This window comes from Hippoglossus hippoglossus, chromosome 21 (assembly GCF_009819705.1).
Source record: "Hippoglossus hippoglossus isolate fHipHip1 chromosome 21, fHipHip1.pri, whole genome shotgun sequence".
NCBI classification, from domain to species: domain Eukaryota; kingdom Metazoa; phylum Chordata; class Actinopteri; order Pleuronectiformes; family Pleuronectidae; genus Hippoglossus; species Hippoglossus hippoglossus.
The window spans coordinates 3,940,222-4,073,203 of NC_047171.1; the positions used below are offsets into that span (position 1 = coordinate 3,940,222).

Consider the following 132,982-nt stretch of genomic DNA (forward strand, 5'->3'; position numbering starts at 1 on the left):
TCCAAATTTCCACAGGAGACTCATGAGACTTAGTCATGACTTCACCGAGCCTCTGTTCAAAAGATAGAGATGAAGTTAGAATCCTTCTCTTCATCTAACACTTGGCTCCACGTTCCATCTCTGATAAGTCCATTAGAGTCTTTAGTTCTTTTTTGCAGTGCACTCAGAAGATCTGTCGGAACATGCAAACTCTTAATGTTACAAATATCAACTCAGGCTGGAATTTGTTTGATGAGGCATTTTATTCATAGTCATTTAAACCGTTTATCTTTTCTTCTCTTGGAGGTTTACACTGATAAAAACTATACCTTTCAAATATTGTGCTGCTCTGACAGATGCAGGTACAGACAACACCCTCGAAGGTGTCCTGCAATAAAACACAAGCATCAGATTCTCCAGCTGCACGGTGAGGCGGCCAACACCAGGGAATACGAAGGGGAATGTGGACACGAAGGAAGGGGGTGTGTTCGATCTGCAAGAAGGTTAAAGTAGCTGGTGCATGTCAGAGTGACACCCACATGGATACTTGGACCTGAGGTTTCCCTGATTAGAATTGATTTTCAGCGATCTGTGCCATCAGTGATCCTGTGTTGCTGTCAGCGGTTCACTGGGCGTCCTTCCTTTGGTTCACTTCCACTTCCTTGGAAGGTACTGACCACTGTATACCTGCTGCTCGGACCCAGTCATCTCACCATCACAGTTTGGCTCATGACCCATTTTTCCTGCTTCCAGCACAACTTTAAGAAGTTACTGTTCCCCTGCTGCCTGATATACCCCCCTTCCCGACAGGTGCCACTCACCTGTCAGTGGTTATAACAATGCAAGAGTTTCTGCTTCATTGTTTTTCACTATAAAATCCTTACAGACATTCTGGTTCATGCTATAACTCCTCTTGGAATGAAAAATGTGCTTTAAATGATGTGCTCTCCAAACCTAATGTGGGCTTCCTGTAATGTTCGACGCCCTAAAGTAAACAATCAGTCATTTGCTAAAGAATTTCCTCGCTACTAGTCCGACAGACGTGATTTACATGTTCAGAGCGTACATATGTGCAGCAGATCTGCGCCTGCCCTTCCTGGGCAGGAAGCTGGAGGGAAATTAGATGAGCAGAGATGGGGGGGTGGGGGGGGGGAGATGCTTACATCACTGGAAAATCAGTGGTGTGAAACTGTTTAACAATTTCATAATTTCATAAACAGACAAGATAATCCTTTAAAGCGCAAGGTAATCAGGTCACAATCCGACCGAGCGGTGCACTGTTGAGCAAGAGGAATGTCAGACAAACACAGGTGGTTTCCATTCCAACTTTCCAGCTGAGCAGAGGACCCAGCGGTATTTCAAACCCGTCAACAGTCAAAGACGCAAATGACAAACGATTTAATTAAGGAAGGTAGATAGTTTGATGTGTAGTTATCAATTATAAATATAGTATTTGATAGTATTTACCACAGTACTGCTGTGGTTTTGCAGTTGAACTCTCCTTGTGAAAGTTCAGCGTTCTAATTAACAACACAGGAGGGGTAATAAAATAACTGCTTCACAACTCGCCTGGCATCCAACGTGTTGTTTTAAAATATACTGAGCAGGGGCACACAAGGTCTCTCGCTTAAAATGGGAAACCAAACAATGGAGCTCTGAAACAAGAGATAGCTTTGCTTACTGGTTGCTATAGGAGCAGAGGAAGCAGCCTCTGCTAAGCAGGAGACCCTGGTGGCACGAACACACACAGAGAAGCCACTGGCTGTTTGTGTTGATAATTGTTTAGATGGTCATAACAAGCCATTAACCTGGCATGACAGTGTGTCCTATTGTATATTCCCCTTTGCACAATGTATTTCCAAGGGGTTGCAGGGGATCCCTGCCATGTGCAGCGTGTCAATGTCTTTCGCAGAAGCTGGAATATCCTAACAACAACTTGGTTCCTTCCCGTTAAAACATAAAACGAACAAGTCTCCATAGAGTCGCATTGCAATTGGTTTGACTTTTCTCTGGCAGATGAACGTCTCAGAATGAGGAGTGGAACATTGGTTGATTAAAGCCACATCCAGTGCACTTGTAATGATGAAGTGAGCAGCTGGGTGATAATACCAGTGAAACCGAAACGTGTGATCAACTGAATGTTAATGTTTGCATCGCAGATTTCTTTAAAATCACATCTGTTGCCCAGTTACTGCTCGAAACTGGTGCTGCTTCACTTTTTAAGAACCAGGTTTGCTTTTTCCATCGGCTGGAGCCACCTGAGAGCCTGAGAGCCTGAGAGACACGTCATTACATCACCTCACACGTCAATGTCCTCGTCTTCGATTTCGCTTGTGCCGAGTGCAAGCTAAGGTTTGGCCATTGGACGAATGCAGCGTCTCTCTGTGATTGGCTGAGCCCATCATCGTGTGTTTCTTTTGGGCAAAAATTATATAATGGTCCGTCTCAGAGAACTCATTCAACACATTATTTAATATATTATATTTAATTTCATTTATTCAGTCCATCCTGACTCCAGTCCATCTCTCTCTCTCTCTCTCGCTCAGACACACACGCTCTCAGCTGACGTCTCTGATTTGTTAGTAACCGTCACGAGGAAATATCAACACTGATCACCATATACAAATGAGTAAAAATCATTCTTCATAGCTGCACGCACTCGTTCTTGTATTCAGCCCTATCCTGATTCTGCTCGCTCTCTTCCTGTCTCTCTCTCTCACACACACCCACACACACACAGTGTCATCTACAGCGTGCGTTGGTCTTTACTAACACAAATGTCATGTTTATTTGCATAAAGAGAGGTTAAGTGAGATCCAATCACCGCCTCCAGACTCTGACGCTGGTGGTTCTTACTAAACAAACCCACACAACCCCTGAGGCAAAGGAAAGAGGATCAACAATGTATTAAATATTATACACACTTTATATTATTTGTAGTATATTATCGTTTCCTAAGTTTTTCTGAAAACATCCTAGTCTCAATGAGGAATTTGTTTAGTTTGAATCAGTGTCACCATCTCTTCCTGTTGCTGTAGTCTGCTGAACGACAATGTTGAGACTGCGTCACCAGCTTCTTTAAAGTGTCTTGGCACAGATGACAGATCACTCTCGCATATTTGTATTTGCATTTACGCACTTTCCAGCTCCAGGTGACGTGCGCTAACAGGTCTGCTTGTTTTTTCCGATGCACCGAAGCCCACGTGGGCACGAGAGGAGGTAAATCGCACCAGCAGATGTGCAGCACTGTCCGCGGTGGGACGTGTGATTGTGCTGAAGTCTCCCATGATAATATTACACTTTCATTTCAGAGAACAGTATTTTACAAACAGGGCCTCTCGAAAGAACATCTCATCAACTGTCTTAAAGGGTTACAAATTTAAATTCACTCATTATCCACTCACCAATTCAGATGAACCACACAATGAAAACATCGCCAGGATTATTTTATACTCAATTTCAGCCGATAGATCCCTTTCACCTAAATCTTACAACACTGAACCTTTAACATGTACTTGATTTGGGTTTCTCTCCCAGAATGCTGTGAGGCAAAGTGTTTAAGTTGAAATTAAACAATCACAGATGCTCCTTGGTTCAGGGCCATTAGTGGTATTGCTCTTCACGATGTTGTAGTCGTAGTTTACAGTTGCTGTTGTGAAAGAGCACATTCCGTACCACGGGTGAATGTGAATGATTAGCGAGGTCCCTACGGTGTGATTGTGAGGGTACGGTCAAGTCCGACACTGTATCTGTTGGACTATTGAAGTCATATGGCTTCTTGTGAAATCATCTCTCAGCAGGAGCCCTTGTTTTGGCAGAAATCTACTTTTGACTAAATGCCTTTATAAAATATTCAAGTGTCCTCACTCTCTCCATGGGCACAGTAGAGTATATCAAGTTTGTGTGACTTATCCTCTTTGAGTTCTCTCTATATAAGGTGACAACATTAAAAGTTCTCAGATTCACTTTTGTTTGCATTTTTAAAAAGTAGATGAACTTTTTGTAAACTCTAATGAAACATCAGTACACAGTGGTGAAATGTAGAGAACTTGCACATCAGATTACAGCACTGCAATGGAAAAAAAGACATAGAACAGTAGGCTACACTGACTTTATAGTGTAATACTGAGTTCTAGGTTCATATTTTGGTTCTATCCATCTGGTTATTGAGTATATTCACGTTGCCCATGACAACAAAAAAAGGTGAAAATGCAAGAAACTGAAAAAATAGAAAGAGGGTACTGCTTGTTCAAATGTGGACGACTGAAAACAGAGCGGACGGACACTTGGCAAATAAATGATGACATGTGACGTTAACATCCACTTGAGCTTCAGTTCCACAGAAGAGGCTAAAAATCATCACATCTCTGAGGAGCAAAGAGGCGGCTTCAAGTTTCCCTAAGGGAACACATGAAGCAGAGTACGAGTATGTTGGAGATCTTCTGGTACCCTCGTCTTTTGCAGTTGTCTAATGGCACCTGCAGCAAGAATTAGCACCACCTACACTTTATCTCTTAATATTTACAAAGCAAATATAGAAGTAAAAGTGCATTAATTAGCTTTTTGGAAAAACAAAACGTGTGCACATCAAATTAACTCTGAATAAAGGTTTAAAAAGGAAAATCAACACCTTTTAAAGCTGAAACATAAAGACTATTTTCAGTAAAAAAAAATGTACTGGCTGATTATGTTTCAGCTCATGTGCACATTTACATATAAAGAGGTGTGGATTGTTGTAATTATTTCTTCTTTCCATGCTGCCTCTAGACGAATCCCTTCCTAACTTCCTTGCTGTCCTCTGAATTGCCTTTAATAGTTCTGCTGAATCTATTACCAGGCTTTATTGCAGGTCTCACGTCAAAGCCAGTTTCCCCTTTGAATACTGCTTCCCCATGTGTTTCCTGTAGTGCCGGGGTTAGGTCTTAGGTTATGTCGAGGTTAGGACAAGCAAAAGTGACTGGGGCTAAAGTTGGGTGGAGGTAAAGAGAGAGACAATCAACGAGGAAACACAATTGTTACAACGCGGATGTTTTCTTGCTTCTGCACAGCAACAAAGGTGTGGCGACCACGAAGTATCACCCAGCTGTGATTCAGCCATACACTGTACGTATTCTACCAAATATGGAGGAATAAGATAAAGAAAAGGGGTTAAAATAAGCTCTTATTAGAAGGATAATAACTTTATGAAGTACGATATTAGCTCCAGCTGAACTATGGAACTGATTGTTGCCTGAAACAAAGGCTGTGGGTTTTATCCCCTACGACTTATTGGATAATGGTTATTGGGAATCTCCACACACGAACGTGGTCATAACTGGTTATGCAACACTGAATCTCGCCATCATTTGAACATGGAATGTATGAATCATTGTGTAGTAACACTAGAAGAGTTTCACTTCAGACTGGACAAGGCAGAGGATTACTCTGATGAGTGGAGTGTAACAAGGCAGATTTACACAAATTGAAACCTTTCCTTAAAAAGACACAGGGCGGTTAATCAAAGTGTGTTTTTCGATTATTAGTCTTAATAAAAACCGGATGCTTGCATTAATTCTAAGTTGGCCTGAGATACATCACTGCAGCTTGAATCTCTCTCTCTCTCCCAATAACAACTGTCCTGTCTTCAGTCACCGCAAAACAAACAAAACTCAGAAACAAATATCCCCGTTTGGCTCTTTGTGCTCGACCGGCCACAGCTAGGACTTAGGTGTACTTCAATTTGAGTGAGTATCAAAGTTTCTCAAACAGACCTAATTAGGAGCTTCTCTTGCCAACGCGATCAAATCTCTTGTAATGCTCCCCAGCCAGATTAATGAACCAGTGAAAGGATATTGCGAGGATCACGGCGCTGAAACTGGCAGCGTTCGCACCGGCAGTTTAGTAACACAAACCTTTATTCCTGCTCCAGCTTCATTAGAGGCAGTCAGAATTTCCCTGATTAAAAAAAAAAAAAAAACCTGTGCCAGGATTGCCAGTCTTACGTCACGAAGGTTTTTTGCTGCAGCAGAGACGTCTTTGAAAAGGGATTCAGATGGATTTAAAAGCATTGGAATCTAAACTTTGTCGGCAGGAGACGTGGGGAATTAGTGTGTATTCCTTTATCTTCCATTACGCTCAACAACTGAATGCAGCAAATTGCTCCCACTCGTTCAAGTGGCACCAACAGCCACAAAACCAATACAATTAAATGCTTTTAAATAACCTCTAATGTGCCGTAGCCTGTTGGATTAGCAATATGAATATCTTAAGCAGATTTATTCGTAATGTCATGAATGAATAATTACTGTTGCTAATACTGGAAATGTAAATCTGACTGAAAATGTCTTCGCACATTACTTTTTGCATAACTTTATTTGCATACTATAGCGTTTAACTTGTTATTTCATACACAGCTGGAGCCGCATTAGCATTTCCCATCGCGCTACACACAAGCGTCCTTTCAGCGACGATGACAATGAGCAATACCTCAAACTGAATGCGGCCGAGTGAGACTAATACAGGAACACAATAGCACATAATCAACAGTAACAACTTTATAAAAGGAAGCGCTGGGATTGGCCGCACTAAATAGTAAACCACGTTCTCCTGTTTTATCACCGGAAATCCCCTGCTGGGCATGATAACAGCATGTTCCACCAAGAGCAACAAAACAATTCAAAGTAAAAGAAGGAAAAAAACACACACACACACACACACACAAAAAAAGAACTGTCACAATAACAAGTTATTTTTTTGGATATGTTCCCAAAAACTGTTATCAGGCTCATGGTTTTCACACACTTAAGCCCCAGCCAGCCAGGCCCCATCACTCGCCATCTTGTCCCGAGTGCTGAGAGGCCCGTGCTTCTGGTTTCCAAAATAAGTCATCAACAGGAGCCTCTCTGTGGGACGAGACAAAGGGAGGCTGATGGGAGCCCAGAGCTCTCACATTATGGCCCCCAAACAGCTGAAGACAACCGCAACAAGCTGAAGCTCCGCCGGACTATAGCATTTGAAAAGGGATATTGGACTCTTAAAGCGCTTCTAGCCATGAAGAAGCCTTTAAGTGCTTTGCATCAGGCCAAAACAAGTACAGTACATTTTGTTCCCAAAAGACCCCCCCCCCCCCCAAACCCCCAAGTGTACACACACACACACACAGACACACACACATAGACACCCTGACGGACACACACACCATCCTCCCCCTACTCATGTCATTAAAAGTGACGTAAACATTACTGGTGTACACAATCAAAGGTTAATCATCCCCCTACCTAACATTTTAAAAGTAACTTGTTTATGCCGTCAGGATGATGAACCACACAAAGTTACAACATGACGATAGAATGGGAGTATAGACAATATGCGTATAGGTTTTCTGTTACCCCGGGGGGGTATTGGAACACATCCCCCCTGAAAACTGTCTTATCGCCGTAAGATATCCAAATAACTGTACATCAAATGGATCAGTAGGGTCTGAAATCTAATTCACTCAGCTGCACATACACCAAAGACCCCGAGACGACCGTAATTCAAGCCACAGGGTAACGTATCAAAACAGTTCGCCTCGTGTGAGCGTCACATGCCACATCACAGCTGTAACACATCCAGGGATCCTGGAGGATTATGGTCTCATGATGGATGGAAAGATTTTGTGATCGCACCAACCCAGGAAATGATCCTCAGCGCTATTGGGTACTGATTCCAATTGAGATTATTGATTCCAGTCGATTTCGTACAGGACGCGGACAAATTAGCTGTGATGCTGATCAGCAAGTGTTCAGCTTTATTTAGATGATTGAAATTCACCTGGAGAGTATATATGAAGTAAAGGTTCGTCCCTCTACCTGTTGCAGATACACGTCTGTGGAGGGGAACATCAATTCAATCTTGGTTGGATGGAGAATAAACATCAACAATGAAGACTGGCTGGTTGTTTTGGGCGACTTTACATCTTGGTACCATCACCTGGTAAAGAGCAGAATCCACAGCCCCCCCTCAAACAGACAGGACTAGTGCAACTGCTGACTTCTGTGGAAGTACGGACAAGAACAGACTTTATTATAAGGGAACGGATAAGAGACTAAATTGAGTGCTTAAACCTACGTACGTTTTAAAACCCAAGAGCTGAAATTACAAATGATAAGTTTAACCGAGAGAACAATTTGACTTCTCCCACTGTCGGTGCATTTCGCTTGGCAGCTGAAAGGAACAACTCTTGGATACAAACAAAGGGGAAGGAGCGGTCCAGAGCTGCAGAGCAAAGAGTAAAGGCACCTCAGAGAGGACGGCAGCAGCAGCAGCCAGATAGAAAGGGAAGGAGGGGATCCATGGTGCGGAGTGAGGAAAGAGATGCACGCCGAAGGAATCTCGGGACAACTGCTTGGAAAGAAAGAGCAGCTCCTCTCACCAAGCTCCTATATGTTGTGGTACAAATCACTGCTAAGCCTGGCAGGCGCAGAGGGGAAAGCACTTTTCTTCACCTCATCGTCAGGCCTTGGAGTCCCGTTCCACTTTTCCAGATGGCTCCAGCAGCAGCAGCAGCAGCAGCAGCAGCACACTGAGCTGGTCCTGCTTCCTCTGACCCGCCCAGTTATCCCATCTGTCCAACCTAAGCAACCCAGTCACTACTGGCTGCGACTTCTTGGGACTGGGAACTTAATCCCAGTCCCTCACAGGAGACTAATTTGTGAGGTGGTCTGATGGAAACCCCTGGTTCTCCTGTGCCCGGCAAATGGCCCTAATTGGTTTGTGATCAACCGAGGAGTTGAAGGAGAGAGAGGATGCCTCGATGTCGCTCTCCCAAGTCTCTGTCTGCCTGGATGTCCTCATTTAATGTATATAATGTATATATCCTAGCATCTTTTAAAATGAATTTCTATCTGCTGTAAGTCTATGTCCATTTTGGGTGGACCTTGCTCTTTAATTCCAGGCAGACAAGCACAAGTCCTTTTCACACATGAACCCCAGAACAGGTCTGTACAATGGTGTCCCGACTTTTGGCGCAAAATACCGGTGTCAACAAGTTATTGGTGTCTTCTTTGTGTATAGCACCACTTTTCATCCTGAGATATTTGATTTAATTTTCAATTCTGCATCTGTTGCGTATCAGAAACTGCATCAATGTGCTCTTTGCTCTAATAATCTGCTGTGTTCTCACGTGGGCTCATTTGGACGTTATCCAGAGTTTTGGCTATGAGGCCGGCAGGAGAAACTCCTGAATATGTCTGAATGTGTCTGACTCAGACATTTGCCTTCTCACGATCAGCCTCTTTGCATATCCAGCTTCAGACTTAATGCAATTCTAGATGCAGCTGAACACCTATAGACACGAACCCCTTCTGGGGAAACTCCCAGCGTTTAGAAAAGTTACATTTAAAACTTGTATGGATCTGTAAGATGAATAAAAACCATTGCTTCTGAAATTTTTAAATAAGTCAACGTGCAAACTTTCAGCTTTCGCTCAAGCAGGCTCACTCCATTTGGATATGATCGTACGTTATGAGCCGAGTTAACGAACACGGTGCTGGCAAATTCTCACGCGCTCCTATTTCCTCGTGTTACCAGGTTTTGATAAAGTGTAACAACCATCCGAGTGACACACCACGTAGTGTGACACAAATGCTTAATTGAGACATCCCCCCACTCTGCATGCAAGGGCATCTGAGCCTCTTTATTGAGGCCTCTGGGGCTCTGGGAGACCTCTCGGTTTCAACCAGCTGAAAAGGACTTTCCAGCGAGATGGGAGCGAGCTGGAAAGCACGGCCAAGTAAGAGCCAGGTTTTGGACTCCGGGCCAAAAGTTTCCCCAGCTGCTTCCACCGAGCAATATGCAGACCCAGGTGTTCAGGCAAGATTTGAAACCCAAGCCCAGCAGTTTAACTGTTCCACAACCCCCCCCCCCCCCCAATCCCATATCCCTGTGTTTACCCCTCCACAATGCTCCTCGACCCCACATCTTTTTCTGGCTAACAAAGTCGTCATTGAACTGCATATATATCTGTTCCATGTGTCAATACTGTGCACGTCCCGCTACTCTATGTTTTATTGTGTCTTTTTTAGTAGTTTTTATTTATTGTATATGTCATTGCGTGAGTTGCGAGTAAATTATAAACTGTTCCGATCACTTTATTGGCTCCAGGCGAGGAAATCAAATCTTCACTGTTCATATGATCCGTGATTCTACAAAGAAATGTTGGTGCTTGAAGATCCAATCATCACTAAAGCGTCTGTCATGCAAGAGAGACGATGAAAACAAATGGAGGGGTCGAAGTTCTCATGTTCGAATTTAAGTCTATCGTACATATTCACTGATTGTCAATGCCATGGAGTAATTTTTTTGCATCTTTGTAGTGAATATTATTCCATTTTACCTGTGTGTTGTTATTATGAATGTTATATGTGTTTATTACCCTGTTATAAACAATTTTCTTCAGTATAAGACATTTTTATAATATATATTATAATTAATAATTACAGCTTTATGGAATTTCTTTGCCAGCATTTTTAGCTCCACCAGCTCATTCTCTCTTTTCATCCAAGTTTAAAATGTTCTCTCTCCTTCCTGCATGTCAATCATTTGTCTTCCTCAAATCCAACGCACCCAATTCACAGAGCTGCTTCCGTGTCATTCAACTTCCTGCTGGCGTCTTAGCACAAACCTCCATTCCTCTGTTCACAATAAACTGAATTCTATTTTACTTAATTTCATTTGTTTTCTCTATAACTCTCCTGAGTGAAATGCAGTTTGATTGATTGATTGATTGACACACACTTGCTCAATTTACTTGTCAGGGTTTTGCTGCTATATAGATCTGAATGGTGCTTTTACAAAAGTAACTTTCTAAGAAACGTTGTTAGGTCCAATTCATCATCAGTCAAATCCCCTAATGAAGATGTTTTTCCCACAGAAGACATGTTGATGTCCCAGCTGGAGAAAGGGAAGCTCAGAAATATGGTTAAACGTTGTGAACAGTTCACCTTTAGACACAGAGTAAAGCAGGCAGCGACAGGCAGTAGTCAGGGCGTGGGGGCAGCGTTCAGCAACAGGCAGGAGAACCAGGCAGAGAAGCAAACCGCAGCAGCTATGACGGGCTGGAAAATCTGTCAGAGAATGGGCTGGTAAATATTATGAGCCGATCAGGGGAACAGGTGAGTAGGTGGACAGTCAGGTGGCTGCAGTTAAAGCAGGAGGGAGAGGCAGGATCCCACGTGAAAGGATGAATCAGTGACTTACAGACCTGTGGCATTTTGACAGGCCACACAAAGAAGAGCTCAGGGGGAAATAACACAATAAGAGGTGGTTGGATTCAATTTAGCCGCCTGAGTTTCAGGGCCGTGGTATCGTTCGGCTGAATAGAACACGGATGAAATGAATGTTATCAGAAACACTTATATAACCTTTTCCTTGGAGGATTTGTTAAAATGTTTATAATGTTGACACCGGAAAATATGGCCTCTGTTAATGAAAGGTCCTAAAGGCAAATATATATTCTTTTCAATTCCAGAGTAGAATAAACCACAATCTAGAGATTTACTTTTTAGTTATTCAGTTATTTCTGGTTGTTAAGACGTCCATCTTAACATATAGAGCTTGTGATTGTGGATTTATTACATAAAAACTTTTATGGCATAGTTCATTCAGAGCTAAAACAATGTCAACATTAGCATTATGCTAATGCTCCTCAATCCAACAACATAATGAAAATACTGTATTATGGTGAATCTGTGTTCGGTGTCAACGCTGAATGAGAAACAGTGTCAGAGGGAACAAATGTAATATTTTAATGATATTCATCAGGGACTTAACGCAGTGATGTGTGCGTCCATACACTGAAACACAGGTGCGAGCCAACTGCCAACCCCCCCCCGTTGCCCCTCCCTGCTCTGATTAATGCAAAGAAATGAATTAATTAATTCATGCAGACGAATTAAGTAATCCCACAGCATGAATTACTAATTCATATATAATCCATTCCACTTGGGATTAGTTTGCATGTTGTGTGTTTGGCAGGGGAGGTAGTTAAGTGTACTGTATGTGTGTGTGTGTGTGTGTGTATTAAGGGGGGAATTAGGTTAATGAGAAAAGTTCACACAAAGTCCAACCTCCCTGATTCCATCTTCAGCTCGTAACACAAAGGCAGGCAGAGTTCACATGCACTTGCAGGGAAGAAAGGCGAGGTGACAGGTTCAAAAGTTCAGCCGCTGCTTTAGACTCACTTTGCATGCCACTACCATTCGGCACACCCTGATACTTTTTTGAAATGTGAGGGGGAACCTAATTTCTCCAAGCTGTGGGTGGCGAGACTCTCCACAGGGGAATACCAAAACAGGAATAAGAGAAGAGGGAGGCCGTTTGCGAAACAGAGCCGCGCTCCTTCCACGTCCTCATGATGAACGTGTCAAACAGATCGTCAACGTCACACACCGAAGACAAGCCGTGGCATCGCCTCTACTCAGATGAGATACCGTGAAATCAATTCCTTCACCTGTGACCTCGAAATGCTACGAGGTATTCAAGTGTCACAACAAGAGCATAGAGTGAAACACGCAATTCTCAGAACAGAGCTCATTCACTCGACACAGTACTTACATTGTGTAATACAGAAATCTATCTGATAAACATCAAACAATCCATAACAAGACCCTTGTTCAAACCGGCCTCTCATTCCTCGTGTTTGGATCCTCAGGTCAGTTCACGTTCAGTGGAGCTTTTATAGACACCAGTCAAAAAGTAACTCAACAATTTAAAATGCTACGTTAAGACTTTAAGTCTATCATTGGATGATGGATTCTACTCTTTCCATAATGCAACACAATGGTATTTTCCATCAGAGCCTCCCAGGATAGTAAACACTCATGTCCTACAGGTTCCACCCCCCCCCCCCCCCCCCCCAGCTTCTCACACAGGCTTGAGTATCGAGCACCTGAATAGTTTCCTATGAGAGAAAAAAGAAAAAGTCTGTACAGTCACATATGATATTTGTCATGTTTTTAAGGGCTCTGGTTTGAAACGTATCAACAGGCGTGTGCATTTATTTAAACATTATTAACTTTCGAGTGCACCTTCACCTGAAATGACGTAACTGTGAAGTGCAATCAGAGCTGAAGTAGAAACCACATCAGTTCAAAGTCAAAAAGGTCACTTGAGTTTTGCAGTTTGTTTAATTCAATGCAACTAAAACCCAAAGCGGGACTGAAATGCAGCATCAGAATAAATCAAATGTTAAACAAAGCCAAACACTTCATATATAACTTAATTCTGAAGCTTTTCACTTCCTGCAAACCTGTATATTTACAGTTTTACAGCAATCAAGCCTGCGTGCCTCCAGTCACAAGAGGCGCCCGGTCCCGAGGGGAGATTTCTGATTTAATCCAGGTGAGACTGCGAGTGAACATCCACAGTACATCTGTCTCGGTGTGAGTTTCTGTGTCCAAACGTGGGGGGAGAATGAGATGGAGAGGAAGAGACCAGCATGAGGTTTCTATTACCGCGCACCTCTTAGCACGGAGAGGCCGCGCCACGTCACGGAGCCGTTGTCGTGCAGCGGGTCGGGATCCCTGGCCCGTCTCCAGCCTCCTGACAGCCCGTCTCCAGGCCTGCACTGGCTCCCTGCCCACCAGCTCACTTTTAATTATCTCTTAAGTCAAACACACTCTGAGGAAGTCCAGGAGCACACCACCAAAATCTCGTGGAGGTTTTGTCCCTTCACACATTCCCCCCGTCGGTCCCTTCACACGAATCCCACAAGCCGTCTTTCTGACACTCTGCTCCGCGTTAAGTTCAGGATTAAGAGACAGTTTTTCATCCTCATGGCCTCTCAGCTGTCTGAAGTTGGATGGACATTATGTGGCTGTGGAAGAAGAATGTTGGAGTTAAACTTGTACGTTGATTTACGAGGTGATATGAAAGTTGACATTTTTACCATAGTGCTACTGTCAGGACGCCACGGTCATTAGGCAACAAATTCAGTTCAGTCAGGCAGGCTTGCGACACTCCTCTGTCTCCCTCTGCTATCGAGCTACATCAAACAGACAACGCCATCTGTTGTGTTTTATGTAGCCCGGGCAAGATCCAAGTTCGTAGAATCTGTAGGTGATTAAAAACATTTTGAATCGGGGGCAAACACGTCTGCGTTCGGGGCGAAGCTGTGCAGATGCTCTACGTTGGAGGAGTATTTGTTTTGTTATGTGTCTGTGGCTTCAATCTAGGTGACAGAATAAATTCTTGGGATTAATACCTTTCAGAGAGACACCTCTAATGAGGCCTGACACAGGAGGAGAGGCAGGGCTGCTGAAATACTGACAGCACGAAACCAGAAATGACTGCGGGTAAATCCACAAGACTTTGTGTTGACTCAGGATTATGGCCTATTGCTTACTGAGTCAGACACTTTGTCGTGCCATTAGTAAATATTTCTTTCCACTCGCTTCCAGACATACAAACACATACACACACTCTTTACCTCATTTGTAAAAATGATGAGATTATAAGCGAGTCTTGACATGCGAGAGGGTTTTTTTTTTTTTTTTTTTTAACAACAGGAGACAAAAAGGCAAAACACTAACAACCTCCAGGGCAGAGAGTTCTTTATTGTTAGTACATGCTTCCAATCGAGAGAAAAACACATTATTAATAACTCCCCATATAGTTTTGTTGACAGCAAAGAGCCCTGAGAAGCGAACACTATTTAAAGTGCTTTGGTATGCGGTCGGAAGGCCAATTGGACTGCATGTATCATATGCTGAAATCAAGCAGCTGCAAAATTACAGTAGCGTGCCCTCACCGCAACCGACTGGAGCTGTGCAATTAATCAGAGGTTAACCCCACAACCCCACAAAACTTGTGCATAATCTCTAATTTACGTACCTTCTCCCCTTCCATGCACAAACGCACGCACACGCACACACAAACACAAACACGACAAAGATTGAGACAGTTAAGCCTCAAATGTACACACAGACTGGAAGTTCCTCCAGAGCGAGTGTGGGTAAACATGTCCCATAAGTAGATGTCATATATCCTATAAGTAGACGTCAGTGCACCGAGACATCTGATAAACATGTTTTGGAGTACGTCATGCAAACGATAATAACTCTGAGGAGGATGCTGCATTCTCCCACAACTCATATTGACTAAAGAAACGCTAAGAGAGGGATTTTCAGTTTCCCAAAAGCAGGGTTAGAATCATAGCGTCTTCTCCCTGCGTCGCTCCTCAGACTCCCCTCACGACGCATCCCACCATTAATCATTCCTAAATGCTTCGTCATCTTAGTCTCACCTTCCTGTTTTCTTAGCCCCCGTCACTAAGAGGCAGGAAAATACCACATCGCTGCAAACAAAGCCTCTGAAATTACCATTAACACGTGTGGAGTGCGCTGCGAGGAGGGAGCCGGGCACTGGGAACGGATCCCGGTTCAGGTCTGGGTCAAAAGCCGCGCTAGCTATTAATAATGAGAGGTGATTAAAAGGGCCCTCGCAGGGAGACAAGGTTTTAATCATAAAGATTAGAATTCAGATGTGCATGTCTGGAAATCAAGCTAGCACTTGCAGGAGACTTGACAGCGCTCCAGTCCGCCCTGCCCTTCAATTACATCCCTGTTGTGTTTGCTGTCTCAGCTAACACGGGAGTCAGGGGGTGTGCGGCACCTCGACAAATCAAAAAAGGAGCTCGGTATCGAATAGGAAAGTAAGGATTCCCCCGATGTGAGGGACAACTGAATTATTAATACCCTGAAGACTTATCACAGGACTATCTGTGTCTCTCTCCTCGTTCACGCTTTCTCTCGGGTCGGCCGCCGGCGCCAACGCAACAGGTGCAGCGCAGCAGCCTAAATGCATCACAGGCAGCGTTTCCTGTGGCTTCGGGAGGTTGTTTCATTACTTTTATTCATTCTCTGTAAATCGGGATGTTTGCTGAAGCGAGGATCCTTCTTCATTTTCCTCTGACATCTCTGTCTTTCAGCTCAGCTCACTCTGGGACAGGATCTGTGTGCCTACATGAGTATTTACCTAACTTACCCTTGCTTCTCTCCTGTTGCCATGGTTTCATTTGCTTTTAGCGATTCCACTTATTGGACCAATTCATGAAAGCTGAAAAGAATGGTTTGAATTGCATGGTTTGACTTGTTTGTCTAGTTCAGATCATTGTGTTGTTGGTTTGCTTATTTGTGCAGAACAGAGCATTCCATTATAATCTGCTGTAGGAATAACTTACTACTATTAAAGTTTTAGTCATAGACAATAATATTAACCAGGCTGAAAATCTGACGTGACGTTGGAGCAGGATGAAATGTCAGGTGTCCAAAGTGGTGGAATTCCTGCAGTAAATCTACAGTCTTATGGTAATAAATACTAATGGACTGGTTAGTGAGCAGGGCTTTTCTAGTAAATGCCTGCTGGGCCACCAGGCTGACAGGAGTCCCTGCCAGGCCAAATAAAGTTTTTTAATGACAAAACCAAAAATAACACCAGTGATATGACGAGAAAATGCCAAATATCCATTAGTTTAGAGGTAATGATAATAATCACGAGTGCAGCGCTGTGTGGGGCTGTTCCAAGAGGTGAGTCAACATCTGTGCCGTTGTCTGGACGACTTCTGACAAGTTACCAGTGTTTCCCATTAATTACCTCGACCGTGGAGGCCCACAGTAGTTTTATAATGAACTATATATATATTTGTGCACGCTCGTAATAACATATACACTAATACTTGATGTTTTGCAGTGTGTCTTCCATGTGGAGCATGTGTGACGTGCTTGTTGCCTCACTCTCTCCCTGTCTGTCTCGGTCTCTCACTCACCCTGACCTTCCCTCTCGCCCTTCGCAGCACTGGGAGAAATCCTCCTGTGTTGGTGGGATGTGAAAACATCCATAACGTTTTCCCCATCCTCGCAGGCAGGTTTCACCTGAAGACATTCTAGTCACTTTTGGAGGAACTGCCTTTAATTAAAGAACGTAAAAACAGACCCCAGTGTTAGATGCGAGGAGAGCACTTGGCGATTTGCGTGAAGATTTCGATTAATGGGCCTCTAGTGGCAACTTTTCTATTTCATGAGGCCATGTTGAAATTTTTCTCCGAGCCAAGGAAGATAAAATGCAGCAATGAATCGTGCTCGCTGTGTTCATCATGTGCCATTTTTGCAAAGGTCCTTAGTTACACGTCCTTAGTTTCTTTTCCACAATAAAATATTTCTGTTATTTTGTTTTCAATTAGTCTGAAGTTTTTTGTTTGCTGCTTTTGCGTTTCTGGGCAACTTGGATTTTTCCACACTGTGCGCCTCAATATTTGGTAACACCGGGCCCCCGAAAAACTTCTAGAGGTGAAACACCGGTGAGCAATAAGCTTGTATTGTTTGAAGAAACTTTGATTGAGGTGCTCGGTGCTACGCGGCTGTGTTTGTATGGAATTCAGTCCTTGTCCTCAGAAGTAACCTTGTTTGAGTCGAGGATCCTCGGAGCAGTTCGTTTCAGTTCATCCTGCTCTGAAGAAATCTTAATCTCTCGGTTTCAGTGATGGCTCCTGATCGTTGTATTCTATTGCAGAGGCAGGAGGAGGGGAAGATCCTTCAACATCCTGGTCATGGATTAGCTTCAAAGTGGATGACATCATCTTCTGGGGCTTTACCCTGCTATATAGTATTGTGCTGCCCCTGAATAAGGGGGGAGCTCTGGCAGGGACACATGCAGGGACACATGCAGTTTACGAACAATATCAGTCTGGAACAGAGAATGCCACCTCTCAAATTTTCCTTTCAACCTAGGGGGACTGGCCAGCAGGTTGTAAAAGCATATTAATTTTCCTCAAATGACTTTTTCTCCTGAAACTAATAGAGTTTCCTGATGTTTTTTTAGTATACGCTATATTTTTCACCGCATCACTATTCAGGGTGGTGACCGTTTGAGTTTTCATGGGTTTGTTGATTACTAGAGGATTAGTTCCAAGGTGGATGATGCATGCAAAGACCTCTGAGATGAAACTCAGAGGTTAACGTACAAGAGGTTAAAAGAGCAATCGCATATCCATCACTGAATAGAGCAAGTGTAGGGACGTCATCAGTGAGAAGATAAATGAGTAGAAGATGAAATTAGCGTATTGGGTAAGGTTAGCATATTTCTTGTTTGTACAATTTCAGACCTTAGTTACCTTGTTAGGTTTCAAACAATGTTAGGAAAGACCAATTGATGCAAAGTTTAAAAAATGCTCTAAAACCTTGGGTCAACAATGAGGCTCCTGTAACCAGCTGCCTAGCACTGATGGCCACAAAGGAGGAGAAGGGGCCCCGAGAAGATAACAAAGCAATTTCCTCAGTTCGTAAGGAAATAAAGAAAATGGCAGGTAACAGGAACAGTGGAGGTCAGGTTGAGGTCTTCAGAGAACGTTCGGGGAGAACTGCTCGTAGGATTCCTAGAAATACAAATCAAACCTCCTGGTTGACTGCAATGGCCCTTCAGGAAGATTTATCAGACTCTGGAGTTCCACTGTGCAGCTACACCTGCACAAATATGGCCTTCATGGAAGAGTCATCAGAGGAGAAGCTCTCCTGTGTCCCCACCACCAACGTCTGTGTTTCAGACGTTTGCAAAGAGACGTCCTAACAAAACTTTTTGCAGGACGAATGGGTAGAAATCTCTCAATCTAGAACTGAGACTGCAGCTACAAAAAGAGCTTAACTGCTGTGATACTTGCCAAAGACAGGGGGTGGGGGGGGGGGGTGGGGGACTCCTGTCCAGGGCCATTTTCCCTTTTGCTATTTTAAAACTATTAAAGATGGAAAAGAAAAGTAATCTTACTTAAAATATTGAATAAACGTGTCACCTTTTAGAGATTCATATATATGTGTGTGTGTGTGTGTGAGGGAGAAACCGGTAACTGGTTTCACGCAGCACCTGTGACATGCCTGTGCACATGCATCACAGACACGGAGATCTACTGACTTCTGCTTTCTCACTTCAGGGAGCGCATGGATTTCACCGGAGGAAGAGCAAAATCAGGATATCTGCAATTGCAGGATTACTTTTAAGCCGTTAGTGAAATCCAGTTGGCCGGAGCCCTGCGTGTTTCCCTGTGAGTGCAGCAAGAAGTAGCTAATGAGATAACACTCCCATGTGAAATTAACTTCTCAACCTGCAGATGGTGAGTCAGGAGTTGGACTTGGAGTTTGAGCCACTGGTCGATGATGTCATTTCAAAGTTTACGTTACTTTGGGTTTGCATTTAGTCGCACGATCTAATGCTGTATGCGTACATATATGTCATCTTCACAACATTAAAACCATTATATTAAGAAGTGCATTCATAAAGATACGGTGCCAACACCAAATTAGGAATGAACAGTCTCATATCAGCAATATCTTTCCTTCATGTTTACTTTTCAATTCTCACTCTAAACATGAAGCAGATGGAGAAACTCTGACTTTGAACAGGGACATGTCGAGTTGTGCAGAAGCCCCTTAAGCCTCCGCTGAGTCTGAGTGATACTGTTTGAAATCAGTGGAGGAGGCAGAGACCAAGGTGGAAAATAATAAGTGTCAGAGGCAGAGCCAAAGGACTTAGTGAGCTCCGATGCCCACGTAGCTCAGCCTCAGCCTCTGTTCTGTTGCACATGAGGCTCCAGCCTTCGACTGGATACAGGAGCGTGGTTGTGCGGCAGCAGATCAGCTCCCAGCCTCTGCCTACATACTGGTTCATGTTAGTTTGCCCATTGTAGACCTGGTGAAGCCTGATGACTGTTTCAGTGGCCTCTGCTAGTTCCAATCACATGGTTAAGAAAGTCCGCTGCAGGTCGGAGCTGCTCCGGCCGAGCTGTGGTTCCTCCCTGACATGACACTTGGCTCGTGCACGAGCAGCTATGAGTCAAAACCACAAGATCTGCGGTTGTATTTCTTTTCCCTATTGTTTATTTTTTGGGGTCAGATTTTCTTTACAGAGCTGATTAGACGTCAGCCTGATATTCAAACTTCAAATTAAAACATTGAATTTATCTTTTATTAAATGCCGTATCATGCAGATCCCGGTGAGTACAGAACTCCCGGCAGCTGTAATAATGAATTCTGCATATGTTCAAAAAGAATGTCAAAGTGAATCAAATCAGAAGTTTCAAGAGTTTTCGGAAATGAAGGTTTAATATGAGGTATCAGACTTGCCCCCAGTTAAAGTGGAACTTTTTTCAAGCCCAGAAGTGCAACACTGCCATATTTTAAAGGAGCCAAGTCAAACCGCAAAGCTCGTGGTCGAAAACATCTGCATTCGTTTGCATACGGGTGCTATTTATAACCATTTATTTGATACACTGCAGTATACTTAAGGATTTACATTCAGCCAATTCTGGATTAATCTCTGTTGCAAAAAAAGCACTGAGTGAGGCTCATTCAAACAAGGGGGGGGGGGGGGGGGACTCCTGGACTTGTAATTGCATGTGTGCTGCGCCTGAGCGAACACATAGGAACGCGTATATACATTTGAAAATGAAGCCCAACACGTGGCAGACGGAGAACTTCCAAATCCACCTTCATTACACAAATGATCGCCGTGTTTAATTCCGGGCAAGAACACGACATCGTGACTCTTCCAGGCTCTCGCCGCTGCATTTGGCAAAAAGCTCCTGAGCTGGAAAACGCTGCCCTGGAGACTCGTATGTAACAGGTTAGAGTCCAGGCCGCTGTGGTAGAGCGGGGGGACGGGGACGGGAGGAGCAAGTATTTGAGGTTGAGGAGAGAGGAGTGCATCTGTGTTTTTTGTGCAAGGGGGGGGGGGGGGGGGGGGGGAGGCTGTGCAGAAAGCAGTGTGTGTGCCTGCGTGTGTGCGTCTGTGTGAGACGGAGACAGAAAGAGCAGACAACGCTCGCTGAGGTCACAGATGTGAGGGGAGAAAGTGCACATTCAACAGTTCCCAGTGAGGGGGGGGGGGGGGGGGGATGAGCGGTGAGACAGTGGGAGAGTCAGAAGATGCAGGTGGTGCTGCCCGAATGTGCTGGTGAGCAGCAAACCTGACAAGTCTAATCAGGTCTTATCTGTCTCTCGTACAATTTCATGGCTGTTTGAACCAAGTGGGCCATGTTCCTCAGATCTTCGGTGGAGGACTTTTATCTCACGCGGGAAAAAAAAGGTTTCGACAGAGCATCTTCAAGCTATGTGGAGAAAAAAGGGTGATTATCATTTCTCCAACAATGAGAACAGAGCAGAGCAGTGATTTAAAACAAAGTCTAAACACCAGAGACACTAACTGTGTGATAAAGTGGATGTGTGATGTGAAGTGACGTCAGGAGGGCACATTGCTTTTATTCTTAAAAGATAATTTATCACTTAATCTCATCACTTTTTGTAAAATTCTTGGAAGTGGGCGATGTTACATCTGTGTGAAAGAGGTTTCATAGTTTCACAATGAGATTGGTTCAAGAGTTTGGATGGAAATGTATTATTGTAAAAAATACGACTTTATTCGCGTTTCATCTCAAAATCTCCTTCTTCATTAACGTGACCCTAACACTCTGCTGTACGTTTAACGCATTGCATTTTAAAACTGATCAACAAAAATCCAAACACGCAACCGAAGGCTGAACTTATCCATCGTCTCCAACTCTGGAGGCACCAAATAGAACCCCCCCCCCCCCCTTCGAGACCACCGATGAAATAACAATCTCAGCGTTTTCAACTTATTCAATTTCTTACCACTGCAAGAAAGAAACTGCACTTAACACAACATATAGTTCTCTTCTGTTTGTTTTTTCAAACCAAATTCGAACCTCCGAATGATAACTTCTTGGAACAATCTGCGTCCGTCCACACACAAAGTCCGATTCCTGGTATCGTGCGGTCGGCAGAGGGTTACAAGCCTCTGCATTGTGAGCACTAAAGAGACCTGAATGATGAGCTCTGCATGTTTGCTGTTATTAACTTGATTCGACCACTTTGGATTATTGTTGTGGTTTATCTGCTCATTTTTCAAGTGGAGTGTGCGCACAAACCAACCCCCCCCGACAACATGAACCGGTTGACTTCCACTCTTCAAGAGGCCTTTTGTTTTGTCTGACAAGCCACATTCATATCTGGAGGTCAGCTCAATAAATATTACACACATTCAGATACTCCCTGAATTTCGGCGAACCAGACGAGGGAATTTATCCGTCTGCTTGTGCAGCACTCGCCTTGCTATAAAATATTCCGAGTCTCTGATGAGTGCATAAGTGAGTGCATAAGTCCTCTCCTCATGTGTTTGCACTAAAGTTTCATGACCTCGCCTCCCCCATGTAATCTGCTGACAACCTTCTGACAACCTTGATAAAACAAGTTCACGTGGGATTGAATGTGTCTGGACTCCGAGGCCCTGCTTTCATTGCTGCCTCCTCCAAGCGGGACTCGTATCCACGCCCCGGATCCACAACGCTGTGAACATTACGTTCGTGGAGACTAAGTGAAATAGAGGTGCAAGTAGCAGGTGCTTCTCGAGAGAAGCATTGGGCTCCTTCTTGGGGAAATAGTTTAGCAATCTTGCAATATTTTCCTGACGTGTCGAATAATGATGCTCACACAACGTAGCTAAGAGCTCACAGGAGGCTCGTAGTAAAGGTACGCTGTGCTCTCGGATAAATCCTGATCTCAATAACAAACAACTCTCTCCCTGTAGATGTTCTGCCAGAGAAAGGTTTGCTATGATGTCACAAATCGGGGTTTGGGAGAACATTCGAGCTATGTCCGCAGCCTTGTCCGTGTTGATGAGTTTCTATCCATCACCAGACTTTGTGTTCTTAGTCTGAACCGAAGAACGTGACCTGATTAATCGACCTGCAGGTTCCACGCCTGTTTCCAAGTTTTAACTTGGATGCTCTGTTAATGTCACGGTTGCAAACACCGAGCCTTTCAGATGCTTGGCTATGAGGTCACGTTGGGGGATTGGAGGTAATGTGGCCTTATGTGACTCCTCCCTGAAACACTGTTAGAACAGAACCAGCTGTGAAATGGTACAAATGATTCATTTGGTTTTAAATAATCAGGATTCTTGGCAACCTAATGATATCAATAAGGTAGTTTATTTGATTGGCTAGAGGCTATTTTGGAATATGACACATTCCCACAGGTTAGCTCGGTTGCACTCCTCTAAATCACAGCCCATATCTTCAGTTTAGAAATTGGCAGCTTATTTACCTGGAGAAACAAATTCCCACATCGCTATAGCTACCTCGATAAATCCACGACCTATGGTGACGTGACACTGGCCCCGACGAAGGTGAAAAACCAGACTGACTGCCGGTGAGGTGAACAGAACGCAGCTCGTCTGTGCTGTTATGTTTCCTCACTTGCTTTTGTCTGTTGTGCTGTCTGTGTTTTCTTTGAACCACCACATCCTATACAATTTGATGACACAGCTGCGTAATCCTGGATCTCGGGCTCACGGCTCCAATTAAACCGAAAAACAGAACGACGTCTGCTATGGGAGAGTAACAATAAATAATACACCGCGTCGGTGGTCTCCTTTCAATCCAAATTTGTGTGATCTTTGCTTTGTGTAAAAAAAAAACTTCAAACCTCCAACAGTCAGTGCTGCGGCTGAAGGTGACATCATTATGTAAAGAGCTGCAGGAAGTTACTCATTAATGTCGGAGAAACCGCACGATGCTCCAAAAAGGATGGGACTTGTTTTACAAGGCAGAGGAGGGAGCCTGTTAAAATGTGACTCGTCCAGATAAGTAATCGCTGCTGATTTTGCCAAAAGACATAACATCATCCATTTAAAATTCACACACACACACTCCCTAATGTGAACAATATGAACAAGTCAAATCTGGTTTATCAGCTCTTTAATATATAGACCTGTGGGTCTCTTTAAAATCAGAACGAGAATAATAAATGGATGTGTGCAGCCAGGCCGTTCTCTTCAACATGCGTGGAGATTACACAATGTTTACACGCTTACGCATGACAGGGCCTTCAGGCGTTCAGGATCTTTAAAACATTTTCCCAAATTAATTTGTTTAATCGTGATATCACACGGCAGGTCTGGTGCGTTGTCATGTCACAAAAAACATATATTTGAGTAGGAGTTGATGAAGTAATGCAAAGTTTTGAATGAACCTCTGTCTGTCAGAACACTAATAACCTCTGTGTGAACACTGATACTCTGCTGCCTCCAGCACAGAGATAAGATATTTAATGGGGCAATAAATTTACACTGGGGGGGATTTTTTTTTACTTGTAGTTTTGATATGATGCGGAATCTTCCATTTGGTTTTTTTGCAGAGCTCAGAAAAAGATAGATTTACCGTCTCGTTTATTTCCCTTTCACGCTCGTTTCTCATCCACGTGACACCAGAGCTGTCACGGAGCAAGGTCACGTTGTTATCTGCTGCCAGCGATCTGTCAGGGGCTTCATGTTCTGTCACATCCATCCAGCCTTCCTGAAGGGGCCGATGATGGATGGGAGCTAACAGCATAAACGGACAGAACGCCTCACGCAGTCTGTATCTAGTAAAAGCTTTATGATCCTCTCCGCCCCCCCCCCCCCCCCCCCCCCCCCCCTCCTGTTGATGTTCTGTCCAGTGACTCAATACAGAAAAAAGCAGAAATCAGTCATGTGACACCTACGCAGGAAAGCGGGCCTGGGCTATAAAGCTGACAGGTTTGATGCATATGCAAAAATTTGAAGTAAGAAAATCACGGTGGAGATTGATGCTACACAGATTACATTTTACGAGCAGTCTGGGATATATCATTTGGGTTCTTCCTTCCAAGTAAAAAAAAGAAAAGCACAAATAAAATGAGTCACATCTGACAGCGTCGTGTTACACGAACAGCTGGAGGAAAGGAAAACCAACCAGCAGCTCCAGAGATGAAACTAAATTGTCTCTGTTCAGTAAACATTTCAATGGAAAAATGTTGACCTCGGTATTAGTGAGGACTTAACGACTAGAAAACAAGAGTACAGTCACAACTGACGATTATGTGGAAATCATACAGCGCTCCTGTAATGAAGGGTTGTTTGGTAAAGCGGGAGGCCTTTGATTCGGTTTTGCCTTTTTGTTGCCGGGGATTAGAAAAGAATGACTGTGGAATTTGAGGAACTTTAACTGCTTTTCAATGAGCTGGTTCAACGTTCAAACGCCCTGTCCATGTGTGTTTTAAGTCTGATTCCAAAATGAGTGGGTAGCTGTCTATTAACACAGAAAGGGTGGATCAGAAGACACTGCACAGCCGTGTCCTCACCAGACAGCAAACCAGACTTTTTAACTGGGACACCACTGTTTCACTGAAGAGGAGCCGTCAGAGTCCAAGGGGTCTTAACATGGTCCCCGGTTCACAACGATGGGAGACATGCAGAATATTTGACTTCGGCCGCTCCCCTGCTGTCCCCCGAGCTTTGTGTCCCCCGAACTCCTCCCTCGACGAGAGCTTGTTAATTCCTGCAGGCTGGTTCCACATTGCCACACCGCCGGTCCGGCATAAAAACAGCCGGGGGTTTTGTTCAATCTGAGGGACATGATGTTCTGTGTGTGGCCCGGTGAGCCATCACACTGCTTTCTCTCTCCAGCCATTTACAAATGATCAGCAGCATTTTACAACCGACCGTCACCGTGTTCATTAATCATTTGTTTTGTAGCTCCGAAAAGAAAAGCGAGGCATGACGTTTGTCTTAATGACCAAACTGTAGCCATGACGTTTGTCTTAATGACCAAACTGTAGCCATGACGTTTGTCTTAATGACCAAACTGTAGCCATGGCGTTTGCCGGTGGCTTTGTCAGGCTCCATTGCCACATTGTGGTGAGGCAGAAGTGTCTAACAATAGCCCCTTTTTTTCAATCGCATCCCCAGAATTGTAAACCTATGAATCACTGTGGCTTTGCCTTGTGCTTGGAGGCGTCATTCGGGCACAAGGAATCCACTTCTTGGCAGCTCATGGTTCCCTTTTTTTTTTTCCTCTTTCTTAACAAAAGCTGACGGGTTTTAGTTTAGGTCTGCATTACCATTTGTGGTCGTCACAATGCCACCTTCCCAAACGCACACTCAGACCTTTGTGGACGCTTGATAGTGATGATCCTGTCTTCACCTGTTTATCTTTGCTCCATCACTTGATTTTGCTCTCGGTCTGGAATGCACAATGCGTCGTTGTGCGCTCAGCGGGCCCGGCAATCAGGACACAGCCTCTATCCAGCGGATGCCAAGACAAATTCCCACTCAAAGATGTCAGCTCTAAATTGTATTTACTGCCTGTTATTCTAATGACACATACTCTTACCTTTTTTTGGCTTCTTTTCAAGGACTTGCTGTATAGGCAGTCGACCCAGAAATGAAGGAACGCCTTATTCATACTTACAGTTATTAGCTTGAAGACTGAATATAAACTCTCCAAACTGAACAGTCATTTAAGAAATACGCTGACACCCTAACAGATAATTGAGCAGAAGCTTTAAACTGATTCTACTGAGAAATATTATCCGTGTGTAGATGAAGCCTGATCTTATATCTTACATCAGCTAGTTTGAGTAACTTTTGCTGGAAAGTACAGTGACATCTAAGTTTATTTGGGACCTATTCTTTTGGACAAATATCCCTAAGGCATTGATTCCAGTGAGCAGACTGTGATTCTCATCAAATCCACTCTCACGTTTCCATATTTAGTGAGTCTATATGAGTTCCAACACGGACCCATACAGACAGGATAACTACATCAAGTACCTGCCAGTGTTTTAGAAGAAATGGTCTAACATTACATTACTTCTGTTTGTTTACTGCCAGGATTCATTCATCATACAGTTACCATGTACTCTTGTGTTTTTCTGTGAAATGTGATTGTAGCAGAATGAAGTAAATCACGTTTGCTGAATTCCTAAAGGGAGACGATGGGCCTTGGCTGTGTGTTTCGCAGCAGTTTATCCCCCAACCCCCCCCCAGGGAAGAGATGTGAGAACGCCCAACTTGACTTCAAGGAAAGACAACATGGCTTCTCGCACCGCTTCGGCGGGTCGCACACGCGTGCTCTCCTAAAACAATACCGAGGAGCCGTCAGCTTCATTTACCGTGATAAAGAAAAACACAGCTTTTTCTCTTGAGCTCCGGTGGGTGAGCACGTCTCAAAGAACGTGGTAGTAGATGTTTCCACTCAGTGTTTCCATTACTAGTTCTAATGACTAACAGTGGTTCGAGGGTGTCGGTGCTGTCATCTGCTTGGAGCTGACAGAGAACTGCGGCTTATCAATGCACGACTCTGACTCCGTGTTGTCCAAGTATCCATTCCTCTCCTACTACCTCTCGTTGTTTTTATTCGCTCGTAATGTTTCCTCGTTTTGCCGTCCGCCTTCCTCATCTCCGGCACGGTGTCTCTGCTCGTCATCACGCCCACGGGGAGTATCGAGCTTCTAACCTCATTGAGGTGTAACTTCTCCCTTCACCGAGAAAAACCCTGGGTCCTGTCAGGAGGAAGCAAAAGTGTAAGTGTCATAAACAAGAGAGCCATTAAGGGAAGTGCTGTTTAACAGTGAGTAAGCCCTTGGATCAGGGTGGTGGAATGTGCGGCCTCTGGACAGCATATGGATCCAGCCCGCGAGAATATGAAGTATATAAGTAGAAAAGAAAGAAACTCTGAAATACAAAAATTAAAGAAATAAAACAGAAAATCTGATGATAGCAATTTTCTTTTTTGTGTGATGATGTTTTTCCTATTGTCAACAAATCCCCTTGATCCACAAGTATTTCCTGCAAAGCCTGATACCTCGGAGCTTCATTGTTACCTATTCAAAACACATCAGTGAGACACTATTTACACAACTTAGTGAAGTTTGCTAAAAAATCCACTGTGTAAACTTACTGTATTTGTTTTAAAAATGTCCGTATACAAACTAAAGAGCAGCTTTTAAAGACTAATGTCTCCAAATTGAATAAATGGACTTAGTGCGGAGTTTTGCAGATAAGGTGGAGGTTAGGAAGTAGTGAAAGACTGAACACCACTGTTGTCTGAACAATGGCTTTCTTCTCTCTCCATTGGAATTGTTGACAATAACAAAAGTCTAGAATAGCGCCAGTCTTGTCGTTTAAGGTTAGTGGGACAGCGAAGCCAAGGACCGTGACGCTGCACGCTGACACAATATTTCTCTGAACAGCCCAGAGGATATAATAAAACCCAAAACAACTGTGGCTACTAAGAGCTCTCGTTGCTTTTTCATAGGAGAAGTCTCCCTTTCAAACATACATGGAACTAATCAGAATACTTTCATGATTTGAATATATACAAACAACAAAATTGTTTAAAAGAGCCGGTGCACTTTTACGCAATTCAGTTTTTTTGTACTTTTGTTGTGTTTCCGAGCTTCTGAGAGGGTTTTCACAGATCGGTACATGTGTCACATAAAATACTATAAAAGGTCCTAATGTGTCTGAGAAGTATTTCAGGCTTTTAGTTCGTTGTGAGAACTCAGACAGTTTGGGGAGTTATAGCATCTGTCTAACCCCAAGTTTGATGTGATGTGCTAATGAAAAATGTGGACTAAAAAACATGTGTAATATATATATCCATGTGCATAATAAAGTCTGCATGCAGCCCCTCACTGGTTCACTGCTCTCCAGTTTGTAATTGTCACTTGCATCGATCAGACACAACATTAAAACCACTTATAATGTAATGACCCTGAATGCAAATTAAAATAAAAAAACATTCTGTATATTTGTAGATTTTAAGCTGTTTATTGATGATTTCCAATGCAATAGCTTTTATTGCAGAGGAGGAGAAAATACTGAAGAATAGTTGACATATTGCAATAAAGTGTAAATAAATGAGTGCAGTGTATCGCATGTCTTTCAATGACCTCTACCTTCTAGTAACTTTCAAATGACACGTCACTGCTGACATGTGATGACTTGAAAGCCCCTGCATTGTTTTCATAAATCTGTCGATGTGTGTGACACGACAAAACAATAATGAGTGAGGGGGGGGGGAATAAACAAGGAAAAAAGAAAACCTTTGTCTTGCAGCGTTGTGTTCCCCGCTCTCTTGAATACAATGTGTATCATGTTCTTGCATGATTGTGACATTTAGCGCCGCACAATGAGAGACTGGTGTGCGCAGACAGATTCGCCTTCAGACACAGAAACATAATCCTGGAATGTCTGACCAGGAGAAAGGAGCAGAGAGACAGAACATGTACGTATTGTGTTCAACTTCAGGTTTCTACTACCACTAATGTTTGCTCTTTTCCAAGAATCTGCAGCAGCTTCTCTGTATTAACAATAAAAGACGTGACGATAAACATGATTTTTCTCTTCTGGGTGTGTCCGTGTATAACCATACTCTGCATGTCAGGGAAGCGTACAGTGTGAGGGCAGGCAATGAAAACCAGATATGGAAAAAGGGAGTGGAGTCCTTGGCATCACGTTTTACCTTTTGTGTGCACAGTTGCACGGTGCATGTGCATTATCAGATGGGAGATTATCATCCACCCCCAACTGTTCCCTTTCACACTGGCCCCCGCATCCCCCCCCCCCCCCCCCCCCTTACTATCAACCTTACTGCAACCGACCATCCCGTTCCTCTCTGTTCTTTACCTTAACTGAGAAGCAGAACGGGCCAGTGTTGTCAGCCATGTGTTGACTTCTCCTCATGGCTCAATCACAGCGTCCTCACAACACAGCACACCGATGGTATCCAGAGCATGTTTTGGCCTGTTTTCACACACTGTTCTACTTCCTCGAATCATGTGAGCTCTCACTACTTTGTATCGTACAGCATAGAGGGAACTGCTGACCTCACACGTGAGCTCTCTCCTCCACAATGTTATGGTACCCCTGCGTCGATGATATGTCGAAGAAAGCAGCTGTGTTTGTGTTTCTCAAATCAAGGACAAATGGTTGTTTCTGGGTTGTTTCCCCGATGTTTTTCGGGGGGCATTTTCATTTGAAGAACTTTGTAGTCTTGAATCGTTTGAACACAGGATGACTCTCTGGTCCCAAGACGACAGTTACATCTCACTCTGAGACCGTTGGAAACCTGGAAAACTGTGGATTAGCCCCATTTCCTTCCCCATGTGAGGAGGAGTTCTGGAGGTCGTTGCAAGGATCGTGGTAGAAAAAGGCAAAGAGGGAGCTGAGCATGGAGAAGACGCTCATGATTTACCAGTTGATTTTCCCCAAGGACCATGAGCATTAAATAATGAACAAAAGAATGACATATCAGATACAACCACAGTGTTTGGGTATGTTGAACATACAGAGGGACCCTGGAGCAGAATTGTTGCTCGCTCACACCGAATGGAGCCGATTGAGGTGGTTTGAAGTTTTGTTTTGAAAACCCCATCGATGCTTCTCTGTGAAGTTATTTCAGGCATCTCCAACTGTACGGAGACCCTGGGGGGGTCAGATTACTCATGATGAACTCCATTAAACTCCCATCACATGGAAACTTCTTACCATACAGACGCCCACATTCAAAATGGTGTAATATGCTTTTATATTTTGCAGGCATACACTACTAGTATTACCTCATGCAGGTTTTCACACACACACACACACACACTTCAACCCTCACACAGACACCAGTTGTAGTTATTAATACAAGTTACAGTATTTGACGTTATCAATGAAATACACTTTTATTTTAATTTTTCCCACTATACTGCAATACTGTTTTCTTCAAACAACAAAAACATTTACAATTTATATGTATTTCTTCTTGTTTCGTGTCCTCTGTGAAAAAACAGAAGCTGAAGCAATTTAAAAACAATATAATTTCCTGAGTAAACATCAGGAAACGGCGAAATTAACAGTCAACACAAAGTAACTCGTAGAAAAAAAGTCTATTTCGTCTTCTCGAACTAACTCAGGCTGGGATAAGTAAGCGTGTCAGCACTTTTTGTTAGAGTGGCTCATCACTTCTTGTCGTGGCTTGCCAACAGCGCAGCGCCTGAGGTGCCTGAGGTGCTGCGAGTCTGTCACGAGAGGAGCGGATCGCGGCTCATATGTGTAAATGGATCTGCGTGGCACAGAATCGGCATAGTGCTGCTGCTGCTGCTGCTCGGGGGAAAACATGCATCTGCAGCGGCGTGTTTGTTAACACGGACAAAATAATAGCTTGATGCCCAGAAACTATCAATACATTAAGAGTTTAAACAGGTTGAACAACTCGTACCTGTTGTTTTGAATGCAGCATTTGCTTAACATCTGTTTGCTGTATGTGAGGGGTGCAATTTGTGACCTACTTCATACATACCACTGCTTCTTTTGCTTCACCCACCAAATATATGTCAATATCTGTTAAAATATTATGACAAGACCCGAAGATTTGTAGACCGGAGCTCTGTATCGACTTAGGCATGGCACGTAGAAACATCTGGATCATATACAACAACAGTAACTCTACATTTGAAGATTGCATTAAGTGCAAACTCACAAACGTCACTCCTTTTTAAATGCACGGCAAAGAAAAAAATGGAAAAAACCTTACCTCACTCAACCATGCTGGCCGAGGCCCGGAGCCAACTTTGTGACTCTGCAGGACCGAGCTGCCGTATATCATCCAGATCTCAGGGTTCTCAAAAGCAGAACAATAGTTTAATGGTGCGTGCAGGGCAGCCCTCGTCCACTCGTAAAGTTGGAAAAACATCACATGACAGAGTTGAGGTGGTCGTCGGTCACTGGTAAATACATCACATTAACTGGACCAATGAAAACACCACTGCAAGACGTTAATAACGCAGCTTGGATGTGCTGTTAAATGCTAAATAGAATAAACGTTGTAGTCACTAACAAGAAACTTTGACAGCTGTGTATTATACTGTACGTTGAAGTGAGTGTAGAAACTAGGCACATAAACCGGACTATCGCAGAGCGTGTCTCAGCTCACCACTTAACACTTTTACCAGATGTTTTTGGGCACAGTCCAAGAGAGCTTGAGAGTTTTTTTTTAGACTTGTCAAGGACCTGCAGGATTAGCTTTTTGTTTCCGTGTGGCTCAATTCAGGCTCGAAGGATAATTATACGGGGAATCCTCTTATTTAGACATATCGTACAGGTCCGAGGCCTCGTGGGTTTGTTGGCGGGTTCGTCCTGATCCAGCAGGAAAAAAAAAGCACGGATTTTTCTTTGCCAGAATCAGTGAAGTCCCAGCAGTATTTTACTGAGGAAGAAGGTACATAACCACTGAGGAATGCACTAAATATTTACTGTTAAATCCTCCGCACACCCACACGTGTGCTTTTAATTACTCTGGCTGATTAGACCAGGTCGGGTGGGAAATACTTGGAAACCTGATGGTGTTATGATGTTATAAAACTCTACGCACCAATAACAACAATACGGGGTCAATACAAGTCATTCCAGCCAATCGGGTGCTACAAGATTAACACGAGAGCGGATCCAGTTTTTCCACACGCACACACAGTCCTGAGGAGAGGTGTGTGATCGGAGAACGCCTCTGAGGCTGGAACATAGGTGTGCAGAGGCTTTCACCGAATTAGAGCACAATGCTCCTCGGGCACAATCAAATCATGACTAATACAACTGTCAAACGAGCGCGTGCCCGTCAATTCGATTCCACCACAGAACAAGAGGAATTAAATAAAGCAGGACAACGTAAATATGAAATTGTTGAGTTCGGCAAGAGATAAATCAAAACGAAAAGCCACAAGGTTATTTTCATTATGATTATTGATAAGTTATTACTGAGGTAACATTCTGTCTTTCTGTGAAACACAAGACCCCAACATCATATTATCAGTGCTCAGTTGTTAATAAGAAATATTTGATGAATATGAAGTAGTGTCCTTCTGCCACCATGATTACAGAGCGCTCAGGTTTTCAATGTAACAAGATAAATGGCTAAATCTTTTTCTCATTATCACAAAATACAAGACACACTCTTCTCGATAAAACTTGTAAAGAAAACATAAAACATTTACAGCAGTGTTTACATCAATTGTAATAACTGAACACAGTACATGGCATTATACTGGAGGTGAACTTCCTTTTGTTCATCCGAGAGGAATGCAGAAAAGTACTATCTTACAGCTGCTCATCATCATCATCATCATCATCATCATCATCATCATCATCATCATCTTCACTACTTTCTGACACCTTGCCAGAGAACCATTTCCAGCCATTGTGAAATAGAGGTTAGTGTAATATATGAGTTTAATGATTTAGTTTGGCTCTTGGATGTTATAAGATATACAAACATCCAAATGGTGCTCGTGGGAAAACAGTTTATAGTAAATACATACATTATGTACAAATATATTGTGAGTTTTTCAACATAAAGAAAGGAAAAAACTGATTCCAAATTTTCATCATATGCATTGCGCCTCAGGCCGAGGCTCCATTAAACCATTTATTGGTCAAATAACTTTTCTAACAGATGGAAAAATACAAAGATGATCCAAAGCTTGGAAAAAAGGTTTCTCCTAAACTGACTTACGTCCACATCTTCAGTTCATGTACATATCAGATATCAATCATGTGTACAAACAGCATGGGAATAAACACTATGTGCACAGTGTTGGACATGAATCACATTCAAATTTACATTTTGAACATTTTACACCTCAAAACTCCACGTCCTCTGGTCTTTTTCCCATCAGCCTAAAGAAAAGATAAATGTTTCTGATAAAGCAGCTTCTCCTGCCAACTCGCTCCCGAGCTGCTGATCTGTGGTCGGCTCCAGACCCCAGAAACAGATGTTCTACAGGTTGCCCGGCTCTGAATGCCTCCTATTGTTGGGGATTAAAACCGAGCAAGTGTCCACACCGGGTCAAAGGTCGGGCCGGGCAAAAAGGCTCCAGGTTCCACGAGTCTCGACCTTTTTTAAATGAGTGCAGTGTGATGAAATGCGTGGGTCAGCAGTCACATGCTGAAAGCAGGCCCACATGTTGACGGAGACCCTCTGACCCCGCCGCCTCAGTCCGGCTCCTGCCACGGCCGTGACGTGTGGCCACCGGGTCTCTGCAGGGAATACAAACCCCCGAGGCTTCTGGGTAATTAGGAGACCCAATCACGCAAGCCGGGGACCTGGAATGAGGATTGTGAGGAGGCTAATTTGAGCCAGGGACTTCTAATTAATCTCTGAAACTGGACTTGCTGTAGTTCTACTTTTGAGACATAAAGGAGGATAGAAACTAGACCAATCCAGTCCTCATTACGTTTGACAAATAGTTAAAGAGCCAAAACCACTTCCCAGCAAACATAACTTCATAATAGACGTACTCTGGATGCCTCATGATATTTCAATAGAGAAATCACTTTGGCTTCCACACATTAAAACTTGTCGTAATATACTATTCCCAGTTGTAATTCCTTTCGTTGTTTGGTTGACAATATAAAACTTCCTTTCTCATTTGCATCCCTTAAAGTGGAAATTAGATTTACCACTAATTTGGGGCCTGTGAGCTGACGTATGGTAAATGGTTCGGTATCCTGGGATAGATCCATTGCGTTGGTTTAAAGCTGAAGTAGAGCAGATGCACCGCGGACAGTCCAGAATAGCCACACCACACTGGAGGCTTTTCTGACTTAATAATGTCAACACCAGAGTCCTCACAAAACCAGATGGAGCCACTTTATTTGTTGGACTGATTGCAACCTACTCGAGTTTATCTGCAGCCGTTCACATGCTGGAGAGAGTACGAGGGGAGAGATGTCTGGTCCAGTCAGCGCTGCAATTTATGAAGTGCTGTTAAACCCGGGGTTGCCACAACGCTGTGAGTAACAAAGCGCATAAACGCATGATAACAACATCAGAGGACACCGGGTAAATTTCAACACACGAGGCCAGATCGCTCCCTCCTCCTCCTCCTCCTCCTCCTCCTCCTCCTCATCCTCCTCATCCTCCTCCTCCTCCTCCTCCTCCTCCCCCTCTCGCTCTGAGTGGAAACACGTGAAAGAATAACGATTAACATGCACAGAGATCAAGGCGAGGTTGAAACGGTGAGATTCACTAAGAATAAAGGTCGGGGCCGTATCAACCTGCAGTATAACTCTGAACTGAAGACTTTTTGAATCAGCTGCATTTATCTCTCAGGCTGTTCCAGTTACTTTTCAATTTAACATTGTGCATAAAAAAAACAAGCTTTTTAAAATGCAATGCGGCTCTGACATTATTTAGGTTTCAGATGTCTAATGATCTTTTAATAGCTCCACCAAAAGAGACGTTTTCCAACTCCTCTCATGTGATTTCATTTAAACAGTTTACAGCACAAAAGAAGTAAAACTATACAGTATTTCACAAAAAGCATAGATTTGAGTTTACCTTCAACAAGAAGCTTATGTTTGAACTCCTGTCCATTGGTTTGTATGTTTTTTGTAAACAAGATCACACAAAAACAACACAACATATTTCCATGAAACTCGGTAGAAGGGTGTGAGATGGGTCAGTGAAGAACCAGTTAAATGTCGGAGCGGATCTGGATCAGGGGGCAGATCCAGGTTTTGTTTTTTTTCTCTTTCTTTAACATTGCAAAATCTGGTGTTTTTCAACATTTCCACAGTTTTCCCAGAGAGTAACTGACGGAGCTTGATAAAAAAAAATCTGACACGTTGAGGGAACTGAATATCTGTGAGTGTGTGAAGTGTAGTGCAGCTTGACAGCTGGGCCTTGGCGGAGGTAGACGATCTACCAAGAGCCATCGTAGCTTTTTACAGTGATAGCTGATGTTTGTTTGGCCCAGGTTCTCCAGCTACATCGATGCTAACGATTTAATAATGAAGTAAATGATTATTTATAACGTAATAGTTTATTATTTATTGGTCACTGGAGCCAAGGGCATTTACTTTTGATGCTTTAAGTAAATTTATCTGACTGACATTCTGTACTTACTTTACAAAGTACACATGCTTACTCATAGTGGAGAAGTTTTATGTTGCAACTCTGGTGCTGAACTTTGAGATAACTGAAGTTTTTCAGTTCTTTCCGATAAGTGAGTTCTGAGAAACGGAGCGACGTGGCCCCTCAAGGAGCAATATACACATTTTTTGATGAATCTAAGCTGACTCAAATAAAGACCATGAAAATACTCCAGTCAATCGTAAAGCTAATGAGAGCGTGATATCATGCAACGCTGAGGGGAGAGTGGGACTCACTTTCAGCTCGTAAAACAAATTTAGCAAGGGGGGGGGGGGGGGTCAGGGAAAGGATTTGGGTGCGGTAGGAGGGGCCGGCCTGTGATACAACGGACTCTTCCTCTCTATACTTTAGATGCAAGCACAAACAACATATTGTAATTAATACCACTGAAGATGAATTCATGATTGAAATCAGTCTCAGAACAAGGAGCCTGTCAAGCTGTCTCTGATCTGAGGTCTCGATAAACAGAAACTCCGATATTTAAAACACGACTTGTTACGATACCAAAGTCAAAAAGGTGATAAAAACCACCTTGTACTGAACATTTCTTTAATTTACAGATGTGTGTGTGTGTGTGTGTTTATCTGACAGACAGAGAGCGCAGAGCAAACCGATGCAGTGGTGGCCACAAATAATCCCATGTATGTGAAACACTGGGATGTGTAACAATACTTTGGGTTCACTATGAAACTGTAGCCGCTCTGACGACATCCGCTGACGTCCATCTTCTGTTGAAGAAGCTTCTTATATCCACAGACAGCCGACCTGGCTCGTTGACTTCGCTTGCAAGCTTCGCTCAGATGCAAACTCAGACTCGTAATTGCTGCCTCTCTCTCTCTCTCTCTCTCTGTGATTGAATGACAGACAGAGAAGCCAAAAGCTATTTGTATTGTTATATTATTTTCCAAGATCTTTAATGCATGACTGAAATGGCTAGATGAATAGATCCAGGGCTGTTCATAAAGAATTCAGGGCCGGAGCCTTTAATGCTCAGGGCTAACGACGCTGATGCCGTTCATCCACCACATGTGCGTTTGTTTGTGCACTTTTGTGCAATAGATGGATCATATTAGCAGGAAGGACACAAACAGCTTAATGGCTCCATACTTCATTGTTCACCGAGACACATGGTCAGCAAACTCTCCACAGAAGCATTACAAGGGACATTAAGGGCCCCATGGAGGCAAAAGGGACCCGTGGCCCCTACATCTAACCAAACCAAATCCAAGACACATATGAACACCACATCAAATTTTTGAGCCGCTACAAATGATGACCTCCTGCTGGACTCAGAAGCGTAGAAGCCACTGCTGCTGCACAAAGACCTGCCCACCTGTTAGTTCAAAGTTTGGTGAAGCTCGGCTCAGTTGCTGTAGTTTACCTGAGGACATAGAAGAGGACATGTTCAATCTGGTCCTCAGACCGACTGTGTAGGCCCCACCCCCACTGGGACAAGGGAACGTTTGGCTTTTTGTTCAACGTTTATTGATATTGAACGTGTGGCATGTCATTATCAATAAGATGTAATGGTTCGTGATATATGTGTCCCACAGAAAGACAGACGTGTGGAGTTCGTAGACAGATGGACAGAGCCAGGTAGTTGTTTCCCCAATCTACACACTTTATGCTATGCTAAGCTAACAATCTGATTCCTGATCAGTACCTTCCATAATCTTCACTTTTCACTCTCAGGATGAATTGCTCTTACATATAAATAACCTGAAATATACAGTATCTTTCCTCACCATCACCATTCATACCCAGTCCACAGGCCCGAGTGAATAATGCATCGAGGAGAAATCTAACTGAGCAGCAGAGGTCGTCTCAGAAATCCTAAGTACAACCACAGACCCTGAAGTATCAAATGTGATATGATGAACTTATTTTTGCTGACTTTGTAGAAAATCCCAAACTTGTGCATCATATTTCAGCAGTGGGCCTCGAGAACCAGTAATTCCATCATGCCTTAATTATTGCAAGAGGAAGAGGATGTTCCACTTGAAGAGGAATGCTCAACTCTTCACAGCAGTCAATTATGCTCTGTATTACGTCCGTAAGACACAAGATCCATCGGATATTTTCTGCCTGTTCAAACACACCAGTTGGATACGGTTGCAGCAAATCAAAGTCATGGCCAAAGCCTTCAGAATCATGTGTCTCCTTCTTCCTCCCTCTCTCTCTCTCTCTCTCCTGTCATCACAGAGTTTGTTCTGTCACTTCTATGGTGAGTTTCTGACTGTGTGAAAATCAACTCGGCTCAGACATTAATCAGGAGTGCGATTGCAGGGCCACCTCAATTATCCAACCAGCGATGTAATCGTAAGAGTCGGCACCATAAAGCAGGAGATCCTCTGCACAGACGCGTTCACACCAGCGTCGGCCCTTATCACCCAAAACTCTCTCGACATCTTCGTCAGTGTCATCATCATCATCATCATCTGTGAAGACAGTCCAGAGGCTCCCACACATTTTTGTTCTGATTGTCTGAACGCAGCTCAAGTGAGGTTCAAACAGGCAACAACTTTTCATTTAAAACATTTATTGCTACACACGTCTAACAGAGAGACACAACAAATGTGTGATTCAGTACAGCGGTGTCCAGTAATGAGGATTTCTGTGGAGGTAGAAGTAAGAGCAATGAAGAGTGGGACACCTGTGGGACTGCACTTCTGCATTTTCATCTATCTTTATATCCAGTCTATGGTCGCAAGTCATAATTTAATAAGAATCTTTCATACAGAATACTTGAGGACATATTTAAGTATTGTCTGGAGAAGCATGGGTGAGGAGAAGAGTGGAAATCATTTGGCGGGGGGGGGGGGGGGGGGGGGGGGCTCTGAGAGTTCTGGGAGGAAATGGTTATGAGTCAACACATGTTCCGGATATAAATGACAGTTCCTTCCTTGATTATATCTGTTTACATGTAAAGTTGCATTTCCTTTCCTCTCCACATCAGTCTATGAGCTGTGATCCAGACTCGTTCCAAGTAGGTTAAAAGAGAGTCAGGAGGTTGCATCAGGGCAGGAACCGTCTTCAAGGCTGCGATCTGCTCGTTCGGTCTTATCGTCCCGCGTCCTTCACGAGGTCTTTGAACGTGAGCGTGAGTCAAGGCCTCGTGTGTGCGTCGTCCTGTCTAACGTCCTTCACAGCGGATGTAAAGCTGTGGGAATGCATCTCACCTCAAGTGTCTCCTGTCTGGGCCAGAGCGACTGATTGATACACACTCGTTTTTTTATACTTTAAAACCAAAATATAACTGCCTTCCTATTTGTTGACAGTGCTTGACTGGGGCCACGTAAAAAAAAAAAAGAATGCAAACCTTCATCCTTCTTTACAAAAACAATAAACCACTTCCAGGTTTCAGCATCGAGAGTCTCCGTTAAAAAAAAACGGTTTGGCCCTGTGCTGCCAGAGGCTTCCTTGTAAGCTGGTTTTGAAAATGAATGCCTTTATGTTTTGGTTTGGACCCACTGAATAATTTACTATGTAATTACATACTCTGCAAAAGCCTCTGTGTCCACTCGGGCCCGTTTGGGATTCTCTGCAGCATTGCAGTCACAACCAGAGCCTTGACCAAATCAAAATTCAAACCCACCCTCTAATCAAAAAACTGGAAAACTCACATCCAGAGGCAAAGTTTTATGTCTGCAGTTTGCTAAATACCCTTACACCAACAAATGGGGTGTAATTTCTGATTTGCCGCTTGGCCAAATGTTTTTTTTTGTTTTTTTTTGTTTCATTCGAGCCACTGCAAAACAGCACTCGGCTGAGACGCGGCTCTCTCTCTGCAGTACTCGTGGAAAACATGTCCCGTCGTTACGGGTTGGCAGACGCTCACTGAGAAAAATGACAGCGAGGACCCCACTGGGGCTGATGGGAAGCATCTGTAGAAAACACAAAGAAATACTACTCTCCAAATTATCTAAATAATGTCTGTGGCTCACATATCTCGAGCGCCAATCATCTTGTCAGCTTCCAACTTGCACTGTTCAGGTCACCAGGAGGTGCCGTGTCCAATGTGATGCAGTTTGGACGCGTGATAATTTAATATTAATAAATATTAAACGTAGTTACTGAGGTTCTGTGCACTGAGTCGAGCTCTTTGTGCAGCAGCAGTGGCTTCGGGGTTCTGCGGACGGACTGAGCCGCAGCCGCTCTTTACTTCATTACTCCAGGTCACTTTTTACAGTTAAGTTAACCAGCGTCACCACAGGCCGAGATCAAGGCACAACAAAGATCATGAGTGTGACTGAAGCTCCTTCTGCATTTAAAGCATCGATATATGAATAATTCAGCTTCTGCTATCACTTGGTGCTAGTAGATGTCACTTCCCCAAATTTATTACCTATATTAAAACAAATCATTTTATTTTTAATATACAAATGATACACTATCTGATTAAAGATTGCACTGGATTTCATATTTCCAAACCAGAAAGCTGAACATTGGAACAAGGCAAGGTTCAAATTTCCTCTTTTATCTTGTTGACACATTAAAGCCAAGAGTTTTTACAGATGGGATTTTGGATGTCACTTTTTATCACCCCATAAATCAGACAAAACTGTAAACAGACTTAAAAATATCCAATTGCGTCATGTTTTTAGCAATAAAATATTGACTGTGGTATCAAATGTTGGATTTTTTTCAAATCCTGAGCTCACATCAGTTCTAGTGCTGCAGGAAGTGAATTAGTGAATTAGTGAATTAGTGAATATGAATATGTGATGCAAAAAAAAATGATTTAAATAGATCTTCTCTTAATTACAGCTCAGACAGTGAAGAGGGTTAACGTGTAGTGATGAACCTCCTGACCTCTCTACCCCTTCCTCTGCTGTGCAAACCACTGGGCTGATGTATTCTACTCTCTGTGCTGCACTTGGCCTGCAGCTCCCCGATCCAACCACAAGAACTGTGAGTGTAACAATTAACCATTTTGCACAGCAAGCACCTGATTCTACTTTGACCGATGGTATGACACTGGACATTGCTGTGGCTGTGTTATATATTCACCACAGATGATGACTGCTGACAGGTGGGTTAAATAAAACTGGGCATTTGTAACCTCTCAAACCCGCTGACCTGGTGCCGGGTCAATCATTACAGACTCCTGCCGTGCAGCCAAACCTGGTTCCAACCCACAAACCTTTTATTTTCAATTCAAGCGTGAATTCCCAAAGTTCACAAAGATACCAAATATGTCAGGCTGAATTTTAGTGTAGTGTGAATAAATCGATGGAGACGACATCGTGATTATTTTTCATTTGACGGAACAGTGCAGCCATCAGCCAACATCCCGGGGTCTCGGGGTTAAAATGATTCCCCCGGTGTAAACAATACACATCTTCAGTGGAGAGTTGGGACAGGCTGATACTGAATATATAAATACTGTAGTATGATGTTGTATAAATCATTTATCCAACCTAATATCTGCGTGAGGGAGATAAATGAGCACAAGGAAGGTTCAGGGGTCAAATCACGTAGTTACCTTGTTCCCTCTCTGGTGATGTCATTGTCTCCTCATATCTCAACAGTGAAACTATCAAGTAAAAGTGATCGTGCTTCTGAAGTCAGTGGTGCAGTATCTCACTATTATTTTAAAGCACATTACCTAAATATTGCGTGTGCAATGTGAGAGTACACTCTGATTGTTACGCATACAAATGATCTGATCGTGCACAAAGTGAAACTGTTGCATCTGCAGAGGAGGTGCAGGAGACATTTATGTTTATAGTTGGCATGTCATATTATTATTATGGTAAGATAACCTGCAGTATTATTTATATATATTATATATTATATTGCCATTACAGGAGGGGGGTTTTCTACCTTTACAATAGCAACCTGTAAAGATGCAAGTGCACTTACACTGTGATTGGTTTGTTGGATGTTATACACACAAAACATTCCCTATTTATGTCCCGACACGGTGCTGGTGCTGGACCTGGTGCTGGACCTGGTGCTGGACCTGGACCTGGTGAATCCAGCAAACATGGATCCGTGCGCGCCCTGCGGACCCGATGCACCTCATTATCATTACGTTACAGCGGAGCACTGGGTTTTGTTTAAATTGTTCAGTAACATCATTTAGATTTGGTTTCTTTCTGGCTCGAACTCACACACGGGGCCGGGGAGTATCAAGCTAGTATGGCGATGTGTTTGATGTGCTCTCCAGCAGAGGCTTGGCACTGCGCGGTTCAGCCTCCGGCACATTGTCTCTGAGTGTCCAAGACGCCATTCACACACAGAGATTGGCACAAACTGTACCTGAGCTGCCCAGGATCACAGTTTCATCCCTGGAGCTGTTACTGGACCACTGAGACTGTTGGCATGGCCTCGATGAAAGTGGTAGATGTTAGCTTTGGCCTTTTTTACCTGTTTATTCAAATGAATTTATGTAAATTTGTGAAGGCATCCGACTATTTCCTTGATATTATTTAATTATCTGTCGCTTTATTCTGTACTTCTTTACGTTTTACTGTGTGTAGCTGCTTTCCGTGCTTTCTTGAAATGTGGACAGCGAAGGAATTTACTTTTGATTAATAGCAAAAGAAGTATAATGTTGATCTTAGTGTAAGACCCCGTGGATCTGGAGCTAAATACCTCAACTGACAAATCGAAGACATTGTTTGAAAGTGTTTAAAGAAAACTCGAGGCGTACTTGTGTCGTAAAAATTCAAATATTTGTGAGCATATTTACAAGACACTCGAGTCTGGCCTGCTGCCCTGAATGCACAAACAAACACACACACACACATATAATAAAAAAACACACATTTCTTTTGTCGGGTTGATTGCGTAAGGTGGCCTGTCACTGACCAGCATGAGGAATGAGATTAGTGAAATATGCAGGAGGTGAAGAGAAAGACAGCTTTGCAGTGAATCATCCTTCGGGCTGAGGGGGTGAAACAACATGGAGGAGAAACAACAAATAAATCACCTTTTAAACAAAAACACAGCGTTAGCCAGTTCAAGCCACGAGGCGAAACCATCCCATGGTGCCTCCTCTCAGTCTCCGGCTCCGTGTTTTGTTTTGGAAACGCTTTAGGCCGACCGTACCTTGGGCGACTATAAAAAGACTGCCACTTGTGTTCGGTTTTACACTTAACAGCCAGCTTATCTTGATCTGCGGAGTTTCCATCGCCATCTCGCACCGTCTCGCATTACAAGATCATGCAGGTTTTCCTCATGGTCACATTGAGCCAATTCAACGCTTGTGGAAAACCCACAGGGTGCTCGACGCCCCGCAAAGTTCACCCCCCCCCTGTTGACGAGGCCGCCATGGCAACACTGGCGAGACGCGACCCAAGCGAGGAGCGGGCTTTAGACCTCTCAGTGTTCAGTGAGTTAAAAAGCTGCGTGTGTATTTCCAAGTGATCTGGTGTTTTAGAAAATAAACCCTGTATGTGAGATTTATTCATTTCTTCCTGCGAGCCAACGCACATATACAGATAAAACCACCGACTTTTCTTTTCAGTCATTTTGCAGAATGAGATTTAGTCTGGTAATGTGGACTTCAAATGTTGCAACGCTGATATTGATATCAGTGTTTTTCTTCTGGAGCTATCAATGCCTCATATTTTGCACGGATATCCAATACGGTTCATTAAAATGTGACCATATCGATGCAGTAAAAAGTCAATATTTTTATTCCTGACCACAGACAGCATTTCTACCATAATAACATATTCAAGCTCTCCAGTGAAACCCAGACAAATGTAATAATTTCACGTTAAGGAGCTGTTCGCAGCACGAGGATCCACAGAGAAAGAAAACCACCTTTGCCCTTATTTCTGTTCGCCCCTTATTTCTGTTCGCTCTTTGTGCCCATGGCTTGTTCCGATCTCTGCTCTCCTCTGCGTCTTCCTTCCTTTGTATCACGCGCACTCACAATTGCACATCCTCGCTTCTTTCTCACACTTCTACAGACATCACTGACTCTGCAGCCTGGCGTTTTTATTCCACAGTTTAAATGACACAATGCAGGACGCCAACAGGTTTATTCCTGGAGCTGTCTGGTCCGCTGTCTGGCCTCAACAGATATACACAACAACACCTTTCTGTATGTCCTTGGAAATGGGACTGTTTGTGTGCCCGGGAGTGTTTGTGTATAAGGCACTCCTCGAGTGTATATGTAAAGGGACGACTTGACAAAGTGGAACAGGAAAAATTACAAGCTGCATTCTCTGGCATTCGTAATTTTCCATCTGTTGGGGTAACGCAAGGGCATGAAACACAAAAAACACCTGAACACACAAACGCACACACACACACACAAAAACATTTACAACATATTGGAGCACCTAAACACAAAAGTGCCATTTGTTTCCACACACATACATAAACATGCAATTAAACACATACCTATGCATTCAGTAAGTGTTGTACTTCACACATAGTTTGCTTTCTGAGCACATGGAGTGTGAGAGTTTTGCATTTCTGGCGGTTGATAGTTTAAATTCAGTTGAGTTTGTGCTCAACGTGTTGGTCGTTAGCGCTGCAGAACCTGTGGCTCACACCCGGACCCGTCAAAAAACTGTACCCACTGCCATTTGGAAAAACTCTCCATGATCCTATAAGCAGTTTGTTGCATTAGCCAATGAGTAACCTTCTTTTCAGGGAGAAGGTGGAGCCATTGATTTGTGAGATTGGCATAAAACCCCCCGCTGATTAACCACTTGACGGCTGAATCAACCAATCAGAAGCATCTTTTAAACAAAAAGTCATCACAAACCAGCAGCCCCACTATCTTTGGAGTTGTGTTCCCATTGGACAAAGTGTGCAGGTTGTGATTTATGTCCAGTAGCAGCGTTCAGTGCCGTGGCAGGAAGCCGGTGCCCTTTAAACATCACAGGGGGATTAAGCTTGTTGACAGTGGGGTCGTGAATGGGCGTGTGGGGCAGGATTCAAATGTCAGACTGGAGACCGGAGTGTGTGTCCGGTCTCAGACCAACTGTTGATATCTGCCAGTTGTTATGTACATTTACCTTAATACTTGAGGTACTTTACTCATTTGAGCCCATATCTAGTTTCTGTACACTATGTAAAACTGTTTAAATGAGCTCATCCTGATCAATTACAAAACTTCAAATCAAGAAATATCAAAGTTGAGTCTGAATCTAGAGCTGAGGTGGATGGACGACGATGGATATGACCGACAACGGCCAATTATTCAAACTGTCAACTTTTATAGTATTTGACTATTTGAATTTTCCACCAGGCTCATAGATGCTGATAGATTTAAGGTTGCTGTGCTCGCAACTCCTCCCACCAGGGATGTCACACTGACTGAACCAGGGCACAACCCTACATCACTTTGTTAATGTGAAAAATTCAACCTCTAGATGGCGACATATTTAGGATTTTTTCAGAAATCTGTGATCTTCATTGACCTTTGTTTGTTTCCAGTTGTAAGTTCAACAGTAATGATCGCACACAGGCGCTGGAGTTGGGAGATCCTCCAGGAGTTTTCTCAGCGGGGCTGCATGTGTGAACACAGTTGTCCCAGCGAGAGCCTCCAGAGTTTCTGCGGACTTTCTTCTCCTGGTCCCCTAAAGTCTGCAGAAACTCCGAATGAGCCAATGTGAGAACACAGTAGGATCCTTCGTGCTTCTAACACACAACAGATGCAAAAATAAATACACAAAAGCAATACAAATATCTCAGGAGCCCCACACAGAAGACACTGACGACGATGTCCAGAGAGTTTGTGGTGATACGAGCCGACACCGGTGTTGATGTGATATCTCTGCAGCATGATGAAAAGGTTTCATCCTGCTCATAGGGAGAATGTTTCCTCTTTGATTCCCACTCGGCGCCTCAAACGTCTTTATAGTTCTATGAATCATTAGCCGGCAGGTACGATCTCCGGTGACAAAAAGCATTAGTCAGCGGCTTAACTGTAATCAGGCCCAGCAAGTTCAAGAGTAGACTGTAGGTAAGTTTAAAAAACAGACTTAAAAGTCGTTGAGTATCAGCGTTCATCTCTCAGATTCATTGGGGAAACTTTGTGTGTCACCAACTGTTGACAGACTTTGTTTTCTGTACATTGAAACCACTTGACTGCTTCTAATCTGAGCTCAGAATTATTTACCACTTGTGGCTGCAGAGGCCAAATGCCCCAAAACGTCCAAGTAAGGTCACTCAAAAGTTTTAGCGCTTGCCCTTAAGGCCATCGAAAATATGTTGTTTTTCCATTTAAATCCGACCGATGCATGGACAGAGGGAGGAGCAGACCTTCGGGGGAATGTTATTTTGCATTTAAGGAGAAAAACATATGAAAAAAACATATATAATACTGTACATCCTCAAGTGAACCTTGTTCTGGGAGCGTATTCTCCTCGTCGTTTGTCATCCTGTCTCGTCGTCCGTCGTCTCATGCCCAGCTGAGATCTGCTGGATGCACCATTAATCCGCGCCGCTTTACTGTCTTAATCCCATTCATTATCGCTGCTCGGGTTTGGCCAAAGGAGGCCAGATTTATGTCTTAGCTCGCTCTTTGCAGGGTTTTGCCGCTCCTGTTGGTTTTGGAGGGAACACTGACTCACCGCAGCGCTTCGCTCTGGAGCTGGCTGCTGAGGACTTTAGCCATCACTGTTCGCTCTGTGCATTTTCTGCGGCTGCTGAATTAATGTATGACCCCACTTTTTTTTTTTTGTGTGTGTTTTTTTTTTTTCTTCATAATTTGTCCCCGTGTGTAAAAACTTTCAGCCCGTTCCAGATGTTTACAGTCAAATGCAGAAGATGGGAAGTGATAGCATGGACGGAGGCATGTAAAGGGAAACCAGAGGGAAAAAAGCCATGGGGAAAGAAAACAGTCCAGATATGTAAACAGCGGTTATGGAAGCCTTCAACATCCTCCGTAAACCAAGTTTTAAACAATCATGGCTGAATTGAAGTAAAGGAAACACTAAACATGTGCCATACTAATGTTGTGGTGAATCACAATTTTAGAGGGGCACTGCCAAAGTAAATTAGAAATGCCCATGTGAATTTGATTTACATATAAATGGGATTATGTAATTATCCAGTCATCGATTCCATGGAGAATATTTTGCTTTCGGTACGAAATAAACACTTCAGCCGCTCTATTTTTAGACTCCTGTGTACTCATCCAAAAGCTGCATATGCTCCGTGCACAATCAAGCTCTGTGCCAGTGCCAGTTTGCAGCAGAGGTGTCATTAATGTGTTAATTCCTCTGATTTCTAAGGTGCACACACACACACACAGAGGACGTGAAGACGAGCTCCTCCACACTTTACCGTTGTTAACAGCGCCTTCTAGTGGTCGAGTGCTAAACCGGCGGGAGTAAATCCCCTCCACTGGACACGGGCAAAGCAAACTGCTGGGTTACTGGATGGCCAGGTTAAAGAAATGAGCTTTTGCAGTTTATCAAGAAGAAGAGTGAATACAGTAAGGGAAGCTGACACCACTTTCAGACACTCTGCTGTTACAGAGAGGAAAGGAGGAGAATAATAAAAAAAAACCTTCAAACCTGCAGAGATGGAAAGAACAGCCCTGACTGATTTAGAGCACATATGTGGAGCAAGAAGAAGAAGAAGAAGAAGAAGCACACGCTGAAACAATCAGGCGTTATTCTGCGTGCAGGCTATAAAATAATAGAGCCCAGTTGCACTTAAGTTGTCAGGCTGTTGCCTCAAATCCCAGAGTTCGTGACATCTTTGCCTCCTTTCTTTTTTATTTTTTTTGTTCTCCCTCTGTCTCTCTTTCCCTGCACATGACTTTCTATTTTTCCCTGCATGTGTGTGTGTGAGAGAAGAAGAAGGGTGGTGTGTGCAGGCGGTGGTGGATTCCCCTCATCCGGCTCCATGTGCAGCATCCATGGTGTCCAATGGAAGCAGCAGGTGCAACAGGTGAACCGGAGCAGGCATCAACCGCCGGTGTGAGCCTGTGACGTCTAAACACCCCCCAACGTGCCAAGCTGAGAACTGCACCAACTGTGCGTCCTTGTCGTTGTCCCGCGATGGAGGGGAGGCGTATTACTGTGTGTGTGCGTCCAAGGATGTTCCGTTCAACCTTGTGACGAAGATGAGGCACTTGTGACTCAAGTATGATGATTCATATTCTGTCTTTTTTAGGGCCAAGGAAGAATGTAAGTAAGGGATGTACATGGTTTTCTTTTTACCCCTTAGACCTGAATACAACTTTCAGAAAGAGTGTGATCCATAAAGGAAGTTGTTTGACTCAGATGTCAGATTGAATATGAGCTCGTATGACTTGTTGATCGTGTTTTTTTTTAATTATTTTTATTATTTATTTATTTGTGCAGTAAAACAAATAACAGACGTGCATGACTGTTTCTGATTGGGGCTGCGTCGCTCTGCGCTGCTGCCTCTTGCACCTCGGCATCAGTTCAGCATTCAGGGTGAAAGAGCGATCCTCCTCCTCCTCCTCCTCCTCCTCCTCCTGCTGCTGCCGCTGCCGCCTGCCAAGCCGTGGTGCGCCTCCTTTCCCTGCTGCTTCGCGTATACATAGTTAGGGGTTTGGGCTCGGCTGTTTTTAAAAAGGCAAGGCAGCTCTCAAGTTGATCAGTCTGCTCAGGAAAACCTCTGGTGGTGGAGAAAGTATTGGGAGTCCAAAGCTGAAGCGGGAGAGAAGTTGAGATTTCCTGCAAAGAAAATTGTTTTGCTCCTGCAGAGGACCACATATATCTCGTTTGGGGGGGGGAAAGAAGCTGCACACATATTTAAAATTTGCTCATTTTTTATTTTTTTTGCACGGTGCACAGATCATTATTTTTTTTTATTTTTTTTATTTTTCTTTTATAGATAGCAACACTCCTGGATAAAGACTCCTGGCTTTAGCTTTAAAAATCGGATTATCTGACTTGAGGCATTGTGTTCATTAGACCAGTCTACTTTTTTTTTTTCCCACCCACCCCCCCTCCTCCTCTTCGCATTTCAGCTTTATGCTATAACTGCAGAGAACACCAACAATGATTCTGAGTTTTTGCCTCCTGGTGACATTTATCTTGGGGCTGTCCGGCTGCTTGGGCTCGTACGTGCCGTGCGAGCCCTGTGACCAGAAGGCGCTGTCCATGTGCCCCCCGGTGCCGATCGGCTGCCAGCTGGTCAAGGAGCCCGGCTGCGGCTGCTGCCTAACGTGCGCCCTGTCCGAGGGGCAGGCGTGCGGCGTGTACACCGGGACGTGCACCCAGGGCCTCCGCTGCCTGCCGAGGAGCGGGGAGGAGAAGCCCCTGCACGCCCTGCTCCACGGCAGGGGAGTGTGCACCAACGAGAAAGGATACAAACCCGGTCACCCGCCCATAGGTAAGACCCGCACCGGCCGCCCGGCTGGCTGAACGCATGCACGGGGGGTGGGGTGGGGGGGATACGAACCAAGTGCTACTTAAAGACGCACCAGCGGCTCCCATTGCGCGCGGGGCGGCTGTGGATCAGTGTTTAATAACATCTCGTCCCACGCGGGGGGAATCTGCTGCTGTGTGGTCATGCAACCAGTCAAACAGCTTCAAGACCAGTAGAATACACATCAACCAACCAGCTCCAATACTTGAAATATTCTTTTTTATATATTCTCTATTTTTATATATATATGCATGTGTGTGATGTGATATTCGGGGAGCGTGTGTGGTTCCCTCACTGTTGTGGAGCGTGTGTCCGCTGCTCCCTGACACAGCGTGTGTTTGACAGATGGTTTGAGGAGCCATCTGATTAACTTCTATCCACCGCCGCGATTAAACAGGCTGCAGGAGCTTACTCCTCCTCTCACCTCGGCTCTTTGTGGAGATATCAAGTCCACGCACCTTGGTGGCCGCACGCATCCAGCTTTTTACGCCACACCGTGCCGTGCTCAGCTTTATTTTATATCTTGTATCATCTCTATAGCGGGTTAATAACAAGAGGCACCGGTGGTTTGTTGCCCTCGGTTGCTGGAGAATGTCGTTCTGCGGTGCGGCTCGACGCTGCGCTGCGGTGAACGCGTAAAAGGCGCATGGCGTGTCCCGCGGGTTGGAGCCGTGCCTGTCGGTGCGGGGACAGCCGCTGTCAAGCTGCGGTTGAGCAGCGCCCAGGGTGGTTGACAAGGGTCCAGGCAGCCCCACCTCCACCCTGTTTTCAAAATATTTACATTTCTCGTTCAGGATTTTCCCCGTCTTGGCACAAAAAAGACGTTCCCAAGTGGGACCAGAACTTTTATCAGAAAGTGGTCTGCGGGCAGGAGCGGGGCTTATTTGTGTGAGGTGCATGGGGGGAGAGGGGAGACGTGGGTCTGAGTCTGCAAACTGCCGCCTTTAATATCCTGCGCTTTAACAAGTGTCTGTCAAACGCCGCGATTTTCCAGCCTCGCAGCAGCGCGCATTAGTCCTCTGCGCCGTTCAGCTCCAGCCCCAGTCGCACCTAACCATACTGGAGATGTGAAATCGATCCGTGCGCAGGGAGAAAGCGCAGCCCCGGGTTTTATAGACTGCATGGGAACGGATGAGGTGCCGCTCCACTTACTTTGCCTCCAGTTAAAGCAGAATTTAGATAGATTTAGGTCTTCGGGCTGCCCCTAGGGTGGTGTTTAGAGTCGGATTACCACTAAATCTGTAGCCTCTGCCTGTGTGTGTGAGAGAGAGAGAGAGAGAGAGGCAGGGAACAGAGACAGAGGGAGAGGGAGAGAGGCAGGGAACAGAGACAGAGGGAGAGAGAGAGAGAGGCAGGGAACAGAGACAGAGGGAGAGAGAGAGGCAGAGAGACAGACTGACGGAGGGTAGAGAGCTCAGCCAGAAGCCCTGAATGATTTAAGACATTTCTCGGTGCAGCAGAGAGGTCCACTGTCACTCAGGGGTTTTAGCAGCTTGTCAACAACTGGATAAGTAGGTGGCAACCACAAAGGTTTTGGCCACACGCCTCATTCTGTAAAACAGGCTACCACTGGGCTCATTTTTGGCTGCTGACAGAATCATTAGGCTCTTTGCACCCGGTGGACCAACCCTCACCTCTCCTCCCAATGATGTAGGAACAGAATGTGTGTCTAAAAATACACAACACAACCTGAAGCATTGATCAGTGACTGGTGTAAAGGTAGACTGTGCTCTCTGTGTGTGCGTGTGTGTGAGGGTGGATGTGTTTGCTCTCACGTATGCTTGGGCGGGGCTATGTGTGTGTCTGGGTGTGCATTGTGTGTGATTGTTGTGACACCTCAGGCAGTTGTGTCTCACTCTGACTCTGCACACGCACACACATGTTGGTGCTTCTATCTTAGTGAGGGCACTCATTGGCATAATGCATTCCCTATAGCCCCTGACCCTAACCCTAACCATCCAAACAAAATGCCTAACCCTAATTCTAACCCTAACCCTAAAACCAAGTCTTAACCCTCAAACAGCCCTTTGAAGAAGTGAGGACCGGCCAAAAATGTCCTCATTCTGTAGGGGCTATGCCTGGTCCTCACTAGGATATGAGTTCAGGAACACACACACGCACACACACACTCTGAGCCTAACTTCTTTGTTGGCCCACGGAGGTAATCAGAGCATCTTTCCCTGCCGCTGGCAGTGCACTCACTGCATGGGCGCTCAGTCACAACGCAGTGATTCAGCAGAATGCCTCCGGCTGCCTCTTTCCTCTGAAGGGCCTTCTGTCAAACGGGGCTCGGCTGATGGGAACTGTTGAGGCAAACTCGCTGGCTTCCTGCGGTGTGGGGTTGCAGCTGTCTGTGTGCTCTACCAGCTGAGCAAGGCAAACACAGGGAGGAGGAGCTCCAGTGTCCGCCACACTCAGGAGGCCATGAGAGCTGCAGCCTACTAAATATTGACTGGTGCAGCCAAACAATGGGAGAGAGGAATCTTTGCTATCCTCCACTCCCCCCCCTCCCCTCCTCCTACTGCTCATGTAAAAAAAATAAAAGGACCATGGCCGTCACTCTGCGTCTGGCTTCGTGTCCCAGCAGTGCATTAATTCATGTTTTGCCTGCGCTGTGCTCCCAGGAGCTGCGTGGATTGTGAGGCACAGGAGGTGGTACGTGCTTTGGGGGCACTTAGATTTTTTTGCAAGCGAGTGAATCAGACCCTGGAAAGCTTGCCAACAGATATGACTTCATGGCAGCAGGCCCCTCGTCCTTCAAGCTTCTGAAGGGGCCTTATGTTTGAACAGATTGCTCTTTGCCAAGAAACAAAAGATGATTAGGGAGTGGCTCCAAATCCAGAAATACTCCACTCTCACATGGACAGAAACGCTGTGCCCCTTATTAGCATAGCAACAGGAAACCTGGTGCCTTTACCGATGATGTGCATGCTTTACATTTGTCTTGGCTCTTTAGAGGCAGTTTTAACCTGTTGCCAGACGGTTTCTGAGCCATTTCAAGCTACATTGACATTCCGAACACTTAGTGGTTTTTTTCACACATTGCATGTATTTGTTCATGAATACTTACAATCATCAGTAGGTCAAGCAAACGCAGGCATCGGATGCTTAACGCTTGCCAGAGAACTTCACATAGGCCTACACCATCTATGGTAACACCGTTGCTTTCACATACAGAATTGCTTTGTCATCGCGTACTTCTAGAAAAGCAATTCAACTTTGAGAATCACCATCTGCTTTTTCCATGTCCACAGCTGGTTACTGGGTCGCGGCTGAGAAACCGAGGCTCCGTCCATACACTCGGACTAATGACAACCAGCCACCGTACTCTGTCTTGCTGCTGCCGTCGCCGCCGCGTGCTCGTACAGACATGCCACGTTCGATATAGCTCCGGTCACGTGTGTCTGTTCCCGGCTGCCTGACAGCTTCATGATGGGCTCATGTGAAAGGAAAGAGCGTATGTGGCTTTCCACCCCGTCTCACCTTGAACATCTGAGACAGCGCAGTGAAAGCTTAGCATGCTGCAACTGATCTGTTGCAGGTGCTGCGGAGAATTATCGCAAAGGTCACTTCGCCAACGTATCACACGAAGGACTTTGAGAAAAAGCACACAATTCATGGAAAATAAGATCCTGGGGAAAAAGGATAGATTACCTGTTTCTTAGATACGACACAGAGGCTTTTATCTGAAGCATATTTCCCCGTGTAAAACTTTAAAGAGGGATATTCGTACAGCTTATTGGTCGCTGACACCTAACCTGCTGGTGTCGACAGCTGTGACAGAAATCAACACTGTGGTCTCAAGCATGCGATACAAAAGGCAAGGATGGCTGCACGCTGGGCCCTGAAGTGATGTCACATGTGTTTAGACCTGACCGGTGATCTCACCACTGACACCTGGTTACAGGCCAGCACGGCACAAGAGAGCACTCCACAGGGGAGCTGTTGAAAACTCAAATCACCAGTAGGGCTAAAAACACAGTCCTCTTAAGTTTCTGAGACAATGGAGGCTCCGGTGACGGCTCTGCAAACGTCGGTGTTGCCCTGAATGTGCGACAGGTGAAACTTTAACTGTGTGTCCCAGCTGCTTAATCCCATCTTTTGCCTCGTGTCCTCCTAAAGTGCTTCACGGCTATTGACATCGTGTCATTCTTGATTCTTATGGTCACGTAGAAGCATGTTGAAAAAGTTACTTCAAATGGTCTCTGTGTGGTTGCGTAAACCTTTTGGGGGCGCGCTGGGTCTCACACCGTCGAGCTGCAGATCCCACAGAAAAAAAAAAAGAAAGTGTCAAACGCAAATTAAACGTGAAGCCGGTTTTTCACCCACTGTGATGTTTCTCTTTCTGCTGCTTGGAGACCTGCCCTGTACAGTACGCTCGACACTCGCCAAAATAGCTGCTTCAGCCGCCTCGGGGTAAGAACGTCGTCACACCCAGCAATTGTGCTGTGGTGACGGTGACCCAAAAAGAGATTGTGTCCGTCCATGTGGCTCGTTAAAAAAACCAAACTCAGATGTGGGACGAGACCTCAGACCAAAATTAGGAATGTACAGTAGAAGGGCCGTGCGCCTCACTCTGATATTGTCCTGTTCACATGAGCACTTGCAGCCCGGGCCGAGCCTCTGTTTACACTGTGGAAGCTGTAAACAGGTCAGAAAGTTTGCTTACCTATAGGAGCATTTCCCACTGGGAGCGATTTTCTATCCCCTTCACAAGTCCTGTTTTGTGAGTTATTATCCTTGAATTGTTCTTGCTGCTATTTATACCATGCATTCAGAAAAGCAGGAAACTTTTTGATTGCAATGAACATATTCTGCGTGCACAATACCATGGGAAGAGTGATTTCCTGCATGTTCAGGAGCTGATTGAGAGCATGCACGGGGCCAAACAACTGAATTCCCTCTGAAACAACAGGATATAAGGGTCAAAACATAATTCCTTTACTCTTGCGGTGAAAACAAAATCACGGACCGAACATTTGATAAAGTCTGTATTTTATGGAGCCTTTGTCAGTGTCATGTGACCGGGACTTAAAGCTGTCAACTCTGTGCAGATGATGTAACCTGATTATGACCGTGCATTCATTCTAGTTTGACACTTATTTTGTCACCAACATGTTCCAGCAGACTCGTTTCTTTGGGTCGTCAGGACCTGAGTGGTGACTGGGCTGTTCACACCTCCCTTTCTGCTCCAGAAACTGCAGGGTTATCGGGCCGTGGCCTTCCTTCAAATATTAAGTAGCTGAGGCTGAAGGATGGTTTACTAATGTTGTGCGTTATACGGCGCGGGCCCTCAGGCTCATTTATCCTCACAATTATCTTGTCATACCCCCTGTTGAGATTACACAGCACCCCTATTCACTAGCCTCTTACATCGTGTAAAGATGTAATTTCAGATGCTGCACAGAGACTGACTTAATCGAAGGCAAGGGCGAAACAAACGTGGCTGTAATGCGGCGAAATCCAATGAAAGGTGGGAGAATCTATTGTCCATTCTTATTTCCCTATCTAAATGGTATGATTATAGTCTTTAAGATCCAGTGGAGAGAGAAAATCCAAAAGAAGGAGTAGCTTATCTCTAATGCTTTGGACGGCCGCCCGTAAGGAACTTGGGATATTCATGAAGCATAATTGTGCGCAGATGTTAATTTTTAAACAGAGAAGTATCAGGTGCACCTCCTTTGGCTTCTCTGCTCCTCTCGTCCTAATGAAATCTTTAGCTCGGGCACAGGGAGAGAGAGATAGCGGCGCAGCTGAATGGAAGAGCTGCACATGACTTGGCTCACTTGGCGGCTGGCCAGTGTCTTGGCTGAGTTTCAGGAGTTAAACACAGACCCTCTAAGCCTCCTTTACAAGCTGGGTACCCTGAGCATGGAAAAACTGAGTTTCTGTGGCCGCACTGAAGAGCCCACTTCAGAAGAGATGAATTTAGTGATTTTGCAAAGTAAAGGAGAAAAGGAGTCAGACACTATTGTGTTAGGGAGAAGCTGCGTGAATGTCAAAAAGCAGATCACAAACCTTTTTTTTTCGAGTCCACGTTTCTAACACTGGTCTCTGATATTTCCTGTGACTTGTCACTGGCTTGTAAGGTGAGAATAACTGATGTCGTCTGGGCCCGGACCTTTACTCTGACTATTTGTTTGCTCGATTGATATTACACACGAAACAAGAATGCATTAAAAAGGTCTGTTTTTTTCAACAGCATATATCCTTTGCCAAATATGTGGCATTTTAATTAAGTGCCCTGAGAAATCATTGGACTGTCGAGTAAAAAACGAAGAGTTTTTCCACAGCGGTCACATGCGTGGTGTACATAGGAATGCTTGTTTGACGTATTTATTTATAGCAAGTAATAGCTTCGTAGTCTGAGCGGAGAGACACAAGGACATATCTAAACACAAACCAAGGCCTGCCAAGTCATGGGTTGTGAGATTAATTTCAAAGAGACGGCAGAGCAGCACAGAAGCCAAAGACCCAATTCTGGTAATCACCCTGCCCCCACCTCGCTTCCCTCCCAGAGACTCCAGACGCTCATGCTGTGTCAGGCTCTTTGAACATCAGTTTCTTGGAGCTCGCGTCCTTGTTACATCTCGGTGCCTTTCTCCACGGTGGCTGTGTACTAACAGGGCCAGTCAGCGGAGTTATGGCAACTCGTTAAATCATATTTTCCAACGCACCCTGTATACAAGCACACAAGTATGGAAGTCGATTTGGCTTCCAACAGCAGCCGGCCTACGGTCCACAGCCAACATTCCTCTCTGGTTCAGTGCGTCTGGCCCTGTGCACCACGGCGGGTTTCCTTGTCAGATAAATATAACCAGGGTCATCCACTGGCACCAGCGCTTCAGCCAGTTGGGGCCTGGCAAAGTCCCCACAATAACTCTGTACTTATGGTACAGCTAAGCCAAAGGGGGGGAGCAGAGGGCTTCTTTCTGTGGCCTCAAAGAACCTCTGGCTGGGGGTCCGGGCTTAAGAGGCTGAGCCCCACAGATAGGAGAGTGGGGGTTGGGGAGGGGCAAGGTCGAGGATAAAGGACCTCAACCTGTGAATATCCTATCAAGAGGGACATCCAGATCTCTGAGACTACAGTGCCCTCTGGGGGAGCTGGAATCACGTCTGAGGGCTGCATGAAATGTGACAGAAATGCACCAGCGTTTATGAGTCCACAGAGCAACTGGATTTTCCTCTGCTTGACATTTGAATCAGTTTAATGTGGGACACGTCGCTATAAAAACCCAGCGCTCTCAGTCCCTGTTGCAGTTAAGCGGTCCAGATAATGTGTTTGCACATTTTCCAGGAACGCGTGATGCCGTTTTCCCCCCAAGTCGAGGAGCACGCTGACACACATGTACGGCCCTGTATCTGTGCATCTGTGGATGTGAGTGATTTTTCAAGTGGTCAACATTTGTCACTAAAAAACGGAGTATCTTTAAAGACATTGGAGGAGGTGTTTGTAGATTACTGGGCAAATCTCTGCTCGTGTTCTCATGGATGCAGATCAGCTGTAATTCGTCTCACGCGATTGGATGTCTGCGTATCACTTCCCAGGAAGTGATATAAGCGAATTTGGGCGTTGGAAAGCGGTGGTGGGTGAGAAAAGCCCAGTTAAGCCACAGTTTTACCGTAGCTGTTCCATCAGCTGTTGATCTAAGCTCCTGCCTCCCCTCCCCTGTAAACAAATGTTAGGCAACATTTGGTGGCACGAACCCTGGGAAAGGCACCTGGTATTGTATTTATGCTGCTGCGGCGAATGAGCTGCGGGACTTTGCGATTTACGATCATAGGTCAACAATGAGTGTTTTTGGATGAAACATTAAACCTATGTGGTGATGTTTTACATTCTTAAATCCTAAATCTGTTTCAAAAGAAAGTTAAACGAAGAGCAGTTTTTTATGTAACAAGACGCAAATACGTTTTTGTGACTTCTATATAAATACTGTTATGTTTTACGCATGCAGAGATGGTGGCATTTCTATTGAAGCTATACAACTGATCAAGTAAAATACATAAATATCAAAACTTTGCTGTTCCTTCAGCTCCGTGGGTCATTAAGCGTCTTCCAGTTCCTTGTGTTGGTTTTACCTAATTGTTTAGTTTCAGTCACACGTTGTTTCACAGTTCTCAGTGGAAATGCTCCGATGAAATACAGCATATTGCAAACTGCGCCAGAACCAAGCGACAACAACAAAGATAGATACTAGCTAGTTATAATCAGTTATAACAAAAGAAAAGCGATCATTAGATTTAAACTCGCCAAGTGCTAATGTCAATATTTAGTTGGATTGTGATAAAAGTTCGTTGGGTTGGCAGTTTTTGAGTTTGGGCTTTAAGTGAATTTACATTATTTACATTTCCCTTAATATTCAGCAGAGGGCAGGCACAACACACCAGCCTGAAGTATACAGAAAACTCCATAGCTGCATATGTTAAACTGTAGATATAAGTGTGTGACATTAATTGACCGTCTTGTGTTCATTCGGTGCAGATCGCGAGTCCCGGGAGCACGACGACACCATGACCACAGACATTACAGAGGAGTTCCAGCCCGCGAAAGTGCTACTCCATCCTAAAGACATTGTGAACAGTAAAAAAGTCCACGCCATGCGCAAGGAGCAGAAGAGGAAGCAGGGCAAGCAGCGCTCCATGGGCTCCCCCATGGACTACTCCCCTCTGCCCATCGACAAGCATGAGCCGGAATTTGTAAGTATTCAATCTTCCTGTGTGTAGAAAATGAACGTTTATGACTCTGGCAACTCCAAGTAGTGATAAAAGACACTGTGACAGACAGCTGGAGCCTTGTAACCACTTCCTACATCTTAATTGGAGAGTAACGTGAGTGATGATTGTGACCCTGTTGCTGTCTTTGCCTACAAAGGGTCCATGCAGAAGAAAACTGGATGGGATCATTCAGGGGATGAAGGACACTTCTCGTGTCATGGCTCTGTCCTTGTACCTCCCCAACTGTGACAGAAAAGGATTCTTCAAGCGCAAGCAGGTGAGTGAGCGCTTTAATGTGAGATGTCACGTTCTTCCACATGTTGCATCTTGCCTTTAGACTCTTTTCCTCCACCACCAGGAACTTAACCCTTACGCCAGAATTAGAAATTGATAAAAAACAGTTAATATGTGATGTAATATGACATTCAAGTAGTCACGGTGTATATATAATTATATATTCAAGCTATACTAGCCCTTTTTCACAGAGACAGGCAAATGGATTTACTTGTCACTTGCTGTGGTGAACCAGCCTGTGCCTTCACCACCTTCTCTAACCCATTTATCCGTCCTCTGACCCGCAGTGCAAACCATCTCGCGGCCGCAAACGAGGCATCTGCTGGTGCGTGGACAAGTACGGCGTCCAGCTCCCGGGCACAGACTACAGCGGCGGGGACATTCAGTGTAAAGACCTGGAGAGCAGCAACAACAACGAGTGAAAAAAAGGAGAGGACCAACCCACGACCCCCTTTATCCCCCCTTGTCCCCCTAAACCACCACGTGACCCAGGGTCCACGCCTCCTCTCTGAATCACACCTGTATGCTCCGCCCTCCGTTCACCTCAAGATTTTTGTTTTTTCAAATTGGAGAAAAAAGAGGAAGAAGATCCAAACGAAAGAACAGGCTGAAAAAAGGACACCTGTATTTTTTTTTTTCTCGTTTTCTTTTCTGTTGTTGACCAAGCACTCATCTTCGAAATGAGGGGGAAAAGTCCCAGGAGATTGAAATAGATCCCTTGACTATTGCAAGCGGGACCCCCTTGAGCCGGGGCGACTCCCTGACTGCAGATCCATGAAAATATATGCACACAATGGATATATTTTTATAGAAGCTGGGGGTTTCAGTACAACACTTTGTTATGATGTAAAAAAAAAAATTAACACAAAAAATCCTATTGAAGATAGACAAAGCATCAGGCACATTGATTGAAAACAGATCACGACACGATGCTTCCCGTGGAACTGACAAATTGGCCGTTGAGAAACAAGTGATAGGGATTTGCTGTAACAGTTGACTCTATCTGGGTTTGTGGTTCTGTCCGAGCACTTATGAATAGGGGAACCTGCTTAGATGTGTGTGTGTTAGATAACTTCACAAAAACGATGCATGCATGAATGTGTGTATGTGTGTATACAGTGCGAGTGCGTGGCGTGTATCGGCCTATATGTTGGCGTATGACGGAGTGAGCCTATTACAAAAAAAAAAAAAAAAAAAAGGGAATGTCCTAATTTCTCTCTCTCTCGCTCTCTCTCTCTCTCTCTTTCGTTTTGTCACGAGTATCGGTAGCGCTTGAAGTGGTCTTGGGGGCTGGCCTTCTCTTTATTGTAAAAGTATGTCTCGGGACACGGAGGCGTTCACTGAACAAAACGAGTGCGCGGATCGTCACGGGATGAACCTATGTAAGTGGCTCTTCGACAATGTAGCTAGCCTGATATGCCAACTGTGCCTATTAGAACAGACAATGCCATGCAGGGCGACACAGAGCTCAGAGAGCGCTGACTCTGCTGGTGAAATCAAGATTTTTTTCAGCCGAGGCGACGACGGGGACTCAAGTTTGACTTTCGATTCCTCTTTGGGGAAGTTCAGTGCGCAAAAAAAATCAAACTTGCCAGTCAGGCCGGTTGCTTCTCTGACCCAGTTGTGTGAAGTGTAGTTTTGTATGGATTTTGTTTGTGCTGTTTTCTTTGCCTTCAGTGAAGTAAAGACCGCCCACTTTTGAGCCATGTTCCTTTATCAAGTGGTTTCCCCCTCAGTACTGCTACTACAGTGTAACCATGGTGTATTACGTTACTTTTAAATATAGTTATTGAATGTTGTTTTGTTTTTTTCCTGTAGAAACAAAGTATGACAACGATGTAATTGTGCTTGGAAAAAAAAACAAAACAGATTTTTAGCCTGTAAAGAATTTGAATAGGACCTTGTAGCCTGTCAGGAGAGTGGCCCAGAGTCATTCGACGACAGGACAGTCAAAGAAGCTAACCCTCTGGAACCCTTCTGCTCACATGCCTCCAGGAAACAGGTCGTCCACCTTCGTCCGAGGAGGAGCATGAGGAAAACAAACAAAAAAAACGTTACAGGTTATTACAGGGTCATTTAAGTAGAGTTGTTCTCTCTCTGTGTGCAAATCACAGTGCCTTCCTACATGCAAATACATTAAATAGTGACGTGAAAGTGACATGGATACGACACGGGGCAATTCAGTTCGTCAGACTGCCCCCCGCCAGGGCTGATACTTGACACGACGATAAAGAGGTCGAGGGTTAGTTCTGCTTAAGAGAACAACAAATGAATGTGGTGGGTCTTTGTAAATGGTGTCAGCGACGCATTGCAAATCCGTGTGTGATCTCTGCCTGTACCTCGGGGCAACTCTGGACAAGAACGACGTGTGAGGAACCGCCGCGTACACCCCCCCCCCCCCTCTTTCTTTGACAACCAATAAGCTAGGATTCTCGCGTTTTTTCATGTGAATGCCAATGTATATGATTGCCAGAGAGGGGAAGCCTGTTCGGAGGGCAGATCAACCATTTCCTTTGCTGCAACAAAAGGGAAAAAAACGATATGTGCATCCTAAATGGCATCCGGTTGTGAATACATTGTCAAGGTTCCTCGCCCCTCTTCCAACACCAAATCCCCACTACCACTTTCGAAAAAAAAAAAAAAAAAAAGCAGCTTGCACTTATTTCAGTTACTCACTATTGATATTGACACACAACTAAGATGTGGTATCATGAAGTTAGTGGAACAAATTAAAAAAAAAAAAAATGAAAAAAATATACAGCCACAAAAGCTAAATGTTGTGTTATCTTGTGCTGACCTTGTAAAGGTGGTGCTTTGAGGTAATATTTGTTGACAGGGGCTGTGCAGCCCATGCCTGGGACCTCCAATACACAAGCATCATTTTAGGGAAACTTAGATTAAAAGTAACATGCAGCTAGAGATGTTCTCGTGGCGCCTTGAGACGAGAGAGGAGAGACGAGAGGAGAGGAGAGGAGGAGCGAGCGGGCGCCATGGGCGGTGGTCATGATCAGGGCATTGCCACTTCTCCGACACGGGGTCACCGACTGCATGATATTAGATACAGCTAGCAAGACGGTTATCAGGTCTCAGAGGCACTGAAATCTGGGGAACACAATACTGCAACCAGGAGTAGAATGATCAAGTACCCTCTTTGACTGGGATACTCTCAGGTTTTAAAACAATGACATATCTGATATCTGGGATCATTCGATGTCCGGATCAGTCAAGGGTGTGAATACTTCAATGTTCCAAATGAATTCTTCATTGTGTCAGCACCTCCTGTTCCCCCCCCCCCACACACACTCACACCTGCTTGCGAGTAGTGACTTCCTCAGTTTTCTTGTCTCCTACTTGGTTTGAACTCATATTCACATTTCATACTTCAGTAGTACAGTAATGACAGAACAGCTTTTTTCTGAATACATAACACTTTTATGGATGTAACGAGTCAACACAATTGGTTTTCATAATTTGGTGTTCACTGGCTTGTGACATAGACCCATCGGTGGCAGGAGGATAGTGGGAAATAAAATGGTCAGTATTTGGAAACTACATAAGGCAAATAAAAAATAAAGACAAAAAATCTCAAATTATTAAGTGAATATCACTGTGTAATATTTATTCAACTTGTAATTTATGTACTCTTTTAACCTTTGTCTTTTTTGTTATGACAAAGCATTTATTTAAATAAAGTTATGTATTCATTTAAACATGTTGGTGAGGTTTTTTTTCATTTCCCGTGTTTCCCCGTGTTTAAAAGGACTGAGTCGACTCAAAGTTTGCTTGAAACGTGCAGTTTGAAGCGGAATCACCGTGATAGTAAACACCGACTAATCTCCAGGGCACGAGCTGATAAACCTCTTAAACATAAGTCTGAGACATCCAGGGATCTCATGCAGCATGCAGGATGTGACTGTATAATGCCTGGCCCCGAGGGCAAGTCACCTGGTTGTCAGCACCGTAGTCAGAGAGATTGCACAGGAACAAGGGAGTCATTTACCATGAGCTTGAACTTCAAGGGTGGGGTGGGGTGGGGGGGATAACACCGTCTGAGGGGATTCGTCGCCTGGAGGAAGCTTCATCGTGTTATGGAAAACCTACATTTATTACCACTTGAAGGCAGAATGGACTCCTCTGAGAAACACGTACTAACGATGAGACACACACACGCTGCGAAACACAAGTGCCTACAAGAATACAAGTGGAAGAAGAGCTGGGGAGAACAAGTAAGTGATGTCGACAAGTCAAAAGTGAAGCAGTTTCCACAGAAATATAATCAAACCAGGTTCAAATTCACTGATACAACTTCTGATGAGCTAGTTGCTCTCAGTTTCTGCAGCAAACACACATGAGGACTGAATATTAAAGGGATCCAAGGGATGTTTGCATGCTTCCCCACCGAGCGGTGTCTGGTCATTTTTATTCCCTCGTGGATTCCAGGAAGCGACAGAATGGGACTTTTTCATTTTTGGGGGGGCCACCAAAATCTCTCCCTGGGGACCTCGGGGCTTTTGACCAACTGCAGATGTCGGTGATTTGAAGCAGGGCATGAAAGGGTGGAGGGCCCAGCAGTTCCTGTATGGCAGATCAAGGCCGCCGTAAAGGTTGTGGTATGTTTCAGTGTGTGCGCGTGTGTGTGTGTGTGTGCGTATGTGTGCGTGTGTCTGTGTGTGTGCGTGCATGCATGTGGCAGGGACAGCACAGACTTTGACTTCAGGGAGGAGGGAACACGTGTTCGAGATTTGATTTGTGAGGCAATGAACATGACAATTACTTTTTGCCTTCAAAGAAACTGACAACTGCACTTAGGACTTCAAAGCATTTATGCCCCTTTTATTACATAATTAGGCCAACATCGTTGGATGGCTTCATCTAACGTCAACTCACGCACCTCACCCCGTCCCCAAACAGTCCAACCGCTGTGCAGAGCCCCTTTCTAATCCCCCGACCTCCACACTCTGCAGAGAGGTACGATCCTCGTCCCCTCTGCACGTCTGTGTACACAATAATTTGATTAAACCAACGATCAGTGTTGTACAGTCACAAACAAAAGCCCTGGAGAGGCTCTTACTTGCCTGTGCATCGATTTGCCCACGGCTGATTATCATTAAAAGCGACTTTCAGAAATCATGGGGGGGGGGGGGTTATTTCAAGACAAAAGCTTACAAATAGCATGCAGATGTTTACACTGCATAATTGGGATCTTTGCAAATCACTGCTTGTGCTCTTGTATAATACCATCTCTTAGAGTGGGGATGGCGGTTCTCTTCATCACCGGGACGGAGATTAAAGGAGATACAAAAGAATTTACAGCAGTTGAGAGTAAATCACACGACTTTCTCGGGGAATCCTCCGATGCTGGTGGTAGAAGACGGCAGACAAGTGTCTGCTGGTTTTCGTCCAAGCCCTTTCATCAAAGATGGACTTAGACCCGTAATCCCAAATGGAGGGTTCTTCAGCGCGGATCGGATGTGACTGTGAGAATCACAACTGCATGTTGAGTAAACTAACTTAGAGAGACTGCTGCTTTACGTCCTACGAGCCATAAGAAGAGCATCTTCAGGTACTGAACTCTGTTGTTGGTCTTTTCTGGCTTCTATTCAATTTGTACTCATCTAATTAACTGTAAAACATAACTTTGGGGTATTATGAGTAATTAAAATGCAGCCATGTCACTGCAAATAGTTAAACCTGGATTAGAAACCACACATTGTAAATAAATACAAGACGAGGGACACTTATTTGGAAGAGAAAACGAGGCTGAACAGTAAACTTACAACTGAAGTAACTTTGAGCCACATCTATGCTACAGTCCTCTGAGATCCCTGCAATTACTTTGATGGGTAAAACAGTATTTTAACCAATTAGAATAAAAGTCAAATCATAATAACCTGTGATTTGAATATAGAATAAAGGTTTTTATCTTTGAATCAGCCTCTGGTTCAGTGTCAGTGCACTTGCAGTGAAAGTGTTAACGAGCACATGTGCACTTATTGCCTGCACTGTTTCACTCTCATTATATAAAGCTGAAGTCTTACCTCCTGGTTTGCTTGTGTCCCATCACATCCGTTACAGTGTGTTTTTTGAATTGAAGGTTTTCTTCAGCCTTTCTACGTCGGTGAAACACAGTAATCTGCTTTTTTCGTTTTCAATGAATCTATTGTCTCGCTTCCTGCTGACATTGGAGCACCTTGTCATTTCAACAAAGATAAAACAACAATTATTTTGTTAACATTCAACAAGTAGAGCTTCCGTGAGTCTTAGACACAGACCGACCATCAACATATCAACGGAAGCTGTTGAATGCTAACTGAAGAAATAGTAGTCGGGAAAGTAGGGCGAATCAACACAAATATACACGTGAGTGCTTTTGCACACATGCACGCACACAAACACACACACACACACACACAGAGCGAGAGAGAGAGAGGAAAGAGAGGCGAGACAATCACTCAAGCACAGATACTAACCCATACTGTTCCAACTGCTAAACTCTCCTCAGTCCATTGTGCCTGATCTACTAAACCCAAGACAAAAGACACTTGTTTTGATTTGTTCTCAGTAGAAGGCCAGCCTCAAATTACCAAGCACAACCAAGATAAATGTGTGCAACCAGGCCAGGCTGTCAAAAATTCAAACAAACTTCTCGCCAAAAAAAAAAACAAGCCATTAATAAGACAAAAAAATATATTAAAAAAAAACTCTGTGTGTGTCACAAAAAGTGGACAAAGCTGTTGGAGCGTTCGTGTTTTGCACGGAATGATTAATTGCACCCTTGGACTGGTGCTCGGCTAACTGGTGCACTGGCATGTCTAATGGGTTGCATGGCCAAGGCCAGTCAGGAGCGGTCTCATATGATGCGCTTCCTGGTCAGATCCTTGAAAAGGGTCCTGAACAAAGTGTTGTTTTTAGTCGGGGCTCAGCACAGAACGTTCTCAGCCTGCATCACGTATAGACTTCACACGTGCCCTCCCTGAATTATGCAGAATCTCAGTCACAACAACAATCCACTGATTTATTATTTTCTATTTTTAAAGGGGTAGTTCTGGAGTCTCAGGGGTAAACAGTGCTACAGCCAAGGTGAGTCCTTCTTCAGATGCAATAAAACAACAGAAAGAAAAAAACACAACATGCCTCCATGCTGCTCGTGTGGTGTCATCCAAGTGTCCGCAGGCCCCGACAGTCATGTTCAACTCGAAACTACATAATTTTCATCGTGTTTTAAGTCTTGCGGACACTCGGGATACGTAGTAAAAAATGTTAAGCTGACGTTAATATGACACATTCATATTGCGTATGTTTGTGTGTGTGTATTTGTGGGTGTGTGTAAAGTTGGTTGGTTTATTCATAGACACCTTTACCTACTTAGTGTCACATTTGTCAATGTCAGCCCCCCCCCCACCAACCCATCCTATTCCCTCCTCATGTCAACACTTCATTAGTAACCCCGGCAACATAAACAAACACACACACACACACACAAACACACACACCAGTGTCAGCACACAAAGCAGTGATAAATAATGGTGATTGCCCCGCAGCAGTTTCCAGTGTTATAACTGTAATGTGTAATTCATCTTGAGTGACACAGGAAGGTGTGGGTTCATGGGAACACTTTTATATTAGTTAAATTAACACTGTGACATTGAAATGTCATAAAAAAAAAAAAACACCGAGAGACAAAACGTGCTGCTGGTTTGGCGTCTTTTCACTTTATTTACATGTTGATAGAACCACGCTGGCAATAACAAAGATCCTGACAGAGTTTTGAAGGAAACATCGTCACATGGTTTATAAGTGGGAGGTGGCTGCGGTGGGCATTTCTCTGATCTCCTCCTGGAACTGGTAACAGTTGGGGTCCCCTCTGACTTTAGGCGTCGTCGGTATCTGGACCCCGGTTAAAGGGTTAACACACCAGCACTCACCCCGCTGGCCGTGGGTGGACATGTTGCACTGGGGAGAGGGGAAGAAAAACACAAACTAGACAAGTTGGAAAACACTGGAAAAAAGGAGGGAGGGGTAAGGATGCACAGTGGGAAGCAGGGGGGTGCACTAATGAAGCATGGCGTATGGTGGCTCAAGATGTGTGTGTGTGTGTAGCTACCGATGGCGGGGGGCCATTGGATGAGAGCGAGGGCCATGGTTTGGGTGGGACAACACTCACCCAATAACAGCCCATCCTCAGTTCATGCCCCCAAACCACAACCCATCCACAGCCACACACATGCCATCACAGAGACTCACACAGACACATTCACACACACAAACACACACAGAGGCATGCCAGTAGACCGGCCCCCCCGCAGAGCCCCCCTCCACTCAGAAATGAGGTCGTAATTGAAGTGGACACAGTTTACGCTGCGCACGCGGGGCGGCTGAGAAGGGGACGGCGGAAAGAACGAAGAGCCGGGGGCGAAGAAAAGACTTTCCATTTTCTTCCTTCGCTGCAAAAGAACAAAAAAAGTGACAGTTACAGTAATTACCGCGCGACAAGGAGGGACAACTCCAAAAGGGAGCCGAGTGTTGAGGAGGTACAGTGTTCCTCCCTGGGAACCGAGGACTCCGGTCCGAAACAATGCTGTTGTTTGTGACCAGTGATGAAAATTGGCCGAGTGGTTGAGAGCCCTGCTTTAAGAAACTGTGGCTCCTTTTCAAGTCTTCTCTTCTGCTCTACTATCCTCGTAAGACTAAACGCTGGATATGTGACCTTGTTTGTCCTCCACTGTCTGATTTCTATGGATGAGCAGAGTTCAGACTCTAGCCCCCGGTCGGAAGCTGGGCTCATTCCTTAGCTTAACGAAAGTCTTCCCATGATGTACGCCAAACAGTTTTATTGCCTTGTAACCTTGAGCTCAGAAGCTTGTTGCCTCATTCTCGATGACAACATCTCTCACACATTTGTGTGTGTGTGTGTGTGTGTGTGTGTGTGTGCATGCGTGCGCGTGTGTGTGTGTCTAAGACCAGGCTGCAAGGGATGATGATGATGAGGAGGGTGTGAAAGTTTATGAAAAAGAGGGAGGGGTGGCCGTGCATATTTTGCCAGGAAGATTTTGCCAGGGCGATACAAGAAAATTCAGAGTGTGTGTGTGTACTTGTGTGTGTGTGTGTGTGTGTGTGTGTGTGTACATGTATGTGTGTGTGTGTGAGAGTGTGTGTGTGTGTGAGAGTGACTCAGACTGAAAGAACAGAGGGGAAATCCAAGGAAGAGCTGCACCTAATGATATGTACAGTGTGTGTCAGAGTGTGGGTGAGACGAGCGCAGAGAGAGGTCAAGAGAGGAAAAAGAAAGAGGAATAACATGACGCATGGAGCCGGGGCCAACTTTAAATGTGTTACACGTGTAGGCAACGATAATCCTCGACGCTACTGCTCGCAAAACAAAACCGTTTTTTTCCTTTTCATCAAAAAGTCACTGGTCACAATAATTCTACTCACAACAACTACCAGAACAACCTGATGACATCTGCAACCACTCCAGCATCTGTGGGCTCTTGTTTCACTTCACCATGAAACAGTAAGTCGCCAGTGAGTTTCCGCGGCGCCGCTCTCCACGGGCCCACGAAGCCGTCGACCACGGGGGCGACCGGGGCCAAATCCTAATGAGTGATGTCACAGCAGGTGCTTTGTCTTGGACAGTGGATGGAAAACACCTGCTGTGACATCACGGACTAGGGGTGTGGCCAGCACCGTGACACATGTGGAAGTTCCCACCCTCAGAGAGGAGCCAATAGTTTTTTGCCGTGTGATTCGTGAAAAACATGAAAAATTCATTTTGCAAAAGGATGTGATACGGATCATCCATCATCCGGAGCTGGATCTGAATTACAAGTTTCCAGTGGCCTGCAACATTCAGGTTCAGAAGCCAAATGTTTCTAGATTATTAGATGTGCTCTGGCTGCCATATTGCAAAAAGGTCCACCGCTGATATCGGGGAATTCTGAACAGAGTTTGGTGGATTTGTCACGGTAGCAGCATTTCTGTTTCAGGAAGCTGGGGGTGTAAGTGTGGGACAATGTAGTCAGAGCTCTGGTTAAGAAATTGATAGGCTTTGTTTTTTCTCTACTCATTTGCTTTGTGTATTTGCTCAGTAGTTACGCGGTGTTGCTTTAGGGTTTCTCTGGAAACACCGGGAATAAAAGTTCTGAAGGTCTCCATGATGCACATCTGCACAACAAGTGCTGGGAATAACCTTTTTTTTTTTATACATGAATTGGTCATGAAATGTCTTCTGATCTTCATCTTAGTCACAAGTATAGACAAACAAGCAACACAATTATAATCTGTGGTGTGTTGTATCCCAGTCTCGTCTTCCCTGGCAACAGTAACTTCAATTTAGCTCCTCCACTATAGCTGCTGGTCAGACCCAAACCTTCAGGGGGAATTCTTCCTACGGTTTCAGCACAGTGACGTTTTCAGGACGTCTCTCCAGGTCGTCCAACAGATTCTGTATCAATGCTGAGTTCGGGCTCTAAAGGATTTTCTTACTTTCAAGTCATCCTGTAGTAGAATCACTTCAGTGTTTAGAGTCGCTGTCCGACTGAGCCTCAGCTGGCTGAAGGCCACCCGGATGTTATCCTGTGTGATACCTTGACAGACTCTGGAAGTCATTTCCCCCTCAGAGCTGTTCAGACCAAGAGAAGCAGCTCCAGCACACGATGCTCCCTCCACCCTGCTTCGCTGCTGGGATGATGTTTTCACATCGGTATGCGTTGCCCTTTTCACACCATGTGCCGCATGTTCTTCCCAAACACTTCAGTTTCAGCCAGTCATCGTTTCAGTCCAAAAAACATTTTCCCAGATTCTATTTCAATTTGTTAAGTCTTCCTCTTGCAGCTCAGGAAAAGTTTCGTACTTATTATATTTTAATTTAATGGCGTATTTCCCAATGTTAGGTTAACACACTAAATACTAAATGGTTCTCTGTTTCAGGGGCGAATTGTGTTTACCTTGGACTCACTGGGGTCTATTGTCTCTGATGCCGCTCCCTCTAAACAGCTGACTCGACAAACAGAGCTGGTTTGTGTGGTGGGACCAGTGCACGGTCCGGGGCTCACCTGTTTGAGGTTGTACAATCCATGTCTGTCGCAGTTTGGAAACTTGAGCCCGTACAGGTCCTCCAGTGGGCCTCTGTTGTCCTCAGAGGTCATTTTGGAGATCTCCTCTAAGACCATGTCCAGCTCCTGCTGACAGGCGCTCTGAGGGGACGGGACAGAGAAGGCGACGGTTATTCAAATGGACGCCAACTCTTCACACTGATGACGACAGGGCACTAGAGGCAGATTCACAAACACGGTCAGAGGGGAAAAGAACTAAAAGTCATAAAGAGGAGGCAAGAAATACGCTAAGAAAAAAGAACGGCAGAATGAAATGCTTCTGTGTGTCCTGTTGAAATGTCACAAATATGCACATTTACAGCAAACTTGTTTTATGAGGTGCAGTGAGGCAAGTTCAGCCGATATTATGGATGTGAGGAGTGGAGTGGAACATGAGTGGCTATACGGCGTAACTCAGCAGGTGGGCACGGCCACACACACACACACACACACACACACACACATACACACACACACACACACACACACACACACACACACACACACAGTGCACCAGTCTGCCAGTGGGATCAAAGGGGTCCAGTCTTATGATTAGTTGGCTGAGGATGAGAAAGAGGAGCAGGAGGAGGCGCAGTCTGCCACAAACCTTATCAGACATCTGAACATATGGATGAATAGTATTCTCTCCTTCTCACTGGGACTCTCTCTCTCTCTCTCTCTCTCTCTCTCTCTCTCTCTCTCTCTCTCTCTCTCTCTCTCTCTCTCTCTCTCTCTTACACTCTCTCTCTCTCTCTCTCTCTCTCTTACACTCTCTCTCTCTCTCTCAGTTTTTGTCTCCTTGCTTCTCTCTGTCTCTAATAATAAAGACCCACATCAATCCACACCTCAGTATCTGCTTCCTGGCTCCAATACATGTGAGGTATCTGTTTTTTGCAAGAACAGCACTTTCAGAAACAAAACTGCAAGGCTCTGGATCCAGTTTGAGGCGTTTAAGGATATAAATCAAATACTGTGTGAAAATATTTATCTGCATGGTTCAATAGTACAAGAAGCTGCTTGGCTGAGATGATGGAACAGGCCACAGAGGTCTGGTGACATCACTTCTTCTCAAACAGAGACACAAAGTGCTGTCCAAGACAAAACGATAAAAGGAGTCAAGTCTTAATTTACTAAAGGAAGCAAATTAAAAGCACAGAAAAGTACAACAAACAAAATACATTTTAATATAGAAGTTACAAAATGGGCTTAACAATACCATTGTTTCAAAAATTGAAGTTGCAGTGACCTAAAAAGTTAGAGTGACCTAAAAAATAAAAGTAAATTCACTTTGTCGTAACATAAAACAGTTTTTGGCTGTTATATTAATGTTTGACATCTTGAATATGGAACATTTACTGTTTTCTACTTTAATGACACTTCTACTACAATGAAAACGTTATGTCTGCAGAGCCTGTTGTCCATGAACAGAGATTTGTTTTTTTGTTGCTTGATTACACAGATCATACTTTAGTGTCAGAGTTAAGTTTAAAAAAAAGGGTGCGATGGTTCAACTTCCGACGAGACGGCGTGTTTGCATGAAAACATCGACGTAAAGCAAAAAGAGGCTTTATCTGAAAAACAATCTGTACGTATTAAAGGTATTCGTGTTGCAAAAGTGACACGACCCCGGCTCTGACAGCGAGGTATGCGCTCGACAGTGTTTGACCTCACATGGCCACCCACAACGAGGTGCATCCATGCTTGACACCAGCTGTCTGAACCCCCCCTCCGCCTGCCCAGCTGCACAACTCCTTCCACTGCATTCTCTCTTTTGTTGCTTCTAATGATCTTTACTATTGTTTTGTACTCGACGGCTTATGATTTCTCCTTGTTTTGTTTGGGTTTGTTTTGCTGCAAACCGAGGGAGTTAAGTGAGGGAGAAAATGAGCAAATGCATATCATTGTTTGTCCACGTTGAGACGTACGTGGGCCTCCTCGGCGCGGCCCTGCGCGTCCAAGCTCATTTGCATGAAACAGAAAGAATATCTGTGTTTCTACGCCGACCCATTAAGGAGGTTCCAGGAACTGTTATTATTTTTTGCGACGCTGCCTTTGAGACTGTGAAATTGTTTGGGTGAATGTGAGAGAATGGGGCTGGAATCTACTGTATAGATTGTACCGAACTGCCAACACACATTCCATTGTGGAGCGCGCAAAACAACAACACTTCTCATTATGAGGATGCTCATTATGTGCAGCTACTCAAGCTAAGACTCCAGCTGAATGCGGCTTGTCCTCCCAGAGGTCGACATAATTAGAAAGATGTCAATAAATTCTCAGAAGTATTATATATGTGTGTGTCTGTGTGTGTGTGTGTGTGTGTGTGTGTGTGTGGTTAGTATTTCAGATTCTGACTTTTATTGCCAAATGATCTGATTTCAGTGTATTTTCATCAATTCTTGAATTACTGACAGGATTCTGCTCAACAATTGGATGCAACAATTACATTAAACACAACAGTTGCACAAATGTGTTCTGTTAACCTTGGCTTTTGCTAAAATCAGGGTAAAGTCGTGGAGTTGGGTGAATAGTGGGCATCAGTAAGGTAAGATTAAGTCTCCAAGGATGAATTCAAGGCCATAAGAAGTGATAAGAAATGATGAGAAGTGCGTATCTGTGCACATGAACATGTTTGTCTGAATGGAAAGGTGCCCAGAGGAGGGCAGTGTTGCACCACCGCTGCTCACACAGCAAGTAGGAGGAACTGAGGGTTTTACTGCACTTTGCCATGTACTGTAAAACTGGGGCCAAAAGTTCATGCAACATCATATTCCACGAAACCTTTCAGTGCCTACGATATCTGATGTGTAATTTGTGAGAAGATTATTCCCTGCAGTGTCCCTCATAGAGGTCTGAAGGCCTGAGTCCTGACCTGAGACACTCTCGGGGGCCGCGGGTCCTCCAGCTGGTTTATCCTCATCTTGGATTTGCGCTCGTTCAAGTGCTGCTTCCTGGCCGACTCCTGCCAGTACCAGGCGTCTATGGCGGGTCTCTTGGTGAGTGGGTTCTCAGTCCCGTGCACCTCTGCAACGAATAAACACACAAATAAAAGTCAGGCGTACGAAAACATCTGCCTCCGTGGAAACAGACCGGGTCCGAAGCTTTTCAAAGCTATGTCAGCGTTTCTGCTTTTAATCCCTGTGTGACATTCGATAATTGCAGGTTCTTGGAAATCCTCCTTCAGAGTCTGTTTTCTGAGCATGACAGTAATCTGTATCCTGCTTCTAGGTATGTATTTAATTGGCAGATGTTTTACACACCCACACCCACACACACACCCACCCACACCCACACACACCCACACACACAGACACCCACACACCCACACACACACCCACACAGACACATTCTCTACATTTACCTATTCTTTAATCACAAGCTTGCTATTAAAAGTAAAATATTTTTCTAATAACAGGCCTTTTCCTTTTATAAGCCATTTTAATCCTGGAATTAGAAGACAAAGACACACTGTGTCCTCAAGGCATCCTGTGTCCCTCATACCTCATATCACACTGGACAGTCAGGCGTTGCAATGGCTGTAATTACCGTAGTGACTGTGTGAACAGACCTGCTGAGACCTCTTCTACATCCAGATCATTTAGGTTTATAACATTATGAGATCCAGCCACTTGTTCAGCAGCATGTGGTGCGGAGGGAAGAGACACAGACAACAGGCCAACAGGTTCATTCAGAGCAGAAGCAGGCAGAGCACGATGCACGTGGACTCAGAAGGTCACGGAGGATTGTAATTGTGACACAGGATTCACATTAAACAGGCTGATCTTAGTTGTTACAAGTCCTGATCCTGGGGCCAACACTACGAAAGCAGGAACTGTGGTTGTTGAGGTTACTTGAGGTTGAACTCTGAGGCTCAAACACAGACCTTGAAAGCTGGAGCACTTGTAAATCACCATGGCAACTCATGCTGAACCCTTCCATTCTCAGCAAACCTATCAAATACAAATTACAAAATACTGATTTGTATTTCAAGTACGTATTTTGAATACATGTATCATAAGTACCGCCCATCCCCATGTGTTTCATAACAGTTTGTCTCTTTCAGGACCTTGACTGGGAGGAGCAAATGGGAATCATTCTAACTGGGAGCACCTGGCCAGTGTTGCTGGTTATAAAAGCAGATCCTTCAGTTGTCAGAGTCTCTCTCTCCCTCTCTCACCACGCGACCACTGCTGCCTGCACTGTTTGTTTTTGCTACTTCATTTCCGCACCACAACAACGCATCGTACATCAGTCAACACACTGTCACACACCACTGATGCTGATCAACACCCCCCCCCCATGATTACACTGATTGTTGAATCCGCTTGATTTCTATTTCTTTACTTGAAATAAACCTTAGTGATTAATTTGTGCTTCTAACAATGTCTTTTATAATTAATGATGATAATGCACTCATAGGTTGGAAGGAAACCCCAGGGTTGACAGAGACAGTTGATTTCCAGCTTCGTGCTTCAGGTTATCAGAAAGCACCAAAGTTATAAAACAATAATATCCTGGGTGAAGTTAAACTTGCTTCAAAGAACAAGTTCCAGGGCTTTACTCAGTTCCAGACTCATGATGAAACGTGTCAGATGAAGATTTTTCTTGCTGAGTAAAGTTTTTTTTTTTTGTGGGGGTGGGGAAATAACCTAGGGTGTGTGTGTGTGTGTGTGTGTGTGTGTGTGTGTGTGTGTGTGTGTGTAATTAGCACTGTCAAAACCTGGGGATGTAAATCATTCCCGAGAGAGAAAGGCCCCCCCCCAGCAAATCTCCAGAGCTGCGTACACAAACTATGACTCTGACACTTCTGTGCGTGTTGCTGTTCACCTGTGCACACGAGTTTCAGTTCACATTCTGCCACGTGTTTAAGCTTCAACAAAAAAACTGTCTTTGCCAGTGAGTTGAGAAAATGTCATTTGTTTTCAGTACAGTTTAAATATCCACAATTTAGAAACGTCTGCACTGGTAGAAATTACTTGTCCTTAAAAATCGTCCGTGTTATAATCGTGTTCATGAAACATCCTTCAAAATTCTCTTCAAACTTTAAGAGAAAGACATTTTAGACCCAATCAAACTGTCCTTTTTTTACCTGGTGCAGACTTGTTGACATCTAGAGGTCAATACGTCAATATGTTCAACTTTCAATAATGTAATTGCTTTTAACAGTTGCTTTTTATTTTCAATATATTTTTAGCCACTGATTCCTCTGTAGGTTTCTGTGTGTGTTCTGTGCTCGAGTCTGTGATGTCACAATGTGTCCAGAGCTGCGTTTACACACACTGTGGCACCAACTGAAATGATTCTGTGCATGTTCTCGCGCGTCTGTGCACGTAGACTTCAGTGCACATTCTGCCCGGTGTTAAAATGTTAAACTAAGTAATTGTAGTTTAACACAAAAACTGTCGTACAGGTCACGTTAAGCCTTTAGCCCTTATTGTGGCGACTTTGCTGGTGAGTTAGGAAAATGTTTTTCGTTTTTTCAGTGCAGTTTCGGATTGTTTCAAGAAATGTGGCCACAAAGATGTTTGCACATGTAGAAATGACTTAATGTTGCCGGCAGCAAAGTCACAGTGAAGACACCACAGTCGAAGCCATCCTGGGGCGGCTGTGGCTCAGGGGGTAAGAGTGAGAGCTGTCCTCCAACCAGAAGAATTATTCTAATAATTTTACAAATAAAAGCAGGTGTAGATATATAAACTGGTTTATTCAGGTGATATCCAGGTTTAGTAGGAGACATTGTGCTTGATTAAGTGTTTGATGAGATATTTCTCTGTGGGAAGAAAACACTGGACAGTCTGATCGTCAAGGCAGATTTCAAGCTGACAGAAAATCATAACATCCTTGTTGATACCTTGTTTAAGACCTGAGGATTTAAGCAAATTGACTATAATCACTACAGATTGTCAGCTATGGTTAAAAGTCATAAAGTCCAAACTCTGTTTGAGCCTGCAAGCCTAGAATTATGGTTAAGTTGTGTTAAGATGTTCACTCGTCCATAAACAGTGATAGAATCTCCCATATAGTCTGATACAAGAGACAGTTTGAGAGCTTTTCATTTTATCCTGGTTGTATATCGGATTAAAACCTGTTTGTATGATGAGGCAACAGAAAGCGCTGTATTGTTGTCAAGCTAACCGCGATGTAAATATAGACGGATTGTAAAGGTTTTTCTATAGTTGTCTTTAAGACCTTGTTTTCTATAGACACCTAGAACAACTCATGACAGCATGTTTCACGGAGAAGAGAAAACACGTCTTAAGCCAACAGCTGTCATCCACATAGTGTGTTGTTGATTCTCTCTTCAGCACCATAGAAACTACCTGTCTCGAGCTGCTGGGAGCGCTGGCGCTAAGTGTTGCCTTTTGAGCAATGCTTTCACAGTTCTCTCACAGCGCCGGCATGAGTAATGTCTTTCCACAGTTGCGTAGCATTAATGTATTTGCCCTGTTATCTTATACGCTGGAGCCGGGCCTCAAACAATTCACCGAGCCCCCGTGGCCGAGGAAAGTGGCCTCGGAGTACTTCAAGCCATTGTCAGTGCAAAGGGTTCCTCTCACAAGGCTCGACCACTTCAAACGCCGCGCTGCTGGCAACTGTACACACAGAAATTGAATAATGCAGATTTTAGCCAGAGATTCCCCTCAAACCTTTTTCACTGTTAGCGATTTCTTTCAACTCTTCATGTTTCTATGCTTCCATGTGGCCGTGTGTGTGTGTGTCTGTGTGTGTGTGTGTGTGTCTGTGAACAAAATGAAGTTGCCTTTGTAGTTTAAAGGGACAACTGTTGCCAAGTGGCACCACTACAGCGTTCGTCAGACTTGAGAGACAGTAAGTTTACTCTAAAGTCAAGGTGACGAACTTTTACAAAATCTATATGAGTTTTATTTCTCCATAAATGAATATATATATATATATATATATATATATATATATGTAATTATATATACATTTCCATTTTTTGTAAATCGTAATCTGAACTTTTAAAACTAATGTGTTGAGTCAGTGCCTCAGAATTGTACAGAGTAATTGAGTAAATGTACTTCAGCCATTCTTTACTCATGTATCTGTTCTGACAGTAAATTGTTATCATATCATAAATCATGTGACTTTTCAACACAAACTGTTGGGCTTCCTATTTACACCTCGGCAGGACTACAGGCGCCAGCATGCAGTCCCCCCCCCCCCGAGTGACCTCTAATAGCTTCACCATTTCCTGTGGAAGTGCACTGCCCACATACTATGTGCACTCACATCTACATAAAGTAATTAACGACTTCAGTCGGTGAATAAAGGAGGAAGAGGACGTCTCAGTGGAGGATGAGCTGCAGGGCAACAGAAACAGTTGGACCATGGACATCAGGTGGAAAGGTGACAGACAGGGGCATGTACAGAAGTACATAAAGGATTATAGAGGGGAGAGTTATGGTATGTTACTTAAGAATAGACAATATGTATTAAGGATGAATGGCTTTTCTTCTTGTGCTACAACCTTGTAAGGCCCAAACTAACCAAAGAGTATTCACATTGTAATTCATGTAACTTTTTCAGTAGATGTAGAATCTGATTATGCAGAAAACGTTATAATTAGCTGCTTTATAATGACTAATTAAGAGCCTGCATGCTAATAGGCAAAAGATGAATACTGTTTCAATGTAAATCATAAGTTCTGGACAGGCCAAGTCTCCAGTCATGATGTGGATCTATACCTGAGCTGCTGTTGGTTTGTCCTTGAGCAGCCGTCTAACCCAGAGTCAGGAAGCACAATATGAGCATCCAGCAGGATGACGAGACCAGCAGGACAACATACTAAAGTCACTCTGTGGCCGTAACAGCATCGAGCGTCACAGGAAGTGAAGTGTGGACAGGACAACAAGAAGTTAGCTGAGAGCAGGAAGGAAGAACATTTGTATTTCAGTGGCCACATCCCTACAGACAAGTGAGAGAGCTGCTTCACCAAGACAACCAACGGACCCCACAAGAGAGCGCTCATGCTCCACAGATAGCAGAGCATCCAGCAGCCAGAACGGGCCCAGGGCACGACGAGAGCCCGGAGCCAGCACTGAGCTCAGAGAGTGGCTACAGGCAGTCAGACCTTTAGGAGGAGAGGTCAGAGGTGGACAGATTAATACCACCTAGTCCACCACCAGACCTCCACACCCTCCACACAAGGGGCAGACTACCTCCTCTATCGGTTCTGAATATAGGCAACTGGATTTGTATGGAATTCCCCGAAAGACCAGTCGTACTTCTGTACTTTATCCAAACTTTAAATCATTCCAGTTGTTTGAAATCTGCTGTCACTTCAGACTGCACCACTCCCCACTCACCTGCTGACGTTTCCCATTCCCTCATTACCTCTCCAGTATACTGAACGTTTCGATCACGATCGTGACCTCGCCTGTGTCTTCTGGATTTTGCCTCAGCTCTGCCCTTTGACCTTTGTTTCCCTGCTTGCTTGGGTTTTTTTGTCGCCCTGTAGAAGCACAAGTTCAGACTCTTGACTTTTCCTCCTGCCTCTTGGCTGCCTTCTCGGAGACCCGTGACACATTTGGATAAAATGCCAGATTGGTTTTGGACTCTGCACTTTTAACGTGTCAACTCGCCAAAGTCACTGTCAAACAGCTTCCAGGTCTGGATTCCATGGCAACATTACATGGTCAACATCATAAATAATAATCATTTGAGACTAGAAGTACTGAGCTGGAGATTTTTACCTTAAATCTGGCTTCTAGGTTTTTTAACTCACTCACACATTAACACTTTCAGGGAATACATTTTTAAACAAGTTTATTACTGCTCTCTCCCGTCTGAGGTTTTGTTTCAGCTTCTTCTGGCAGTTGTGTAGTTTACTTGGATATAATTTAAAACATTTAAAAGAAGAAGTGAGGGAAGTCATATCCAGTGGAGATCCCTGAGACAGACATGGATCAGAGTCCCTGATATTCAAACCATTACAAGTGCAATTTCTATTTCCCCTCTCTCACTAACAGTGCCTCTACCCCAAATATGTAAATGGATAATAACGTATTTGTTAATACAAACATATTTTTTGCTTACTTTTCAAGTGGTAGATTTAAAGACACCCGATGACATTCACACTTACTGATAGACGGACAGAGACAGGCAATTTGGGGTTCAGTATCTTGCCCAAGGACACTAAGGCAAGCGGAATGGGGGAAGACTGGGATCTAACCGCCAAACCTCTGGTAAGAGGACAACCCGCTCTACCCCCTGAGCCACAGCTACAGTATGGACCCAGAGTGACTGATGAACTGTTCATGGCTAATACATATGTTGATTAATGACACATCCATGTCACTGACAGATGCTCCACACCACTGATCTCATGAGAGGTTCATTTTCAGTTCATCCTCTTTGTCCAGGACTTGAAGGAAGAGAAACATTTAGATTATTTGGGGGATTTCGGCTCACACTTGTCACCAGGCTGAAACCTCCCTGAACCATGACTGAGAGTCCACTCCCATTACAAAAATAGCTGAACTGGAAACACTGCAGATGATGTGCCACATGTTCAGATTGGAAGAACCAAAGCCATGGATTTCAAACATCAGCGTTGCCGTTCTCTGTCACATTTGCCATGTGGAAATTGGTAAAAGCACGGGAGGTGGAGCGGGAGCGGAGGTGGTAAATGCTACGTCTATGAGATCAGCAGTGTAGAAGCACAAAACGATGTCAAAATGTGAAAGACGATGTGATGTGTGCGAGCTGCGGTGGTTTATGTGAACCCTGCACTGTTTTCTCAGGCTTCAGTGTTGTTTACTTCAGTTTAGTGAGGATCTTTCCATCTGAACTCGGCATCACACCGAATAACCACAACAGAACTCCAGAAAATGAAAGTCAAAATGTGCATTTTAATAGGTACAAAGGAGGCAGATGTTGACATCTGACGGCCAGCAGTTACTCATGCTCGAAAAGCCAAGCACAACACAGCGAACTGAGGGCAAACCGCACTTTCGACTGACACTCACTTTCAGCTTTTTCTTCATGTGCTCGAACTGGTTTGAACACCAGAGACGGTAAATCTGAGCGGAGAGCACAGACGGGTCCATCGGGCTTAGCTTAATATACTGAGGATGGAATCAGGTCTGTTGTTACAAGCCTCTCCCACCAAAACCCTCGAAGTCTGTGGTTACTTAAACTAAATGAAGATTCGTGGGGGGGGGACAAAAATGACCTCTGCTCTTTTTCAAGTCAGAAAATATTTCAAGCACATTCCTTATGGAGGAAAGGAGAAGAAATCAGGTTGCCATGGTCACCTGCAGCTTTTCCCCAACACCTTTCTGAGGAGAATCTGTTGTGGAGTTCATCTTCCATACACTGCTTGTAAGTTATTTTATCTATTGTGCCATTAATCCTCCTATTGGCCCCCCCAATAGCAGAGCTCTGAGGATACGTGGGTCACAAACATGCTACGGGTTCATTGTAAGGATACTACTTGTTTGCGCCGACAGATGTGGGCCTCCCCCCGCCTGCCAAACACATCGCATATGTCAACATTCATTTTCAGGGAATCAATAGAGACCTTTTCACCCTAATATAACTATAACGTGGGAGAGCGAAGCAGAAACAGGTCTATGTCCCCTGCAGGATTTCTGGGTCATTTCTGTTGAGTCCTTGTTGTGAATGAATGCGTTTGATGTAGAAGACATAAAAAGAGTCCTGCAGTGAGAAATATTGTTTAGACTCAGTGGGAAGCTTTCTGTGTAACTCCCTTATTCTAAGGTTATTGATTGACCGTCATAACCAAATATGATGACGGGTCAAAACTGGCTTGTCTGTGTTAAATTACAGAATAAAAGCACCTGGCAGAGGACCAGTCGTACAATCTATTAAAGAGGCTTCCACATATTCAGTACTGCAGTCTAACATCACACACTTTTAAAGAGTAACACAATATCATGACCTCAAACACACTTTGATGTTCATCCTTTCATCAACAGTTACAGACTTGCATTGTAACTGAAAGAGTGAAGACGAAGTCATAACAGGTTTGACATCACTTTACGTTATTTTTTTGGGTTATATTAACGATAAAGGCCTAAACGTACTTTGACCCTGACAGTGAGTGAGAGTGTTTTATTTATGGAAACCATATGAGTTCCATTTGGTTTATTTTAGGTGGGGGAAGAAAGAAACATTAAAATCAATACAAAGACTTAAAGCTGCAGTGTGTAGAATGTAGTGACATCTAGTGGTGAAGTGTCATGTTGCAGCTGAACACCCCTTATGGGCGGGGACAAGATTCTGAAAGCCGATCATGTGACTTATAATGTTGCTGTTGCAAACATGTTAGCAATTTGTTAGTCCCATTTTTGCACTGTCCTTCTAGCTCCGTTTTGATCTCCACCAACTCCTGAGGGAAACATCTGGCTCTACAGTTGTCAAATGCTACACTGACTTCACCTGGACGCTAACTTCAGGTGCTGGGCAGGTAACGCACACAACACGTGTCAGACCTTGTGGGTCATGAGGCCTAAACAGTGAACTAAAAGACACTTAGTAGAGCTGATGCAGAATTGGATGAATATACAACACGAAGGAAGAGAACTTACCATTTGTTGCTTCCTGGTGGTTCAGACATGGTGTGACATCTAATTCCACCTTCTGTCCACATCGACCTAAACCCTGGATGAGCTGCTGCAAAGGTAAGTCGGCCCCTGAGCTCGGGTAGCACCTCAGGCCACTGGAGCACCGCGTCGTGTAGACCCCGCACAGCTCCCCCTCCACTCTGGCACACATTGGACAGCAGCCACAGCCGGGCTCCCTCACTATTTCTGCACATAGCGCCGTGACTTTGGGGCACGCCGCCAAGCGCTCCGCGGTGCAACTCGGACATCGGAAAGCTAAATCCCCGAGTAAGATCCCGGGCAAGGCCAAGTATGTAAACAGCAGCCCGTATGTGACATATATCACCATTCTAACAACAGCTCTGTTTGTTGACCAGTGAAATCCAAAATGACCCTTGGAAGGAGACAGCTTGAAGCATCAGAACCTGGATGTCAGTGGGTAAACATTCTGATGCCACTGACAGGGTCCTATCTGCTCCCATGTTACCTGCTGACTGACAAACAACAGAGTCCACAGCTGGAGTCTCCCGGGACGATTGATTGTGGTTTTGGTTTATTTGTGTGTTTCAGATAAAAAACATTTTAATGCAGATATGCAGTGGAGTTGCAACAAGCTATTTTCTGCACTAGATTTATCATCACACCCACAAGCATCCAATTTTTTATTGATAGAAGATGGATTGCATTTAAGTTCATTTCAGCGCTGAGCTTATATGACAAACACAATTACAACTGACTCGGCATCACAGGCTTAACTCGAAGCAGATCTATAGAAAAACCAGATCTTTCCTTCGGAATATTAAAGTCAGTGCCGAGTGTCAGTGATGTGGCCCAACCGGGCTCTGGAGGAACAGCAGGAACAAATTACTCTGCTTTTCTATGCAGCCTAATTATGTTTTTTTCGAGTGGTGGGTCGTCAACATAATTGTGTCACCGACTTGGAGAACCGAAGTTATTATGGCCTGGATGAACCGCAGCTCCGAAACAAGTGAGTGTTGACTTAGACCCTGTGGAGCTATGTTGTGATGTCAGGCTGACCTTGACCTTTGACTTGTTCAGTTCACCTTTCTGTTTTTAATTATTTAAACATTCTTTCCACATCCACAACAGTAACATTTTCTAAGAAATATACCTAAATTGCAGAGTTACTTTGGCAGGTACAACGTGGTTGAATGCAACTGTAGTCTGAGACCATGAAGTAATGTCTGTCAGGGCCATCAATCCTCACTTTGCCTGATTCTGCCATTTGGTCTCTGGACAGAACAGAGAACCGCCTGCTGTACAGGACCGATGGGGGAAAAAGAAAAGCTTCTGAATGGTTGTTTTTGTAACGACTGAACTGACGGAATTCTAAGGTTCAGATTCAGGAGATTAGTGTCTGACAAATGAACTGAAGTCCCCTCGTCTAGAAAACAGAGTTTAAAAAAGCCTTTTATGTCAGTAAATAATTACTGGCATGAAATGAAGTGTAACATTGTAAGTTTACTTGAAATATTTAATTATGAAGGCCCCTATTTGTAGTGTGTCTCTTCTCTGTTGTTTGTTTCGGGATTCATACACATTTAATTGAATCAAATAGATGAATGTGGTCAATTATTTTGAAAGATGCATTTTTATCTATTTATTTTAAGATATGTAAGATTCCCAGACTCTGCCCTACATTTCTGTAGAAAACCAGGAAGTGGAGAAAATGTGTCCATCTTTATTTACAGTCTACAGTTAAGATACACCCCTTAGGTCTTTTATTTACCGTGACAGTATATTTTAAATCTCTATTCTAATGTTTGTGTGCTATCCCAGTTAAATCAATATATATATATATATATATATATATATATATATATATATATATATATATATATATATATATATATATATATATATATATATTTATTAATTAAGTCTTAGTCTCTGGATGATCATATCGTATCCATACTGGGCCTTATTGTCTGTCGTCATAGCAACTAACTAGATTAGTAAATTACAGAACCTTGTACAGACATAACATGAGTAAAGAGCTAATGTGAGGTAACAAAGCAGTATTACCTTTTACAGTGTACATTTCTCAAAGGAATCTGACTGCAGACTCGCTGAGCACATTCAGGACACCGACTGTACGTTTTAACTGTGCTCCTGAAACATCCGTCTTTCAAAGAGTCATTAGTCGGGACAGATGCAAAACCACAGAGTGGCGGTTACATTTTCCACAGGAAATACATCCATATGGAGGAAGTGAAACGAGAGGCTACATTCGGGAGGATTCTGCGATTTGTAACGAGCAGGACTCGTTCAAAAAATGACTTTATGTGATTGTGAAAGGAAAAGGTTTGAAAATGTGATGTTACAATACATTCTGTAAAACCTCAGAGCAAATTGTTCTCCAGAGCTTTTGTATGTATGTTTGCATAAACTTGAAAGATTCAGCAGCTTCAGTAGTATTTTCAATATCCTGACACAAATAACAAACACATGAAACCATGGTAACGCCAGTGGTGTTGTTGGTGCTAAGATAAAAAAATCAAAGAAGCTTAAAGTACTAATACAACTTTAAATTAAATCATTGTTAGCATCCTGCCCAGCAACAAAGGGAGACGTTTCTCTCAGGAGTTGTTAGAGAACAAAACCGAGCTAAGGGAAGAGTGAATACGAGTTATACAGAAACACGACTTGTGATTGTTGATGCTGAGCTGCATCTGCTGAATGTTTAAAAAGCCAAGAGATTGCTAACACATGGGTTAAATAAACAACTTTTTAATTTGATAATATGTCAGTGTTTTTGTTTCCAGCTTGTTCTGCTGACCCCAAGCAGCCAAAGTATGAATTAGTGAAGCTTTATGAGGGTGCATTGATCAATACTGATTAGGTGATTTTGATTCCATCTTGTACACAAGTGAATCTCAGCGTCTATTAGCTTCATGGCAAATGTATGTTTTCACGATTATGAATTTCAAAGCAACAGAGTTTTATTTTTATTTTTCAGTGGATTAAGTTGTAAACCTTGGCCTTCAGGAAATTAAGTAATTAAAAAATGATTCCCTGAAATGCAAGTTGACCCAAAAAGTGCCTTTTGGTTGTAGACGTTTTCTGTTTGTGTGTTTTCTGTGTTCTGGTTTTGTAAATAAGAAAAAAACAGCCTGGCAACCTGTTGAAGGTATTTCTCCACCTTCCGCTCGGATGGCAGAACACAGTCCTGACCCTGAACGAGAATATTAACAAAACACTGATGTATTTGAGATACCAGCATACGCGCATGTTGACATTGAGGCCTCTCAGTTCCAGTGTCCCTCGGGGGGACTGTGTGTGGAACATGTCTGAGTGTAGCATGGGAACCGCCATCATCGGTCTGGGAAAGGAAGCAGGCTGTCTGTTGCACGATCCAATTATCTCCGGGTTGCACCAATGGGGAAAGTGGATGAGATAACCGCAGAAGCTCTTTGTGAACATGCTAGTTGGCTGCTTCCATTCACGGCTTCAACCGGGGATCTAAAAGGGAAAATAATAACAGCAGCGGGAAAAATCTCAGGTATGTCCACGCAGAGCATTTTCCTCTCTGTCACTTTTAACATTCAATATCTGTATTAGACTATTGATAAATGTATTGAGTTCAATATCTCATGGTTTTGACTAGTTTAGATAATGTGGAAAACGTGTGTGTGTGTGTGTGTGTGTGTGTGTGTGTGTGTGTGTGTGTGTGTGTGTGTGTGTGTGTGTGTGTGTGTGTGTGTGTGTGTGTGTGTGTGTGTGTGTGTGTTTGTGTGTGTGTGTGTGTGTGTAAGGGGAGGCAATCTCTCATCTCATCTGTTTTCCAGCCACGAGATAAATGCATTAATTTGTGGGAATGTCCAGGAAGCAGATGGCCGTCACGTCTGTTTCATGCAGAACTTAATGTTATTGTTTGAAATATTGATTGTCTTTCTAAGCGTGGTGATGAACTTGCAGTGGAAACTGTTTCAAGATGCAGCTTGGGATAAAAATGGTCAAATGGAAATATCATATTTTACATTCAAGGAGAAGCAGTATGAGTCTGAACATGGGTTTGTTTGCTCTGTGTATAAAACATGCACTTGGTAATGTGGTTATTCAGTCAATGTTCTATCTAGTGCTTGATCTCTCCAGTGTGGAGGAGGACTCAGAGAACATGGATTCTCAAGCTGGACAGAGTGAGCCCACATGACAGATATACTCCCAAACTAAGATGACAAATATTCTGCAAGATTACGTTGTTTACAGAGGAAGCAGAGAATCCATCCCTCACATAGTTATTTGGGGAAAACACACACATTGCACTCTACATATAGAAATGATCCCTGGTTTGTTCCAGACTTGTCTGTTTATTTTCTTTATTGTAGAACAAGTCCTTCACCATGTTTTTCTCTGACAGATGGAGTTGACTGTGTGTTTTCTGGCTCTTGGCTTCATAAGGACAGGTGAGCAGTCCACCGAACGGAAGTCCCGGTGGTTCGAACCCCTTGAAAACGTGCTTTGCAAAGAAGCTCTGTATGGATTTGTGCTTTGAGTGATCGATAAGACTAAAAGCTCGACATAAATACAGTTTAGGTACCGTTCACCATTCAGGCAAAAGCATCTCTGGCAAAAAAATATCAAATGTGGAACTGGACTACGGGGGGAACGGCAGTTAGAGAACCACACTGTTCTAAAGGACAAAGCCATGTAGTCACATTATACTAATTCTTATATAACACATAATATCAATGACACATGTGAATGATTTAAATTGTTTATATACTATTTTCTATAAAGTATTTGCCACCAAAACATGAACGCCGATATAATTTCTAACTAAAGTGAGTTCTGTCATTTTTTTGAGTTTGATTGCTTTGCTCATTTGATGTTTATCCATCACACATCAGACGATCAACGTCTCGGACCGACTCTGACTCTGTCTCTGATGCTGAGTTTCCTTTTCTTCAGGATTGGCTGCCAAAAGAGTTGCTCCGCCATGTGACCAGCACATGTTCCACAGTGATGTTGACATCTGTCTGTCGGCATTCAACAACAGCATGGAGACAAGCGGCTTTGAGGACACGTGTACATGGCCTTCAGTAAATGGGTAAATTACATTTTTTATTTATTCATCATTTAGCTTAAGTACTGTTCTTTCCCTAAATACAAATATCATACAAAACTAGACAACACTACAACACTGACATGATTAATTGTGTGTGATCAGCAAACACATGCAGCTGCTTTGTAAAAAGGCTCCTGGCAGCCGTGAGCCTGTGTTGTGTTCGGTCCCTGCGATGCACGTGTGGCTCGGAGCCGCTCCTGAGCTCAACATGCGGCCCAGAGGGTGAAGACTCTGGAAGGCTGCGCCACAGAGGCACATTACACTCTTTTTATGGCATTCTCAGTCAAGATATATGACCCCCAGTCATGGGAAAGTCAGGTACTTTGCCGTTTCCTGGCTTCATTTGGCGCAGGTCAAAGTTTCAGCTAATTAGTCATCATTTAATGAAAAAAGTGCGAGACTGGTGCTCCCGGGCTCATATTCCCAGACAGCAGCTGTTTCATTCTTGCTGTTCTGCCGACGTTGGGGTTTAATTATGGCTGTAATAATCCATATTTTACTGCTAACATGGTTGGAGGCTGTACTCCCATAGAGCTCAAATGGCGTGCGAGGGCGGAGCATCCGTCATCACGAAGAGCCAAGCTTGTTGATCAGGCTTCCAGCTGCAAGGCTCGAATTGAATCTGTTTCGTGTTTTCCACCCTTAAAATCTCTTGGTGAGAACTGCTTGCAAAATTTATGCTGCTGCAGTGAGACTGTGGTCGATTACTCGCCCATTAGACGAGACAAAGTGAAATGTAAGCTGCCTCCTCAACATCGGTGGGGGACTGTTACATCCATAATGAGCTGGGAGTCTCCATCGCTCCATGATTTGTCTCAGAGGATTTAATACATCTCAGTTTTCGTCTTCTGAAGCTGCCCAAAATCAAAGACGCTGTGTGGGGTTGAATTGATTGAGAGCCAAAGGCAAACAACAGGCCAGCAGGGATATGTTTTCACAGCTTCATGCAACTGGAAAGGTCATCAACAGAATGACCAAATCCTTAAAATCCAAACTTATAGAGCAAGTGTGAGCCGTTTAATGTTGTCCTCTGACTTGTTCTCAATCTCTGCAGCGTCTACAACCAGCTGATGATGTGTGTGAACGAGACGGCCGTAATGTCTCGGTGCAAGGGATACGGGTCTCTGGTGGACGAGGTCTACTTGGCTGTCCACAGGACGTGCTTTTCACTCTGTGGACAGGTCCGCGACCCCCCCCTCTTCACTCTGATGATGTTAATATCACCTTTCATCATTATCACCCTCCTGATGCCTTTTCTGTGTCTTCCTCTCACCACCAGGGGACACAATAAATATTTGATCAGGGGTCTGATGAGTTGAGCTGACGTAAATACTCAACAGCACATGTTGTGTGTTCTCATCAGCACATGGACGTGCACTGACTGCCCTCTGCCAGAAGCCGACTTTACCACGACTCTTGCTAACTTGTGGCTTATGAAGATTTATGTTCATGTGCATTGAGTTGTTTTTTATTTATTGATTTCAGATAAATGAACTTTCCAACCTTGATCCTTGTTGGCTTAACACACTTAGATAGATATTTGTCTTTGCTACTACTGTGTAATTTTAGATTTACTATGTTACTTTCATTGTATCGAATTACAAATACACAAAATAACTAGTTTGGTTTGCTAAAAAGTTACTATGAGTAACAATAGTTAATCCAGAAAGTCCCTTAGTTCAAATCTGCCCCACAATTTAATGAGTTATTTCTTGGTCCTCGTCTCAACGATGTATGTTTTGTGGAAATCGGTACTCGTTGTTTTGGCATAATCCGGTTGACAATCCGGTTGTTCACTGCAAACAAACCACTAGCTTTTCTTTTCAAAGTGCCCATTTATATGCAATATTTTCTATTAGTATTCAATGTGATCGAGTCTTCATTGTTATAATCGAACATTACTTTGCCTTATATCCGAGCAGCACCGTGTGATATTTATTTTAACTGTCAAACTATTTATTGTTGAAACACATCATCGTGTGTCATGATGTGTTTCTCTACGGCTGGGTGGGTTCTGTAAATCACTATATGCCCCTATAGCATATGGATTTATTCTGTAGACATAGAAAACGGATATTTGACTGTGTGAGTACTCTGCTGTGAATGTATTAACTTTCTGAGACTCATTATTTTGTTTTCCGTGGTTAATCCCGCCCGTCTGGCCCCTTCAGCACGTATACAAAAACAGAAGGCTCCAAGATTTACTGCACTGTTTCACACCAACTGCACTTCTGAATGTGATATGTAAAAATGAAGGATTCTGTTTGTATTTGAAACACATAATAAATATTTATTTCAGACAAAAAAATAACATTTGACAGTCTTTTGAAAACCTCTTTACAGAAATAGCAAGATGGAGCTGCTCTTCAAGACCTGTGTGTCACAAGCAAACCGCATTGTGTAACTCGTCACGTTACGATGCGTCGATGGGTTGTTGTGTCGTGTTGTGTAGCGCTAACATTCCTCGACAAGTAGCAGATCAGGGCTTGTCGCTGTGAGTTTGGTGAAGAATGGCCGTCTGTGCTCTTGAGGTTCCAAAATGCCTATTGCAGCTTTGGAGATGATCTCTTATGGAAACTGAAGCTGTAAGTGAGCGGTACAGGTGTTCAAACTGGAAAGAATACTATTGTGGCATCATCCGAATTCTGTCACAACAATAATAATATAATAATAAAATATATACCATTTATAAGGACACAATTTTATTTACAGGAAAGGATATCACCAACAATATGAACAAAATAATGGCATTCTGTAGCTTTAATTCTTTAGAGCGTGAGAAAATCAGCATGATGTCTGATTTCTAGTTAAATAACGGTTAAATAAAACATGATTAAATATCGGAGAACTCAAAAAATGACAATGTTTTTCACTCAAACCAATAGAGATGAATCAAAAGAGGTTCAAGACCTAACACATGCTTATATTTGGGTGGGTCGTCTGTTGCTGCTACTGTGGTCGAAACAGATGAAACATATCGAGGGGTCACATGTTTTAACATCCAACGCCCGGACAGGACCAAGTGGCAGCATCCCACCTTTTATAATCCTAAATAATACCGGCGTTTTAATTTCCCCCCCCCCCCCCCATGTGTAAACACTGAAAGGATGTTTTGCTGAGTAGAACTCTGTGCCGGGTGAGTCTGGGCTGCTGCCTCCTCCAACACAACAAGTCGTGTCATAACAAAAGCACGTGCATGTGTTGAACAGTCTTAGCAGATTTGTGTTCTCTGGAAACAGAGGACGTGGATCCGTGTGTGACTCCACCAGCGCAGCAGACACACAACTCCACTGGACTCAGATGGCAGCTACTTGCTAAAATGTCAACTGTCCAGACACACGGCTGTTAGTGTGCTACTTTGGATTCAATCAACCTTTTATTTAAATAAGATTTAAATCGAATGGCTTGATCCTTATCAGGTCAAAACTATTTGATCAAGTCCATCAAATGTTTCTCATTTAATTACCTGAACAGAAGTTAGCTATGGAAGTTAACATTAGGTTCATCGTATTTATAACTTAATCATATTCCAGGTTGATTCCAATATAAAGTGCTAAAACGCAGGATGTGTGATTTTGAAGACAGACGGCTGAGGAGCCTGAGGTCATGTCCTTTCTATTGTTCTCTGGTAGTTTGTGGACCTGAAGTGTAGATAATAATTTGAAATACTGCATAGTAGTAGTAGTCCTTTTTGGGGGGGCCAAAATCAAAATTAAATACATGTTCAAGGGGGTAAAACAGCTTTTAGAAAATCATACAGGGATAAAGTGAAAGAAATGTTTTGAGTTAAATAAAACAACAAACAAAATAAATAAATGAAACTTGGGATAATATTCACATTAATAGAAATTTTGAAATTCGAGCCTCTTCATTGACACTGACTCATAATCCCTTTTGAGTCCTGAATGCATCTCTAACCCTGAACAGTAGCTTCAACTTGTTGCTGGTCACCCAGTAGCTCAAAAGACTGATCAGCTGAATCTGACCAGGTCGATCATGTGGCTGAAAACCACCGGCAGCCAAGCATCAGCATTTAAAATGTCATGAGCACAGTGGGGCCAAATCTAATGGAGACACAAATTCCTGTCCTTGCAATAAGCGGAACACACGATCACGTGGTTGAAAAAGGTCCATTACCAGCACAGCAGTGGAGTGAAGCTGCGACAGAGCGCTAATGCAAAGCACATTGAGTAACTCATTAACTCCGTGAGCAGCCGAGGGAAACGCCGACTCCAGCAGGTGGATGCTTCACGTCAAAGTGGAGGCCTCGTTCACAGTCCGATCCCAGGTCACCTCGATGGAGTCGACACGTTATTCTCTCTCCTCTGTCATGTGACACAAAATCCTGCTGTATATATATTTTACATTGCACATGTTAGATTGCCTTGACCGCTTTATGTACAAAGGACGACAACAAACTAAAAAGGCTGGGAACCAATATTTACAGATCGAAGGTCAGTTTCCCCTGAGACAGGATTCTTGCATGGCTTATAATTTAGGACATGGTTGTGTGAAATGAACTTGTGGCTGTGACATACATACATTTAAACACACTGCTGACCCTTAACAATATTTTGGGCTCAATGTTTAGAATGTCACTATCTGTGCCTTCACTTTTAAGCAGCGTTTTTTAACCAGAAACCCCTTCAGCTGCCTCACAGTGTCTGTGCACTGTTTGTACCATGTTCCTGTGCCGTGCGTTTAAATATGACTGGTGTTTGGAGATTACGGAATCCTGCACACAGCTTCTTCTGAAAATTTGTGTTTGTCGACGAAGATGTGCAGGAGCCGTCTCCCAGTTTGACCTGCGTCCATCAAACTGGCTTTTTCTTGGTTATTCTCCACCTTAGGTAAAGGTGAAAAGATGTTATTGTGAGTGTTGGGAATGTACAGAACATCCCAACACACCGGTCTCATCCATTTCTAAATGCCTTATGCAATTTGGTGCCATTTTTCCAAACAGTATCGCTCTGGCAGTGTTGTCTGTGCGGCAGAAGTCAGGTTTCTGAGAAGCGTTTCCAATTATGTAATGGGTTTCGCAGTATGGGAGGTGAAAACTAAATCTCTCTGTATTTTTAAAACCACTCGGAGCACAGATGGTTCATTATAATTCCAAGTTCACAGTCTTACTGTACAAAGCATCATTCATACGTTCCGCCAAACACTCAACTGTTCCCCGGCAATTTTAGCACTTGTATGTTTGCTTAGTTTCCAGTCAAGTGTGTCATTAAAAAAACGCACAACACTGCGAAAAAATCTCGAAGGGACGGATGAATCATTGTTTTAGTGCGTCAACCTACATAGTGTTATTTTTTGTATCTCATCTTAAATCTGAAGCTGTTGAAGAGTCTCTGAGGATCTGGACACAAAATAAAGTAGAAAAATAAGGTTGAGACCATGTTCGCTATTTAGTTATACATCCGAGGTCACAGTAATAGGCCCAGTGGACTGGTATGTTGGGCATCGAACACCTAACAAAGTACAGTAACACCCCTTGAAGGCTCGGTGGAGATTTTACTATCAGGAGGAGGCTTTGTGCCCCTGGGACTCGACAACAGACAGGAACACTACTTCACTCCTTGTCCGCACATCGTTGCAACCTACAGGAAATGTCAGTAGTAAAGGCCGCTAAACTATGACGGCAGTGGAATTCTCTCGGGGCTTAAGGGTCACGTCACCTGCACAAAAATACATTTTGATGAATGTCCGCTTCCTGAATGAAATGAGAGGAAATTGACCAGATTTCCCACTTTTCGCTGCCAAAATCAGCCTAAATCATCATCATCACCACCAGCTGTCGTCCGGGAGGTCACCATCATCATTGCACTCATGCCCAGAAACCTGCGTGGTAGTTAAAGGGATAGACGGGATAAAAAAAGTTGGATTAAGTGTTCGTGTGGTTTGCAGCTTCCACTTCAGACAGGGTGCGCAGAGCTGTTCGCCTCTGACAGAACATCTTCAGGGAGGTTAACACAACACCACCAGTACCACCACCACCACCACCACCACCACCACTACCACCACCACCACCGAGATCTAACACGAGGTGTGCTCTTTTGAAAAACTGGAATAAACAAAGCTAAGTAAGTAATTATCCAGCTACAGCTTTGTGTATATTTTACAAACACCATTATGGTAGCTCCTCTCGCTCTGCTGAGGTGTTCCAGAGAGGCCTCCTCTGATTGGTCAGAGCTGCAGGACGGAGGAGGTGCGGTCGGCCGGGCCCCATTTTGAGATTTACACAAGCATGTGGATCTCGTTGTACTCGTCCCGTCCGTCTTCATCGAAGTTGGGAGTATCTTCGTCACAGTCCAGCTGCGGAAAGACAAATGAACTTCAGTCAGTTTCATTCAAAGTTTGCTCAGGTCCTGTTTGGATTTAAATTTTTTGGCTTTCAATCGAACTCTGTGGACTGAATATCCAATCCACAATATTCAGTGTTTCCTAATAATTATCTAGACGGTGGCAGCTCTAACTCGGTATCTCTAATTTGGTGTGTTCAGCCGTGTGACCATGCTATGATCCACAAAGTTTTTACCGTCCACGCAGACAGTCAGAGCTCGTAGTTTCATCTGGTGCGCTATTCACCTTTGTGCGCTATTAAATTAAGTCTGTAGGAAATGCTGACATAAGAAAAATTGGGTCTATGTTCTCTGATATCTTATTTAAGTATTCATTTAAAAGCTAAACTACTGATAGGTCCATTACTTATTAAAGGCAAAGATAAACATTTTGAGAAATACACTTAGTGATATCTTTAGACTTCAGAAGTAAAAGGCCACTGCCAGCACACGAAAAGCTTAGGTTCAAAATAACTAAATAACAAACCAAGAAATATAAATAAAAACTGACGTGCACAGAGCAATGTGTATATAAGAATGAAGGCTGGAGGGATCTAACATCATGGAGGTCGAATTCTAATAACTTTTCAAGTTTAACTTAATTTTCTGGTGGTTTAGGGAAATTCTCTAGTGCCTCAAGTTCATGAGGTCGTTTGGATGAACACAGCTCACACGGTGGTCAAGCTAAGAACAAATCTGTTTATCCAAGCTCCTGAAAAAGTCGACATTTTGGAAATAGAAGGTTTGAATCTGACAGTGATGACACGTATGGGTTGAGGGGATCAGACCAAGAAAACATGAAGTGCGGCCTCACGGTGGGTCGCAGATCTTCGTCTGGTTAGAACCGACAGCAAAAAGAAATATTTGCATATCATTCGAAAATATTTGGATGAGAACGCTGTCCATAATCACACAGGAGAAAATCAAGAAGAATGTCGAGCTCATGCCAACATCCATCTCAAGTTTAATTCAATGTAAAATAAGTTTAGGTTCCAGTACATCAGAGCAGATGATTGTGGCCCAGGTTCAAACTTCCCTGGAAGGCCTCTGCTGCCCAACTCACCGCTTGGAGCTCACGCTCCTGAAAGATCCTGGAGAGGACGAGGCGGCGCAGCGGCACCGTCATGATGAGGACGAAGGGGAACGCCAGCGAGGCCACGGTGGACTTCACTACCCACAGAGCCACGATGCAAGCCAACTGGATGATGGTGAACATGTTCATCCGCCATGTCTTCACCTGAAGCGACACACATGTGGTTGGTTAATGGGTAAGAAAACCAAAAGACAATAAACCGCAGTACACACACACAGAGGCGTGCACACACAGAGGCGTGCACACACACAGAGGCGTACACACACAGAGGCGTACACACACACAGAGGCATGCACACACACAGAGGCGTACACACACACAGAACTGTACACACACAGAGAGACACACACAGGCCCTCAAAGACACATGGAACACACATTCCCACACTGCTCCCCTGCAGAATGAAACTCTCACAGGGTTTTAGCTCCACCTAGTGGATCAGTAAATTAATGAGACAAATGAATGTTATGGATTTTTTATTATTACTATTGAGGAATAAACCTTAAATCATCAACCAGTAATTTAAACTTCGAACCCAAAATGGAAGCAATAATTAGCTATTGTATCTAATTTGTATTAAAATAAACCCTTTTCTCTAAAGTTTGCATACATATACCAGTGACTGGATTATGATTATAAGTTATATCACATTTTTGGAAATATGTTGTGCATATTAACACTTGCAGAGCTGCACACACCTGGATAATGCTCATGGAATCATAAAGATGTTTTTAATATATGGTTATGGCTGCTGTTGTTTTTACCTTGGTGACGTAGATGTGGTCGGGGTGGTGCTTGGCGGGCGTGACCATCAGGGTGATGCGCTCATACAGCTGGATGCCCGTCAGAGAGGTGACCCCCATGTACAGGAAGATACCGAAGAGCACGGCCAGGGGGATGAGGCGCAGCACGTCCGTCATCACTATGGACATGCCTGATGGGCGGAGACGGGTTAACAGGGACTTTTTTATATAATGAAATCGCTGTTGTTGACCTGATCCACCAGCATCATCACAGGCCAAGGAAACAGGTCACTCCAAATAGGTGGGTTAAGAATGCGTACTGCACTAGCATTAGACATTTCAAACTGTACGCTTTACTTTGAAGGAGAGAAATGCATTGAGGGTGAGGACTGTCTGGTAAGTTAAGCAAATGTTATGATGGCACAGTTTTGACCGCAGCTCCTTGCACACCCCCTTTCCAGCGTGTCGGCCTGCATGCTATCAGCGGACACTTTATAATGGTCAACAAGCCCCCCCCATCCTTCCCATGCCCCTGTTTCCTCTTACCGACAAGCACAGCCACAAGAAGCCCGGTCAGCCTCTGCTCTTTCACCTCCTGGATCATGGGCTTCTCGCCAGGCGCCGTGGCCTTGCTCATGACCGTGAGTGCGTTGACATGAGTGACAGAGCGGACAGTGGCCGCGGTGAGCCACGGCAGGCCGAAGAGGGGACAGAAGGCCCCCAGGATGACGATGAGCAGCAGGTCCAGGTGGAAACCGGAGCCTTTCACCAGACGACGCTCCTTCTTACTCACTATCAGTCTGAGACATTGAAAGAGGGATGAGACGATGTTTTAAAAGGTAGAAACTTCCTATAGCGCAGTTTGTAAAGAGTATAAATGACTATGTATTACCACTGTGGATAATCACACTGTACGTACGAAGTAATCTGAGTTTCCATGAAGATGAGGATGAAGACGAGAAGCGCAGGTACAATACTTGCTGCCATCATCCAGGCTGGAAAAGGCTGCTTATCACCGAAGGGACTGATGAACCATCCTCTCTTTTCAGGGGACGTGACTGAAAAGCCCGACGGCACGTTGAGTTTCTGAAATCAGAATAAAGTAGTTATGTTTAAGTAGAAACGTAGAGACTTATACAGCTGTAATAAAACGATGAGACTGAAGTGACTGACAGTGCACTGACCTGTGTGTAAGTGTCAGTAATGGCGTAGTCCAACAACACTGAGACCAGAATTGAAATAGGGATGCCAAAGTCCCCGATGATTCTTCTGGCCTGAGGACAATGAGAAACCAAACATAAATACAAGGTGTCATGGTTTCCCAAGAGCTTCGGCTACTGTTGAGTTTACAAGACGTGGTTATAATGCTCCCTCTGTGAACTACAGTGAATTCTATCAGAAAGAGACAATATGGGCCGACGAAGTATAATTTATCCATGTTTACGAGCAAAACTAGTGAAAAACATTAGCATTGTTTTCCACAGCTGGAGACAGATCTTCGTGAGGAATAAAGTTTGATACTAAACTTTTCTGCAAATCTAATGATTGCAAAAACTTACTTGTAGCCTTTAAATTAAGGCAAAGTTTATGATCACATTAGAATGTATAAAACGAGACTCATCAACATGATCAGTTTAAATAGCAACATCAACACAAACTGTAAATTATATATTTTTCCTCTACACAGCTTCATCTTTTCACAAGAAAGTATAATGGGTATAATTCAATGTTCACACAGTTTAAGTTAAAGGTGTTTAAATGATTACCTTGCCACCTAAGAATCGACTGTTTCTGAATTTCCTGAGGAAGAAAGCAACAAAGAAGGTGCCGAGCATAAGGACCATAGAGAGGAGAGCGGTGTTGGGCTGGTTGAAGACGGGGATGTCGTCATCGTGCAGCACAGTAGCTGGGGTCAAATCACTGGTGTACAAGGACATCAGAGGATGTTCCTTAAACACCTGGAAACAAGATGGGAGCCACAATTTATCCTCCCACGTCTGACTTGAGCTTTTTGCAGTAAGGACCAGGGAAGGATGTTATAAAAATTAACGTATAAACACTGCAGTGTCTAAATTCAGTTCACCTTGATGAGCTTGGAGAAGGTCTCATAGATGAAGATGAGGGAGATGAGGAAAGCAAAGATCTCCTGGGTAAAGGGCGAAATGTAGCGGACGAGGAAGCTGCCCTCCGCCGCCACCATCACCAGCACGATGACGATGAGCCAGAAACCGATCCACACCCGGCCCGTCAGGTACTCATAGTCGTGAGCTTGACAGAACTGAGTGAGAAGAGGCAGATGTTAGTGCACTGAAGTACAGACACTGGAGTGGGTGATCGATAAACTCTGGGGGTGCTACTGGGGGGTAAAAACATATCATTTCTCCAGGTCAGGTACCTTGTAGTAGGCCTCTTCAAACACCAACAAGGGTCCTGAGAAGCCAATGATGAGGAGCGGCTGACCAGCAAGCAGCGAGAATATGACCCCGAGAGTTGCAGTGGAAACGATAAGCTCAGTCACTCCCATCAGCCCCTCTGTTTTCTCTCCTGCGTGCAAAATAAACACAATGGAAACAGCAGCTTCGATCAAAGTGGCAAATTCAATTGTCCTCATGTTGTTGGGAAAGTTCAGGTTTACCCAGCAGGCCTCCGAAGGTTATAGTGGGCGACAGGGCCGCGAAGTAGATGAAGATGACGGCGGCGATGCACTGCATGTCCAGGGAATCTTTCAGGTCACTGACGTAGTGCGGGTAGCGGCGGCGGATATCGTGGATCAGGCCTCCGAACGGGATCCCAGAGCGCGTCAACGGATCCACCTCCTGGTCGCCCTCGCCCTCCTCCTCCGGGCTCACCTCTAGGAGGTAATAGATAATAATAGTAAAATGATAGCGATAATAATAATAATAATGATAACACAACAATATAAAAGTCAACAGTAACATTAAGGGACAAACTCATGAAAATGCAAACACCAAAATCTAAAAGTTGACACATATCTTAAGAGTTCATTTATGCAGCATGCGTATTAGATCCACGGCTGATGTGAAGAATGCAGGAACGCACCACATTCTCACATTTGAGAACATGGAACCAACATTTTTGGGTATTCTTGATTGAAAAAGATGTATTGATTCAAACCATTGTTCTCCTGCACCACCCCGAACGAGGAGTGTTGCTTTTTGAGCTCGCGCTCCTTCCTCTTGCGCAGCATCTGCTTCTGGAAGTCAGCCACCGTTTTCAGGAGGTCTTTGCCCTCCACGTCCGAGGGCGGGATGACGATGCTGCAGTCCAAGAACTCGTTGATACCGTTCAGGAGGTCCTGTCTGTCGTCCGCAAAGTAGGCCACCTCGTGGAAGTTCTACGGCAAAACATAACCGGATGTCAGCACCAGAATGAGGAAGAAAGGAAATTCAGGACACCTACCTTACTTACAAATTACCTTGTCGGACATGAGGGTGGAGAAGGAGCGTCCGATCTCATGATAGTCCATGTTGGACTGACTGGGACCAAGCAGGACAAAAATGAAGCGAACGGGGACGGGGACCTCGAGCACCGACTCCAGAAGCACAGCCTCGTTCAGCCGGACGAACGCCATGGCCGGCTGCTCCAGAAACTCAACACAGCCTGACGGTGAAGAAACACAAACACAAAACTAGTAGAGATCGTCCACAGCTCCACATTAGGAGCACACTTTGTGATTTGACTTGGCAAACAGGAATTTACACATGGAACATTTACGACAAGCAAATTCATCTCTCGGTAGTTTATAAAAAGGAATAAATAATCATTTGTTTTATATTAATCGACTTTGTCCAAACTCCCTTTTTCGCTTACCGACTAAAACAATGACAGCTTCTGCGTCTTTGGGAATCTTGGCGAGCAGCTTCATGGATCTGGCTGCAGCTGGATGGCTCTCGGGAGGCAGAGGGTGGAGAGATTTCTTGGAGGGAGACAAGCACGGAGATGATCCACATGATTGTTCCAGTGTGATGTGACATCATATGGGACAAGCACACAGACATTATTGTGCAGATAGCGATGTACAGTACGTCTGAACCATAACACGTTAATGCGATTCATTTAACACCACGCAGCCACATGACTGCCTCTTCGTGTTTGAGGAGAATTTTGACCGTTTGGCTGTTTTAACATTTTAAGCCATGGGGAACATTAACTTTTCACAGCTAATGCATCAGGAGGCTTTAAGTAGAAACACCTGTAAGCTGACTGAAGACATAAGTCAACACATGTGACCCAGAGAGGCTTTTCTCTCCGACTTCAAGAGCTACCTACGCCACCTCTGACCTCATGGAAGGGTGTTTCAAAGAACAATGCCAGAGCCGCAGGTCTCACATCACGACTTTAGGGTAATCACGCTCAAATCTGTGCTTACTGCCAATCCTCAGAACTTAATGCAAACCATGAAGTCAGACAAGACGGCTTTTATCTCCGCTCGTTCAGATAGCTGAGCTCAATTATCCAAGTGGGTTCTTGTCAAAACTGGTTAATCGCTTCGGCTTTGGGGAACTGCATCGGCTGTGGTGTCTGCCTGCGTGGTTACATCACATCTGCTTCCATCCACGTCTCTCAGGACTGCTTTACAGTTCAGAACCAAAAAGAAATGTCCATAAAAAAACAAGCACACTTACAAAGAGGCTGACAAACACGTCTTGTTTGGGGTCATACACCGGCCCCTTGTTATCCTGGTGTTCATCGTGCTCCTCGGTCACTAGCGGCAGGTTGGTTTCAGGGGCGTGGTTGTGATTGAGGCTGCCATGCAGACTGCTGGATGAGTGGTGGCGGTGAAAGCGATGTTTGAAATCACTCGGATGGCTGCGGGGGAGAAACAGAAAGAAAGAAAATACGCTCACATTGATGAGGTTAACAAATTGTGTAGCAAAGGATTAAGCACTGGGTGGAGTGGCACAGCCAGGGTGGATGGGAATGTCAGTGGTTTATGAACTAAAGTAGTAAAAGTACATTTTAAAGTTTGAACAGATTTTAGCATCATGATTTGATAAATCTGTCTTAACTTGGACTTGCAGGATGATTTGGATTCTACAGAGACTCAGCTGTGATTCTTGTTCAACCATTTCTATTCTGAGAAGCTTCACTTCATGCAGCAGCAACACAGCTCGTTAATTTAGCAAAGTCATCATCGCAAAATCCTTCCCGACTCTAAACCACTTCTCAGGTCCAGCTAATGAGGAGAACTGTGGGGAAGTTGCATTAAAACATCAGAGACACAGCTGGTGACTGATCTGTGGAGCTTTACAATCAGCACGTGCAAGAGAAGAAGAGTCTCACACAAGCAAAGGTTTCCAACATGGCTCTATATCAACTGATCATCTCACTCATTACCTCACTCCAACTGGAAATGACAGCACCCCCCAAGACAAGAGAACGAGGTGTGACGCCAAAGTGGAATGTGATCGACGTGTTGAGAGAGCGATGAGCTAAATATTAGCTGCACCTCCGCGTGTTCACCCCATGAATCTGTTTTCTCTGACTGGTGATGACTCTTGTGTCTTGTATTTTCTTTCCAGTAGAAGCCACTGGTAACATGCTGGGAATTTATAAGTAAAGGCTGTGAAAGATGGAATGAATGCATGAAGGCCTGCTGCTAAGAAGCTGGGCAGCTCAACTAGGGAATCTTGTCACCATAATATTAGCAAAATCAGTGGAAGGAGTGGAAGTTTATTTTCCATCTTACTCTGAAGTCATTTCATAGCCTGTTTACTCTCAATCTTACCGCACTATAAAGGTGAGGAAACTTTCAAGTAGACATTCAAGCTCTCAGACAAATGGAAATCTGATAATATGCATAATTCCATGACAACTGGACAAACTCTGTCTGCTGAGGAAATGTGATGAAAAGCTCCAACGCAGAAAGAAGCTTGTGTCTGAGGCTACGCTGCATGGTTACACATCTGAAATGACAATATTGTAGTAAGACATTAAATATTATTTACAGTGACTTCTGAAGTGGAACAAAATCCAGATCAGGGGCCGGATCCAGGTATTTCTTTTCACTTTCTTTAACATTGTGACATATTTATGGGACTGATATCTGTGAGTGTGTGAAATGTGGTGCAGCCTGATTCGAGGGGACTGTTCGCCCTCGACAGGCGTATGCGCTCTAATGAGAGCTACTCTAGTTGTATTCCTAACAGGCCTGGTTTATCTCTCCTCCGGTAATTCAGTCTGGCAGCCGACATTTAGTGAACTTGTTTTTTTTCATTATGTAACTCTGCAGAATCCATAAAGCTGGGTGTGTAGCGCAGGATTCTATTGGCCGTGTGTTAGGTCAGTTTAGCTGTTGTGTCAATACAAGTGCCAATCAATAAGCTGAAAGAGCTGGAGGTAGAGAGCAGGGTATGGGTTTGATGTATGTTCGCCAGTGCACAGGATCTGATGGAACTGTTTCCTCTGGTGTTGTGTGGGAATGAAAGGGATCAACTGTGAGGTTTTGTGTCTGTGCAGTTTTCAGGTGGACGAGTTGCAGCAGAATCTGCTTCCGCTTCCACTGGATTAAATCCTCACACCCGATACTTTTCACCACTGACCTTGATAACGTGGTTGTCTGGAAAGAGCCTGCTCATGTAGAAAAAAAACAAAGCACCAAAAAACTCCCTGTCTGCACTGAATAAACAATGGAAGTGGATCGTTAGTGTAGTCGAGTCCTGAATCCTGGGTTTTTACGTCCGCATCATTTAAAATTTCAGATGTGGAATGAACCTGGATTTATGAAGAGCTGCAGGTGCTTTGAGAAAGTCTGGTCTCAAGCTTTTAAAGTTCATTTATTATAATCTCAGGACAGAGGGGACAGAGATTTTGATAAAGGCAGAGGTCAAAGGTCAAAACAGTTGTAGCACCTGAATTTCTAAATCTAAAGGTCCAGGCTATTAATGTGACACAAGTACTTACTCAACCATGGTTGAGTTTAGACCAGATGAGATCCGATTTTTTTAAATTGTCCTCTAAACCAGACAAATCGTTTACTGAACTGAAGCATTAAATCTACACTGACATTGGGACGGCCTGAGGAGCATAACTGTGTTGCAGCAGTAACTGATGTTTGCTCCCCAAGACCAGATCTACAGGAAACCCCCTTATTGAACCCTTAATGTGGATTGATCAGCATCATGCAATGGTAACTGCACATGATATTTTGAAAGCAGAACCATTAACATGTACATTCTCTGCACTAGCTGATCTGCGTTTGGAATTGTGCAAGATTTTGACACTTAATAGGCAAACCTATTGCACATCATACACTTGTCTCTGCACTGCTAGATGTTGTCCTCCTACTGTTTGCAAACAGCTGAGATCCAATATCTCAAGGTAATGTAAGAGCAGATGCAGCTGCAAAACAGGAGCGAATAGGAATCCCACACCAATGCCTAATGATTCTCCATCTACTTCCACAGCAGTTGGAGGGAGCCTGTGTTTTCACCTCTGAGCGTCTTAGACGAGCAGAAATGCTGTTTTTCACCCCTTCCTAAAAACATAGTCATAAATATTCTCCATTAGGTTGGTTCCAGACTGGTTCCTGACTGGTTCCTGACCTGTGTTTGAGCAGCAGCGCCCGCAGAACGCTGGGTCTGTCCTCGGCTCTGATCTGATCAGAGATGATCATCGTCTCCACCACCAGGTGAGCGATTCCAGGAAGAGAGTTCTGCTCAAGGTCCAGAAGGATGGCACCTGATGAAGGGAAATGTACAGGAGGGACAAGAGTGGATGCTGAGACTGTTTTGTCTAACAAGTATTTCAGTGCTTGATCGTCATCTTCATCTTTTTACCGTGCGTGATGGTGCGACGAAGCTCCAGCAAGCTGCGGAAGGAGAGCGAGGCCACGTGAGGTTTGCCCCAGCGGTCGGTCTCCTCCTCCACATCCTCTTCGAACTTGATCCAGCGAGCTCGCTCCTTCCAACGCATTTCATGATCCTTCTCCACGATCAGCTCGTTGAGCTCCACGAACACCTGGAGAGGAAACAGGACAACAAACACAAGACACATGGTGTTTCATACCAAACTGGAATATGAGATGGATATGTTTGCCAGAGACAAATAACGTCCAATGGAAGAGGGATCATCAGACCTCATGTGTCTTCTTCTCGGCAGCTCTCTTCCTCTTCTTCAGGCTGGAGAGCGGCGTGGAGCTGTTGCTGGTCCGGGTCAGCTGACATCGGGACGACTTCTTCACCAGGTGGCGTCTCACCCCGGGGTTGTCCTCAAATCTGTGGCCTGAGAGCAGAAGGTCAACATGGAGATGTGATGCGTCAGAGACCAAGGCAGTAGAGCGAGGATATTCAGGACTGTGAAGTTTCTAAGTCAGAAAATGTGCTGCACGTTAAGAGTATTAGAAAAAACACATTTCCAGGTCTGTCCAGGTTTCCAGCCGACAGAATCATCCACCCAGCAACAAAAGCTTCATGGGTGAGTGAGAATCCGTTCACCACAGGAAACTGTTACAGAGGTGGAGCGATTCCATTTTCAAATCCCTTGACCTGCAAATCATTTTATATTGAATTTAATATAATGAGGAGATTGATTGAGAAGAAGTAAAAAAGACTGGGAAACTTAGGTGGTCACTTATTTTGGAGAAAACAACTGGAAAATGAAAAAGTAAGAGGCGTGTGTGGAAATGTGTTTAGAAAATTACTTTTGGTGATGAAAACAATTTGACAAAATTATAACTTATTCAGTATTTATTCGTATTTGTTTTTGTACTGAAAGAACAAATTATAATATTCGGTGACATTTAGGGATATGAAGTATAATTGAACATTTACATTTGAGATTCTTAGAGGAAAATACACAACCAGTGTATGATATTTATATTGTTTTTAACTGTGTTTAGATTAATTTCCTACTTTCCAGGCTCGTCCTACACCTCAGTCTATAAAACTGACTTGTAAGGACGATACAAACATTAACATATGCACAAATATTTTCCATTCATCCATCTATTATCTGCACTGTTCATACTTATAGGGTTGTTGGGGGAGCTGGAGCTAATATTGGGTGAGAGGCAGGGTACAGGTCACCAGCATATTGCAAACATACAGAGACAAAGCATTCACGTTCACATTGACACCTACTAGAGTCTCATAGGGAACCTGAACCCAGTCTGCATGTTTTTGGACTGTGGGAGAAACCCAGACAGGCCCCAGCAGAACCAGGATCCAGCCCAGGAACCCTCCTTCAGTGAGGAGACAGCACCACTGTGCAGCCCAATACATTATCTTGGTCCGAATGTGATGCTAATGCGCAGGGAACTAGTCTGAAATCTCTTTCTAACGGTTCCAGGGAGGCGCTCATCCTCCAGATGTGAGAGTAGAAGTGTTTGCAGGACATGATTTGTCATTATTACACCGCAGCATGCACAGGCACACAGGTGGTTGGTGTTCAGTGTGGAGCGGCTGCCAACCAGTCAGACTGGCCAAGGACTGAATATGATTGATTTCCTACTAAATAAAGACTGTCTTATTCAATCTTACACACAAGAACCCAGAGCGTAACCAATGTTTGTTGTGTGTGTGTGTGTGCGTGGGTGTGTGTGTGTGTGTCGCTCGGCTGCGTCATGCCTTCCTCGGGGGAAGCAGAGAGAAATGGAAATGGAGATTAAATCTGGCTGTGTTTCATTTTGTCGAGTATCCCAGGGGGGAGAAGCTTTACAGGTCGTCCTTGTGTGAACTTCAGCTGATTCGGACGCCCTTGTTTGTTTTCACCACTGGCAATGACAGGGTAAATAACCGTGGGTGAAAAGGACACAGATGCAGCCTTTAAAAGGCGAAGCCAAGGCCTTTTACAATTTCTTGTTCACATTAGACATTTCTGGCTTTCGAGCACATTCATAAACTTGTGACTTTTACTTCTCCAGCAGTGAGCTGGACGTGTGCAGCATCTTGATTGCTCACTGGGGCCAATGATAAGACCCACATGTACATGATTATAGCCATTTTTAAGAGGGAAACGTCCCCGTGTGAGCAACCATGTCATGTTTATAATACTCATCTCTGTGTACTTTAGAAATTAGATGAGAAGCCAAGATTGAAAAACCAAAATCCAGTAAATGTCAGAATCGTTAAGCAATATATCTTTTTGGCAGGTACCATGATGTCCACATATCTGATTTAGGATTTGTTTGTGCTTTTAGCCTGGACGAAATTCAATTTTTGCACAAATCTGATATGCAGCACATCTATAACCAAATAATCTAAAATCTAGTTTTACTCAAAACAACAGGGGAACATTTTTTGACGTATTCAGGAATAGGAATCTGCAAGAGCCCACAAATCTGGATTTACGATGTCAGTCAGGCAGCAGACATGCCATGAACCTCTGAAATGAGTGTTTCCACATTTAAGTGATCAATATATGCATGAAATATAGAAAACAGGAAAGTGACGGTCAGATATTTCCCCATAAAAAAACAGTATCCGCCCTTTCCCATATGCATTTGTCCTGGCAAAGCAGTGTTTATCTAAATGCTAATTTAGCTAATTTAAACGCTCAGGCTAATCAGGTGTTTATCTTTGTTGTGTGTGATATCAGGCTGATATTGGTTATTCAGAATTAAAGTATAGCTGAGACTCATGGGCAGTTCATTAGTATTGTCAGTAATTGTCATTTCATACAAAGCCACAACTAGCAACCTCATGGTGGCTATAAAGAAAATGTCAGAGGGTCAACAAAGTCATGATGGTTCCTCCCCTGGGGACCAGCAATCTATGTAGTAGTTATCAAAAGGGTTCAGTATTGACTCGTGGATCAATGGATCCTCTCCATGAGAGTGATGAAAAATAAACCTCAAATATCACTATCATGCTATTAGCTTGATATGCTATGACTATAAGAGAAACAAGCATATGTTATTCAAAATGTGAGACAGAGTCAAGTTATAGTTAAATCCCTGTGTCACATTTTTATAAATACAGGAACTAGGTGTCCAGTGTTTTCAGCTACAACTGAACCCCACAATCAATCAGTACTTAAACGTCCTCAGAAACCTCAGGTTGCTCTCTTCTCGTCCATCGTGTTGGAATCTAACTTCTCCAGCCTCACAGGACTAATGTGCTGTTTCCAGATGGGAATACAAAGAGCAGAACCACACACAGTTTGTCAATGAAATGTCTTTCTGCTCTAGCTGTGGCTGAGCCCAAAGCCAAATGGGCGCCACTGGATCAATAGGGAAGCAGGAAGCAGCACCAGTCGAGCACCGCGTCAATTCGCTCGATACTGTGGACAACCGTGTTCTGGTTGTGGCCATGAATAAGCTCCGTATTACCATTAATCAAGCTAGCAGTGGGCTGCGATCAATGGAAACACATGAACTCCCATCCATTGATCTACATGTAAAAATAGTATAAAACGCTGATGCAAATGAGTTTCCCATCGCGTTGTGATTGCATCACGAGCTCAGACGCTTGACGTAACTTTCACTACCTTCCTACGAGTGTGATTTAAAACCCTTTCACCGAATGGACAGAAATGTAATGCTACTAAAGCAAGAGGTGGAGGTGAATCTCCACAGACACAGAACTTACGGGTGGGCTCGACAGGCGACCCCAGCTGAGTGTGGATCGACTCAAGCAAGTCATAGTCATCAAAATCCAAAACGAACTCTTCCAAGTCCTCAAGCCCAGCCACATTGGACAGAGAGCTGTGGTGCTCGCGCTGGTGCTGCTTCGGAGTGCCCTTCTGGACACTGCTCTGATGGTCCGCTGGTCCGTGGTGGTCTGCGTCAAGCTGGTTATCACAGTTCTCCTGCCCCTGGTTCTCCTTTCCCTCAATGTCTGTCATCTCCACGGTCGGTACCTCCTCCTATCCTCCTCTCTCTGAGTGGACACGCTGCTCATCCAGGGCTTCCAGCTGTCAGACGCCGTTGCTCGCCCTGGGTCCCCGTTCCAAAGAGCCTGGGTCCACCAGCCTGCCTCTTCGTACTGGCTGTGCAAAATAACGTGTGTCCGAAATAACCAAGAAAAACGAAAAGCTCTGGGTCTTCAACTTCTGAATATTCAATTCTGAAGCAGAAAATCAGAACTTTGAGAGGATTTGAAAATATCCACCTCCACCAAGACCAAACAAAAATACAAAATTGGAGCTAGACCCTCGGGCAGAATTCCTCTGTTGGATCCACGATCAGAAAGATGCATAAATGGTTCAAACACTCACTGCCTGAAACCCCGAGAGCGAGTTTTGAGAAGGGACGGTCTACTTTGTGGGACACGCCTGTCAACTGAACGGTGGTGCCGCCCTTTTTTAATGATGTCCACATCCCATTGATCCACTGGGAGAGTAACATGAAGTGGGGTTGATGCCTCTCGTCTCGATGGGGCCACCATCACTTTCCAACCACGTGATGCATCGGGGGGTTAAAGTCAGGATCCAATGGTTGACAAAGCAAATTTCATTAATCCGAAAAAGGGCACATGAACACCACACAGACACATATATACTGAGAAACCATAATAGAATAATGTGATAACACCTATAGGGAGTCAGCTCCCCCACTCTGCCTTGAGAGATATCACGTTGGTAATTATCACAGCGGGCTGCACCATCCCTGTCCCTGCGTTTCCATAGAAACCATGTGTGGCCTGAGGAGTCGAGGTCTGACTGGACTCCAACAGGTGTGAGTCAAACATTAAGCTGGGATCTGGATACAGTGTCTGTGTTTGTATGCATACATTCAATTTATGTGTGTGTGTCGCTTCAAGACAGTTTTTACGGATGATATACAAAAGGGTCTACGTCATTCAGCCTTTTCTTTTTAGCCAGGAGAAACATTCACCTCCTTCTTCAAGCTTAAGCTTTCGATAACAAAATCTCTAAAGATCCAGACAGATACTGTGATGAAGACCAAACCCTCATTCACATCAGGACTTCACACCTAAGAGGAAGACCCCCTGTTTTAAACTGAGAGCACGGAAAGAACCAAAAATAGCCAGAGTGGAACAGAGAGACATAAAGTGGTTGATACACGCGGCCTGTCAATGTTCCCTCCCTGCAAATCCGATAGCTTGTTTTGAGCGACTCTGGTTGCCCTGTTTTGTGTTTCCAGATCCTAAACAGTCAATGATTACTGTGCTCTGGTAAAGCAGGAAAGGCCAGGGGCAGGGTCGCTGCTGAAGGGGAATCGACTGCAGCCTCTGTTAATTAAAGCCCCTGGATGCTGGGAGAGAGAGTTTCTCTCCGGCCACACGAGCTCCTGACTCCTCGTCAACCTCCTCTTCTCTGTTTTTCTGATTTTACTCTTTTCTTTCCTGCTCATTCTTTCTTTTTTAACTCGTATAAAAAGCAGATACATCTTATTCTTTGTGTTTTATGAACCATTTAAAGTGTTGTGTATGCAAACAAGACAAGTGTGTAGTGATACGTGTCATCGCCAGTAGAGGGAACTGAACTGTACAAAAATGCTCCAACAAAAACATCTTGTGTTATATCTGGACCTTTAGCCACAAAGTGTGTGTAGTTTTATTTCCCTTGGTCCGATTTAATGTCTAAATAAATCTGTCTACTTCTGTTACTGTTCGTTTTCACATCTCTCACTACACCTTCCTTACTTTTCATGTCATCCAGATCAGCACTGGCCAACATCTGGGCCTCCGCCTCATCAGTGGGCACCTGCTGGTAGACAGCGGTCTCCAGAGCGGTCATGCTCCCGATGCAGATTCGCTCCCGCAGGTCGTAGTTGCTCCGCTGGGCGCCCGCCAGGCGATGGTGGACGGGCTTCCTGCGGAACCAGCCGCAGGCCGTGGTGGAAGTTGAGGGGTCCGATCCCGGGGGAACACTGACAAGGAGCGAAGAGAGAGAGAGAGATATGGATGAGAGGCATTAACAACACATGATTATTAAATGTTTAAATGATTTGCTTTGAAATGGAAATGTCCAGATCCTATGTGCTCGGCCTGATTACTGTGAGTAATGCAGACATCAAATCCCCAACATCTCAGTCAATGTCCAGGGACAAGACAAAATAAGATGATCTTGAAGATGACCGGATGCAAGTATAAAAAAACACTGCTAATTCCTTTTCCTTGTGCTCGTTTGCACATGTCATGTATTTGAATGTGCAGGTGCTGAATTAAACTCAAAGACAGAGCACCACTCTGCCCATTATTCAACAGAAATTTGCCACCTCAAACTCGGCGTTGTCGGCAGGATCACGTGGGAGAGAGGAATTCTGGAACTCAGGGCTGAAGGTAAAGACTGTGCAACCATCAGTAAGGCTAGAGAAGTGACGGTAGACGCTTATACGACAGTGATAAGGAAAATGTCACCACAGCTTCAGGTGACATTAGAACATTTCGCCAAAGTTGCAAACAAAGTTTCTCTATGATGTGCCTCTCTGTTGTATTTCTACGAGTCCACCAGCAGAGGGCTTCCCCACACAGCAGCAGGCCAGGATCTCCTCATGGAGCCTCTGAGTCATCCCCCGGCTGCATTCATCCACACACAGCATCACACAGCACAGGCATGATGGGGTTTATGCGTTTTTAACAACCAGGCATTAGCAGAAAAAAAAAAAACCTGAATCACCATGGAGACCCTGACCTCCCAGGAGCAAACACCATGCATAATTCAAGGCTTCACCAAATAATTCATATTGTGATGGTTCTGCATGTTTCCTGAACAGATGGGTCTTCTCTTGACCATTAGTGGATCACAAGTAGCTTAAGAACGGTATCGATTGTCTGTTTGAAGCTGCTCCTGTTCACAAGGAAACACTCGAGCTGCTAATGTAAAGTCCACATGCATCTAAAAGGTAAAGCATCTGATTGTGATAGGAACAGAGACAACTGGGTGTTTACTTCAGGTTTGTGCTGCTTGTGGCTCAGAGACGCACGTGCCTCAGTGAATGTGATGGACGCGTTCAGTTCCAAATTTAGAAGGAACAAAATATTAAATAAATCATCTTTAATCCAGTGTCTTCTTCTATTATACAATTAGCTGACAAAACACTTATTTCTGACTCAATATAAGCATCCCCCCCCCCCCCCCCCCCCCCCCCCCCCCCCACACACACACACACACACACACACACACACACACACACACACACACACACACACACACACACACACAAACACTCAAATATTGAATCTAAAGTGTTGATGAGCTGGGCGCACTGGGCAATGTGGATGAATATTTCTAAGTAAATAACAACCACCAAGTGTTTAGCCGAGCCTCAGTATAATTAGTACTTTATATGTGAAAATGTATCACGTGGGGGGGGGGCAGTCTGAATGGGCCTGATGCTGCTGATAGAATCAATAATGAAGCCGCAGCCTATAAACTTGTGTTTACATCAAATAACCAAAGCTAATTGTTTAAAAGTGGGATGTCTCATATAATCACGAGGCTCAGTTATGATTTGATCATCTTCTGCATTTTAAACTTTCAAAAATAGCTTATTGTGTTGATATTCCCTTTTATTATGATACACGGTTCATTCTATGAGAAGACATTCCATCAAAAATCAATAGTTGTGCATTGCAGTGTGCCTACTTTGTCCCCCCCCTCAGGAAATCAATCAGGAATCGCTATGCAAATCAATAAAGACTCCGTCTGATGAGCAGCACAGCTGTTGTATCTATTAAATCTTATCAGCTCCAACAATCATCCAGCACTGTACAGCTCTACAGAGGGTTTCACCATCTCTAACTCATGTGTTCGGTCATATTGGCCACAGCTGTGCTTCACTGCTCACACCCACCTGTTCCCAGCCACAACAGGAAGCAGCTCTAGCTTTCTATTAAACCCACTGAGCAGACCAGCACAGACAGAAACACTTAGCCACGAACCAATCTCACAGCCCATTGGCTCCTGTACATTCAAAACCTGTTCGTAGAGACAAGCCACTGGCTACTGTTCACTTAGCAGCTACAGACCCAGGCATTTTCCTGGAAAGTTGATGAAGAGAAAGAGAAAGAGTCTGAAGAAAAGTGAATATTAGATTTCACACACAACTGCAGATTAATGCTGATGCTGTAGCAAACATAATTAGGTGTTTATAGCTGGTTCTCTTGGCCAAAACTTTCATTTATAACAGATTAAACCTGTTTTCAACACCTGAGATGTTGTGATACCGTACCTGTTGCAATCCACCTCCTCCCCATCCAGCTCCTCATCCTGTCTAGGAGCAGCACTCCCCCCGTTGTGAGCCGCTCCCTCTATCGGCGTGACTTCAGCTTTCCCCGACGACGACGACCGCTCTTCATTTTCCGTGTGGACGGTAGAGAGTGGAAGGGGCTCCTCCAAGTCCTCTTGGCTCCCCAAACTAAACTGAGAGGAAAAGGAAGATCAGTGAGAGGAGTGGAATGTGCTAACGTGTAGCTAAGAGTAGGCTGTTGAAACCACTGGTGTTAGTGGTACCATTAAGCCTAAGCACTCAATTCCACACAGGTTACCACCTTGATACCCTAAATAAAACCACAGCCCTTCAGTCTTATTTTACCTGTGGCTGCATGCCAGGTAGCTCTGTGGGCGTGGCGGCCGCCCCCAGTCCGTCGGTCTCAGACTCCGCCTCCTCCTCGTCTACCTCCTGGATTGTGGGCGTAACATCGGAGGGGGGCAGAGAAGTCTTTCTTTTCTTCCGTTTCTTTTTGCGTCTTCTGTCCGCGCTGTGCACCCGCTTGCGTAGCCGCTGGGGCAGCGGCAGGGGCAGGTGGGCGGACAGGGGGTGGTGCGTGTGGTGGAATGTGTGTCTGTGATCTGCGTTGAAAACATCACACACAAGGTCAGAAATACATCACGATATACAATTCAGTGTCCTTTTAAAAATGTGTATTACAGCTGCAGAGCTTAGTTTGAGTTTGACGTGTAGGCACCGACCATATTACGTAAATTAATTCAAGTCTTTTCAGCACACGTTTAAATCCTAATTTCTTAAGCATTGGTTTTTGAATCCATTAAATACAAAAAAGGAACAAGTGGTCTGAGATGCTCCCTCTCCTCCTGACTTTCCATTTTGTTTCTTGTCATGATTCATTTCAGATTTAATTGTCGATTAAAAATGATTCTGATCCAATAAAGAGAAATGGGGCTGTGTATTTTCAGTGTGAATAATTGACTGCAGTGCTTTTCAAATTGAGCAGAATCATTCCAATAATGGACAAACAGTAATAAAGAGGATAAAGGTGCATAGCAGATATTTTTCTCCGCCCTCTTTTTTAATTAGAAAACCTATTTTTATAGAAACTGGATGCATAATTGCAGGTAAGATATGGAAACGGTGCTTTTCTTACTCTCAAAGTCTTTCTCAGTGTAGTGTCGGCCCATCTTGTCTCCACTGGTAGAAGCAGAGTCACCAAAAATGTCCCCAAAGCGCTCCACAGACAGCGCCTTCTCCCAGTTCTCCTCCTCCTCCTCCTCGTCCTCCAGAGATCCTTCCTCATCTTCCTCCTCCACTTTCACCTGGAGAAGAATGGTGGAAAGGAAAAAGACTTTTACAATTTGACAGAAATCAGGGAGAACTCAGGAGAATCTGCCTTTTTACAAATAAGTAAGGCCTGTTCATCAAACCGCAAAAGGAGCAGATTCATGCTATGTGAAAGTAAAATGTAAATCCCTTAAGAACACAGAACAACATTGTGTCCACAATATAGAGACTTTGTTTAAACACACTGCATCCAACTACTTCAAATTGAAATATGTGGATGGGAACAAAATCAGATTCTAACAATGCTTTTTATTGTTACCACCCACATTTAAGTGGTTTTGCTTCGTGTGTAAATGTCAAAAATGTATTTTGAGATGATTCCACGGTACAACAGGCACAACATGTCTGTATTTCCTCAGCTTCATGAAGGGAGGACATCAAATCAATACGACAAAGTGCTAAGCAGAACAGAGCTAATGCACTAGACGGCCCCTGGAGACAGTTGAGGCTGAAGGGAGTGTCCTGCCGGAGCCATGTGGGGCCTCTGATAGGTCAGATCACTGGGACAGGACGCTTCCTCTGCCTCACATTGGTGCTGGCACGGTGAGCACGCCGGCTACAGCTCTGTGGTCTCAGATGTCTCTGTGCCAGGGCTCCATTACCTCCTAATTACCAGTGGGTTGAAGGGACAGGACACGTTTAATGATCGGAGCTACCTATCTGCACAGGGCCGAAGGCAGATATAAAGCCAGACCTGATATAAAAGAGGGAATTTTAAATTGATTGAGCTGTAAAAGACTGTTTTTCGCACAAACCAAACCAATTTTCTGATTAATTCCAGCCTCTTACATCGTGACATCCTGTCCTTTTCAGAGTAAAACCGTGACTTCATGAGAGGGAACGCTACTCCCCACCTGAGACAGCTATTAGTCGTGGAAACCTGCTTGTGCTTTGCTCACGCTCCAACTGGAGCAAATGGCTCGATGCTCTTTCATGTCAGCTTTGAAGTCGGGCGGAGTGGAGGGGCCACAGGAGGAGGAGGGCACACCCCCCCCCCACCCCCCCCCCCCCCCCCCCCCCACCCCAGCCCAGGTGGTGGAGGAACTATGTGAATAGTGAACTTATCGTGCCTGAAAGTCCAGATCAAGGTCAGGTGTCCGTCTGACCTTGTGTTGTTAATCCGGCGAGTAGTAGTCTCTCTGTTCGAATGGAGAAACTGAATGAAGTGGTTTATTTTGAGAGTTGCCACTGGTCTGTGTCTGGAGGCTTCAGTAAGAACGAGAACAGTCCGGTGGTCTGAGCTGAGCTGCTGTTAAAACCTGTCTTAGCTTTTCTCATCAACTGTCCAGCTCATACTACAACATTAATATTTCATATTTAAAGGAATTGCTGAGCCAGATAGACACATTCAAATATTTATTAGCTGCTGACTTACTCTCTGTGTGTGTGTGTGTGTGTGTGTGTGTGTGTGTGTGTGTGTGTGTGTGTGTGTGTGTGTGTGTGTGTGTGTGTGTGTGAGAGAGAGATCAAAGACCCTCACTTTAGTGATCAAGAAGTCTGGTATATTTAGATTATTTCTGTCCATGATCAGGTTTATTCAAAGGGTAAGAATTACTGTTACTGTCAGGATCTCGGCTGTGCCTCTCTCTCTCTCTCTCTCTCTCTCTCTCTCTCTCTCTCTCTCTCTCTCTCTCTCTCTCTCTCTCTCTCTCTCTCTCTCTCTCTCTCTCGTGCTGAGTGGGAGTGTGTGTGTGTGAGTGGCAGGTATCTAAAGGGGCGTGGCTGACCCAATTCTCCACTGTAAACCTGTGAAGCATCAAGCAGAGATATCAACAGGGCTCCAAGAATCAGGAGATACAGACACTGTCTGTTTATCACCTGCAACCACTCCTGGCTGCACTGCTGTGTCCTGCCTCAAAACTCACCTGCCACTCAGCCCTGCAGCGCTTTGTGTCACCTCTCCACCCCCCCTCTTCTAAACTCAACTCTCAGGATTATGATAAATATGATCCAGATTCAGACGTTATAACCTACAGTGTGTATCGTGTCACCTGTGAGCACTGAGCTCCAATGCAACACCAACATACTTAGTTTCCAGTTAAACCCCAGACCTCTCAATTTAAAACAAATGATCTGAAGACATGACCAAAACCGCCAGCACCCGTGAAGCGTCTCCTCACAAACTGCAGCTGATGCGAGCCGGTCATAGCTGCTGATGTTTCTGTGGCAACCAGAGGAGAGTTTAATATCCTCCTCACACATTTTCCTCCACCTCAGTCTGTCATCGTCCCGAGTGGCATCGTTAACCTATAGGCGGTAATGGTGCAAAGATGCTGACGTGTCTCTATGGATGCAGTGTATGTGTGCGGTTATTCTAAGTACAGAGTAATTGAGGGGGGGGACATTTAAGGGTCCACTCATGTAACGTTGAGCCCTTTTTATTTCCTTCAGCAGTGGCACAATATGCTTTGCACTGCGGATAACATGGTCCCCACTGCGCATCATGACACATCAGCTCGTTATCCCTGAGAACACAAGCTAATCTGTTTCACTTGAATAACAGATAGAACGCACTCGGCAGGACGAGAGCATTTCTCACAGATCCACGTGTGACTCACGGCTGTGCTGAGACACTGGAGGGAACAATTCGGTTTTTAATTGACAAGTCATTGCACTTTTCAGTCCAGATAATCATCTTGTCTTCGCATGATGAAATTCTCTCACTTTATCGTTTCTGCAGAGACAAATACCATCGTCGTACTAGTGTTGACACATTTTAAAGACTAAAGTAAATCATCTTATTGGAATCTCTGCTGTTTTGCTGGTAAAATAAATCTGTGAAGAATTTGAATTTGAGTTCCTCTCCTTCTTCAGAGGAAGAATTATGATTATATCAAACTGGTCTGTAAAATCTGATAAAACTGAATTTTATATATATATGTTTATTTCATTCATCAACCAAATAAAACAATTGAAATGCAAACAAAAAATCTCAAATCTTCAATGAAAAGGAGCAGAAAGAAGAATAATCTAATATAATCTGCCCCTCTTATTGTTTTATTGAGGATTATGTTTAAACCTTAAGCACATCTTACTGAAATTCCTTTTTCAACCATAGTGCAACAATATAAAATGTCAATAGAAACATAAACCTGTTCTTTGTTCTTGACATTTATGATACACAGGCTGTTTCAAAGAGCAGGATTCGCCTGAGGGTTAGAATACTATTATAGCCAAATGCTTCCTTTTGAAAAACCGTCTCTATCTGGAAAGATGCACAACTTGGCAACACCAAATCCAACACATTCTCAGCTCCCAGTAGCCTCCAGCATGCATGTGATCCACAGGAATTGCTCACTGGTCGATGATAAAGAAGCTGCTTGGCAGCTGATTGGTGTGAAGATTGTGAAAATGTGTCACAGTATCTGCTCCTGCAGCTGAGGGCCGAGTTAACACTGGATCCAAAACCATTTCAAAGCTTTGTGTCAAACAAGCATTTGAAGACTTGTTTTGTCGCTTCACTTTCTAGTCTGAAGCTTTCAGCCAAGCTGCCACCGTTAATGTTCCGAGTGGAATCTGCAGCTCGAAATGACCCTTTTACAGGCTCACTGAGAATTATTCCATTGTACAAACTGACACAGTCGCGTCTGCTACACACTCATACTCCAGATATCTCTGTGTTCGCAAAGGTCTGGGAATCTTTTTGTAAAATCTTCTGCGTAAGACATCAGCTGCAGCCTGAGTTCTCCTCTCACCAGCTTCCAGAAAACGTCCATAACACACCTTAGCACCTTAGCATGTCCATATTTCCATCCTAAAGACTTCACAGTCACAGTGCTTTGCAAGAGGAAACCTTAACATCTCTTACCATCACATCCCACATTGCAAACCAGCACTGCTGCTAGTGTGTACAGTGTTGTATTTTTATTATTCATATTGCAAATAGACCAGACAGTTAAATCCAGTCCAGGTGTCAGGAAAATATGCCTCGAATGCTGTTGTTGCCAATAGAGCATAAGATTACTCTTCTATTCCTTTTTCGTATACTTTACACATTATATTAAAGTATTTGCATCAAATAAATGAGAAAAAATCTGTGTGTTTTCCAATTTGAAACCTTTTTCCTTTGCCTTTCCCCCAAGTCCACTTTTTATGTTATAAGCTCAGCTCACTCTTGGAAAGAAAATAAATAAGCATATTTTCAAAAATACACATTTCAACTCAATGAATTAAAACTAAATAAAAAATTCATCCCTCTTTTGTCAAAAAGAGTTTCTATATAGAAATCAAATGTGTACAAGGAATAAACACGACTATAAACACACAGAACTGTAAGAACCTGCGTCACATTGCTTGCTCATGGGACTCATGGGTCGTTTGTGAGCGCTCTCGGGTTTAATGAGGTCAATTCAAATCAAACGGAAAGCTGTTGCCTTTTTTCACAAGGTTGGACCTTCCAAAGCACTGGGGAGGACAGTGAACCTCCTGAGGGAGCTGCTGGAGAAAAGACAGCAGAATCCTCCCAGGGCAGCACTAACTGGCTGCGGAGGAAATAAAGCACAAGTGGTTTTCTTTGTTTTCAAAAGTTACGTTTGAGAAATTTTGATTTAAGACTTCTTAAATTCTTCCAAATGGAAAGAAGCCACAACCCTTGTGTCTGTTTCATGTGTTTTAAATCATTTTTACTACATTCATCTTTTAAAAAACATTAAAAAAAAAGAATTGTACCTGTTGTAGATTGATCAGCACGTCTATCTCAGGGGCATGACCTCCTGTCGCCATGGGGCCTGGCGTGCAGCTAGTCGGTAAAGAGTAGATCGCAGGGGACTGGCAGGGTAAGTCTTAGTGGGAGAGAAGGAACGAAGTAAGGTGCTGCTGTGGAGGATGGCGGGGGTGGCAGGGGGTCAGGTGTAGGAGTCGGGGGGGGGGGGGGGCTAGTGAGGTTGGGCGAGGGGACTTATCATAAGAGGGAAGAAGGGGAAGGTGCTAAGCAGCAGGAACTTGGGGGGGGATGGAGCTCAGCCCTTCTCTTTCACGGCTGGAGATCCAGGACGCCCTTGGGGTGGCATAACCTGCAGAAAGGACAGGAAACACTGAATTACTATAGTATGAATACAAATATGGAACATATTGACAGTAACCAAACACAATGTACTTCAAACCCTATTAAACGATCTATGTATTCTGTTGGAAATTAGTTCAACACATATAAAGACACTAGATGCTGTAATAAATCAAGCAGCTAACTCTGATGCATCGTGACATTTCACATCTGCTTCCACCCACAAGATGGTATTTGAGTTGATTTTATGAATAAACGTATGATCCTCGTGTCTGTGTGATGTTTTTATCAGTTGCTATGGCGATAAAGCCGGGTGACAAGCAGCAAGAGTATCTGGAAAACCTTAAAAATAAAGAAGACAGTTTGCTTTTCTACGGGGTTGATGTCATACAATGGATCATTAAAAAAACTTTTACGGATTAAACAAACATCACGATTACAGAGATTTTAGAGGTGCTGGCGTGCAGACTTTGAAAAGCACACACACACACACACACACACACACACACACAAACACACACACACACACACACACACACACACACACACACACACAGACACAAACAAACAAGAGAGGGCACCTTAGGTCTGCTTCATTATCCTGATGATGCCAAAATAGACGCCACTGATTATTCTGGTTTTAATGTGGAGGACAACACGCCGTCTGTCATTTGTCTGGGCAGTGGGAGAGGTCACCATTTACCAAAGATCTACAGAGTTTCTGCTTCTTCTGCTTGTTGAGTTAATTAAATCAATTTGTGGTTAAGTGGCAAATTGACCAGAACATAATGAAGAGTTATTCCATTCAACTGGCTGCATGAAGAAGTTAAAAGTGTGGAGTTTGTGTGAGTCATTGTGTGCAAGCAGGTGGCAACAAAATTGTATATATTAGACTGAGTGAAGCACCCAAACAGCATTTGAATAATAGGTGGTCTGCACATGAATAAGTCATGGAAACTGACGTGATATAACTGACGAATCCCAAATGGCCGGCTCGGGTTTGGGAGCTGCTGTTTTCCCACTGTCACAAAAAAAAAAGAAAAAAAGAAGAGAGGCTTGGACATCTGTCTCGGTTTTATTCCGCTGACTCATTCGCTCCCTCTGAGAGATTTGCAGCTGTCTCATCGCCGGCATGCTGCACAAAGCCCTGCACACATAAAGGTGCTGTGGTGAGATGCAGCACAGTTTGGGGAGTTACCTCTTTACTGTGCACAAAATGTCACGGTTACAAGGCAGCTACAGAGATGAGCTACAGTGAGCTACTGGGTCCGTTAATGCAGCAAGAATGTTGATTGTTTAATTGTGCAGAATCATCTTAGTGCACAAGCTTAGTTGGTGACACATATTACAAAGTAAATCAGGTTTGTATCGACAGCTCAATAAACAGCATTGACTTGTATCCTAACCCTGCGTAGAGTTGCCCCCAGAGACTCAACTATTCTGAGCATCTCCCACATCGCGGAACGTTTCTGTCGACTCACTAGCATGTCATCTAGAGGGAAATATGCTCTGCTCACATTGCAGGGCCCGGGTGTCATCCTGACTGCCCACCAGTGGAGTGTGTGATCACCTCGGTCAGAGCTGAGCAAGCTCATTCCCACCCTAACACCACTTGAATCACTGCTACGGTGATATCGAATGTCCCGGCCCGCTCGTACCAGCAGGTAATCGGAGAGGCTCTTTGAGTGTGTGAAGGGGACGCTGACATGCATAGGTGACGCACGTTAATAATGTTCTGGTGGGAGGTCGGGAGCAGCTGAGGATGTCGACACAAAACAGACCCAAAAAAAAGGTAACACAACGAGAAACAACACTTTCCTGAGATGGAAAGTACAAATATTTGAACTGTATTTTACCTTTATGTTAGTATTTACATTTTACAGTGCATTATGTTATTATGTTATCTGTAAATGAATTAAATATATATATTTGTGGCTGTCCACACGTCTGCAACACATGAGGTCTGTGTCCATGTGAATATGATGGGGTGGGATGATGAGCACTAAAACGTGTGTGTGTGTGTGTGTGTGTGTGTGTGTGTGTGTGTGTGTGTGTGTGTGTGATAAGATGTTGTAATCAAACAGCTGCTATAGAAAAAAAGTGCATAATAAGTGGTGAGGTGACTACAACTTTTTCCCCAGCAGCCCTGAATCCACAGCAAATATGTATTTCCATGTAACTAGTATCATCTGTACTGCATCAAAGAAAGTGGAGAATCATTACTTCAGATCAGAAACCGAACTAGAATGAGTCTTGGCCTCAGAGCACAGACATCTTGCAGAGTTTCACAGTACATACTGAGTAACGTTGACACAATTTCACTCACAGATCAGCGGGAGAGTGTGAGATCTGCTGCAAACCACAATTAACCTGTTACACCACACAGATCCGCCTGTAGCACGACGAAGACCAACAACTCCCAGGCAGCACTGCTGATGGTCAGAAAGCAGAGACTGTATTTTAAGATGTATGACATGAGAGCTCCCCAAAAGTAAAGCCAAAGCATCTTGATCGACACCTAGTGGTTAGCTGCAGTATAAACCCTGCGTCCTTCACATTAGTGGATGGGACATGGACTAAAACTAAAAAGTCAAAAGTCAAAGTTCAGGTCAAATATATTTTTCTTGGAGATGGTTTATAATATTTTAGGTTGTTCTTATCACACTGTTTGCTCAACTGGTTTTAATTAGTTATTTGATGCTATAAAGACGGGAGGAAGCATCGTGACACTGAATCACATTTGGTCTCCAAAAGATGGGAGCATTCGTAGGGGGAATATTTTGGCTTCATTTCCGAGTAGTGGGAGGAGGTGGTAACGCATCCATCTTTATATATTGTCAGGATGTCCAGCCAGATCAAACCCAGTGTCCCCAACATCTGGCTGCAGCCATTACCATTCTGCTGTACTGGCTTGTTTGTATTTCTTCAAACAAATCCCCATCATCTTGAAAAGCGCTAATCCCAAGATGCAGCAGCAGTGTCCCTGAGAAACAGTGTCAAATGATAACATGTAAATAGCATAACGGGAGGAAAATGCCGCATGAAATACGCAGCCAGTGGCAGGTTTATACTCTCAGGCACAGCTGGCAGCTATTTTTGATGTGTCACTATATTTAGAGACAAGTGGGCAGCAAACAGAAGCTCGTAGTTTTACAAAGGCCTCAAACCTCCACACTGTGATGCTGCTGAAGATATAGACCATCTCTAAAATAAGCTTCAAAGAAAGAGTTGAATGTAGATGAAGAAGAAATATCTCTGTATGTCAATGAGTCGTTCAGTCAGACACCAGAGGAATAAAAGAGTGTTTGATGAGACTCAAACCCCAAGTTCTTTATCTATCAGCTAAAATATGTATTATAGTATCATAACTCTGAATAATAAATGAAGTAATAAAAAAAAATACCGAAGCTATGCCTAGCTTACGTTAAGCTAGCTGTTGATAGCATATTTCTAAGATGTTGGCCCGGCAGCAGAAAACAAAAAGTCTTGTTTTATTTTGCTGATCGACCTAAAAACATCCATAATATTTTTTGACCATCCTTTAAGTCGAAATCCTCATCTTTGTTGTCTCTCCTCATGTGACAGACTCTAAGATATAACTGCTGCTAATCGGAGGAGACAGAGAAATGATAAACTATAGAGATTTATATATATATGTATATGTATACACACTTAATTTGATAAACGTGGACACTGCAACGCTGTTTAACCCTGAAACTCCAGTGCGTAGGTTGGACGACAAGATTATGTTCTGTACATATACTTATTATTAACATGGCCTTTAATTACTTAATGAATCGGTTTTACCTTGAGCTACAGAGGTTAGTGCAAAAATAATAATGCTAAATATTGACAGGGTCAAACATATCACAAGGGGTCTTTACCCTTCAGTCGATTTACCTGGATTCCTACTCTTCCTTCTCATGGGTTTTCCGACCCCACGGTCTGCAGCCTCTGCTTCAGACCTGAGTGGTGCAGTGATCGATGCTCACACTCACTTCTGTAATTCCTTTTTTATAAAACATTGAGGCCGGAGCGTGTCACGTTACCAGAACCATCTGGTTTCCTCCAGAACACAAACAAGTATGAATATGAGCAGCTGCCAGGGGGGGAATCCAGTGAAGCACCTTCCCTCTCCTCAGTGGACGACGGCTGCTGAGTCATTACTACATGTGAGTGACCTTACATCCACCTCCACCCCCCCCCCACCCCCCCCACCCAGCCTCTGCATGTGTGCACTCTGCATCACCTGCAGAGCTGCTGGTCTCAGGACGATGTGCACATGCAACGACCACTATCAACACACTATGAGTACAGACACCGCCTCCGGAGCAGTGATGCTCCACCTGCACGACGGAGACGTGTGAGCCTCTCGGTGCAGCTCTGCACGGAGGCTCTCCTGCAGCATCTATTTACATGGATGCAAAAAAACTTCATCTCACAGCCCCGCGCGGTCACATGTCCTCGGCTCGGCCACATGCATGTCTTTGTTGCGTGTCCAGTGACCGTGCACCGACTCTGCATCGATTTTTTTCCCCTTCTCGACGCCTCCAAGACGCGTGCGCGCGCTTCAACATGTATTAAAAACACAGATAAACAACGTGTTCGCCGAACCTACCTGCGGTGTCGTAGAGCAGCGCCGCGGAGGAAGAGGAGGCGGAGTGAGAGCAGGAGCTGCTGCGGTGAAGCTGATCCATGGAACCTGGAGAGGACGCGACGCGCAGCCGCTGCATCCGCGAAGGATGCTCAGCGTGACCACGTGACTCCGGAGGACAACCTGCCCATGTGAAGTCACTGGTGGACAACAACAACAACAACAACAACAACAACAACAACAACACGTCCACACAGGTGGAGCACAGGGAGCTACACACACACACACACACACACACACACACACACACACACACACACACACACACACACACACACACACACACACACACGAGAAAAGATCAGAAAGAGCTAATTGTATAATGTATATTCATGAGTCACTCAGACAATCAGACTTGATTCAGGGCAGTTTTATTGCAAACAAGGCAACACAAAGCGCTTCACAGGATAAAAACAATAAAACCATTTACACCCCTCCACCCACCCCCATCCACACACACAGCAAAACAATATTAACAGTAACAGATGAAACGCTACTGTAAATTTCATAAATATGTAGATGGAGAAACACAAAAGGCACGTAAACAAAGAGATAAAGGGATGAATATAATATAATAAAATACTAAAAGAGATGAGAATAAGATAAAGATTCGATAATAAATAAGAGATGAGAAAAACATAAAGATATAATATAAAAATACTAAGAGAGATTAGAGAAAGTTGATTAAATAAAATAGTATAATATGATCATAATAAATAAAAAGAATAGCCCTACTATGATATGAATAACGAGCAAAAATCCAAGCCTGCTCATAAAAATGACAGATCTTCTTCTTTCACCTTTGTACATCCACTCCCACACATTCACAACAGAGAATTTTTTAAAGCATAAAAAAAACTGTCTCCCTGCTGGTAAACAAGTCAGTAAATATAACATTGAGATAATCATGGCATGAATATTTGGGATACAAATTATTTCCTGGAAACATGTGTCTGCAGCCAATGATTCCAAATCTTGATGATTTTCAGGTGATTATAAAGTCACCACAGATGCAGCCTCATTCAAATAAATCAAATATAGTTAAGAGTGACATCTTTCTCATCTTATGAAGGTGATGAATTGTTTGTAAAGTTCCAAAAAGTGGAAAAACAGAATGTAATGTCTGATAAAACTACATGAAACATTGTGTGAACGTGAGAGAGAGCCACTGGAACATCTTCATCAACTGGAACATCTTCATCAACTGGAACATCTTCATCAACAGATCATCAACCATGTTTGAATGTTTGAAGAAAGTCTGTGGGTCCACATGAACCTTTCCAGATGCTGATTCAAACATGTAACGGGAGGAAACAGATGTTGTATCGACTCCACTCACTCTCTCAGTCTCTGTTCAGATCATCAGGCTGTGCTGATGATCTGAGCATGCACGTGTAGGCATGCGTCTGCCAAAGTGCAATATGGATCTGCTCCACTGGAGGGTGCACTCACCTTAAAGATTAAGAGTCACTTGTACACGACGCACTGAATCTCACATCATTACAACAAAGGTGATTCAAAGCTAAAGGAATCTATCGACCTGTCCATCTATGTTCTGATCTTTGTCACAACCTTTCCTCCCTGTGAGTCCTGGTTAGTTTAACACGTTTAACGACCACAGCAACAGAGAGCTGTGCACAAAATAAATACAAATGTGTAAAAGTACATTTTGCGAGGCCATGTTTTCAAAGATAAAATAAAAAAAACCATTGAAACAGAGGGAGGACGATTTGTGCATTCATGCATTTTCCAATATACATTATGGATTCTGTCCACTAGAGGGGGCCCTAACTTTAAAGATTAAAACTTGTGTTTGATGCACAGAATCTTTACATAATTACAAAAAAGTTGACAAAAGGATGCTATAGAATGTATAGTATATAAAAGGAAACACACCATAGGATTTTATATGACAATCATAAAGCTCCCTATTGCATAGAAAACACATTGTAATGCATTTTTACATTAAATAAGATGTGTTAAATTAACATTTATTGCCTTATCCTTCTCGTGCATTTGACAAGTGGTTGAAACACACCATCCTCCAGACAGGAAAAGACTGACTATATGACAGACTTTATACAGCTGGCAGGAAACCATGTTAATGTTTAAATATTAAAACTGTTTAAAACCTGCAACACAGACGTTTCACAGCTGGAGGGGGAGGGGCGGGGGGGGGGGTCATCCAGATGGAACAGTTTCCACTCTCATTGTTTAATAAAGGAAAGTAGGCGGGGATCTGACTTATTGTGCTCATTTGTGTTCATGTGTAATTGAATTTCCCTCTCATGTGCAGGTTAAACCAGGTGAGCAGAACCTGAACACTGTTCCCTGAACGCATCACGTCAGCAGAGGTTACAAGAGGAGATCAGCTGTTGCTTAGGAGACGGATCAGCTTTGCAAAATGCTGAATGTGCAAAGAAACAGGTCCATCTCATATTGTAACGAACTTCCAGGGGACGCTTGCTCTGAGCTTGTCTCCGGATGTGACCTCACAGAGACGTCTGCTCTGACAGGATGTTTCATTTGGCTGCGTCACTACCTGACGCTTGGGTCTCGCGGCCCTGAGGCAGATCTGTTGGTCAAGTGATTACAGGTCTCACACTGGGAAATAACACTGGAAGAACTGGTGATTTTATTTCCCTCTGTTCAAACACTTTTCTTCTGTTGTCATAGAGTCACAACTCATTCTCCATGATGTACCGCAATACACTGCCGTATCTTTTCCTTTTGTTTGCCTGAGGCTGCACAAATCAAAGATTGTATATTAAGCTTAATTTTCAGATTTTATTTTGAAATCCAGTCTTTCAATTTCACTGAAATAAAGACTAAACAGGAAATTATAGATGAAACACAAAAGGTACAGGTCAAACTTAAGAACTGTATTCTTCCTACTAAATAAATAAAAATATATAAATATAAAAAAATACAAGTGGCATAAGTAATTTGATCACGTGAACGTGTCAGTACCTAAATTAAAAGTATAATTACAAGTATTAATCTTGAATAAGTTTAATTATCTGTAAGAGTACAGCATCAGTAAAATGTTCTTAAAATATAGAATGGTCATCAGTGTTACATTATAGTGCAGTAGAAGTATTAAATTGGGATGAACATTAAATACTCAAGTACAAGTATCTCAATATCTACTTTTTGGTAGAAACAGATCAAATTCAGGCAAAGAACTTTTAAATATTAATTTCAAAGAAGAAATATCAAGGAAGCCAAACAGCTTCTTCAGTGGACATCATCCAACACCTTGGACTTCCCTGTTTCCTGGAATTCGATTCCTCGTCTGATAATCCAGTCGGAGCCTGTCGCTGCGTTTCCCTTTGTGCCAACTGCCAAACCACATCTTCACGTGCCTCTGCGTCTCATCTGCATAAAGCAAAGAGCAGGACCAGGCTAATGTGCTAATGCTAGCATGGTACCACTTTTAAAAGTAGTAGGAATACAAATACTTACCTAGTTTTTAAAATGTTACATAACTTATAATACTCTAATTACATAATACTGTTTGATGCTTGTGCAGGCTGATTGAATTGAGGCCATTGTATTGTTAGTGGCATGGCTCTCTTCTTACTGATATTAAAACCATTCCAGTCATTAAACTGGTCTTTAAATGGGTATTATTATTTTGTTATTTAGGGTATTAACTCTAACAGGGGGAGAACATGATCAGAACAAAGCACTGAATCGTTCCTTCAGGAGCACATTGCCCAAACATTTAAATAAAGTGCAAGCGGGGATTGGCCGAGACGAGCGATGCCAGTAGATGTCTGCGCTGGAAAATGGCGTTCAGCGAGGCCAAAGCAGACATTTTGAAAGGAAGTTGGCAGGATTGTGACGCTGCTACAGTGCGGATGATGAAAAACATGCCCCTCGAGAGCAGAGCCGAACATCTTAAAGAAACAGTCCGACAGTTGAGATGTGATCTAGAAAGAATGATGTTGAGAAAAGAAGAGTGTCAAGAGTGTATTAGAAACAGACAGTATGTTTAGAAGTTTGTCGAAAGGAGTCGACCCACAGCAGCAGAGGACTGCGAGAGGTAGAGGAAGAGGAAGAGGAAGAGGAAACACTGTGGTGAGCCCCACAATGAGAGGAGCCGAACAGCAGAGGAGCCATTACCCCGCTTACGACATCTGTGTTGCTGCAGCTCCCACAAAGACACAAAGGGTCTGAAGTTTAACAACACAACAACTGGGTCTTGTTGAATTCTACGTGCTACCCAAAACGCAACCCAACATTTCTCTCAAGATTTTCCTGAGTCATGAAACAATAGGAAATCTTTATTTTTAGTTCCGCATTTTTTTATCCCACGACAATAACCTTCCTCCCAAACTAAAGTGACAAAGTGAAAAAAGCGACACTGTTTTTAAAATGATGTGTGCAAGGATTACATTGACATTATAACAGCTGAACAGGACTTTTGCATGTAATATTTGCAGCTGCAACCTCTTACCAATGTTATTGCTTGTACAAATATTATTTGCAATTTTGATCCAGATGCACATGGTGCAGAAAATTGCCCAAAACGATTACTCAAAGGAAGTCAACATGAAAAATTGTTTTTTTATTCCAAGAAACTGCACAAATCTCAAAAGTTAAGAGTGGGGGAAAGAAGAATGTTCTATCAACCTTTTCCTCAGACACATTATAAACATGTGAAGAAAACCTATAAGTGTAAAATCACTTTATATTAACTCTCTGTTCAATAAGAAAAGATCTTCCTCTGCCTCTATTTCTGAAAATGTTAGCACACACATCACAACTCGTGAATTTGAATCTTTCAAACTTGTAGGTCCAAGGTCATGAAAACCGCTCGGGGGGGGGGGGGGCACTCCTCACGAACCACCAGCTTCTGCAGCTCATATAACTTTTCTTTCATCAGCCTATCTGACAAAAAAATGTAGTGTAGTGTTCCCGGTGGTTGTATTGTGTGTTTGCACAGACGTGACTGAACTCGCCACAGCCCCTCAACACTCGTTAATTCTTGAGCCGTGATGTGTAACCTGTAAACGTCAAGACCTGATTGGACATCATGTACAGTAAAGGCCACTAAAACATGGAATATTGCATTAACAGCAAAAGGTTGTTTAAAATAAATACATAATAAATAATCATACTACCCTGAAATCACATAAGGAAACAGGAAGATACATTTACAAACACAAAATTAAACTTATTCTTGTATGTTCATTTCACTTATTGTTGTAACCAGCCTTTAGCTGCCTTCTCTTGATGGTAGGGTTCAGTTTAAATACTAAATTTGACTTTTTATAATAATTTATATGGTCTTTCAAAGTGCACATTGTATCTTTAAAGTCTCTCTTTAAATTCCTACAGGCTGAGACAGAAACATTCTTCGACCTTTTGTGTATTTTATGATTGAGCTCAAATTGTAGGGGCACGTCGATGAGAAATGCCCGCTGCCACTTTAAAGTGCCACTTTCTGCCCACATGTGAGCCGTGCGTCAAACGGCGTCTGCTGGATTCTGACAGTTTTTATTGGGATGGCAGCATAAACGCTAACTCCTGCGTAAACACAAACCCAGGCACATCTACACAGAGGACAACACGGCCGGCCGCCTGACAAGAACTGTGTAAACAAGGAGTTTGAATTACTAGCCTGTCTGGCATCCACAGAACAGAACAGAAGGGAAGACACATATAATGTTGCACATAGGCCGCAGTCTGCAGGAAGCACCGCTGCCAGTGGACTTCATACTACATCCTGCACATGCATCACACGTGCCACTAACCACTGGGGCAGCACATGTTGTGGTTCTGCCTGTGTCCTCTATTCCTTTTGTTCCATCATCGCCTCTAGAGAATGTGACTCAGCAGTTAAATATCGCTTTATAGAGGGCACAGGGATTCAAGCTCCACCGGGGGGGGGGGGGGGGGGGGGGGGGGGGGGGGGGGGGGGGGGGGGGGGGGGGGGGGGGGGGGGGGGGGGGGGGGGGAGGGGGGGGCAGTCCAGCTCGGGCCCCTGCACCAGGAAGCAAGCGTCATTAGCTCCGAGCCTCCAGTCGAATGTGGTGAACAGATCTGAGCACTGAGGTCATCCTCCAGCCTTCGTATCAGATTGGTGCGAAGGCTCCTCCCCCCTCGCTCTGTGCAAGTACTTTCAAAACTCAAAGTACTTAAAAAAGTTTAAATATGATCTTCATTTTAACAACGACATAAAAACCTGTGAAGGGTTGGAAGCAACAGCATCGAGATAATTTACAAGTTTGATTTATACAAAGAAATAAAGTTTCTGATGATCACTGAGAAGCAAGAACCAAACACAGTGGAGCTCATCAGTTTAAGGGAGAAACAGAAAAAAGGGATATGCCTGTAAAGGGATATTAAAACATGACTCATCTTGGAAAACTAAAGAAATCCCAGCGTTGATTTTGAAGGCATGGGAATATGTAATACTTTCAGATAATAAGGCAGATACTCCCGGCTTACGGTCTAATTGGATTAGAGGAGCAGTGGACGTCTGAGAGGAAAGACGGCCTTCAGATATAATGAGGCGCACATATCAAACTATTCTGAAGGAGCAAACTGGATTTATGGTTTTGTAAACGGCAAATTATGTGTTAATTTCTCACTTGTGATTATGAACAGTACGTGAATCACAGTGTTCAAGTCGAGCTGTATGATTTAGTTTTTTAAGTACAGTCTTAAAGAATAGAAAGATTACTTCATGGGTTTGATTTTACTTTATCACCTTTAGCACCTTCAACTATTCTTCATCCTCTGGTTCTAGCTCTTTATTGAAGCAGCGTTTATACTGAGAAGAAGAGTCAAATTCCATACGCCATGTTGTATTTTATTTTTTGGCTGCACTATTTCATCAAATGGAAATAGTGCAGCCAAAAAATACATGTTTTTTATGTCTTGTTCCTGTCCATTAGTTTCGACACGTTTCCTAATCATTCAATCTGACATATTTGGAATCTTTAGGGAACTTTGGGAACAATGAAGCTCTGTGGGTTTGATCAATTGTTCACAATATGACAGTGGAGGAGGAAAAGGCTGATTTACCTTTGCACCAGGGCTCCTCTGTAGTGCATGCCCATGTGCATGTGCATGTATGCATGTACTGTACATGTGTAGATTACTGCGGGTGTATTGGTACATGCAGTTCTCACGGTGGACGAATCACAACACGTCCAAATCACTGCAGCAGAAGTCGTATCACTATGTACACTGACAATTCATCTGTTGGCTGACATAACAACACGAGTTTATAAAGAACACTCTGGATTGTAATGCAGAAACAAACTTTGAAGTTAAAAACTCAACAGGTCCATTGTTCACATGAGGCCAAACAGGAAGCAAACATTTACATTTAAACATATAAATCTAATTGATTTGCTCACAAGACAAAGCGACTCGCTGAGCTCCACTCAGCACAAGTCAGTACAAGACGAGGAAGGTGTAGCCCATGAGTTATTGGAGAGGAAACTCAACACGCTGTCAAAGGAGGAGCTGAAGGAAGATGACAGGAGACACACAGGCCGATCGCTGTGGGCGGAGTCGAGCGGCGCCGCTACCTGTACCGACCGCAGCCCGACATGGTTGACTAAATAACTTCTTGAGGAGCTGCCATTACTCAGCCATCAGCTATTTGTAGCATTACCTGCCTGAGGTGAGTCTTCCTGCTCCATCACTCAGCTCTGTAGCGAGTCTTTCTGCTTTAAGGCCTCTGAATACATTACGGGAGTGTCTGCTCAGGCAAACAGATACTGTTGTTACAGGAGTCCAGGGAGGCTGAGGTGATAACTTTCCTCGCTGCTGCTATTCAGAATAGCTCGTGGTCTTTTACAACCGTGGTTTTCTTACAGGCTGTGGCTAAGTGGTGTCAGGTTTCCAGTCAATTCTCTCTTATTAGTAACAAATCAGATTCGTTGCCCCTGTTTTTCTCTCGATGGCTCTTTTGTTGTACAATGGAAGCTTCTCTTTGAGAGATGCTTCACGTAGATTTCCGTGGTTCTCTTTTCTTTTCCAAGAGGAATTAGACTTCTTCTTTCCTCTTGACTCACAGACCTCAGAGTGATAAATTACCCTGGTACATTCCAGTTTGGGCTGGAGGAGACCCCCACTCACCAGACACACATGGGTGGTTTACCCATCTGTAGAAGCGACTGGAATATGAGGGCCATGATTTTTCTCTCCCCCCCTCGGCCGTGGAAAGAAAAGGCTCACACACACACATCCTAATAAAAGTATGACATCACCAGGGTACGCGCATTTGTTTTATACCCAGTGATTATGCCTGTGTAATGGACTATAACTTTCTCATAAGAAACTAGGCTCCGCTGTCTTTGCCTTGAATAGAACTTTTCTTTCTTGAAATATTTAATTGCAAATTACAACCAATGTTTCAAACGCTCACACACACTTATTCAAATGTTTTTGGACACAAACGTCAAGAGATCGTACGTAGAGAAACGTGTAGATGTCTTTGTTGCATGCAACTATTAACAGTGATTTTTACACATCACCAGGGACTATGGAGTTCGTTGAACCTCTTCCTCAGTGCGATGTAAAGAGAGATGGATCCAGTTCACCCAAACCCTAAGAAGCCTGGATGTTTTCTGCGTCCGTGTGCAGAATTGTTCCCCATGCAGCTTGTGGTCACACGGGCTCGGATGAAAACTGCTTCTGCTATTTCACCACAGCTTTGAGCAAACTGTGGTTTAAAATGGACGTGAAGGAATCAAGAAGCTCATATTGCTACGAGACGAAATGGAAAGTATGATCACGTAAAACCAGATCTTGTGGTTTAAGAAAGCTGGTCTCAGGTTATAGCATCTTTTTTTTACATTATCATTCTGCATTAAAGGGCATCATGCTGCGTCTCCTGGAGATAATCGTGTGATCCATGATATGTAGCTGTACTGTGAGTCTGGAATGTAATGAAACACAACAGATTAAGCTCATCCACACATCCAGAGGGAGCTCAGTGTGGAACCACTCCTCCTTCGCATCGACAGGGGGGAGGTGCTAAGATAATACAGCAGACAGATTCATGAGGTCATAGACCTGGGTAGTGAGTTCATGAGTTTAGCAAAGGTTCAATTATAGCTTTGATTAAAGCCACGTTTTGATCAAAAGTGTTTTGAACTTTTAGACCCCGGAATTTAAACAAAAAGTTTCCATCATGGTCTAAAGACGAGGGGGAGATTAGCAAATTACCGTAGCCTACAACCAATGGCTACAACAAGATGTTCCTCTCCAGTCCATCAGGGGGCAGTAATGCAGAAGACTACACAATAACGACTCTAAATGACTCTATATAACAGGAGCAACACTACAAAAAAATGCATATAGGATAATTGAGTGAACCCTGGAAAAGAGACGATTACTAATAACAAGTACTCGATCAGTTAGGGATCTTCAGCACGACAAGTCCAAAGGTTCCTGTACCTACGTAAAGTCATACCCCTGAGAACTTTTTGGAGGGTTAAAAGATTTCCCCGGAACTTGTAGAAATGCACAGTTAGGGAAAATAGCATAGTAACCAATAATTTAAATAAGAAATGCACAAACAGTTCAATAAAGTACAATACCTCTTGCAGATGTCTTTCTATACAATGACATATCTGCTAATAATATGCCTCAAACATCCTGACATGTTGTTTTTTGATTTGATTTGCTGATATCTGATAGCAACTGGTTACTTCTGGGTGAAGAGAACATACATCTATTCGATAGCTTGATGACAACTGCTGAGAAGACGAGGGAACTGCCCGTCTTATAGGAGTCTCCTCAACCTCACACACTTTCTCTAATCCTCTGGTAGCTTCTCTCGTCGTTGAAACTCTCGCTGCACGACTTACGCCATGATGCCTCTGGGACATCTGGGACATAGTGCGTCAGATTGAGCTCAAGTATTTCTTCGTCTCTTCAAGTCCAGTCTGAGCTCCCATCAAACATCAGCGCATGGCCAAGTTCCTGCCAGTTTCCAAACATTTTGACAACAGAGCTCCAAACCCCGAGGCCATGCAAAGAGCGTTAGGACTATATAAAGCCTCGGCTGCGCTCACAAACATTCAAGTCCAGTCCTGCTCCTCGGTAAAGGCTTCCAGTGGGATACTTTGGCTGGAAAAGTTAAGGCTTCACATTTTCTGATTTAGCTTTTAAAACTTCATATGCTTAAGTGGACAGGTCACGAAAAAACAAAACTAAGTAAAAAAACACAAAGAGTGATTATTCGGGGATCATGAAAATCCAATTTCATGTAACTCCTGCCAGTAGTTCCCAAGACAAGTTATCTTAATGGTCAAGATGCAACGCACTGGTCCTGCTAACTAATGGTCATTTAACATCTATCACCAGCAGGTCAATAGTATATATTACACTTAAATGGTAAAAGTCTTTATTATGATTAAGATATAGTAAAGAACAAGTAGGTGAACCATTTGGATTTACCTGCATTTAGATCTTCATCTAAGTATCAATACAAACCCAATCTATATTGATCATGTTGAATAAATCATTGGAAAAGCAAACTCCTCGGCTGATCACACCAACAAAAGATCGAGTTAAGGAACCTGGAGTTTAACTGTGACTAAGACCCTACACTTTCAGTCCTGTGAGACCAGAATAGAAGTTAGATGGCAGTTGATTCAAGACATTTCCCACTTTCACCCACATTCCCCACACTGGATGGATCCTCCAGGGCCTTGGAGCAGATGCTTTCCATGTGATGGTTGCTGTTGATGCTAAAGGTGAAGTGAGGGGGGGGTGGGGGGGTGGGGGGTCACCCACCAAACAGGCAAATACATGATTCTTCACAAGAATTCCATGGTAATCCATCCAATAGTTGTTTAGGATGACAGAGGTGGACTGACACCTGAATGATTCATTAATGACTTAAAAGAAAAAAACTTTTAACCCTTTTCTAAAAAATGCGAATAAAGCAGATATACACAAATGTGCAGCAATAAATGCTTTTGTTGTTTATTATTAAAATAAAATCCCACAATATTTGCCCATACCTTTTTAAAAATAAAGTTAGAAAGAAGAATCATTAGTTGCATGATTAAATCCACATCTGAGTTGAGGGGGAGGCTTGGGAGGAGCTGAGGAGGAGATGTTCTGTAGGCAGGAACAAGTAAACAAACTTATGACAGGCCAACAACTCATTCTTGTTGGGAGTAAAACTTCAAACTACACAGTCAGAATCCTGCTCAGGGCTTTAGTGAATTCAATCTGCTTGGTCCTTGTGAATCTCTGCGGTGGCTGGTCACGGTGAGCAGTCCACACATTTCACCAAAGATTTGGATGAGCTATTGAGACATTGTCATAATTTCCCCAGTCGCTTGCATCTTGCCTCCTCTGAGCGAGCAGCCGTGACCTCATGGGAAATCAGTCAACAGAGGCAAAAAACCCACTAAATTAATGGTTACTTCACTAACCTCCCATTTGCAGCAGAACAATTTACTTTGAATTTTTGTCTGGTTACGATCATGTGCAGAATTTTAGCTCCTTTTAAAACATTGTGCAAATACAAAAAGAACAATGTCTACAATGTCGCTAATCCTAAGACATTTCAACGTAGGAATCTTGTATCACTTGCACCAGTGAAATGTGTGAAGTTATATCTCGACCCACCAGTTTCCCCTTCTGGTGCCTCTCAAGTGCTGCGTCTGGAAAGTAAACAAATGTCTGAGTCCGGCGCTCGGAGGCAGGACTTCCATCCCCCTCAGAGATAGCTGGCCAATGACTCATGCTCAGTGGCCTCAGTCCTCCTCACATTTTCCACAAGGTGCAAATCATTTCCCCACAACCATGTAAACCCAAATGTACATGTGGTTCTGCAT

The 132,982-nt window shown here is 43.8% G+C and overlaps 3 protein-coding genes and 1 long non-coding RNA gene across 5 annotated transcripts; 2 read left to right on the forward strand and 2 right to left on the reverse strand.

Annotated features, from left to right (window-relative positions):
- Positions 1-48,726: 48,726 nt before the first annotated feature.
- LOC117754591 (insulin-like growth factor-binding protein 5) lies at positions 48,727-59,286 on the forward strand. Its single transcript, XM_034573568.1, has 4 exons — positions 48,727-49,060; positions 57,582-57,796; positions 57,972-58,091; positions 58,396-59,286. Exons 1-4 carry the CDS (start codon positions 48,727-48,729, stop codon positions 58,528-58,530), a joined length of 804 nt encoding a protein of 267 aa, XP_034429459.1. The 3' UTR covers positions 58,531-59,286.
- Positions 59,287-65,792: 6,506 nt separating this feature from the next.
- Positions 65,793-81,275, reverse strand: LOC117754590 (insulin-like growth factor-binding protein 2-B). Its single transcript, XM_034573567.1, has 4 exons — positions 80,775-81,275; positions 72,074-72,225; positions 69,163-69,303; positions 65,793-66,061 (listed from the first exon to the last, which is right to left on the reverse strand). The coding sequence occupies exons 1-4, from the start codon at positions 81,136-81,138 to the stop codon at positions 65,900-65,902; spliced, it is 819 nt and encodes a 272-aa protein (XP_034429458.1). The 5' UTR covers positions 81,139-81,275; the 3' UTR covers positions 65,793-65,899.
- A 7,036-nt stretch (positions 81,276-88,311) lies between these two features.
- LOC117754592 lies at positions 88,312-89,656 on the forward strand. Its single transcript, XR_004612471.1, has 2 exons — positions 88,312-88,832; positions 89,298-89,656. It is a non-coding gene; the product is annotated as an uncharacterized LOC117754592 (long non-coding RNA).
- Positions 89,657-92,039: 2,383 nt separating this feature from the next.
- Positions 92,040-121,277, reverse strand: slc4a3 (solute carrier family 4 member 3). 2 transcript variants are annotated; one of them, XM_034573566.1, is made up of 24 exons: positions 121,122-121,277; positions 116,328-116,513; positions 116,170-116,269; positions 111,308-111,476; positions 110,518-110,774; positions 110,155-110,345; positions 107,624-107,850; positions 102,154-102,299; positions 101,855-102,035; positions 101,621-101,756; positions 98,702-98,885; positions 97,887-97,992; positions 97,492-97,676; positions 97,191-97,410; positions 96,691-96,906; positions 96,451-96,599; positions 96,139-96,333; positions 95,822-96,013; positions 95,240-95,329; positions 94,975-95,141; positions 94,602-94,855; positions 94,077-94,246; positions 93,283-93,456; positions 92,040-92,193 (listed from the first exon to the last, which is right to left on the reverse strand). In XM_034573566.1, exons 3-24 carry the CDS (start codon positions 116,221-116,223, stop codon positions 92,116-92,118), a joined length of 3,741 nt encoding a protein of 1,246 aa, XP_034429457.1. In that variant the 5' UTR covers positions 116,224-116,269; positions 116,328-116,513; positions 121,122-121,277; the 3' UTR covers positions 92,040-92,115. The 2 variants fall into 2 exon arrangements, with proteins under 2 accessions (XP_034429457.1, XP_034429456.1); XM_034573565.1 differs by having other exon boundaries at positions 116,170-116,282; positions 116,323-116,513.
- Between the last annotated feature and the right edge of the window lie 11,705 nt (positions 121,278-132,982).

Bases quoted from the DNA above. Each gene is read 5' to 3' on its own strand.
- slc4a3 (XM_034573566.1), bottom strand. From the start codon at position 116,223: ATGGCGACAGGAGGTCATGCCCCTGAGATAGACGTGCTGATCAATCTA. The intron at 102,300-107,623 runs GTAAGGAAGGTG...TTCTGCTCTCAG, and splicing joins TGATCTGGATGACATGAAAA to GCCACAGATTTGAGGACAAC. The intron at 95,330-95,821 runs GTAATCATTTAA...CATTGTCCTCAG, and splicing joins GTCGATTCTTAGGTGGCAAG to GCCAGAAGAATCATCGGGGA.
- LOC117754590 (XM_034573567.1), bottom strand. From the start codon at position 81,138: ATGGTGATATATGTCACATACGGGCTGCTGTTTACATACTTGGCCTTG. The intron at 72,226-80,774 runs GTAAGTTCTCTT...TATTCGTTGCAG, and splicing joins CCACCAGGAAGCAACAAATG to AGGTGCACGGGACTGAGAAC. The intron at 66,062-69,162 runs GTGAGCCCCGGA...CCCTCTCCCCAG, and splicing joins GATTGTACAACCTCAAACAG to TGCAACATGTCCACCCACGG.
- LOC117754591 (XM_034573568.1), top strand. From the start codon at position 48,727: ATGATTCTGAGTTTTTGCCTCCTGGTGACATTTATCTTGGGGCTGTCC. The intron at 49,061-57,581 runs GTAAGACCCGCA...CATTCGGTGCAG, and splicing joins ACCCGGTCACCCGCCCATAG to ATCGCGAGTCCCGGGAGCAC. The intron at 57,797-57,971 runs GTAAGTATTCAA...TTGCCTACAAAG, and splicing joins ACAAGCATGAGCCGGAATTT to GGTCCATGCAGAAGAAAACT.